At 46.8% G+C, this 144,179-nt stretch overlaps 1 protein-coding gene and 2 long non-coding RNA genes across 3 annotated transcripts in view; 2 read left to right on the top strand and 1 right to left on the bottom strand.

Annotated features, from left to right (window-relative positions):
* The first annotated feature begins 6,749 nt into the window (after positions 1–6,749).
* Positions 6,750–98,990, top strand: LOC142243142 (uncharacterized). The gene is made up of 2 exons (XR_012724309.1): positions 6,750–7,146; positions 97,905–98,990. It is a non-coding gene; the product is annotated as an uncharacterized LOC142243142 (long non-coding RNA).
* Positions 15,006–34,952, bottom strand: LOC142243141 (uncharacterized). The gene is made up of 3 exons (XR_012724308.1): positions 34,899–34,952; positions 15,187–15,324; positions 15,006–15,117 (listed from the first exon to the last, which is right to left on the bottom strand). It is a non-coding gene; the product is annotated as an uncharacterized LOC142243141 (long non-coding RNA).
* A 40,041-nt stretch (positions 98,991–139,031) lies between the features above and the next one.
* Positions 139,032–144,179, top strand: part of GCM2 (glial cells missing transcription factor 2) — a 10,110-nt gene continuing 4,962 nt past the window's right edge. The window contains exons 1-2 of the mRNA XM_075316455.1: positions 139,032–139,130; positions 144,022–144,179. The exon at positions 144,022–144,179 is cut by the window's right edge and continues 95 nt beyond it. Of these exons, the coding sequence (XP_075172570.1) occupies positions 139,032–139,130; positions 144,022–144,179 (257 nt within the window). The remainder of the gene's footprint in view (positions 139,131–144,021) is intronic.

Raw genomic sequence — 144,179 nt, forward strand, 5'->3', positions numbered from 1 at the left:
TTCCTCCGGCTGCTTTCTTTGAGCGTGAGTGAGTCCGCCAGGAATCTGAGCTCCTCTGCTCCTTCTGAGTCCTTTTGGACGAGGAGAATTGGGTTCTGCCCGAACCTCGAAAGGACCGAAAACTCGACTGTCCCTTCCACTGCTGAGGTTTGCTTGATCTGGGCTGGGGTAAGGAAGAGTCCTTACCCTTGGACTGTTTAATGATTTCCGCCAATTGCTCACCAAACAGCCTGTCTTGAGATAATGGTAAACTGGTTAAGCATTTTTTGGAAGCAGAATCTGCTTTCCATTCTTTTAACCATAAGGCTCTGCGTAAAACCACCGAGTTGGCGGACGCCATTGACGTACGGCTGGTAGAGTCCAAGACCGCATTGATAGCGTAAGTTGCAAACGCAGACATTTGCGAGGTCAAGGACGCCACTTGCGGCACCGATGGACGTATAATCGAGTCCACCTGCGCCAGACCAGCTGCAATAGCTTGGAGTGCCCACACGGCTGCGAATGCTGGAGCAAACGACGCACCGATAGCTTCATAGACAGATTTCAACCAGAGGTCCATCTGTCTGTCATTGGCATCCTTAAGTGAAGCCCCATCTTCCACTGCAACTATGGATCTAGCCGCAAGCCTGGAGATTGGGGGGTCCACCTTTGGACACTGGGTCCAGCGTTTGACCACGTCAGGAGGAAAGGGATAACGGGTATCCTTAGGACGTTTGGAGAAACGCTTATCTGGAGAAGCATGGTGTTTCTGGACTGCTTCTCTGAAGTCCGCGTGGTCCAGAAAAGAGCTCAATTTACGTTTGGGATACCTAAAATGGAATTTCTCCTGCTGTGCTGCTGCTTCCTCCGCTGGAGGAGAAATATCCAGCAGTCTATTGATGGCAGCTATAAGATCATTCACCATGGCGTCACCATCAGGGGTATCCAGGTTGAGAGCAGTCTCAGGATTAGACTCCTGATCACCTAGCTCTGTCTCATCATACAGAGAATCCTCCCGCTGAGACCCTGACCAGCGTGATGACGCCGAGTGTCTCTCCCAGCGAGCTCGCTTAGGCTGCCTGGGACTGTCGTCCGAGTCCGAGCCTTCAGCCTGTGATGTCTGGGACCCCCTTGGAGCACGGATTAGTTCCAACTGAGGGGGGCCTGAATCAGCAGTGCCCATGGTCTGGGTGACCGGCCTGGACTGCAAGGTTTCTAGAATTTTTGTCATAGTCACAGACATCTTATCAGCAAAAACTGCAAACTCTGCCCCCGTCACCGGGGCCGGGTTCACAGGCGTCTCTGCCTGGGCCACTACTAGCATAGACTCCGGCTGTCGAAGTGGCACAGGGACCGAACATTGCACACAATGGGGGTCAGTGGAACCTGCTGGTAGATCAGCCCCACATGCGGTACAGGCAGCATATGAAGCCCGTGCCTTGGCACCCTTGCTTTTTGCGGATGACATGCTGTTGTCTCCTCAGAGCAATATAGGGGTATAAGCCAAGAAGCGACCGTACAGTGCAATATATATATATGTACAAACAAAAGTACACAAAACAACACTGTGGCACTAGTGGGGTCAGCACTTAGGTGCTGCTTACCGCCCGCCTAATAGCGGGTGTGTGGTCGCCAGAATCCCCTGTCTGGGTCTCCCAGGGCTATGTCCGTTCTCCAGCTCAGACTGCGTGCAGGAATGGCTGCCGGCGTCCTGTGAAGAGGGGCGGGCCGTGGGCGTGTGCAGACAACGAGCGGGAAACTGGCGTCCCACTGTGCCCAGTGAGAGGGCTGGAGTATGTAAATAAGACTCCAGCCCTCGGCGCTGCTATTGTACAGCGTCTCTCCCCTGCCCTGACTGACAGGGCTGGGGGCGGGAACGAACGTAACTAGGCCGCAGAAGCCGGGGACTAGATTTATCAGCGCTGCCGTCGTAAAAGCACGGTCGGCGCGAAGTCCCCGGCGCACTACAAGTCTCAGCCGCGCCGCTGCCTCCATGGCGGCCGGCGCGGTCGTTCCCCACATAAACTCACTCAGCTAAGCTGCAGTGAGTAAAACCCAGGCGCACAGCGCTACTGTCCCCGGCGCACTAGAACGCCCAGCAACGCTGGAGTGTGTCTGTGCCTGTCTGCACGGGGACACAGAGTACCTGAATGTTGCAGGGCCTTGTCCCTGATGGTACCCAGCTCCGTATCCAGCAGGATCTCCGGGTCTGTGGATGGAGCCCGGCCTCAGAGTCTGGAGGCCGGTAAGATCCCACTTCACCAGAGCCCTTCAGGGGGATGGGGAAGGAAAACAGCATGTGGGCTCCAGCCTCCGTACCCGCAATGGGTACCTCAACCTTAACAAACACCGCCAACGAAAGTGGGGTGAGAAGGGAGCATGCTGGGGGCCCTAGTATGGGCCCTCTTTTCTTCCATCCGATATAGTCAGCAGCTACTGCTGACTAAACAGTGGAGCTATGCGTGGATGTCTGACCTCCTTCGCACAAAGCTTGAAAACTGAGCAGCCGTGATCCCACGGGGGGTGTATAGCCAGAAGGGGAGGGGCCTTACACTTTTTAGTGTAATACTTTGTGTGGCCTCCGGAGGCAGTAGCTATACACCCAATCGTCAATCGTCTGGGTCTCCCAATGGAGCGCCGAAGAAAAACGTGTTTTTAAAATAATAAACATTTTAACTCACCCGGCTCCAGCGATGTCCTCTGCAGCCCGTTCTCCCTGCTCCTTCTGTGCCGGCTGATTATTGTCGCGCATATTCATTATGCGCGACACAGCCGACCCGGAAGCAGCTCCTGCAGGGGTCACCGCCGGCCGGATGCTGCGTCGCGGGAGGATTCAGCACCATGGACAGCGGGAGCGAGCGCAGGTGAGTGAATCTCTAAGTGCAATCACGGGCCACGGAGAACGGAGCCCGGATTGCACTTAGACAACCCACGTGTGCCGTGATTTTCGGCACACGCAGGGACATGTGCATGTTTTACACGCCAGTGAAAAATGTCTGTTTTTCACTGACGTGTGAAACGGGCCTTAATGAAGTGAAATAACGCAGCAACCTGCAGAAAAGTCACATGCTCATTCTTTTTCTCATGGCACTCCTTCCCTTCCATTTGACTGCAAAATTAGCTGGAATCAATTGCGAACGTCATGTTGCATTAGGAGAGCCCCTGAGGTGCCTAAGCAGTGGAGGTCCCCCACAAGTGACCCCATTCTGGAAAATAGACCCCTCAAGGAATTTATCTAGATGTTTGGTGAGTACCCTGAACCCCCAGGTGCTTCACAGAAGTTTATAACGTTGAGCTGTGAAAATAAAAGAAAAAATACATTTTTACCACAAAATTGTTACTTCAACCACATAGCTTTTTTTTTTTTTTTTTATTTTAACAAGAGTAAAAGAAAAAAAAGCAGCATAAAATTTATTGTGCAATTTCTCCTGAGTATGCTGATACCTTATGTGTGGTGGAAATCAACTGTTTGGGTGCACAGCAGGTCTCGGAAGGGAAAAAGTGCCATTTGACTGAACATTTGGCTGGAATAATTAGTGGACGCTATGTCGCATTTGGAAAGCCCCTAAAGTGCCTAAACAGTGGAGGTCCCCCACAAGTGACCCCATTTTGGAAACAAGACACCTCAAGGCTTTTATCTAGGTGTATATTGAGCATTTTCAATCCACGAATACTTCACAGAATTTGATAAGCTTAGGTTGCCATATTGAAAATTTTCATTTTTTTCACAAAAAGGTTTCTTTAGCATCACATTTCTCACTTTTTCAAGAGGCAACAACAAAACGTGGACCCCACAGGTTGTTATCCAATTTCTTGTGAGCGCAGGGATACCCCATATGTGGCCAAAAACCTCTGTTTGGATTAATGGGAAGGCTTGGAATGGAAGGAGCACCATTTGAATTTTGGAAAAGTTGAAATAAATTGCACGCACCATGTCACATTAGCAGGGCCTCTTGGGTACCTATACAGCAGAAACCCCCACAAGTGACTCCATTTTGGAAACTGGACCCCTCAAGGATTTTATTCAGAAGTATAGTAAGCATTTTTAATCCACAGGTACTTCACAAAAATGTTGCTGTAACAAATTTCTCACTGTTAGGCTATGTGGCCATGATCCAGCGACACGGCGTCTAGTACACTCAGCTGCCCATGCCCACGATTTGGGTTCAGGCTGCTGTGGACTTTAGCTCTATTCTACCTGCACAGAACACTCATCTCCGCAGCATAAATTGACATGCTGAGGCTCGGGAAGCTGCGCCACAGGTCAGTTTATGCTGTGGAGAAAAGAAGCACAGTGGGCATGAGATTTCTAAAAATCCTTCCACTGTGCTTCTACTGCACAACGCAGCATTATGGACGCAGGGAAAACACTGCGCCCAAAACGCTGCAAACCCCGATTGTGGGCGCATAGCCTAAAATGCTACAATGGATGAATGGATAGATGTCAAACATATATAACGTCCCACCCCCTGCATATTCTAAGCTGGCGCCCTTTAGTGCCTTTCATGTGGCACTAAAGGGTGCCTAGCCTTGTATTTAGCCCAAAAAAAAAAATAATTAAAATAAATGACGTGGGAGTCCCCCCTATTTTTGATAGCCAGCTAGGGTAAAGCAGACAGCTGTAGCCTGCAAACCACAGCTGACAGCTTCACCTTGGCTGGTGATCAATTTGGAGGGCTCCCCAAGCTGTTGTGTTTTTTTTTTTTAATTATTTATGAATAAATAATTAAAAAAACAAAAAAAAACAAAAAAAAAAAACAAAAAAACGTAGGGTCCCCCCAAATTAGATCACTAGCCAAGGTGAAGCTGACAGCTGGGGTCTGGTATTCTCAGGGTGGGAAGAGCCATGGTTATTGGACTCTTCCCAGCCTAAAAATAGCAGGCCGCAGCCGCCCCAGAAGTGGCGCATCCATTAGATGCGCCAATCCTAGCGCTTCGCCCCAACTCATCCGGCGCCCTGGTGCGGTGGCAAACGGGGTAATAAATGGGGTTGATACCAGATGTGTAATGTCACCTGGCATCAAGCCCAGCAATTAGTTATGTCACGGCATCTATTTGATACAAGACATAACTAATTGACAGTAATAAAAAAAAAAAAAAAAATTCCCTGTAATCCATTGTGAAAGTCCCGCGGCGATTCTGGACCTTCTAGAATATGGGGGGCACGTTCAGGGACCGTGTCCCCCATTTTCTAGGAGTGCAGACCCTCCATTTGAGGAGAGTGGGTGCAAAGAATTTGCACCCACCCTCCCTGGGTCACAGCTGCAGAGTGTGAACAGCAGCAGCAGCCATCGTCTCTGAGTCAGACACAGGAAGCTGAGCTGACAGCCGCACTCTGCACATGTGACCGGCGTCTGCTGTGAAGGAGGAGGGGGCTGCGGGGGGATCAGAGCTCCGACAGGTACGGGGGACACCGGGGTGGGAATAGGGGGTGACCTGGCAGGGCCTGGGGAGCAGGTTTCTGTCGTATGTGTCATAGCACATGCGACAGAAACCATAGGAAAGGGGGAAATGCTGCTGTGCGCGCGCCGGTATGTGCGGTGCCATGTTAGATTATCGGGAGGAAGGGGGAGTGGGGGGACACTTTGGTGACACCGGGGGACCGGAGAGGACCGGGGGATGAGATTTATCTCCCATCTGACATGTTTGTTTATGCCAGATGGGAGATAAATGATTTTTTACCGGCGTGGTCATTTACTGTAACCTGATCATCGGTACACGGTGTATACCGGTCATCAGGTGAGTGGGGACCGGAAAAACCGGCCAGAATCATGATCTCCAGGGTCTCAGCTACCCCCGGCAGCTGAGATCCCGGAATTTTTCTGACTCTGGGGGGCGCTAGACCCTTTATTCCGACCGCCGTTAAAAAGCGGCGGATCGGAATAAGTACCCTAATTTGTCGCCGTTAAAAGGCGTATCGGCGGTCGTTAAGGGGTTAAAAGTCCTGCACATGAAGTAAGCGTCATAGCTAAATCAGAAGAACTATACTAAATTTTTTAAGTGGAGATATTCTCTAATAATATTATTTCTAATCCATATTGGGATAGGATCTAGGAGCTGGCAATACCGCTCTAACTTTACTAAACTTCATCGATAACCTTGCCTGGTTGATAAAGCTACTCGCGAAAACGTGCGTTCTTAGGCTTGGTGTGCATCCCCTTCACCTCTGGGTACTGGTATACACATGACTGTTACTTGATTTGTTATATATGTGCTGCTAAAACTCTTGTCTGATCCACTAGGATATGCATAGCACTTTACATGGGACTGTGTGCAATGTTTATGTAATCCCCCTGTTTCTGTGGTAATAGTAATTGTATTGCACATGACACTTTATTCCCTGTATCCTCTGTGGACATGTACTTCCTTGTAGCAATATTGTGATTTAATTAACTATATACTGAATACCTGGATACCCTTTTTGACCCCTGCTCTCCATATGCAAATTATGAGTGTTATATGGTATTTGCCAGTTAATAAAATATTTATTGTTATCCCTTAAAACCACAATTCTCTTTTTTTTCTTGTTTACTCTGTGCAGCTTTATGATAGTCACAGTTTTCTCTGCTGTAGATCTAGCAGAACTCAGTTGTTGAGCTGTGTACAGTGGCGTACCGTCAATAGAGGCAGGCATAGACGCAACTGCTATGGGGCCCGTGACCTGAAAGGGGCCCCGTGACGGCTGCCCGCTGTGTCTGCGATTTCACTTTTTACTCATTCACAGCACGGACTGCCCAGTCACCAAGCAGCTGACTGAAGCGGCAGGGGGAGCCGCACTAATTGTACAGCTGCAGTCCATTGCAACACAAAAGGAGCAGACACGCTCACACTGCACACCGCACGCCCTCTGCTGAGGGGGAGGGAGTGGACAGGCAGCATCTTCTTCCAATCAGAGAGGTGTAAGATGCCAGGAGAACAGCCAAGAGAGGGGGCGAAGCTTGTTCAGTACAACGCGGGAGATTGAAAATATGGAAGGGCAGAAGGAAGGAGCAGAGACCTGAGCATTGCACGTAGAGAAGAGATGCAGAACGAGCAGAGAAAACAAGGAGAAGTGAGAACAGAAAGAATAAACAAAGGACAGGATCTGAGCACAGCCAGGAGGACTGACAAGAAGTGCAGCATGAGGCCGGAGGCTGCCACTAACATGATCTCTCAGCACAGGAGCAGGTGAGTATAATAATGTGCAAAATGTCTGCCTGTAACGCTACAGAAAGAAACTGTACCGTCACATCCCTGTGTGTTAACCCTGTACTGTCACATCCCTGTATGTAGTATCCCTGTACTGTGACATAACAGTGTGTGTTATCCCTGTACCATCACATCACTGTGTATTAACCCTGTACTGTGATAGATATCACTGTAAATATTATCTCTGTACTGTGACATCACTGTGTGTTATCCCTGTACTGTGCAGTGATTTATTATGGTACCTAAAGCTATAAAGAGGGTCATAATCATTACTATTATATGGGAGAGACAAATGAAAATTTATAGTGTGTGCGCGGTGAGGGGCACGAAGGAGGACATCGCTACTATACGCCACACACACACACACACTGCAGATTTTTTTTGTGGATTTGTGGTGTGAACCCACTGGTCTTGGTGCAGAGGCCTTTTCTCTAGAACCACAAATAGATATAAGACCACAGAAGACGCAATACCTCTAAAAATATATTTAATTTTATTTAGAAAAATATAAAAATATGACAGTGTCTCTCTAAAAATACATAAAGGACAAAACAGTGACAGTGAGATGTTGGGAAGAGAGAGTTTCAGCGTGAAAAGGATAGCGATAGATAGATATTCACAGTTTCGTCAAATTACTGATCTCATAGCCTTTGTTGACCCTTCCTGACGACGGAGGGTGTCCTAAGTTACAAGACACTCCCCGTTCCGGGTGGCTGACCCTCCCTGTCCCTATCTCTAGCCAAGGGGTGTCCACCACCAACCCAGGTGACTAGTGCAAAACCATAAATATACACAAAACACAAATGCGTTAAATTTGGTTCCTGACTCAATAAGATACTTCAGTCAGATCAAAATTGTAATTGTTAGGTGGAGCTGTAGGGGACCCGCTGCAGTAGATGTCACCCCACGCTCTCCCGACGCGTTTCTCCCCCACCTAACGCAATACTGGGGGATCATCAGGGGTAAAAAAGTCACATCACGGTAATAGTTAGTTATCGAAAGGGATACGAGATAGGTCCTTTTGATAATACACCAGAGAGTCTTTGTTTTAATCACATAATGTGCGGGCAGATATTCTCATTCAGAAACTTACCTTCTTTTCGGAGTTACAAGAGACAAATGTATATGAAGGCAGTTTCTTCCAAATATGGATGAATAGCCTATAGGATGCTAGGAGTTTAGTATATCAAATAGAGCTCCTAAGATATCACAGGAGTCTTCCTATCCTTGTGTTTAATAGGCTTATGGATCACATCCTATCCATGTCTAGGTCACATAGGGCAGCAGGGACATCTATATATGAAGAGAGTCCAATTTCTTTAGTTGATAGTGTTACACCGATATATACACTATTAGTGTGTCCAGTCCTGCAATTTCTTGGTCACTTAGGTTGAAGGTGCTGTATCAACACACAGCATCGAAATGTATACAGTCCTGCAAAGAAAAGCTCCTTTACACAGTGTTCCAAAATGGTGACCAAGTGTTATAATGAACACTCCTTTCACCGATAATTGGTCCAAAGAAAAGCTCAACCTGCAAGGACAAAGTGTCCCGAGCGCTTGCACCTTCAACCTAAGTGACCAAGAAATTGCAGGACTGGACACACTAATAGTGTATATATCGGTGTAACACTATTGTCGCGGGCGGAGGAGGGGACGCTGCGCTCTCCCACTGCTCGGGTCCGGCTGCCGCTGCTGCTGCGGCTGCTGCTGCGTGGTGGCTCGAGCGGTGGGCCGGATCCCGGGGACTCGAGCGGCGCTCCTCGCCCGTGAGTGAAAAGGGGATGGATTTTGATTGTGGGGGTTTTGATTATTATCCATGACGCCACCCACGGTTCTGGTGATATTAGTGACACCACCGCTGCTCTGGACGGGGATCCCGGGAGCGGTGACAAGGAGCAGCTTTGTTGTTAGTTCTCCCCTCCGTGGGTAGGGGGTTGGTTGTCCCGGGGCCCGGTGATGGGGTAGGGATGGATGATGAATGGCAGGCAGGTTGCGGGGCCTGGTGAGGTGCAGGGTCGCGGGGGCAGCTCTGTGCCGCACGGCACGGTGGTACTCACTCAGCCAGAGACGATGACACAGTTCTCGGTAAAACACACGGCTGGAAAGACTGGTCCCACGGACGGCTGCTGCTGCTTTTCCCCGGCAGGTTGACGGTGACTGCCTTTCCCTGCACCTATGTACTTCTGACGGTTCCAATGGGTTCCCACCGGTAACCCGCTCCCCGGCTTGGATATGGGCCGGAGGAGCCCCTTTTGCCCGCAGGCGCTGGCCCTGAGAAACGATTGCCTTGGCGGTGGCTCTCTCACTGGGTTGGACCGTTGCCTTCTGTCGGGACTTGACTGTTTGGAAACCCAGGCGGTCCCCTTCACTAACGGATTCGGCAAATTCACGGCGACTCCTAGCCTTGCCGCGGTCCGAAAAGCCCCTGCCAATGGTGCTGGCTTCTCCTTGTGTACCGGTCCGGTACCGCCGGGCCACCGCCCGTCCACGGTCCTTACGGTAAACTCCGATAGGCCACTCCTGCAGACGGTCACCACCGTCTGCCAACCTTGCTGCTCCGTCCGGGCCACACACCCGGACCAACTTCAGATCGCTCAACTACCACTTTGCTCCTCACACTTGCTCCTCCACAACTAATCCGACTGTTGTTCCTTCCTCCAGGACTGTGAACTCCTTGGTGGGTGGAGACCAACCGCCTGGCTCCACCCCCTGGTGTGGACATCAGCCCCTGAAGGAAGGCAACAAGGGTTTTGTGTTCTGGCTTTGATGTGCCTAACCGGGGTGTAGGGTGTGGTGGTGTAATTACCTGTGGCCCCTGGCTTGTCCAGGGCGCCACATTCCCCCTTAGCAAAATGCAGACCGTCCGCGGGCTGCCCGTCCATCACCGGTTCTATTTTCAACAACTGAAAAAGATATAAATAACGGTAACAGACATAAATTAAAATAACATCTTCCCACATCGGGAGGTACTCTTACTTAAACGTTGCAACGGTAAACGGTTATGGCTTCCGCTCTCTCCCACCCAAGCAACCTGGCCCTGATGCTGCCCCTAAGCTAACAGGCAGCACCCCTTGACCCCCAGTCCTGCACAAGTTGCCCGAGCGGGTTCTGTTCTTTTCAGGGGACCCACGTCCATGGGAAGCCCCTGAAACCCCCAGAGGATTGCCACCGGTTCCGGTGGTGGCTGGGCCCCAGCCTACTCCACTGCGGGCCCTTCCTCCAATCTGCCTCTCCGGAGGCAGCAACGGTGGGAGCTGTAACATAATTATTTACAGAAAGAACAAGAATCCAGCATCACGGAGAATGTGTGGAAGAATAAAAAAAATTTTTTTTTTTTTCTTTTATTGGAATTATTCTTAAAAACAAGTATTCAATCCAGTAAGCACAGAGGCACAAGTATGATAGCGGATTAACCAACGCGTTTCGACCAGAAGGTCTTACTCATGGCATGCAAGTAAGACCTTCTGGTCGAAACGCGTTGGATAATCCGCTATCATACTTGTGCCTCTGTGCTTACTGGATTGAATACTTGTTTTTAAGAATAATTCCAATAAAAGAAAAAAAAAATTTTTTTTTATTCTTCCACACATTCTCCGTGATGCTGGATTCTTGTTCTTTCTGATGTTGCCTTCCGCCCGGGCCAGGGCGTTCCTTGCATGAGTGTGGAGTCCGGGAGTGAAGAGGGGTGAGCTGACACACATCTTCTTGTATAATTATTTACAGGCCACAAGTTTGTGGTTGCCTTGCAAGTTCTCAGGCATGTTCATAGTAGTTTCTATGTAACACTGTAGACGGTCCCCACGGGGACAACGGTGCCGGCAACAACCGGTTTTAATCAGCAGTTGACAATCAGATGAATTTTCGGTATATTATGCACTTATTCAAAACTTCTCAAACTTTAAAACACACACATGTTGTGGTCCCAACGGGGACGGTGACAACGGCATTCCGCTGCCCTTATGGTGCACCTTCGTCCTCCCCACCCGGCTCTGGGTGGAAGAACACGGGCATCAGCCCCTCCAGCGCATAGCAGGCACGGCGAGGAAGGGCCGCCCGATACCCGTTATTTCCACTCCGGGGGATGTAAGTGGCCTCCATGTCATGCAGAGCGACGACTCCATCTTCTTCCGAAACTGGCTCAGTGTCAGGCCCGGAATCACTATCGTCCATCCCTGCGCCAGGCAGGTTGCCGCCAGCTGCCGTAGCTTCCGGGCTCGCCACTCTCTCGGCCACTGTTACGAAGGGGAGTACGCCCGACGGGCCAGACGTAACGCGGTGCACGGGTAAAAAGGACGGAGGCGGCATGAGGGCCAGGGGCAGACCGGGTCCCTCAGCCGCAACGGCCGGTCCCTCTGGGACACAGGGGCGTGGGTCACTCACCAGCTCCTCCATCCCATAAACCCGTGCGACTGCAGCTACCTCCTCCACCTCCGCGGTCCACTGCTCCATAAGCCTACAGATCTGGCTCCGGTAGTGTCGGCAGATCCCTGCCGTTCGGGCCCTCAGCCATGCCGCTGTCCCGGGCACCAGCTCAGTAGCCTCTGCATAGCCAGGTGGGGCGGACATTCTTTGCAAGGGTCAGCAGATCGTGGGGTTCCGGCGTCCCTATCTGTACAGCCACGCTCACATGCGGCCAGCCGCCATTTCGTCCACCGTAGCCTCTTTCCGGCTCCTCCTCTACAGGGGCGGGGTTTTGGCCTTCACGCCTCCACTACTCGAGGAGACGCTCGAGCGGGAACTTTTCGCGCCAAAGATGGCGGCTTCTGAAATTTTTCGGCCGGACACCTCTGGCGGTAACAAGGCGCACCTCTACCAGACGGCAGAGCGGTAAGATCCTGTTCGTGACGCCAAGTTGTCGCGGGCGGAGGAGGGGATGCTGCGCTCTCCCACTGCTCGGGTCCGGCTGCCGCTGCTGCTGCGGCCGCTGCTCGGTGGTGGCTCGAGCGGTGGGCCGGATCCCGGGCACTCGAGCGGCGCTCCTCGCCAGTGAGTGAAAAGGGGGATGATTGGTTGTGGGGGTTTTGATTATGGATATTGTCAGTGACGCCACCCACGGTTGTGGTGATCTTGGTGACACCACCGCTGCTCTGGACGGGGATCCCGGGAGCGGTGACAGGGAGCAGCTGAGTTGTTAGTTCTCCCCTCCGTGGGTAGGGGGTTTTGTTGTCCCGGGGCCCGGTGATGGGGTAGGGATGGAAGGCAGGTTGCGGGGCCTGGTGAGGTGCAGGGTCGCGGGGGCAGCGCTGTGCCGCACGGCACGGTGGTACTCACTCAGCCAGAGACGATGACACAGTTCTCGGTAAAACACACGGCTGGAAAGACGGGTCCCACGGACGGCTGCTGTTGCTTTTACCCAGCAGGTTGACGGTGACTGCCTTTCCCTGCACCTATGTACTTCTGACGGTTCCAATGGGTTCACACCGGTAACCCGCTCCCCGGCTTAGATATGGGCCGGAGGAGCCCCTTTTGCCCGCAGGCGCTGGCCCTAAGAAACTGTTGCCTTGGCGGTGTCTCTCTCCCTGGGTTGGACTGTTGCCTTTTGTCGTGACTTGACTGTTTGGAAACCCAGGAGGTCCCCTTCACTAACGGATTCGGCAAATTCACGGCGACTCCTAGCCTTGCCGGGGTCCGAAAAGCCCCTGCCAATGGTGCTGGCTTCTCCTTGTGTACCGATCCGGTACCGCCGGGCCACCGCCCGTCCACGGTCCTTACGTTAAACTCCGATAGGCCACTCCTGCAGACGGTCACCACCGTCTGCCAACCTTGCTGCTCCGTCCGGGCCACACACCCGGACTAACTTCAGATCGCTCAACTACCACTTTGCTCCTCACACTTGCTCCTCCACAACTAATCTGACTGTTGTTCCCTCCTAAAGGACTGTGAACTCCTTGGTGGGTGGAGACCAACCACCTGGCTCCACCCCCTGGTGTGGACATCAACCCCTGAAGGAAGGCAACAAGGGTTTTGTGTTCTGGCTTTGATGTGCCTAACCGGGATGTGGGGTGTGGTGGTGTAATTACCTGTGGCCCCTGGCTTGTCCAGGGCGCCACACTATCAACTAAAGAAATTGGACTCTCTTCATATATAGATGTCCCTGCTGCCCTATGTGACCTAGACATGGATAGGATGTGATCCATAAGCCTATTAAACACAAGGATAGGAAGACTCCTGTGATATCTTAGGAGCTCTATTTGATATACTAAACTCCTAGCATCCTAAAGGCTATTCATCCATATTTGGAAGCATCTGCCTTCATATACATTTACCTTCTTTTCGGAGTTACAAGAGACAAGTTTCTGAATGAGAATATCTGCCAGCACATTATGTGATTAAAACAAAGACTCTGGTGTATTATCAAAAGGCTTTCGGTTTGGACCTATCTCGTATCCCTTTCGATAACTATTACCGTGATGTGTGACTTTTTTACCCCTGATCATCCCCCAGTATTGCGTTAGGTGGGGGAGAAACGCGTCGGGAGAGCGTGGGGTGACAGCTACTGCAGCGGGTCCCCTACAGCTCCACCTAACAATTACAATTTTGATCTGACTGAAGTATCTTTTTGAGTCAGGAACCAAATTTAACGCATTTGTGTTTGTGTATATTTATGGTTTTGCACTAGTCACCTGGGTTGGTGGTGGACACCCCTTGGCTAGAGATAGGGACAGGGAGGGTCAGCCACCCGGAACGGGGAGTGTCTTGTAACTCAGGACACCCTCCGTCGTCAGGAAGGGTCAACAAAGGCTATGAGATCAGTAATTTGACGACTCTGTGAATATCTATCTATCGCTATCCTTTTCACGCTGAAACTCTCTCTTCCCAACATCTCACTGGCACTGTTTTGTCCTTTATGTATTTTTAGAGAGACACCGTCATATTTTTATATTTTTCTAAATAAAATTAAATATATTTTTAGAGGTATTGCTTGTTCTGTGGTCTTATGCAGTGGCCTTTTCTCAGTAACAGGGTGGTGGTTATATTCAGACTCCATGTGGTGATAATATTTGGTCATCGTGTGGAGGCATTATTTTGCAATGTATAGTAGTATTATTGGTCTTGGTATGGTGGGTGCTGTTCAGGAACAATATATAATGTGTTTGGTAATTGTATGGCTATTTTGGCGCTGCGCAGCGACCCGTCAGGCCCTGCGCTGCGCAGCGACCCGTCAGGCCCTGCGCTGCGCAGCGACCCGTCAGGCCCTGCGCTGCGCAGCGACCCGTCAGGCCCTGCGCTGCGCAGCGACCCGTCAGGCCCTGCGCTGCGCAGCGACCCGTCAGGCCCTGCGCTGCGCAGCGACCCGTCAGTCTACAAGACTGCTTCCCCTCCCACCACTGGCTCCCCAGTAACTTGTATGGCCCCTCCAGTAACATATATGCTGTTTATTATGTTAATATTTTATTGTATTATTTTTTTTTGGGTGGGGGGCCCATTCAGACTTTTGCTATCGGGCCCCATGATTTCCATGTACGCCCCTGGCTGTGTATAATCCCACCCACAGTTTTCTGGGTACATTATGTAGCGAGAGGGTTGCAAATCAGTGCTGGGGTATGGTTGAACTAAGGTACAACAGGTCACTTGTCCTCTAGTGATAATCTCCTGCTGATAAAACACAGATTGTATTGAAACAGCAGAACACAGCCCAGTAAGCGACACATCCATGTAAATAGGGTCTCTGCTCCTACATTATGTTGCTCTATGAGCACATACCAAAAACCTGCTGACGGATTCCCTTTATATTAAACACGGTCAGATTTACATTACAATACTTTTGGGAACACAAATGGAATATAAATGTTAAAGGCAAAATGATAGAAAAAGTTAAAGCAGCACTTATCTTTGACACCAATCCTTGTTTAATCAAGGTCCAACCTTCCTGGCATTCACTCTTGCAGAAATGCTGAATGCATTTCAATACTAGAGATACATTTTGAAATTCGTTTCGATCTAACTCCTAGAAGATAAAGAGTTCTGTAATGTCGGAAGGATAACTGAACAAATAACCACACTGCGATATACCCACCTTATTTATCAATCTGTCCAGTTGGTTTAAGAGAACCTTGCTGTATCTTTGTTCTGACCATACTATCTTATTCTCAAATAATTCGCTAATTTTCTGAAACCCTTTGCCCTTAAAAGCATCGACAATAAGAGTTTCCAGCTAGAAAAAAAATAAAATAAAAATTATTATATATATATATATATATATATATATATATATATATATATATATATATATATATATATATATATATATATATATATATATATATATATATATATATATATATATATATATATATTACTTGTTACTACTTTCAGTGTCACTAATGATACCTTCTTTTGTTCATTGGAATAATAAAATGACAACTGTTCTATTCCAAAATGAAAATTTGACAATACATGTTAGCCATTTAGTACCATTCTCAAACTATGATGACTGCTCCCACAACTGTTCCTCCCAAAATGGCTACCATGTTCTCCTGAAGAGCTTTCAGACAAGTCTGAGACGTGTCCTTTACTACTCTGATTGGAGTAGGGATGAAGATGTCGAGAGAATGGTGCTGCTGCCTCCGTGAATGGCTTGGACAGCGCTGGGCACGGCTACCTTTCAGTTGCATGGGTGTGTCATATAGAGATGAGCAAGTGTGATTTATTCCGTGAAGGTCTAAATTGAGAATACCCTTTTAAAACCTTGCTTCTTCTATCCTGGAGGGGCTAGAAGCAGTGATCATTTGATAAAATTATATAATGTGGAATGGCCAAGTGCTACTGGCTATAGTCAAGCTACCATCTGACAAAGGGGTTGTCCGGTCTAAATCCACAAGTCTGCAGTCACTGACTGTAGACTTGTGAATCCTCATAATGCGCCGTGGGGATTCTGTTGTGTCAGAGCGGTCAGAATATGCAAACTCCCACCAGAATCTGACTAGGAGGGTGTTGCCTCGCTCATTGCAAGTGTATAGATTGCAAACAAGCAGCTCTTTCTTAGGCCAGAATCACACTAGCGTAAAAATCAGACAAGAGAAATCGCATTAAAAATAATATTTTTATATAATTATATATATATATATATATATATATATATATATATATATATATATATATATATATATATATATATATATATATATATATATATATATATATATATATATATATATATATATATATATATATATATATATATATATATATATATATATATACATACATACATACACATATACACATACACAGTATATGATTGCACTAGGACCAATGTTATTCAGTGAGGCAGTCAGATTTGCTTATTTTTCCTCAGCTCAAATTTGACTGCAGATAAAATTGCAGCACGTCAACAATGCACGTGTATATACAGTGGGGAAAGATGTATTTCATACACTAACGATTTTGCAAGTTTTCCCACTTACAAAGCATGGAGAAATCTGTAATTTTTATCTTAGGCACGCTTCAATTGTGACAGACAGAATCCCCCCCCCAAATCCAGAAAATCACGTTGTATGATTTTTTAAATAATTAAAAAGGAAACCTGTCACCAGTTTTATGGCCTATAAGCTGTGGCCACCACCAGTGGGCTCCTTTATACAGATTTCTAACATGCTGTATATAAGAGCGCAGGCCGCTGTAAGAACATTAAAATCAGATTATAGTATTCACCTAAAGCGGTCGCTGCGGTGCTGGTTGGCCCGGTGGGCAGCGCTGTTGTCTGGGACCGGCGCCTCCTCTCACGGCCATCTTGCTCCTCCGTCTTCTGAAGCCTGTGTGCATGATGCGTCCACGTCATACACACTCGACGACACTGAGGTCCTGCACAGGCACACTATAATACTTTGATTTGCCCTGTAAAGGGCAGATCAAAAATGCGTCTGCGCAGAACCTCAGTGCCGGCGAGTTTGTATGACGTGGACGCATCATGCACACAGGCTTCAGAAGACGGAGGAGCAAGATGGCCGTGAGAGGAGGCGCCGGTCCCAGAGAACAGCGCTGCCCACCGGGCCAACCAGCACCGCAGCGACCGCTTTAGGTGAGTATTATAAAGTGTTTTTTTTATGTTCTTACAGCGGCCTGTGCTCTTATATATGTGCCGCCCCCGCGTCAGCAGCAGGGCTGCTCGGATCCGGATCCGCGGTGGCTCGCGGCCTCTCTGGACCCGGGGGTCGGGGTCAGGGGGCCAGTCGGATAAAAAAAAAAAAAAAAAGGGGGAGTATTTACAAGGGATGATGTGGAAAGTTCGTGACACTACCCGTGGTGTGTGGTAATGTGGAGTACCACCACTGCAGTTGGGAGTACCCGGTGGCGATGGTGTGGGCAGCCAGGTGTTTAACCCCTCCACGGGTAGGGGGAATGCCCTGGGACTCGATAAGGGCGACGGGGAGGTGCCGTTGGGACGGTAAGGGTCACTTGTGTACTCAGTACAATAACGCTGACACCGACAACTGTGCTAAACCAAAAGCTCTTGACACCGCTGCTGCTGGGAGGGAGCACGTCTGGATCGCGTGCCGTTGGTGTTGCCTGTTAGTCTGTGACCTTTGCCTTCGCGCACCTTGTCTTCTAGTTGATCCCTTTAGTGTGAAACTAATATCTGTTCCCGCTCCCCAGTATGGCTAACTGGGTGAGCTTGCTCTCAGGGTTCACTATTGGGATTTTCTGGACCGTATGTGTGGAAAGTCCTATCCCCCTCGTTGCGCTAGTACCCCGATTTTGGAGAGGGTGGAGAACGGATCTTTAAGGCTCCGTCCTCGTCGGGTAAGTTTCCAGGGCGCCTGAAGCTACTTCCTGACCTAGGGTCCACGTACCCAGTCGTGCCCTGGCCCCTGCCCGGCGATGGCACAAAGCCACCGGCTGTTCTCCTCGACAGTCTGTGCCCCTTGTCACGATCCCCTGCGACCGGGGTCCAGCTCCTACCAGGCCCAGACCAACGTCTGCCACCTAGTAGTTCCAAGGAGCCCAGCTCCTGACCACTCCTCTCGAGAGTCACCCCTCAACTGACTCCTAACACTCCTGACCTTCCCCTTAACCAACCCCCCAAGTGGGCGACCCTATTCCACTCAGGCCGTCCACTGGTGTGTCTGGTGGCTGTGGTGCAGAGTGTTCCTAGGATTTTGATTAGCTTGTTCTTGGCAATACCAAAGGTCAGGGACCCATAACCAACGAAGAGGTGGATACTGTACAGAAGGGCAGATTGCACAATACCCTGTGACAACCTGATAGGCCAGGGCGTCACATATACAGCATGTTAGAATGCTGTATATAAGAGCCCACTGGTAGTGGCCACAGCTTTTAGGCCATTAAACTGGTGACCGGTTCCCTTTAATTTGCAGTTTAGTGGATGAAGTATTGGATCCTCAAGCAAACAAGAATTCTAGCTGTGACAGACCTGTTATTTTTTTCTTTAAGAAGTCCTACTCTACACGCATTACCTGTATTAATTGCATCTGTTTGAACTTGTTACCTGTCCACACACAATCACTCTCCAATCTCTCCACCATGACCAAGACGAAAGATCTGACTAAGGACACAGGGGACAAAAGTGTAGACCTGCACAGAGAGATATATATATAAAATATATGATATATATATATATATATATATATATATATATATATATATATATATATATATATATATATATATATATATATATATATATATATATATATATATATATATATATATATATATATGATATATATATTATATATGATATATATATATATATATATGAGATATATATATATATGAGATATATATATATATGAGATATATATATATATGAGATATATATATATATGATATATATATATATGATATATATATATATATAGATATATATATATATATGATATATATATATGATATATATAGATATATGATATATATATATATATATATGATATATATATATGATATATATATATGATATATATAGATATATGATATATATATATATATATATATATATATATATATATATATATATATATATAAATATAAATATATATATATATATATATATATATATATATATATATATATATATATATATATATATATATATATATATATATATATATATATATATATATATATATATATATATATATATATATATATATATATATATATATATATATATATATATATATAAATAATACACACATACATACACAAGGTGACTGATCATTACTTGATCTGGGATTCCATGCTGGAACCAGTCTCAAGGATCACCATTATTAGCACACTAAGGCTACTTACACACATCAGTTTTTTGGCATCAGGCACAATCCGGCGTGTGCCTGATGCAATGGATCCATCACAGAATATGCAAAAAAAAGCAAATCAGTTTTTGCATCCGTTTCGTCCGTGTTTTTTTTTTTTTGTTGGATCCGTTTTAGTTTTTTTTCAATAAATTGGAGCATGCTCAGTTTACAAAAACGGATCTGGTGGCCGCATCCGTTCTTTGCCGCATTACGCCGGAATCGGCGTCCATAGGCTTCCACTGTAAATCATGCTGTATCACGGCAGACAAAAAACGTTACAAGAGACGTTCCATCCAGCCACCGCTTTAGCCAATTACGACGGATCCGGCACAAGCCGGATGCAACGCAAGGCCATCAGGCACAATCCAGCGCTAATACAAATCAATGGGGATAAAACTGATCCGGCGCCGGATCAGTTTTATCCGTTTTTTTCTGGTTTGTGCCTGATGGAAAAAAAACTGATGTGTGAAAGTAGCCCAAGTCATCAGAGAATAAAATCCCCCAGGGCACACTAGGTCTCCCTGCTCACGCCTCCACACGTCCAGGCCCGTTTGTGTGGTGCCCCTGCGGCTTCAGGCACCACAGGGTACTGCACCTCACCCGGGGTGCAGTATTCATTTTGGAACGGAGGAGATCATCACCGGTAAACCACCACAACACAGTTAGTTGCCCTCTCACTGGGACTGGGCTAGGGTAGAGACATGGATAGAGACTTGGAAGGTGGCCATCACTAATGTGGTGGACCTTCTGCTCACTAATTCAGAAACCTGGAAGGGGGGGGGGGGGTCGAACAGCAGAGAGGGAAGTGGCGAGTCAGCAGTTGTTCACAGCAGAAAGTCTGAGGAGGCAGAAGGAAGCAGAGCTGGAGGTGACAGGTCTCGGGAACGGGAGGCTGGAGGAATTTGTCCCAGGACCAGGAGAACAGACAGAGGAGCCATCTCACACAGCATTCAGTTAGCTGCGGGCTCAGCAAGCGCCAGGTGGCACTCAGGAAGAGACAACAGTCAGAAGTGACAAGGACTGACAGGGGCCCGTGGTCCGGAGATGGAGACTCGACCCAGGTTCTTAGGAAGAAGGGGGATCCCAGGGTTCGCAGGGATTGCTGCAGGCACCTGTGACCCACTCCACAGCCCAGGAGCTGGGGTGGAGGGAAGACTATTGGAAAGGACACACAGAAGTAAACGCCGGCCTTGACCTCCAAGCTATCCGGGATCGGCTGGAGCCCATCACACCGGAGTCCGGAAGGCCAAAGGGAGTGACTTCAGTGAGTAAAGAACTTGAACTGCACCCTCTGTCTCATCCCATCATTGCCGGCGCTCCCATCATCGCGCCCCTGCACCATCGGCAACTACTACCACCAACATCCTCCCTGAGGACTAGCTCTACCTGTGGAGAGCTGCAACAACCAAGCTGCGTCACTATCTGCCCCAGCAGAGAGAGACTTCCCGGAGCGGCTGTTAACAACTGGCTGCACACCACAGGTGGCATCACGAATAACTACTCCATCACCCCCATCTTTATTGACACCGCTGGGGTCACTGAGCCGGGCCAGGCCGCTGTGACATCCCTAAACCGACACTGACTAGTAAATCCTAGAGACCCCGTGGGCGCATCATCTGCAGTTCACCAATGACCATCTGGATGATTCAGAAGGCCATGTAGTCAAATGAAATCAAGATAGAACTTTTTGGTATCAAATCCACTCACCGTGTTTGGAGGAAGAAGGATAAGTACAACATCCCAACCATAAAAGCATAGGGATGGAAACATCATACTTTGGGGGTACTTTTCTGCAAAGGAAACGTGACGACTGCACTGTATTGAAGGGAGGATGGATAGGGTCATGCATCGAGAGATTTTGGCAAATGACCTCCTTCCCTCAGTAAGGTCATTGAAGATGACGATGACCGAAACACACAGCTACGACAACTAAGGAGTGACTCCGTTAGAAGCATTTTGCGGACCTCCGATTCCGGCGCCGCCATGTAAGATGGGTTTTCTCTTAGCTCCATCACCCCTCGCCTAAAACCATCATGTGATGGCACTAAGTTGCCCAGCAAACCTCCAGACCTGTACACCCAGCGACCCAGTACATGCGGCAGTGGTCCTTTGATCAGGGGAGCCTGGCAGAACAGAGGTAAAGAAGCCTGTGGTGCTCAGCGCTCAAGCACAGAGGTAAAGATGGTACTGGCGGCTGTTATCTCTACAGAGGTGATCAAGGAGCAGTGCCCCAGATAAGGGTGCCGCAAGGCATAGCTCTACACAACTCCGCGGGCCAGGTCGCAGGTTAGTTAAGCGCGGGGGAGGGAGGGGAGAAGAAGCGGAGACTCTGGAAAATGGCTCCAATCAAGGATAACATAGCATGCAGTTCAGGACACCTGCTAGACAAGCCAAAGGGTGATCATACATGAAGCAGGGACTCTGGGGAGGTGCCCCAAATGAATACAGCATAAACTACAGTTTTCTACAATGACGTGGCGCTGCGGATGAGGTCGCCAGCTGAACAAGCTAAGGGGCCAAGACGTAAGCAGTCCCCCATTGATGGACCGATTTGAGGAGTGGCGCCAAGACATCAGACCCCTACAGTCAGCATACTTTACAAGGAGAGGATACACCCTTGTCTCTTAAGCCCCCCAAGAATATGCAGACAGTAGAAGACAAAGAAATGTCGGTTTTCAGTGAAACTCTGGGTACCCCGGATATATTTAAATTGGTGGAGGGCATCAACTATAAGCTCTTAGCCTCTGAAGTGGCAAATCACATTCTACCAGACATTTCCATCACTCTTAAAGAAACAGTCACCACTGCTCTCCAAGCGCTGCAAAACCAGCTTGATGAGACAGTGGAGCAAGTGGCGGCTATAGAAACCAGAATATCTACCATGGAAGATGACCTAACCTCAGATCACACAACAGTAATGCGCTTATCCAGAGAAAACCCAATCTTGAGAGACCTCATGGATGACTTAGAGAAGCAATCTAAAAGAAGCACTATATGTATACTTGGTCTTCTGGAATAATATCCATATGAGGAGCTGCATGGGCTATGCAAAGCAATCATACCTAGAGCCCTAAGCATCACAGGTGCAAGAGAATTGGAAGGGTTCATCAACCTGGTCCACCAAGGAGAAATTCGGAGGGGGACACAGCCAAATGCCCAATACAAGTTATAAACACAATATATAGATTTTACCAACAAGCAAGAGATAATCCAGGCATACAGGAAAGAGCACCACCATAGACATGAATGGATCCCGAATCCTGCTATTTGAGGACTTCTCAGCAGAGGTCACTAGGCAACGCAGAGCATTCACTTCCATACGCTTGGCCCTGTTCAAAAAGAATATAAGGTTCCAGCTAAAGTACCCTACCGTGCTAATCATCAGTCACCAAGATGGCTCCCCCAACCTGAAGGAAGCAGAAGAGTTCATCAAACGAATTGCCAGCCCTCAAAGATCCAGAAAATCCCCTGCATCGGAGAACAACCAGCGGCAAGACCATAGATCGGCAAAAAGAGGCTCTGGAAGACCCCCACCGTCTGACCCGAAAGATCAAAGGCAGACAATAAATAACCGCCTGACAGGTACATCTAATGCAAAACTGTTTTTCAAAGTTTGGGAGCTAGCTGCTCAAATAGTTCCAGTAAATACCACAAGGGCTCAGTGGACTTTAAGGTAAGGTGTATTTTTATTTTTGTATTAATAATATAGTGATTATGGAATCAAGAATTTTTAATACAAAATTAAATTCACTGTTTCAGTAAAACTAGAATTAAAAAAAACTAAAAACACTGGGGGCTGCCATCTTAGATTTGGGGCAGTCCCTGTGCATAAGAGGCCATTATTGGGCTGTGACTCTATACTCAAGGCTGGTTTCAGACATCCATGTTTCAGGTACGTGTGACATCAGTTTTTAAAACGGATGCCACACGTACCCATGTTATTATTTGTTGTTAATCACAAGTTCTCGTTTTCACACGGACTGTGTGACCTCTCATGACCCCACACACAGACATGTCAGTTTTTTCTCTGGCAGCACGGGTGTCACAGGGATCGCACACTGATGTGATCCATGAGACATCAGTGTGACACACGCCGGAGAAAACAGGGGTCTTTTTAATAAAAAAAATTTCTATATTTACCTCTCTCTAGCGATGCTGTCTCCGGCTCTGCTACCTCCCGCTCCTGACCCCCGCTCATTATACTCACTGAATACTCAGTGCCTTGTGGAGCTGGAAGCAGGGACAGCATCTCTGGGTGAGTATACAGCAGTGTGTGTGTGTGTGTGTGTGTGTGTGTGTGTGTGTGTGTGTGTGTGTGTGTGTGTGTGTGTGTGTGTGTGTGTTGAGAACCTGGAAGCCGGAACACTGGGGGGACAGCATCTCGGACTCACAGTTCCCAATGAAGCGCGATTGTCACGGGGGGGGGGGTCATCAAGATGTCATCAGAGTTCATTGGGAACTCAGATGACCTCCTAGATGTCGCTGTGCTTGCAGAATACTCACCTGTCCCCGCGATGCTCCGGCTTCAAGATCTCGAGTGCGGTTTATAATCGATTAATATAATGAGCAGCGGTCAGGAGCAGGAGGCAGCAGAGCTGGAGATAGCAGGCAAATATGGAAAATATTTTTATTTCACAGACAAGTGTTTCTCCAGTACCTGTCACACGTAAGCAAACACGGATGCCACACGTATGACCATAAACGTGCGTGTGACTGGTACCTGATTAAACACGGATGTCTGACACTGGCCTAACACAGAGACCGCTTCTGCTGTGAGGTGGACACAGCCCCTGGGCTGTCCAGATCAAAGCAGAGGGATGAGATTGCCGCCATCTTTATGGAGCTCACAGAGTATGCTGTGTGCTGCACTTTCCCCCTGTCACTCGCTCAGTATGTGTGAGTACCAGCGCCACGCCTCTCTATTCCCCACCCCCCTGCCGCTCTCATGTGCTCACGTCGGGCCTCCGCTTATAGCAGCTTAGCGGAGCACAGTATAAAGAGGAACGTGGTATACAGTTGGGGGACAGGGTCTGTGTACATTGGGGGGCGTAGTTTACAGTGGCGCACAATGCCAGCGGGCCTCTCTGATACCTTCGACATTAGGATCACTTTACGGTCACCAACAAAATGGCTCCGCACTGTCATCTTCCCTTTTCCTTTTGGAAACACCCAGTAGGGGAGGGGAAGGGGTGACATCACACACGTGAGCAGATTTCACCCACTTTTACTGCAGTTATAATGTGAGCTAGTTGTACAGTAGGTTTTCAGCAGCTGCTTAGCCTAGTGTTTGAGTGGAAAATATCAAACTTCTAAAAAAAGGTTTTTTTATATATTTTGCTCAATTAAAAAAACAAATTATATTTAAAACATAACATTAAGTACTTTACAGTTTTTGAGTTGATTTTTATTTTTTTTTGACAACCCCTTCCTTTTAAAAGGTAGAGATGACACTGTGAACTGTGTAAAAGTTCCCCCCCCCACCTGCTTATTTTTTTCTTCCTCCTTGCATTCCCCTTCCCTCTTCCACGGTGTTGAAATATCACCCTTTCTATTGTGAGGTTTCTAAGGCAACACAAGAAGGCTGACTGTCTTCGGTGACAAGTGAAATCTAAATATAAGGAAAGTTTGAGGAGGAGGCTAGGAGGAGAAGGACACTTAACTACTGTGGAATGCTATGAGGAAGGGAAAAGGGAAGGTTAACCCAGATAGTCACCTGGAATGTCAAAGGACTTTACTCCTCCCAAAAGCATCTTAAAGTGCTACATCATCTTAAAGGGGTGGTTCACCCATTTTTTTTATTTTCTGCATGAGTTCTACTTAGCATTCTAGGCGTTTTCTCCATTGGCTTGTTTCCATTTCTGGCACTGAGCGGCGCTATCCTGCACGCTCAGTGCCTGTCACATGACCTCCTGGAGCTGTGGCCGCCAGTATCCTCTTACGTCCCGGCAAGTTCCGGGCTCTCAAACTTGACTGGTATGTCAGATTGAGCGAAAGGGCTGTGGGCAGTGACTACCGCACGTCACAGCCCAGCATCGAGGGGAGGAGATGGAGGACGTCAGTGTGGAGCCGGCTGAGCGTCCTGCAGATGGTGAGGCACGGGGCGCCAGGGTGGAATACAGGGGAGGTTGTTCAGCTGAAATCCCCCCCTGCACGTAAGTATCTGATCACACTATCCACCCGCCCGCTCTGCTGCGATGTCAGGAGAGCGGCCGGTGTCGGGCAGTGTGATCATCTGCTCCTCCCACCAGCACTACAGGACGCAGCAACCAGCAAGACACTGACAGGCATGTCACCGCTGTGCTCTGCCACCTGTCCTGCTGCATGGGACCAACTGTCTGCACTCTGTCACCTGCACCACAAGTCACAGAGTGGAGACAGTTGGTGACAGAACACCTCTGCCCCCCCCACTCTCCTCTGCCCCCCCACTCTCCTCCCCCCTCGCCCTCTTCCCCCCCCCCCCCCCCCTCGCTCTCTCCTGGCAAGGTCAGTACAGAAATCTCTCCATTGTGGAGTGGTGAGAGGGAGTAATAAACATGGAGTCCCTACTGTGTCTGTGTATTTATTTCTAATATTTTTTTCTCTGTGTAGTGTCTTTATTTTTTTATTTTTATTTAAACCCTTTATTGGAGATTCTTAATGGCCAGGTCAAACTTGGCCTGACATTAAGAATCTCGGGCTTTATACCAGCTGGTAAAACATAGCTGGTATTAACCCCTTATTACCCAGCGTGCCACCTGCCACCAGGGCCACTGGAAGAGTTGGATACAGCGCCAGAAGATGGCGCTTCTATGAAAGCGCCATTTTCTGGGGCGGCTGTGGACTGCAATTCGCAGCGGGGGCCCCAGAAATTTTGGGCACCCTGCACTGCGGATTCCAATCCCCAGCTGCCTAGTTGTACCTGGCTGGACTCAAAAATTTGGCGAAGCCCACGTCATTTTTTTTTTTAATTTCATGAAATAAAAAAAAAAAAAAAAAGGGGGCTCTATATTTTTGGTTCCCAGCCGGGAACAAATAGGCAGCTGGGGGTTGGGGGCAGCCCGTAGCTGCCTGCTGTACCTGGCTAGCATACAAAAATATGGCGAAGCCCACGTCATTTTTTTAAAAACGTTTTCAGGCAAAAACCTTTATAAAAAAAAAAAAAAAAATGCTTCCCTGGATTTCTATTGCCAGTGAAAGTAACACCAAGCAGCGGGGGTTAGCAGCCAGTAGCTGCTTGGGTTACCCTTAGCAATAGAAAATGCAGCGGGAGCCCACAAACAATGATTTTTTGTTTTTTTTATTTTTAATGAATTTAAAAAAAAAAAAAAATAGACACGGGCTTCGCCCATCGAGCACCAGAGCATTTTACTGCTCATTCATCCCAAGTAATCAGATGACTCCAGTGTCGGCCGATTGCTTGATCTGTGTCCCCCCTGCATCCATCGCAGCGTGTACAGGCTGTGAGGTCACCTGAGTTCAGTCCAGCACTGGAGTCAGCTCATCTGAACTCAGCTGAACTCCAGCCCGCTCACGCTGTGATGGATGCAGGGGGACACAAAACAAGTAAGGTCTAAGCCACACGGCAAGAAAAACAGTGCAAGTGCAGTGCGATAAAACATCGCATTCCACTCGGGCCAATATTAGCCTGTGTGTCAGCGCACATGAGCAATTATTTTCTCAGCCTTAATTGGACCGAGAAAACAATCGCAGCATGCTGCAATTGTAATGCAAGACTCTCTTTTACCCATTCAAGTATATGGGGTGAGAGAAAAATCGCACTGCACTTGCGGTACATCGGTGGACTACGGAGGAGAGAGGGAGAGAAATCCCTCCCACCCCTCGAGTGCCGGACCGCCCCCCACAGCTGAGGTCTGCTCGCACAGTCGGACCTCAGTCGCAGGGACACACGCATGACACTCAGCTCTGCTGTACTGAGCGTGAGCCGAGTGTAATGCGAGGGGATCGCAGTAATCCCCGTGTGGTCCAGCCTAATCGGCCGACACTTGAGTCAGCTGATCTGAACTCAGCTGAACTCCTGTACACAGCCCGCACACACAGCCCACACACGGTCACATGTGATCGGCAGCAGGCAGTGACTGCTGTTAAGGCTACATTCACATGACCGTTCCGTTTTTGCGGGCCGCAAAAATTGGTCCTTTTTTTCCACGGATGCATCCGTGTGGCATCCGTGTGAAATCTGCGTGCCTTCCGTTTTTTTTGCGGACCGCAAAAAAATGGAAGCAGCAAGAAAGATAAATAGATGAGTAGATATAGAGATGGATAGATAGATAGATAGATATAGAGAGATAGAGGGATAGAGGGATGAATGAATGAATGAATGAATGAATGAATGGAGGGATAGATAGATAGATAGATAGATAGATAGATGAGAAAGACATATATAATGTCCCACCTCCCTGCATATTCTAAACTGGCACCCTTTTGTGACTTTCATGTGGCACTAAGGTGCTTAGTCTTGTATTTAGCCAAAAAATAAATAATAAAAAAAAGACATGCGATCCCCCTAACTTTTGTAGCCAGCTAGGGTAAAGCAAACGGCTGCAGCCTGCAAACCACAGCTGGCAGCTTCACCTTGGCAGGTAATCCAAAACAGAGGGCACCCCACGCTGTTATTTTAAATAAATAATTTAAAACAAAAAACACGGGGTCCCCCGAAATTGGATCATCAGACAAGGTAAAGCGGACAGCTGTGGTCTGGTATTCTCAGACTAGGGAGGTTCACCGTTATTGGACTCTCCCCAGCCTAAAAATAGCAGGCTGCAGCCGCCCCAGAAGTAGCGCATCCATTAGATGTGCCAGTCCTGGTGCTTTTCCCAGCTCATCCCGTTGCCCTGGTTCGGTGGCAAACTGGGTAATATATGGGGTTAATACCAGATGTGTAATGTCACCTGGCATCAAGCCCTGGGGTTAGTGATGTCAGGCGTGCATCAGATACCCGACATCACAAACCCAGGCAGTAATAAAAAAAAAAAGAAAAAAAGAAAAAAAAAAAACACAACACATTTTTATTTGGAAAAACACTCCCCAACACATTCCCTCTTTCACCAATTTATTAGAAAGAAAAACAAATCCAGGTCTGGTGTAATCCAAGGGGGTCCCACGATGATCCATACCATAGTCAATGTCCCAGTCAATGAAGAACAGAATGTTCCCTATTTGCTGGGAGAGCCATGCAGTGACCTGAGCTAACATCAATAGGTCAGCCCAGGTCACTGCAGGGCATGACGAGTGCTGCTATCAGGAGGTTAGCGAGGTATATTACCTGCGACGATCGCTGAACTCCTGAGAGCAGCTCTGTCACCGAGTTCAATGACCGCCGCCTTCACAAACCAAGTATCGCGAGCGGCCTGTGACGTCACCACTAATCACAGTCTCGGGTCGACAGCGAGAGGTGATGTGACAAGCGGCGGGCATAGAAGGCAGTGACGACCGCTGACGTCAGGAGGGCAGGACTTAATCACCGTAGGTAATGAACTTACTAACCTCCTGACGGTAGCGCTTGTCATCCCCGCTGACACTGCTGAGCGGGCAGCCGCGGGGCTGGGGCTGGAGCGCGACACTGACACACGGGCACCCGACGGAAGTCACACGGAAGTGCTTCCATGTTGCTTCCGGGAATTTTGCGGACCCATTGACTTGTATTGAGTCACGGTTCGTTATTACGGAACAGAATAGGACATGTTCCATAATAACGGAGCGGACATACGGCATCCGATGTGTTTTTTTTTGTAGGATCGGATGCACATGGAAGTGCTACCGTGTACCATCCGATCCTACACAAAAGACATTGAAAAGATGGTCCTGTCTGTGGGTCCGCAAAAAACCCCCAAAAAAACAGGAACTGACCAAGACAAACGGAACAGTCATGTGAATGAGCCCACCTGCAGCTATTGCAGCGTGTGCGGGCTGTGAGATCAGGAGTCAGCTGACTCCAGTGCCGGACGATAAATGTCCCGCTGCAGAAGGATCCGGTAAAATAACGGTTGCATGCGCTGCACATTTAATCTACAGGATCCAGTCATATGCGGTTTGCGGATGATACAGACGACACACAGACTAGGCAAGAGGGGAAAAAAGCAATCTCATCACCCAGTCACTTTTTTTCCCCAATTATTTTTTTCACATGTTGCGCCGGCTAATAATCATAATTTCTGTACACACACACACTCACACTTTCTTCCCCTGGTTGTGCAGAGCTGGCAGCTGCTGCTGTCTCTGTGTGATTGCTCTCAGTGCATCCACAGAGGGAAGAGGCAGGGAGGAGGCTTTGGGTGGAGAGGAGAGTGGGGGTGTTAGACACAGTGGGTGTGTTAGATAAGCTAGACACCGCCCTACAGCCACAAAGAATTCTGGGACTTGTAGGAACTGAACCCAGGAAGTCAGAAGAGAGATTAACCCCATCAGAGCCGGAGCCAGCAATGAGCATGTGCTGCTAGAGCACAATCAAAGGTAATTTTGCTGAAAAAACATAATAGATGTGTTGAGGGGCACATATTAGCAAGATTTATCAGAAAAAAAAAAAAAATCAGTTTTGGTAACTGGACAACTTGCCTCAAACCTGACATAGCCCATATACAGGAGATGCATCTAGAGGAACAGTTTATACAAAAGATGTGTAGGTTGTGGATGGGAAGTTGCATACGGTTCCCCTTCTGTCAAAAAGAAAGCTGGGGTTATCACACCAGTGAATAGAAAACTGCAACATCGAGTTATAGACAAATATGCAGATACAGAGGGCAAGGCTGCTTTTTATGACAGAGTATACAGAAATTGATCAAAGAAAGCACGACCGTGCACAACACCATACAATTTAGGATATGAAATTACAAGTGCATATATACAAATAGTGTGTGGGTCACACGGATGTAGCTGACCTACAGGGACAATGCAAGGCACCAAATTTTTAGAACAAAAGAAATTCTAAGAGAAACAGATTTGGTCAACAATATCAATGTTATTAATGGTTAAAAATTAATGAATGCCGACTCGCAGAATAACTAGAACAGGGGCATCACATGTATAAATATTAAAGAGTCAAGAACAGGTGTCACTGCATAGGTATTAAATTGGATACAAAAATACTATGGCTGTTAAATTATTTAACTGTAAAAAGTAAACAAAATACCATACAGTCAGGGGTGATGAAGGGGACGCCGAAACGTGCGCGTCGGGGCTGGCGTCACGTGTACACAGGTCTTCACCTGCACAGGTAAATACTTCCTCAATGTCTATAAAGCCATAAGTGATACCCTTTTTGCTGTAATTATACATTTTGACACAGCATTCTTACAGCTATAATCAAAGTGTTATTAGTATATATAGTTCTGACCCTCAAAATATATCATTAGTCAGCTATGAGATATATAATAAAATATATATTTATTATACTTCTCATAGCTGACTAATGATATATTTGAGGGTCAGAACTATATATACTAATAACACTTTTGTATGTACAGTGGTGATTATAGCTGTAAGAATGCTGTCAAAATGTATAATTACAGCAAAAAGGGTATCACTTATGGCTTTTTAGACATTGAGGCAGTATTTACCTGTGCAGGTGAAGACCTGTGTACACGTGACGCCAGCCCCGACGCGCACGTTTCGGCGTCACCTTTATCACCCCTGACTGTATGGTATTTTGTATACTTTTTACAGTTAAATAATTTAACAGCCATAGTATTTAGTATTTTAAACACTACATAACCTGGCTTCTACTATCACATGATTGCATATATACTATACCTGTGAACACTTGATACAAATTTTTATGCTTTTTTTTTTTTTTTTTACACAGTTAAATAATTTAATAGCCATAGTTTTTGTGTATCCAATTTAATACATATGCAGTGACACCTGTTCTTGACTCTTTAAATATTTATACATGTGATGCCCCTGTTCTAGTTATTCTGCCAGTTGGCATTTATTAATTTGTAACCATTAATAAAAATGATATTTTTGACCAAAATCGGTTTCTCTTAGATTTTGTTTTCTTCTAAAAATTTGGTGCCTTGTTATGACAGAGGTGGGGGCCAAAAAACATATTTATATATATTATATATCCCTAATGAAAAGAAAAAGCCACTTTTCCGTCAATTAGAGACTTAAATCTTAGAACATTCACACCCAAACAGAGGAGACTAACTCCGTAGTTCTTGCATCAGAAGATAGGAAAACGTCAGGCAATATGCTAAAGCCGCCACGAGGTTAGGCTGCTTTCACACTACGTTTTTTTAACATGCGTCCTGAACGTTTTTTTTAATGCAAAAACGGATCCAGTGCAAATGCTTTTTTATTTCAATGCATTTGCAATGGACTCACGTCAACATGCGTTCACCTGCGTTTGCGTGCGTTATAGTGAGGATCCAGCGACTTGCAGTTTAAAATTTTTCAAAAACGCTACTTGTAGCGTTTTTGAGCTGCGTCCAAATACTGCAAATTGCTGGATCCTGACTATACTGCATGCAAGCGCATGGGAACGCTGGCATGCTGATAGAGAGGATCCTGCTTGCTCTACTGAGCATGCCCAGAAACCAGCCCCAGGTGAGGTGGGAAACAAAGGGGATAGAGTAGCCTGAACCTGTGTTTGAGGGAAAAGGGGCTTATTATTATTATTATTATTATTATTATTATTATTATTATTATTATTATTATTATTATTATTATTATTATTAATATATATATATATATATATATATATATATATATATATATATATATATATATATAATATTTATTTTTTATATTGAGTATTTATTGTACGAAAAACAAAACAAAACACACCACAAACACACAGACACACACACACACACACACACACACACTTGTGTCCTGGAATGGTATCGCCAGTCTCAAGACCTGATACTCAATGTTGCCCAGCGACAGCCCAGAAACCTGACAGATCTAGAGAAGATCTGTATGGAGGAGTGGGCCAAAATCCCTGCCGCAGTGTGTACAAACTTTGTCAAGAACTACAGGAAACATATGACCTCTGTAAATGCAAACAAAGGTTTCTGTACCAAATATTAAAGTCTAGTTTTTAATACTGTATCAAATACTTATTGAATGCAATAAAATTGCAAATTAATTAAAAACAAAAAAAAAAAATCTGGATTTTTTTTTTTAATTCTGTCTGTCACAGTTGAAGTGTACCTATGATAAAAGTTAAACCTCTTCATCCTTTGTAGGTGAGAAAGCTCACAAGATTGTCAGTGAGTCAGATGCTAATTTTCCCCCACTGTAGGACGGGACTCACCAATGCAAGTTTATGGGTGCAAGGAAACAAAAAAAATAAATAAAAAAAAGGGGGGGGGGATTCACGACGGACAATCACTATGTCATGTGTTCTGTAACGTAAAACCCTATAAATGGTCCTGTAAACATTAATTTACATGTAATGGCCATTTAAGCAGAATTAGTCAGACATTGCTATATATTGCAGTCACTATTCTGATATTGCACTAATTGTTGACTTTGTCAGCTAAATTCTTCAAATAAGTGCAAGCTGTTCATGAATTTGTTTTGGGCAAGTTTTTAAAGAATGCGCCATATTCCACAAAAAGAAGGGAAAAAATAATAAATAAAATCATCAAGGCCTTAAAGTCTTTGTGCAGGTGGACACATGCTAGTGACTGAGTTGCCACACAACTTCAAAAACTTCAGGCATAGTTTTCTCACACAATGAAAACATGCTGAATCTGAGTGACCACTAGTGAGTAGCAAACCTGCGGAAATTTGGTTCGGGACCAGACCCTGAAGCCATTTATTTCAATGGAGAGACGAACTTCTGTGCTGTAAAATAACTGTAGGTAAGGTTAGGGGGCTGTAAAAAGTTGCAAAATGGGGGCAATTGCCATACAAACAAATGTGGAAAGTGAAATTTAAAAAAAAAAAAAACAAAAAAAAAAAAAAAAAACAAACACACACACACACACAAACCAAATACATACATATATATCAGGCAATGTAAAAGCCGATAACTGGGGACTGCAAAATAGATTGAATCGCACACAGTTTTAAAATTTAAATAAATCATTTTAAGAATCATGGATTAGGCCCTATTTTTGTTAACCAAAGTAAATAAGACCACTGGGTATGGATATCAGGTTTGGAAGACCCATTGTTATTTGGCCCCTTCCAACCGCCCTAGAAGTGGCGCATCCATTAGATGTGCCAACTCTGGCGCTGTGACGGGCTCTCCTACATTGCCCTGGTGCCGTGGCAATACTTTTTGGGGTTGATATCAGCTGTGAAGTTTATTTGAATAAATACTGCCCCACACTCCCTTGTTCACTAATTAATTAAAAAGAAATCCTTGAAGTTCTGACGTAATCCAGTGCAGTAATAACTCAACGGCAGTAACCTATGGAGCCTCGCTGTGTCTGAGAAGGCTCTCAGAACAAAGCTCCATAGGAACAGATGGGCATCACGGGACATTACACCATTGGACTATGTCAGAAGATAAAAAAACCCTCTATGCAATAAATTGGTGAATGAGGGCATGTCGGGAGGGGGGGGTGAAGGGAGGGGGTTATTCAAATACGCAAGAGTGTGTGTGTGTGTGTGTGTGTGTGTGTGTGTGTGTGTGTGTGTGTGTGTGTGTGTGTGTGTGTGTGTGTGTGTGTGTGTGTGTGTGTGTGTGTGTGTTGAGAACCTGGAAGCCGGAACATCGGGGGGATAGCATCTGGGACTAATCACAGTTCCCAATGAACTCTGATGAACCCGTGAAGCTGTAGCATGATTGTCACGGGGGGTCATCAGGATGTCATCAGAGTTCATTGGGTGGGTGGGTGTGTTCTGCACATCCCATTACTAACACCATGGCTTCATGCCAGCTATTAAATTCACAGCTGACATCAACACCAAAAGTATTACCCTGAATGCCACCACACCAGGGTAATCAGTAAGATCCAGGCGAGGTGCCAGAATTGACGCATCTAATATACCGAGCACTTGTGGTGTGGCTGCAGGCTGCTATTTTTAGGCTAGGAAGGGCCCAATAACCATGGCCCTCCAGGCCGGATAATACCAGCCCCCAGCTTTACCTTGGCTGCAAATCAAAATTAGGGGGGGGGGGGGGGGGTTGGGGGACTCATTTTTAAAATTTCAATACTGCATGGGGTTCCCACCTATTTTTGAAAACCAGACAAGGTAAAGCTGACAGCTTTCCCCCCCCCCCCCCCTCCACATTTATTGCTCACAGCAGCATACAGGCATCTTCCACATACAATCAACAACCTTTATTGTATGTTAATAATGTTTGTTGAAATGCAGCCTAAACAGTACTTGAACTCCTAACTCGGACACTGAGTTTTTAAGAGGTCAGTGTTTGAGGCCAAGACTTGGACACCCGGTGTCCAGTACAAAACCCAAACTTTACAGTTCGGGTTTGCTCATTCCTAGTGACAACACATGACAAAGAAATTGTTGAAAATGAGACTATGGACAGAGCAGAATATAAACCTATACATACATAATAATCAGTCTGACTCTGACTGTTCATTTTTTCACCAGCATTCAGATTTTCTCCCTGTAACAAATGAATTTTTCAGTGAAGTCAGATATTTTCAAATGTACAATATTTCAAAGACAAAAGATAACAACAACAACATATATACATACACATTATAAAATATATATATATATTATATATATATATATATATATATATATATATATATATATATATATATATATATATATATATATATATATATATATATATATATACACACACACACATATACATTATATATATATATTATATATATATATTATAGTGTGTGTGTGTATATATATATATATATATATATATATATATATATATATATATATATATATTATATATATATACATATACACACATGTATGTATGTGTGTATGTATACACACACACACACATACAGTATGTTCAGAATTTAAAGAAATCCTGTGCTCTCTCCTAGTACAGTATTGCAATTGTGGATTATCAGCTTTATTTTTTAGAACTCTGCATTCTGATAATATTCATACATTTCCAGAGGTGATAAGAAATTGTAGGTATGTGGAGTTGTATGCAATCGAGAAAGCTCACTTCTGATGTGGAATTGATAGGAGTCAAAATATCCGCTCACGTCTCGTTCAGATAATCGTATAAACAGTGCCTGTGCTATACACCCATTTTTTTGTGCACACAACATCCAATCACCCTGTTACCCCAGTGTGCGCCGCTCAAACACTGCAAGCGGCTCACACAGGGCTGAGCACCAAGCATACCTGAGCACAGCGATACGAGAGGAGTTTGCGCATAAAGCATTCAAAACCCGAACTTTGGTGCGAATGTGATGCCCTGGACTAGCCAGGTCGTCAAACGCCCCCCCCCTCCCCCTTAGTAAGGTGACAGCAGCCAAACTACAAAACCTGTCACCACCCTCTGGGTTTGATGTTCACACCAGGGAATGGAGCCAGGCGCTTGGCTCCGCCCACCAAGGAGTTCACAGGCCCAGAGGCAGGAAAACAGTAGTCTAGTTGAAGTCTAGTCTTGACAGTGGAGTGAAGTGGAGTCAAGTTCAAGGGCAGACCTGTGCTTAGGCCGGCCAAAGTCTACACCAGGTGTCAGGGTTGGAGCCCAGTCACCTCTGGCAAAGAGGCAGACGGTGGTGGCCGCCTGCAGGAGCTGGGATTACAGCCGGTGGAACCGTAGGGACCGGGGACGGGCGGTGGCCTGCCGGTACCAAACCGGGGAACAGATTGGAAACCGGAGCACCAGGAGGGGTACTGAGACCCAGTACGAGGCCAAGAAACAACTGGGCTGAGTCAAATCAACTGATTGAGGACTGGACTTTAGGACCTTTCCCACCTAAGACCCGACTGAAGAACACAGCCCAGCCATAGGGGTAAAGCCACCGCCAAGGCATAGAGACCAGAGGAGCCAGCGTCTGCGGGCAAAGAGGGTTCTCCCGACACATATCAAGCCGGGGAGCGGACTACCGTTGCTCAAGCATAGGAGTCGTGATTTCTACACAAGCGAGGTGCAGGAGAAAGGCGGAAACCACCAACCTGTTAAGGGGAAAAACTGCAGCCGGCTGCGGGCACAGTTCACCATCTTGTTTGGTTTACCAGAGACTCCGGCGTGTTTATCATAGCGAGTACACCAGTGCCATCGAGCCGCGCCGCACCGACACCCCAGCACGCATCCATCCCCTCACCTCAGCACTTCTCTCGAGCCCCCGGGACCATCATACCCCTTACCCACGGAGGGGGGTCAACACCAAGCTGCGCAACACCGTCCCCGGGAGCCTAGTCAACGGCAGCGGTGGTGTCCATCCATTCACCACAACCCGCGGGTGGCGTCACGAACTTAAATCCGCCTGGAAACCACCGCGGCTCCGGCCGTGGATCTCCCCATCGAAGTCCTTACGTGTAGCGCCAACCCCCTTTCAGATCGACATGACCCCCCGGGACTACGGATACTTTACTCTCGATGGGGTTATCACAGGTGGTCGGTCTCGGCTTCGTGCCCTGGGTGCTCACTCTGCGGCTGTGAAATGGGGTACAGGGATGATTTTGGGGATATACGTGACGCCACCTGTGGGGTCTGGTAAGCGGGATACACCAGCGCTGCCCGCGGCCGACCTCTGAGGCGATGGTGGCGGCAGTTTAAGATCTCTCAGCTCCCCACAGGTGGAGCTATTTTACCTCAGGGCGGCGGGTCGCTGACCAGGAGGGAAGCGACAGAGCGGTGATGGCTGCCTTCTCCGACGTCACAGGGTCCTGACGAACGGCGGAGAGACGACACACCGAGTCCACATCAGCTTAAACAAGTCCTTTTTACTAGCATCTGGTTTGTTTTGCACAGTTCACAGCAGAAACAGTTCGGTTACCAGAAGGCCAATGGTCACAAATTTCGGAGGAAATTTAATGACAGAGTTTTTCTCCAAGGTAACCTTTCTTTGTCTCTTTCTCGGTCTCTGCTCTGAGGGCTCTGTGACTCCCTCTTTAACCCACTCGTTTGTCTCGTCACTGGTTTTCCCAGGGGTCTGACGCTGCACGGTTTCTTTATCTATACCGCAACAGCGTCGTGAACTCTGATTGGGGTTAGTAGTCAGACTCTTGATGGGTACCCGGACTCCTCTTATTTAAGATCCCAGGTTAATGGTCAATGGTTTGGGAATAAACCTGACAAACCACCTCAGTTCCGTTATACCGGTGTCGACCTGAAGTCTTCAGCCGGCTCTCGCCAGACCTAAAGCGTCCCCTTTCGGGGTACCCTCGCTCAGGACGTCGGGCCTATGTTTTTTCTAGCCCTTCTTTCAGTCATCAATTTACTCTCGTCTCTGCTTGTCACTCCTTACTGACTGTTAACTGACTGTCACCCAGTCGTCCTGGCAACCACGTAGCGTCTCACGCTCAGCTAGGCTCCACCCCCCTATGGACCTACTATATAAACAGTCCCAGGAATATGAAGGTAGGGGATGCTGAGTCAATGTTACTCAATCTAATATAAGACTCAGCATTTCCTCTCTCTTTCACCTGTGACCAAAGAGCACTGCACCTTGCTCTTAAGGTGCTGTATTCCCCTGTAGTGCCTAACCACAGGGGCGCCACATATATATAACATTATACCAGAATATGCCCAGGAGGGGGGTATGTATACACCAGGAGGGACCCTATAAGGGGAACATATATACAAGGAGGTCATGTATGCCAGGAAGGGGATGAAAACAATGATGGGGATACACTTACCAGGATTGGCCCAGGATGGTGTGACACTTATTATACAGAGGGGGAAATGTGGGGGGTGGGTGTGTGTGTGTGTGCATGTATATAGATGCGCGCACACACACACACACACACACACACACACTTCTGCTGCTGCAGAAAAAAAAAAAAAAAAATTTTACACACGCTCCCACGACGCGTGACATCATCTCTGATCTGCGATGCTTTTCAGCTGGATGGATTCCCACAGCACCCCTGGGGATCTTCAGCTCAAGGAGCGCTTACCCTTCCCTGCCGAATGTCGTGTCCTCGCCACCTCTGTGTTGCCAGCAGCAATGTGATTAGGTGCAGAGTGATGACCTCATCATGGTGGAGCCGCAGAATAATGCGCTGCCTGTCTGCTCTACTCGCCTTGCTTCCGGCCACATGGCTAATTTGAAGGTGATGCCTTAGAAGGGCTTAACATGCAATTTAGCCGTGTGTGCAGTGGCTGAAGCAACACCGCTGGGCCTCTCTGCTGCAGCTGTGACTGGGGCCCGGTGAAGAGCAGGGGGCTAAGGCTTTATAAAGCTAAGTAATTTCACCAGGCTCGGTCGCTCGCTCGCTCGCCCCCCCCCCCACCACCACCACTTCACCGGGCCCATTACACTAGTCATGGTTGTAATGCCCTGATAGCGACCCTGGTCTTAGTCGATAGAAGCCAGATGACTAGTTGCCGGGGCCATTTGCCATCAGGGTATCGGATTTTCTCAACTGGCGTGTGTGACTGAAGTTGGCAGCACTAGTCGCCCTTAGGCTGTGTGCGCACGTTGCGTCGTGTCCCAGCAGAAATTTCTGCAGGGATCTGACCGCATATGTGCGCGTGAAATCGCTGCAGAAACACTGCATAATAAATGCAGTGTTTCTGCAGGAAAGAAAGAAAAAAAAAAATTCATGCGCGCTGGATGCTGCCTCTCCGCTTGTTGAAGCAGCTTGTTTCCCAGGGAAAATTGTTCTAGTGTCACTAAGGTGAACTATCCTTACCTATGTCTCCCATAGACAGAGCGGGACCTGCATCCAACGCGCATGGAATAATTGACATGTTGCTTTTTAGAACGCGGTGATTTGGAACAAAATTTTGGCATCCAAATCGCTGCGCTCTCAAACGCAATGTGCGCATGGATTATGCACAATCTTGATAGATAATGCATGCGACCTGCGTCCCCTGCACAAACGCTGCGGTGCAATACGCAGCGTAAATGCATGAAATTCGGCAACGTGCGGATGAGCTCTTAGTGTCAGAGCACAAAGCTCTACTCTGACTATGGTGATGGGACCCCTGATCCTCACACCTGTTAGGAGACTAGATGTGAATTCACTGCAAGGGAAGGTGAAAGTCACGGGTGGTACTGTAACTCATTGAATCAGTAAGACCTAAAGCAACCCATTGGGAAATAGGGCTGTGTCTGATTATGCCTTGTAGATCTATCTTGCTGGAAGATATGTGCCCACCATCTGAAGTTGTTGCAAAGAATTAACCATTGAGTAAAGAGGAGTTATTTTGGAAAACAGTTTGTCTTCCTGAGTGTAATGCGGGCGTCACACGGAACGATAAATCGTGCGATCGCACCCGCCCACGTCGTTTGTGCGTCACGGGCAATTAGTTGTCCGTGGCGCACAAAGTTGTTAACCCCCCGTCACACGCACTTACCTTCCGGGCGACGTCCGTTAACAGGTGATCTACACAGGTTCATTGTTAATATATCTCCATTTTTAAACGTGAGTATTAAGAGTTATATTTTAACAATAGAATCTCTTAATGCCATTTACGAACTTTAAACCTAGCAATTTACATCTGGCACTATGGTTTAGGTGTTTTTTGCTGAAACATAGGAAACTGAAAATGATAAATAACTGCTACTATAAAAAGGATTGCACATGGATGAAAAGTGGGGTGGGGTCCCACTTTTCTGGATCCAGTATCTACACTTTTGTCTGACCCTAGCCGAAAGGCGACATAGCAGGTGACTTATGTAGTTTATGGTTTGAGCACCAGGAATCAGAGATGGACCTACATCATTACAATTATTAATGTTATACTCTGATGTGTACAGAGATCCCAGGGAGAGCCAGTTGTAGTCTGTGAATGGCTCTCTGGGGGATGGGGGTGAAATAGAACAACGTTCTCTGATGTAGTGTGACAAAAAAAAAAAAAAAAAAAAAAACACACCACACCCTCCTTCCAGCTGGAAGTGGGTTTTTTTTAGGTTTGGCTGTATGTGAGCGTATCTGACCAGCTCAAATCGAGTAGCGAGCATTCGAGCATTTCAGTGCTCGACCATCATTTTCTTGACTGACCACAGTGTTTCAGGGTAAAGCCGGATTCACAAATCTGTGTGTTGAGGTTAGAGTACAATGCATGCACTGGCCTTGGGTCTCCCAACCACAACAGCATAACATAGGCCTACATAGCTGTGGAGTTTGGGATAGGAGTCCTGCGGCCAGTCCATGTGTGGCACCCCTGAGGCTTCAGTTACCACAGGGTACTGCATCTCACTTAAGGTGCAGTACTCATCCCGGGTAAGGAAGAGGTTAATCGCTGGCATTTCTCACATTTACAAACCACACACAGTTAGGTGCTTTCCCACTGGGATTGGCCTGGGGTGGCCATCATGAGGCATGGGACTTTCCCGCTCACTGGGACAACCATCTGGGGGGCGGGCACCACTTGCAGAAAAGGAAGTGTACCGCCCCGATGTTGGTCGGGCTGCTCGGATCCGGGATAGATTGTGGCTCAAAGGGCCTGGACCCATCTCGGCGGACACTTTGATCCGTAAAAGGGGGGGGATTTACAGGGGATTAGTTTGCCACGCCACCTGCGGGCTGCGTTAATGGGAGTACCGCCGCTGATGGAAGGAGTACCAAGGCAGATGGTGTTAAGAAGCAAGGTGTCAGTCCCTCCGCAGGTAGGGGAGACCCCGGACTCAGGGTGTTGGTGCTTTGGGAGGACAGGGTGCAGGGGACCAGAGTACTCACTGTGGGTAGTCATGGTGCTGGATGAGGTTTAGAAAGGAGACACACACACTGTAGGTAAACCAAAGTCCCTGTGTACAGATGCCGCTGCTGGGAGCCCATCCAAGTACCCGGTCCCACCGATGTCACTTAGTGATCCGGAGCCTCTCCCAGCTCCTCTCGCTTTGGAGCCTACTTCTCAACTCGTTGTCTCCCTCTCACAGTCTGCTCAGTTCCCCAGTGGCCTGCCCATTTCCAGTTTGTCCACCTCCCTGGTGTGTTTGGCAGTGTCTACTGTGAGGTGATTGGGTTTTGTAGTGCAGATGAGAGTGACATAGGTTTCTTGGGTACCTGGAACCATGGGGAGGGGGGGGGGGGGTGGCATCTGCACACTTAGGGAGTTGACCCCGAGCACAGCTTAGGGTGAGGATCACAGTCAGGACCTTGGTCCAGGCACCACCTTTGCATTTGCACTTCTGGGAGCACTACAAGACCCGTGGCTTGGAGCAGGAGGCTCAGCCCAGGCTCTTTATCTCTACCGGGATTTCCATGGTCTGTGGAGAGTGCAGGAAACACCTGCAGCCCGTTCCACATTACATCCATGGGATTGGAGGGACCCAGACAAGAAAAAAAAAAAAAAAAAAAAAAAAAGAGTGGGAACACCGGTGGGGACCTCCGAATTATCTGGGATCGTCATCACGGCAGAGAACGCCACTCCAAGGGTGACAACTGGACTGTGAGTAAAAGACCTTAAACTGCAACTACCTGAGTTAGCCCTTCATTACCGTTGCCCCGTGCTCTGGCGCCAACGGTCATTACAGCCCTCATCCTCCCTGGGGCCCGCTCCACCTGTGGGGTGCAGAACCATCCTTGCTGCGATACCATCCACCCTGGAGGAAGGCGACTGAATGCAGCCAAGATGGTTCTGCTCCCCACGGGTGGCGTGGGCCCCGGGGTGGATGTTGAGGCCGTTGGCGCCGGCAATCAAAAGGCTAAGTCAGCTGCTGCGGTTCCAGGTGTTTTACTCACTGTCTTTAGATTGCCCAGGAGGTACCGGTGACCGCCATGATGGGCCCCAGTCGATTCCGGATCCATTGAAGGTCAGACCCGGTACCGTGGTCGGTGGGCCCTTCCCTCTTGCGCCTTTAGAGATGGATCCCCATGGCCTGAAGCTACTTTGAGACCCCGGTTCTTGAAAAGTTAACTCTTGTCCCGTATGCAGGTGCCGCGGGTCCATGGTGGGGCCTGACTTAGATCACGACTCCGGACCCTATTTAGCACTGTGCTTTGGGAACTGTGGTGGCCAGAGGGACATATAATCCCCCTGTCCTGCAGATACTGGTGATACAACGTGAAGTCTGTTCCACTCTAGGATTCAGCACCTCGCACTGCGCCGGTCCCGAGGGAGCAATTAAGCTCTCCCCTCGGCGACAGTATTGACTCCTGAATCCCACCAGAGCCACAGGTAAACCCGTCTGCTCGTTTCCTCTCCTGCTGGAGAACTCCCTAACTGTTGTGTAGCTCCTAACTCCCCCTGGTGCCTGCTTCTCCCCCGGTTCCCTGTCACTAGTGGGTGGCAGCCCCCCCCCCCTCCTCATGTTTGGTGGCTGCCTTAAGACCCAACCCTAGCCCAGTCCTCATTGGGGAGGGCAACCTATTGGTGTGTGAGTTTGTGTGTTGTGGAACTGGTACCGACCTCCTCTGGATCCAAAATGAGTACCGCACCTTAAGTGAGGTGCAGTACCCTGTGGCAACTGAAGCCTCAGGGGTGCCACATCAGCATTTTATAGTGAATGTAGCCAATGCCTTCATATCAGAATAATGGACTGTAGACATCACTTAAAATCCTAATTATTTATTATAGTTTTACAATGTATCTGTAAAACATATTGTCTGTCCGTGATGAATTAATAAGTTAACCAGGGAAAAAAAAAAAAAAAAAAAAAAAAAAAAAAAAAAAAAAAAATCATCATCAATACTAAATCAGACACACTTCCACTAAAATAGCCGGTAGCGTTGGCGGGCCCCCTTCCAGCATGGACCCAGTTGCAGATCGTTATGCTCCTGTCTATGACATGGTCACGCTCTGGTCAGGAGATATGCAGTCAGTCCATGCATTGCAATCTGAGATCGGACCGTCTGAAAGAGCCCTTAGGCTATGTGCCCACGCTGCGGATTTACCGCGGATTTTGCCGCGGATTTGCCGCGGATTTGCCGAAAATCTGCAGCAGCAGCACTTCCAAGCCATTTCAATGGCATTTTGGAAATGCTGTGCCCATGCTGCGGATTTTTCCGCGGCGGATTTGCCGCGGATTTTGATGCGGAAAAATCTGCAGCATGTCAATTATTGTTGCGGATTTTGGTGCGGATTTTTCCCATGCAAGTCAATGCAAGGTGTAAAATCCGCAAGAAATCCGCAGGTCTGTTCCCACAGGCTCTTTTTCCTGCGGATTTGGTGCGGATCTCGCAAACAAATCCGCAGGAAGTGATGTAGGATAGTTCAGGAAGAGGAAGTTTCACCATTTTGTAGTGTAGAGTAGTGGCAGTGTAGTCGTGTTGTGTCTGGACTCTGGATTGCCAGCTAAAAACAGCTAGTTACAGGCTGCTTGCTTTTAGCTGGCAAAACAGGATCCCAGCTCTTTTTTCACAATTCTTTTTAAAAAAAAAAAAAAAAAAAAATGTGCTCCGCTGTATTTTCACTGTCCAGCCCGATGCAAGCAAGCAACTGAGGGCTGTGCTTCTCAGAGGGATAAGGCTGAAGCATTCTCTGCCCCTCCCGCTGAGAAAAACAGTCCTCAGCTGCCCCTGAAAATGGCGGCTTCATTGTGAAGCGCCATTCTCAGGTGCTGTACCGAGGCTCATCCAGCCGCCCTGATGCATTTGGCTGGCTGGGTAATCTGAAGGGGTTAATGCCAGTTTTCTGCAAACTGGCACTAAGCCCGAGGTTCATAATGTCATGCCTGTGTAGACACAGCCATTATGAACCTCCGTTTGGTAATAAAGAAAAGAAAACACTTTTTGAAAAATTTTATTTGAAATAAAAACACACAAACATCCCTGATTCCCATCTTTATTACTCCCTGAATCCCCCGACGATAATCCATGACAGCTCCGATGTGCACCCGGCTGACCCGGGCACTGACATCAGCCGGTGACAGCAGCCGTCCGTGTACGAGATGCTGCACAGCTCTCTTCTGTCTGCTGGGACCGGCTGACGTCCGTGCCCGGGTCACATGAGTGCACATCGGAGCCCGGCACATCAGCTGGTCGGTGTGCAGTCAGCTGACCCGCCCGCGCTCGCGAATTAAGTCAGCTGACGATGTGCAGTCATGTGACCCGGGCACGGACGTCAGCCGGTCCCAGCAGCCGTCAGTGTACGAGATGCTGCAAAGCTCTCTTCCGTCTGCTGGGACCGGCTGACGTCCGTGCCTGGGTCAGATGAGTGCACATCGGCCGACTATTCAGCTGTCGATGTGCACTCAGCTGACCCGCCCGCGCTCGCGAATTAAGTCAGCTGACCGGCTGACTTCTGTGCCCGGGTCAGCTGATGCTGTGAAGTCAGCTGACCCGAGCTCAGCTATGAACTGAGCTGACCCGGCCAGTGAGTTCTGCCGCTCCCAGCAGCCGGCAGAGAGCTTTCCTGTGATATTGTCCTGGATTAACCTCTGAGGCTTGGGAGTAATAAAGATGGCAATCAGGGATGTTTGTGTGTTTTTATTTCAAATAAAATTTTTCAAAAAGTGTTTTCTTTTCTTTATTACCAAACGGAGGTTCATAATGGCCGTGTCTACACAGGCATGACATTATGAACCTCGGGCTTAGTGCCAGTTTGCAGAAAACTGGCATTAACCCCTTCAGATTACCCAGCCAGCCAAATGCATCAGGGCGGCTGGATGAGCCTCGGTACAGCACCTGAGAATGGCGCTTCACAATGAAGCCGCCATTTTCAGGGGCAGCTGAGGACTGTTTTTCTCAGCGGGAGGGGCAGAGAATGCTTCAGCCTTATCCCGCTGAGAAGCACAGCCCTCAGTTGCTTGCTTGCATCGGGCTGGACAGTGAAAATACAGCGGAGCACATTTTTTTTTTTTTTTTTTTTTTAAATAACAGTGAAAGGGAACATGGGACCACATTTTTTGGCTATAAGCTGCGGCCACCACCACTGGGTTATTATATACAGCCTGTTAGAATGTAAGAGCCCAGTGGTGTTGGCCGCAGCTTTTCTGTATAAGCACACTGTGAGACTGCTAACAAAATGGATAATGGAGAAGAAAGGAGGGTTGGGACAGGAAATGACACAAAGAGACTTTTTTTTGCCTTCAAAACAGTCAAAGCTTTATTCAGAAACAGAGTACAATGGACAAAATCCGCATCAAAATCCGCAACGAAATCCGCGTCAAATCCGCAGCTATGCTAAGGTGCGGATTCTGGGGGAAAGCTGCGGATTTTGAGGCACAAAAATCCGCAGCAACATTCTCTCGTGGACACATAGCCTTAGGTTGTGTGACCATGAGGTGCTTTTGATGCATCAAACTCAGCATCCTATGGTTCCAGCAAAGTGGATGGGATTTACAAAATCTCATGCCCACTGTGCTTCTTTTTTTTTGATACTAGACGTAAACTGACCTGCGATACGTGTTTCATATCCACAAGATATCAATGTCACTTATGGGAGCATCGAGCTTAATGTCCTCCATAAAATTGCATTGGATGCTGGAAAATCCACAAAAAAAAAAAAAAAAAAAAAAAAAAAAAGGACCAAAAAACACACACACACACACACACACACACACACACACACACACACTAAGTTTTGTCAATGCCAAATTCGAGGAAATATCAAAAAGCAGCGTTATTTAAAGCATGACAAACCAGGGGTTTATGTGCAGAATTTCCCCAGACTTAAATTAGATGTAGAAATCGATCCATGAACATGTGTTTTTAGTGCAATTCTACAGCAGAAACACAAGAAAACCAAAAACAAAAATAAACCCCACTTACACCAATCACACAAACATATCAAAGCCAAATACCGAGAAGAACAAAAAAATTCAGCAACATCAAGAACCTCATGAAAATTACGTTGTGGTGATGTAGCCTAATGTTATGTACACATGGAGCATTATTCCTATAGCATATACCTGCTCTCTTGGCAGAAAAAGCTGTGTTCAAAATGCCTTGTTTGCCCTTGAAATGCCAAATCACTCATGTCTTCACTGTGCGTTGTGTAGTGCACCATAGTGTAAAATATAACAAGACCTCAGGTGGTTAAGAGCCAAATGATTCTGTCTGGATTCTGTTGGCCGTGTAGATGCCGAGTCCTGGGCTCCATTATAAGGAGGGACAGATATTGTGGTGAGCTGGACTTTACATTTAATGGTTTATTTTGAAAGCAAAGTATATGTGCACTTTGTCTACCATGCATGGTTAATAAATTTAGCTTTAGTTATCAAACATGATTCCAAAATATTTGTTGCATTTTCTCACTCCCCTCCCCCCCCCCCCCAAAAAAAAACAATAGTGAGCATGAGATTTCACCATTTTGGAAACCAACCACTAGGATTTTGCTATATAAAAGGTAAAGGCAGTGCCATACTAGCACTAGGATGCTGAACCCAGGTATACCTGTTGTAGAAAGATGCGATGTTTGGTTGCTGAAATATCTGTAATCAAAGTTGCAGAAATGCACTGCACTTTTGATTGACGTGTGTGTGGTTCAGGCGCCACAGGGTACTGTGCCTCACCCAAGGTACAGAATTCTTCTTGGATACGGAAGAGGTAGTCACCGGTAATCACCACCAAAACATTCATCCAACGCATAACATGGGAGCTCTTCCACTGGGACTGGGCTAGGGTACCGTCGAAAGGTGATGCACAGAAGGAAACACCGGCCTCGAAGTATCCGGGATCGGCTGAAGCCTATCACAGCGTAGCCCGCTACTCCAACGGCAGCGTGTTTTCAGTGAGTAAAAGAACTTGAACTGCACCTGTGGCGCCCTGGACTAGCCAGGTCGTCACAAATAACACACAAACACCCCCATTAGACAGGGACACCAGCCAAACACAAAACCCTTGTTGCCTCCCTCCAGTGTCTGATGTCCACACCAGGTGGGGCGGAGCCAAGCGGTTGGCCCCACCCACCGAGGAGTTCACAGGCCTGGAGGCGAGAAAAGTGACAGAGTTTGGAGTTGGAAGTGAGAGGAGCAAACACTTGAGCGTCTGGGTTTATGGCCCAGGCACTGACAGCAAGGTTGGCAGACGGTGGTGGCCGTCTGCAGGAGTGGTGAAGCAATGCGGAACCGTAGGACCGGGGTCGGGCGTTGGCCCGCCGGTACCGACCGGGGAGCGAAGTGAAGCCAGCACACACAGGCAGGGCCATCGGACCCCGACCAGGCTTGGAGCCGCCGACAATAGTCAAATCCGAATGTGACCGGAACCCCAGGGATTTCCTAACAGCAAGAATCCCGATTGAAGGCAACCGCCCACACCGTGAGGGTATACAGCTACCGCCTAAGGCTAGAGACCCAAGGGCCAGCGCCTGCGGGCAAACGGGTTTGCGCTGACTTCCGGTCCGGATCTCCCAGAATTCTACCTGTTTGTGGGAGGGCTCCCATGCAGGGTTCCTATTGGATCTTCTGCGTTCTAGTGTGGAACGCGGAAATACACAACACGCACGGTGGTTTGCAGCCTTTAACTGCGCACAATCTGGGTGCGATGCACTCCAACCTGGAACGCAGGGGGGCGGTACCTGTCGCCTTGGTAGTGACCTCAGACGCCGGCATGGTAGGGATTAATCGTTTCCATCAAGCTCGCTGTAAGTATGGCTTTTTGCACATATGTGGGGTATTACACTGATTAAGGGTGTATAAAGGCATCAGTTCTATCAAAGACTGAGCGCCACCATTTGCCCAGCACACATAGGTCCATCACCTTTTTGGCCTGTGCTGATCCCTGCCACAGAAGGCAGATCTTTCCCAATTTTTTCCTCCGTCTCTCCTGAGGAACTCTCACTACTGAGAGGGAAACGCGTCGGGAGGAACTATTTGTTTGTTTTTTGGTTGTGGGGCAGACATTCTATTTGGGTTCTGCCCTTGTCAGGGCGGAAGTTTATTCACGGGGCACGACAGGGTTTGTAGTATACCCTTCCACCTTATCCTTCCAGCCTGTGACCTCTCATTTTGGGACCGATGTGCAGTCCAGCTCATGGATGAAGCTTGGGTGAGATCAAGCCTATGCGTTGCCATGTGGCATTTTATTGTTTGCACACTTTATGCACTAGCACTTTACTATTATTGTTATTATTATTGATTTTATCTAGCCATCAGTAAAAGTTACGTTTTAGTCCCTGCTGTATTTCTATTAATCTTTGGACTATTGGGCATTACATCTTCTGCTTAGCAGACCTGCTATTATATTTGGAGCCGCCGACAATAGTCAAATCCGAATGTGACCGGAACCCCAGGGGTTTCCTAACGGCAAGAGTTCCGATTGAAGGCAACCGCCCACACCGTGAGGGTATACAGCTACCGCCTAAGGCTAGAGACCCATGGGCCAGCGCCTGCGGGCAAACGGGTTCCTCCGGTACCCATACACCGGGGAGCGGACTACCATTGGGGATCCATAGTAGTCAAACGAGAACATCAAGGTGCAGGGAAAGACAGCCGCCATCACCTGTCCGGGGAGAGACACGGCAGCCGTATGCGGTACCCGTCCATCCAGCCGTTTGGTTTACCGAGGACTTTGTACATTTCTTACTGAGTGGGTACACCCGTGCCATCCGGCACCGCGCCACGCTGTCCCTGCAACCCTGCACCTCACCAAACCTGCCTCCCCGTCACATCATCGGGCCCCGGGACCACCGACCCCTACCCACGGAGGTGGAAAACAACATCCCAGCTGCTCCCTACCATCACTCCCGGGATCCCTGTCACCAGCAGCGGTGGTGCCCATCTTCACCACGACCCGTGGGTGGCGTCACGGACTAAATCCCCCAAACCAACCACCCCTTTCACTCACGGGCGAGGAGCGCCGCTCGAGTCCCCGGATCCGGCCCACCGCTCGAGACACCGAGCAGCAGCCGCAGCAGCGCCGGACCCGAGCGTTAGCGAGAGCGCAGCAGCAACGGCGTCTTCCCCGCCCGCGATACACCCTTTGTGTTGTCCTATCACTGCCAGCGCTCGCAACCTTACGTCCCTCCGCCATAGACAACTACTACCATCGTCTAACTCCCTGGAGCCTAGCTCTAAATGTGGAGAGCTGCAACACCCGAGCTGCGTCACCATCCGCCCCAGAGGAGAAGTCCCGCAGTGGCGGCTAATACTGGCCGCACACCACAGGTGTTGTCACAAGCAACTACTACCTTCATCCCCATCCCCAGCTTTATTGACACTGCTGAGGTCACGGAGCCGGACAAGGCCGCCACGGTGACCCAAGAGAAGAATTGCGGCCCGGTAGCAATTAAGCCACCGACCCTGTGGGCGCGTCATGTGCATCTGGATTGGGCCTTTGTGTGTCAGGTCCTCGCTGTATATTCGTCCTCCAGAGTCATGTATTGCATGCTAACTTTTCTTTAAATATCTCGCCACCATTGCTGCTGCTGTTGGTGCGTGTGCATTGCCACAGTGATAATATCTTCATTAAAATGGGTCCGTAGTCAGCACGGAACTTGACCTCTGGCGCCATTTTATTGAAGACACTGGAGAAGACTGAGCGGCATTCTCATGCTTCTGCTATTCAGTGTCTTCTCCATAGTGTCTTGAATAAAATGGTGCCAGAGATCGCGGTACACACATGCGGACTGGCGCCATTTGAATGAAGACATCATTACTGTGGCAATGTGCACGTGCCGTCAACAGCAGCAATGGCGGTGCGGCACAATAGTTAAACAAAATGGGGCAAGAGAGAGGACACTGGAGGACGACTGTACAGTGAGGACCCGACCCACAAAGGCCTGCCCACATTGCTCCTGTCAATCAAAAGCGCAGTGCCAGTGCATTTATGTAACTTTGATTACAGATATTTCAGCAACCAAGCATCACATTTTTCTATAACCGGTATACCTGGATCCAGCATTTTACTGCTAGTATGGCACTGCCTTTGCTTCATATAGCAAAATCCTGGTGGTTGGTTCCTATACAAATACAGCATCACAATCTATGCTAAAGATGTGTCAAAATAAAAGGCTCAAGAAAAAAAAATATATATATATAATAAAGTCATATTATAACCATCCTCTCTTAAGGCTACGTTCTTAAAGGGAACCTGTCACCACTTTTTTGGCCTATAAACTGCGGCCACCACCACTGGGCTCTTATATACAGCATTCTAACATACTGTATATAAGAGCCCAAGCCGCTGTATATAAAACATAAAAAAAACACTTTATAATACTTACCCAAGGGTTGCGCGGTGGGCCTTATGGGCACCTCCTCTTTCGGAAGTCTGGGTGTATGACACGATTATGTGATACACACTCGCCGGTCCTGCGCAGGTGCACTACAATACTTTGATCTGCCCTGCTCAGGACAGATCAAAGTGCGCCTGCTCAGGACCTGAATGCCGGCGAGTGTGGATGACGTCGGACCTGCCATGCACCGAGGCTAGAGAAGGAGCACAAAGATGGCCAAAAGAGGCGGCACTGGAGAACAGAGACGCCCATAAGGCCCACCGCGTGACCGTTAGGTAAGTATTTTGAAGTGGTTTTTTTATGTTATACCCCCGGCCCGGGCTCTTATATACAGCATGTTAGAATGCTGTATATAAGAGCCCAGTGGTGGTGGCTGCAGCTTATAGCCAAAAAAAGTGGTGACAGGTTCCCTTTAAGGTCAGGAGAGTTTTTGATGTTGCAGAATTTCTGCCCTAAGCTTTGTGCACACGCTGCTGCTTTTTTTTTTTTTTAAAAAAAAAAAAAAAAAGATTTTAATCAATAATTAGGTAAAGTGCATCATAACGAAATTTGAGAACCCTGAAGTGCTGTGCACACATTGCAGATTTTGGTCCAGAAAAAGTCTGCACCATATAATTGACATGTCTGTTTCAACGTTTTTCCCCCTAACAAAAAAAAAAAAATATGTTTTTTCTGCAGCATTTTTCTTGCCCAGTGATGCAGTTTTTGGTGCAGAAAATCTACAATGTGGGACTCTGCACCGTAGTTTACGTGCTTTTTTTTGTCTCGGTTTGGTGTGTCATTCTTGAAATAAAGCAGTTTTATAATTCCCGGTACTGATATCAGTAGGGGCGTATTACAAGCCTTTTGTGTGCATTTCCGCTGCATAAACGCACCAAAAATACAGGTGTCTATTACCTGCAGATTCTCCGCATGTAATGCAAGTCTGATGAAAATCCGCACAGAAAGCTGATTCCTCAAGAGAAATTAACATGCTGGGGATTGTGTAATCTCCTCTCCAGATTGGGGAAGGATTTCTAGAAATTATCCACTTTGCTTAAACATTGTTTTTGAAGCAATAAGGCTGTGTGTCCACGGTAGAATGTACCTGCGGATTTTTCTGCATGAAAATCCGCGGCAAATCCGCAGCGGAAAGATCCGCAGCATGGACACAGCATTTCCAAAATGCCATTGAAATGGCTTGGAAGTGCCGCTGCTGCAGATTTTCGGTAAATCCGCGGCAAAATCCGCGGTAAATCCGCAGCGTGGGCACATAGCCTAATAATACGCAGGGTCTAAAACACAACTGATTGTGGGAACCTCCCCTAAAGCTCAGTTGTTATGATCCACTTTACAATACCAGATACTTGATCCCTTGTCTATCAGCCATGAAATCATTACCCATGGACAATCCTAGAAGAGCAATGATAAGTGACAAACACTTACATGCATATATAATAAATTAATATAATACATAAGAGCTCAGAGAGCAGCAAGGTATACATACACTCATGGTGCCAGCCTCAGTGACCACAGCAGTGCCACCTGCACTCATTCACCCAGTGATGAGGGCCTCCTGTGAGCAGGTTCTTCCTGAGATGTCAGTGATGAGGGCCTCTTGTGAGTAGGTTCCTCCTGAGATGTCAGTGATGAGGACCTCCTGTGAGCCGGCTCCTCCTGAGATGTTAGTATTGTGGAGCAGGTGAGCACAGCCCCTCAGTGATTACTCTCACCCTGTCCCAGCAAGGCTCTGCTCAGGCAGCCATGTCCTCCACAGGACACTCCTCAGGCTATATTCCCACCTCAGCTTCTGATGTTGCAGAATTTCTGCTTCTTTATGTAAATATTGTTGTGGGGTTTTTTTTTTTTAATGAGTTTTTAATCACGGTTTTGATGCTGTTGTTTGCTTTCCTGTTGTGTTGTTGATACTTTCTGATATTTGGCTTTGATAAAACCTTGATATACTTATGTGTAGATTACATACATTCTTCATGCATTTCACAGCGGGAAACGCCCTAAAAATGCAAAAAGCGTACCCGTACGTGTGTTACCTGCGTTCCCCCCCCCCCCCCACATCTGATGCAAGTCTATGGGGAAGATCTGCACAGTAAAATCAACATGCTGTGAATTTGAAACATGCACCACAGGTCAGTTTGTGCTGAGTAAGGCTGCGTTCACCCATCCGGTTTTAGAAGAACCAGCCAATCCGGCTCTAAAACCTATGCAACGGATGCGGCGACAAAACCGTATCCTTTGCATAAGTTTTTTACATGCGGCCCGTCCGGTTCTTGCCGCAGGCTACTGAGCATGCGCAGTGGAAAAAAAACGCATGCGGCGTCCATAGACATGCATTGCAAATGCGATGCGTTTTATTTGTCGGACAAAAAAACGTGCCAGACAACGTTCCATCCGGCCGCCGCATCGGCTAAATCTGCCGCATGCGGCAAAAACCGAACGGAACGCAAGCTTATGCGGCACCATACGGCACTAATGTAAGTCTATGCAAAAAAAAAAACCACAACCAGCGGCAAAAAAAAACGGTTGCGTTTTTTTCTGCAAAGCGCCGGATTGTGCCGCACAGGAAAAACCGGATGTGTGAAAGCAGCCTAATAAGTAAGCACAGTGGGCAGGAGATCTCTATAAGGCCCTGTGCACATGTTGAGTATTTGGGGAGTTTTGTACCTCAGTATTTAGGGTATGTGCTCTGTCAGTAATAACAGTATTTTTGATGCAGCATGCTTCCGCTGCTTCCAAAACGCTGCGTTGTATAGTAGAATTACAGTGGATGGGATTTAACCCCTTCAACCCTGGCCGTTTTTTGTTTGTTTTTTTTTAATTTCTGGAATTATAGCCATATGAGGACTTGTTTTTTGAAGGACGAGTTGTACTTTTGAATGACACGATTCATTCTGCCCCATATTGTGCTGGAAAATGGTAAAAAAAAAATCCACATTCAGTAAAATTGCAAAGAAATTGTTTTATATTTACTATGTTCACTATTTTGAAATCGGTACGAGTTCGTAGATACCAAACATGTATAGTTTTACTTTTATCTGAGTGGTGAAAAAAAAATTCAGAAGTTGTGTTAAAAAAAAAAAAAAAAAATTGCAACCCATACCATTTTCACTTTTCGGGATTTGTGGCTCAGGAACAGCTTACTTTTTGCATCTTGCGCTGACATTTTTAATTACGGTATACCATTTTTGGGTAGTTGCAGTGACCTAAAAACCATAATCTTAGCGTTTGGGATTTTTTTTCTTGCTACACCGTGTACCGATCAGATTAATTTAATATTTTGATAGATTTGGCATTTCTGAACTCGGTGATGCCAAATATGTGTATTATTTATTTTTTATTTTTTTTTGGTCAATGGGGCAAAAGGAGAGTGTTTTGAACTATATATTATATATATATATATATATATATATATATATATATATATATATATATATATATATATAATTTATTTTAAAAATGTTTGGTTTTTTTTTTTGTTTCTTTTGTTTTTTTTCATTATTTTAAAGATTTTATTAGTCCCCCTTACTGGACTTTATGCCTACAGTGTCCGATTGCTTCTGCTGATCACCACTTTGACTTTTTTAAACTGTTAATATGGGCATACAGGTTATAGAATGTTGGAAAAGCCATACCTTTTATGTCTCATATCAGATGCTTTGTTGTTGAAATATCTTATCACTTTATGTAAATGAGCTCTTCCAGGCTATGGGGCGGATGCTGCCTTTAAGATAACTCTGCCTCCAGAGCTTATTTCAAATAACAGGGGAATATCCAAAAAAAAAAAGGCACTCACCGGAGGTGCTGTGCAAGAGGTAGTTTATTCCCACTCTGGGTTACATGTAAAGGCTTGTGAGGGAGGGGGAGCACATAGCACGATGAACGACGCCGTTTTGCACCTGTACCCGACGCTTCGACTAGTCCACTACGAGTCAAATAACAGGGGTGTTACCAATGTGATGTGTAATTGCCGCTCTCTGCAGATTACAAGGCCAGAGTAAGGCTATGTGCGCACGTTGCGTATTTGCATGCAGTTACGCTGCGATCTGCACCGCAGCGTAACTGCATGCCTCCTGCGTCCCCAGCATAATCTATGAACATTATGCAGGAGACGTGCGCACGTGGCGTAATAGAGCGCAGCGCTTCAGCTGCTGCCCGAAGCGCGCGTTATAAGAAGTGACATGTGACTTCTTTCCGTGCGCTCTGCATGCAGCCCCCGCTCTGTCTGTGGGAGAGGCTGCAATCAGAGCGCATGGAATCGGCTTTTTTTTTCATTACGGACTCTTTCTGCAGCGATTTGAAGCGCACGTGTGCTGTTCAAATCGCTGCAGAAATTTCTGCAGAGACAGAACGCTACATGCGCACATAGCCTAACACTTGCAAGTCTCACATCGGCATCACCTGGCACGGCCGCACAATCTACTGACAGGAGCAGGTCGGCTGCATGTATTTCTATTCAACTGAGACGCTCCTGTCCGGAGAGCAGCAGGCCGTGCCGGGTGATGCCGATGCGAGACTCGCAAGTGTGACTCTGGCCTAACTGACACTTCTGCGGGTTCCTCTCAGCTTCAGCCTCCAGCTTGCAGACAGTGTTACAATAAGGGCTCTTCTCCACTTGCGTTTAAAAAATCACAGCAATACTCGGCTACAAATGTGAGTCGAGTATCCTGTGTATGGTCTGCGTACCATGTTTGTTTGTTTTTTTTTCCTCACATAGCACTCGCATGACGTTCGCATGTCATACGGATGCTATGTGAGTGTTATGCAAGCAGCGTAAGACTGGCTACCGGAGGAATCTCCAGTAATACCAGTCCTGGCCGCGGGTACCTGCACTGAGCTCCAGAGCTGTAACCTGAGCTCCGGAGTTCAGCCCGGTCTGTTTGCAGCTGTCAAGAACTGAACAGCAATCGCCGAGGAATCAATCACTCAGCGCTCGCTGTTTAGTCTAGGCTGCACTCCGGAGCTCAGGTGAGAGCTCCGGAGTTCAGTGCATGTAACCGCGGCCAGCCCTGGTTTTACTGGAGATTCCTCCGGTAGCCAGTCTGACGCGGTATGCAAGTGTCAAGGATCAGTGTGACATGCGTATGCCACCCGTATTCTGATATATTTTTTTTTTTTTTTCTTGCTCCCATAGGCTTGCATGGGGGTGCGAGAGCTGAGACTGTGCAAATCGTAGCATGCTGCAATTTCACAGAGCGCACGAGTCGTATCGTATAAAATTAAGCTAGTGGACAATGCCTCATAGCTTAACACTGGTGCGAGTGCATTCCGATTTTTTTTTTTTTTTTTTATCGGAACACACTCGCACATGGAAATCGCAAGTGGAGAAGAGCCTGGAAGAGCTTTATTTACATAAGTGATAAAAGATGATTTTTCCACTACAAGGCTTCTGATAGGAGACATAAAGGTAAGACTGTTGTAAGCATCTGATAACTTGTATGTGTAGTGCCCCTGAAGCCATCAGGGTGCTACAATGTTCTGCATCCCCACAAGGATGCAGGGCCTACCCCCTAGGGCAGAGGTTCCCAACTCCAGTCCTCAAGGCACACCAACAGTGCATGTTTTCAGGATTTCTTTAGCATTGCATGGGTGTTGGATTCAGCACCTTTGCAGGTGACTAAATTATCACCTGTGCAATACTAAGGAAATCCTGAAAACATGCACTGTTGGTGTGCCTTGAGGACTGGAGTTGGGAACCTCTGCCCTAGGGTCCCGGGAGACCAGTGCCGGTAACACACAAATCCAGGTAATCCCAGTTTTTCCCCAACAATCCCCCATACAATGGTATATAGCTAGGGTCAGACCAATAGATGGCCGCCTAGAGGTGGAGCCATTCCAGTCCACTAGTTGAGCAGGTGGGAAGGGCAGACAGTGAGAAGAGTCAGAGAAAGTCTAATGCGGCCTTTACACGAGATGAGCTATCGTGCGAAGCATCGTCGGGGTCACGGTTTTCATGACGCACATCCGACATCGTTCACGACGTCGTCTCATGTGACGCCTCCAAGCAACGAAGAATCGCTCACAAATCTTGAGTCGTGAACTCGTCGCTAAGTTTTAAAAAAAATTGTTTAACATGCCGCCGGTTGTTCATCATACCTGGGGTAGCACACATTGCTCCGTGTGACACCCCGGGAACGATGAACACAGCTTACCTGCGTCCCGCGGCACCCGCCGGCTGTGCTGAAGGAAGGAGGTGGGCGGGATGTTTACGTTCCGCGCCTCTGCTTCTATTGGCCGGCGGCTGTGTGATGTCGCTGTGACGCCGAACGTCCCTCCCCCGTCAGGAAGAGGATGTTCGCCGCCCACAGCGAGGTCGCTCAGCAGGTATGTGTGACGGCGGTTTAAGGACTTTGTGCGACACGGGCAGCGATTTGCCCGTGACGCACAAACGACAGGGGCGGGTATGATCGCTCGTGCAATCGCACGATAGATCGTAACGTGTAAAGCCCGCATTAGAGTGAAGGTGGACGTGAGGAGATGTTCTGACCTGGGTTAACAGTAACCTGGTACCCAGGAGTGTAGTTGCCGATGGAGTACTCCCGGAACTACGCACCGACGGGGTACAGGACCCTAAGACAGGAAAGAGTTCTAAGCCAATCTGTTAACACCTACACAGCAAGGGGACTATCAAGGACCTTGTTGACCCTAAAAATCCGAGGACTCACTAGCAAAGGGAGAACCGGGGACAGGACCAGAGACTCCAACCCCACAGGGTTGACGCTACCGTCAGGCGGGCAGAAGTGGACAAACCACTGGACGGGGACCCCCAGTTGCTCTATGCCACGGGGACCCATTTACCAAAGACAGGTGCAGGGGAAGAAGGTACCAGACTACTGATCTGGTACTGGGACAAAGGGGACCTGAAGGTGAAACCAGCCGGGCTCGAGTAACCTGTTACCACCTACTAGCAGTGAGTAAAAACAAGTTGCACTATACCTCTGTGTGGACTACCTTCTTCCGACACCCGTCACAACACCCATCCTCTGGGGCCCGGCCCTGTTTGCGGAGGGCCTACCATCCAGGCTGCAATTATCACCAGCCCCAGTAGTGTGTGTGTGTGTGTGTGTGTGTGTGTGTGTGTGTGTGTGTGTATATTAATAGCCGCAACACCGCAAATGGCGTCACGTATGAACACTAACCTGAATCCCCTGTAAATACACCCCATTACAAAAAGGGTCCAGGGCACGGAACCGAGCACTGCCCAGGACTGAGTACCTCATATCCCTGGACGCGACATATGCCCATATTAATGTGACGCCCTAGCAAAACCAGGTAGTCACAGAAGTAGTCCACCCTCCTTGATACCACCAAAAACCTACACCCAGGTACAACACACAGCCATTAAAGCCTAGCCACCCCCTCATGACAATAGGGACACACCAGTAGGCGGGATTAGGCAGATGAGCGCCCACCTAGGGGTCCTGAGGTGTCAGGGGCGGGAACACAAGAGTTGAGAGTTGAAAGCTGGCAGTTGACAGTGGAAGTGGAGTTGAGTAGTAGTCAAGTCTGACAGAGAAGTGGAGTCAGGGGTAGGGGCCCCTGGACTACCTGCCTAGGTGGCAGACGGCAAACAGGGCCACAGGCGACGGAGATCCGGTCGTGGGAGACCTCAAGTGGACCGGGGAAAGGTGCCGACAGCGGGAATCCGGTCTGGAGGCCGTATACAGATGGGGTGCCTGGACCCTAGGACAAGGAAGGTTGCATGCCCCTTGTTAATTAACCAGCAGAGGACGAGGTTTCAGGCCTGGTTCTCCAGAAGCCCAGAGAGCGAAACGGAAGCCCAATGCGGGGGATAGGGTGTCCATCAGAACCCATAGAAATCCCAAGGGTCAGATTTCGCGGCCCACAGCTCCCAAACATACACATTACCGGAAGTGGACTTCCCCATTCCATGCAGAGTCGTCCCACAGAAGACACAGACACAGAGTGCAGGAGGAAGGGACCCCTATTTGCTACACCCGGGTGTGGGACTCAAATACACCTGCCAAAGGCGACCGGTCACTGGCAACTTTTTTTACCACTGGACTTGTGTGTGATTCTTGAACTGTGAGTACACCATTGATCCCCGGTCCAACCCGGCACGCCACCTCCAGCAGCCATTACTCCCATGTACCAAGGGCCCCGGGACTACACCTCCCTTATCCTACCCGGGGCAACAAGATCCCATCTTGCTGCCCCATCACCAGGCAGCGGTGGTGTCGCCATCCCTCACCACAACCCACGGGTGGCGTCACCGACACATCAATCCCCTGTAAATATCCCCTTCTGACGGTTGTGAGGACGGCCGGCCGTGCGAGCCTGGATCTGACATTACATTAACAGTGTAAAAAGGTTAAACTGGTGACAAATTCCTTTTTTAAGAGGTTAAAAGGTGACCTGCTCTTGTTAAGCTGGGTTCACACTAAGCGACAGCGACAACGACGTCGCTGTTACGTCACCATTTTCTGTGACGTAACAGCGACCTTGTAAGTCGCTGTTATGATCGCTGCTTAGCTGTCAAACACAGCAGAAGCAGCAGCGATCATAACGTCGCTGTGCTACATGTGCAGAGAGCAGGGAGCCGCGCTTAGCGCTGGCTCCTTGCTCTCCTAGGTACAGTACACATCGGGTTAATTACCCGATGTGTGCTGCAGCTACATGTGCAGAGAGCAGGGAGCCGCGCACACTGCTTAGCGCTGGCTCCTTGCTCTCCTTGCTACAGTATACATCGGGTTAATTACCCGATGTGTACTGCAGCCACATGTGCACAGAGCAGGAGTCTGCACTGGCAGCAAGGGCGGAGGCTGGTAATGAAGGTAAATATCGGGTAACCAGGGAAAGGTCTTCCCTTGGTTACCCGATGTTTACGCTGGTTACAGCTTACCGCAGCTGCCAGACGCCGGCTCCTGCTCCCTGCTCGCTTCATTTCGTCGCTCTCTCGCTGTCACACACAGCGATGTGTGTGTCACAGCGGGAGAGTGACGACCAAAAAATGAAGCTGGACATTCAGCAACGACCGGCGACCTCACAGCAGGGGCCAGGTCGTTGCTGGATGTCACACACAGCGACAGCGACGTCGCTGCAACGTCACAGAAAATGGTGACGTAGCAGCGACGTCGTTGTCGCTGTGTGTGACACCAGCTTTAGACTCACATGTCTGCTGATCAGATCCACAAACATGTGCGAGGACGACCTTGGGCTCGCCGCTTGGGACAGACACGGCCAAGGACATATCAGTACGTCCTTGGTCATGAAAGGGTTATATAAATTCTTTGCCCACTGTGCTTCTATTCTCTGCAGCGTAAATTGACATACTGCGTGGCTTTCCGAGCAACAGCATGTCAATTTATTGCTGCAGAGATGCAAGTTTTCTCCGCAGGCAGAATAGAGAGAAAGTCCGCAGTTGTCCGAACCTTGATCGTGGGCACGGGCCGCTGCAATCTCCTGCGGACAGCACTCGTGGCCCCGCAGGAGAGGATATACTACGTCCGGGACGCAGCATTTCCAGATCGTGTGCACCCACCCTTATAAGCCAAATCCATGAGTGGAACAATCAGAGGAAAAGTATAATAGAAACACGAGAACCACTTTTGTATTATTACCCACTCCTGGTTTTGGCTTACAAATACTGATGTAAAAATAATCGCCAAATATTCAACTTGTGTACGTGGTCTTAATCCCATCAGCTTTTCTGGAACTGTAAAGCACTGCGTTTTTGATGCAGCAAATATATACATGTGGCGCCCCCGAGGGTCCAGTCGCCACAGACGTACTGCAGCGGGCGAAACGATGGCCCAGTGGTTAGCACTGCAGTCTTGCAGCGCTGGGGTCTTGGGTTCAAATCCCACCAAGGACACCATCTGCAAGGAGTTTGTATGTTCTCCCTGTGTTTGCGTGGGTTTCCTCCAAAAAACATAGAGAGGGAACCTAGATTGTGTGATTTTATATATATATATATATATATATATATATTATACTAGAAGGTGGCCCGATTCTAGAATTTAAGTATTGTGTAGTTAATGTATGATTTTTGTTTTATATATATATATATATATATATATATATATATATATATATATATATATATATATATATATATTATATTAGATGTTGTTGTGTGTAGTTGCCAGTGTTTGTGAAGGGCGCTGTACATGTTCTGGGTGGTGTCTGGGTGTGGCGGGGGGTGAGAGCGGTGTTGTTTGTGTGTTGCGTTGTTTGTGGAGCGCTGTGTGTCTGTAGCGTTGTGTGTGTTGCACGGTTTGTGTGGGTGTGGAATGCGTGTGTGTGTTTTGGGGGAGGTATGTTTTGTGCAGTGTGTGTGTTGTGTGGTATGTGCGTATATTTGTGTGTGCCGCGGTGTTTGTGTGTTGGGTGTTGTGTGTGTGTGTGTGTGTGTGTGTGTGTGTGTGTGTGTGTGTGTGTGCGGCGTTTGTGTGTGTGGGTGTCTGTGTAGGGCAGTGTTTGTGGTTCCCTGTGTGTGGTGTGTTGTGCAGTGCGTGCACCCGCCATCGTGCTCCATCCCCCATGCTGCACACCCCCCATTGTGTTTCATCCCCCCATTCTGGGCACCCCCCATCGTGGTCCACCCCCTATGCTGCACCCCCCCATCGTGCTCCATCCCCCCCATGCTGCGCACCCCCCATCGTGTTTCATCCCCCCCATTCTGGGCACCCCCCCTCGTGGTCCACCCCCCATGCTGCACCCCCCATCGTGTTCCATCCCCCATGCTGTGAACCCCTCAGAGAGGAGTATAATGGGAGGAGTATAATGGGAGGAGTATAATGGGAGGAGTAGTCCTGGGGGGTGGTGTACAGGTGCCCAACGTGTGCGGGGGGCGTGGCCTCGTGGGCATCGCGTGTGGGGGCGTGGCCTCATGGGCATCACGTGTGGGGGCGTGGCCTCGTGGGCATCGCAGAAGATTCCTCTCGAAACGGACGTTACGTTGGGCGAGGGAGGGGACCCGGTACGTGAGCCTCACAACATACTGACATGGGTAAGCCTGGAGTACTTTGCTGCAATAAAATATTCAGCGCCGGGACACATTAACGTGTTATTTATGCTTGAGCGCCATCTAGTGTCCACTCGCTGAATAGCTCTGATTTTCTCTTGATATGCACATAGTCACCTTAGCTTGCACTCCAGCAACGATATTATACGTGGATATTTTCCTGCCCATTATTTGACTGGGTCAGTGATTGCTCTATCGTCCTGTGTCCTCTCCCATTCCTGGGCTTTTTATTCGTATCCACACTTCTTGCCCTGGTTTCTCTTTTGGATTTTTACCTTAATATGTTTTGCTGAATTTTTGTTCAGGATTAATTATAATGCTATAAACTGTTTTTTGTACTATTGTGACAATAAAATAAATTTATTTATAAAACGGTTGGAGCACTTTTGATAATTGTTCTATGTATATGTATGGGTCAGAAAAACTCCCAGAGGTTTCTGTTTCAGGTTTTCGGTGGTGTACAGGTGCCCAACGTGTGCGGGGGGCGTGGCCTCGTGGGCATCGCGTGTGGGGGCGTGGCCTCGTGGGCATCGCATGTGGGGGCGTGGCCTAGCGGGCAGCGCGTGCGGGGGGCGGGCCTGGCCAAACGGTTAATCCATGCGGGGGGCGGGGCCAGGCCGAGCCGAGTGACTACCTGTAAGGACACAATTTTGGAGTAAGACAGACAGACAGAATAAGGCAAATAGATATATATATATATATATATATATATCTCTATCATATTGACCCAGAACTGCATTTATGGATGATCTACCAGGGTGGAGAAGTGCCTATTACTTCACAGTGGACGTTCCGCCACTGCCTCTTCAAAATGTACTACCTTCTTAACCTGTGCGCCACACCGATCGTGCCAACCTGAGGGCAGGCAATAGCCTCGGTACTCCCGGTCTGTCCGACTCCAAGAAGCCCAACAGACAGTACGAACTGACAGCGTTTGTCAAATGATCCTCCGAATTAGACAGGCTCCCAATGTCTTAAGCTGCCCCGCCAAATACAGAAAAAATTCTGGTGAAGTCATTCCCCCCAACCCTTTCGATCTCTTCAGGGTGGATAGCCGGAGTTTAGGCCTTGACTTCCCCCAAATAAAGGAGGATGTGAGTGAGTTCAGCATGGAAAAGAAAGATGTGGGCACTGGTACTGCGCTATGTTGTAGAACGTAGCTAAGTTTAGGAAGTAGTATCATCTTAATCAAGTTTATCCTACTGACTACAGAGTGTGGCAGTTTGCCCCAAAGATTATATTTATGTTTAACATATTCCAGGAGTGGGAGTACATTTACTTGAAGGTCTAGTGCGTGGTCCTTCTGGATATGTATGTCTAGGTATTTAAAACTGGATACTACAGGTAAGGGCGACAAGTCATCTAGTGGGGTCCCCAGACTGCGTGTCAACGGCATCAGGGCCGATTTGTTGCAGTTAATGTTCAAACCAGAGAACTCTCCGAATCTGTCTATAGCATTAATAACGACTGGTAAAGTTGAAGTTGAAGATACCATAGGGTTATATGCAGACAATATGGGTATCGGTATGGTTAGCTATAGTAATTCCGACAATTGATGAATGAGATCTGATCCGGATTGCCAGGGTCTCAATAACAAGTGCAAATAGGGCCGGGGACAGAGGACATCCCTGTCGTATGCCTCGCCCTAAGGCCCCCTTCACACGTCCGTGAAAATCACACACGTGTTTCACGGACGTGTCAAAGGTGCGTTTTCCCCTCCGTGTGGCGTGTTTATGGCACTACATGTGTTTTCCGTGTGTTATCCGTGATAACACGGAGAACGAGAACTTTCAACTCACCTGTCCCTGGCGTCGCTGTCCATGGTGGTGATCTTCGGTCTCCAGCCCTGCAGACTCCCCGCTGCTGCTGCTTCCGGCCGCAGTGAAGTGAATATTAAATGAGCATAATGAGCGGCGGTCGGAAGCAAGTGACAGCAGCAGCAGAGACTGCAGGGCTGGAGAAGGTGAGTAAAGATTTGTTATTTTTTTTTCTCTGACACGTGAGTTTTCTCCAGCACGTGTCACACGGGACTGCATCCACACTACATCCGTGTGGTACGTGTGCGGGTCGCGTGACACCCGTGCTGCCGGAGAAAAACGGACATGCATCCGTGTGGAGCACACGTGCTCACGTCTGCTCTACATGGAGGCACGGGCCAATGGCCGCACACGTGCGTGCACATAAATCCATTGATTTTAATGGATTTACGTGTGCCCGTGTCTCTGGTACATGCAGCCACGGACCTAGCACGTACCGGAGACACGTGCGTGTGAAGGGGGCCTAAGGTGAAGGGTGCAGATAAAACATTATTAACTAGTATCCTGACCGTAGGGGATTTATATCGCATATGGATCCAGTTACTAAAAAGCGAATTGTTGAAGGCAGGCAGACCAAAATGGCTATTCCACCGAGTCTAAGGCCCATTCGTTCTTTGGGATCAGCGTGCTGTATTGCACTATAGACTGAACCTGTCTAATGTTAGTGGAGGTATTTTTTCCAGGCATAAACCCAGTTTGATCGAGGTGTATGATATCTAATATAACAGAATTGAGTCGGGACACCAGAATATTTGTAAAAATCTTGTAGTCAACATTGACTAACGATATAGGCCTGTAGGAGCTGCAATCAAGTGGATCTTTTCCTTCCTTCCGCAATACCACTATGTGTGCCTCATATAAAGACGTTGGCAAGGACCTACCCATTGAAAAATGCGAGAAAACCTCTAGCAAAACCGGGGCCAGACCGTTGCAGTATTTACTGTAAAATTCTATGGGGAGGCCATCTGGTCCGGGCGCCTTACCTCTGGCCAGATCCGAGATGGCTGCTGTTATCTCCTCTATTGTCATGTCGGCTTCCAAAAACCCCCGCTGTGACTAACAACGTATGGAACTCTAAATCTACTAAGCAGTCCTGAATTCCGTAAACGCTTCTGGTGCCATACAAAGTTTTATACTCGCCAAAAACTTTGTGGTAACTCAAGTTTACACAATCGTATATTCAGTGTGGGTGCTATCTGTACAAAAAACTGACTCCACGCGGTCAATGTTATTCAACTGAAATGATCAGATGTCCGTTTTATTTATGTTAAGCAAATGTTGATGTAAAAAGGTTACGAGAATTCAACAGCGCAGTAAAGTTGACACAATGGTGACCGACAGCAAGTTATTTATTTTACACAAAGGGGAATTGTACATAATGTACGATCAGGGAATTATACAAATGACAATTATATAACAGAATAATACACAGTAAGGGTGGTTTCAGACGTCCGTGTTTCAGGTACGTGTGACATCCATTTTTAAAACTGATGCCACACATACCCATGTTATTATTTGCTGTTAATCACATGTCCGTGTTTTCACACGGACCGTGTGACCTCTCATGACCCAGCACGCAGGCATGTTCGTTTTTTTTTTTTAAGGGCAGCATGGGTGTCACACGGATCGCACACTGATGTGATTCGTGTGACATTAGTGTGACACGTACCAGAGAAAACACAGGGTTTTTTAATAAAAAGATTTTCTATATTTACCTCTCTCCGGTGATGCTGTCTCCGGCTCTGCTGCCTCCCGCTCCTTATCGCCGCTCATTATACTCACTGAATATTCAGTGCCCTTTGGAGCTGGAAGCAGGAGCAGCGCTGGAGACTTCAGTGCGGGGACCGCATCGCTGGGTGAGTATACTGCAGTGCGTGTGTGTGTGTGTGTGTGTGTGTGTGTGTGTGTGTGTGTGTGTGTGTGTGTGTGTTTTTTTGTTCAGTGTATACATGCATGTGCGCTATATGTGTGAATGTGCTCAGTGTATCCATGTGTGTCTGCGATGTGTGTATACATATGTGTGTGTGTGTGGTGAGTAGAGATGAGCCACCCCCCTAGTGTTCGATCTCGGTTCGGTTCGTTGAACGGCGGGTGTCTTCGTCGAACGTTCGACAAACACCTTCGAACCCCATTGAAAACAATGGCAGGCAAACAGAAACATACAAACACATAGAAAACACCTTCTAAGGTGTCCAAAAGGTGACAAACAACTCACAAGACACCACAAACACATGGAAAAGTGACAAGTACATATACTCATACGAAAAGAGCTGGACGAGTAAAAGGAGGAGGAGACACAGATATAGGCATATCATGCCCTTCTAAAATCATGTAAAACACAGAAAGTAGACTCCAACCAGAGTCTCCATTTTTTCCAAAAATTGGGCCACAGACACCACTTAAGCGGCATCAATTGTCCCCCAGTTGCAAACTTGACATGTTGATTTGCATGAATCACAATCAAATTCTACAAGCCTTTACTCTCCCCAGGATGACACAGGGGTAGAAAAGTCCTTGTGGATCCATGACTTGTTCATCTTGATGAACGTTAGTCTGTCCACATTGTCACTGGACAGACGCGTGCGCTTATCTGTCAGCACACACCCAGCAGCACTGAAGACACATTCCGAGAGAACGCTGGCTGTGGGACACAAGATCTCCAAGGCGTAATTGGCGAGCTCAGGTTCCAGATTGGAAGCCCAAAATGAGCAAGGCTTCAGTTGCACAGTCATGGCATCGATATTCACTTGGAGGTACTCCTGTATCATCCTCTCCGGGCATTGACTATGTGTGAGACTTCTTGTGTCTTGTGGCCTTGTAAAGGATGGTCTATAAAATTTCATAAAATTGCTGTTACCACCAGATACGGTGTTGCTGGTACGGTTTGACTGATGATGACTCGACAGTCCCATGGTTGGCAAGTTAGAACTGTGAAATTCACTCTGGGCACCACTGGTGTTTAGCGGAAAAGCTGAGCTAAGATTGCATAACAGCTTCTGCTGATACTCCTGCATACGTGCGTCCTTTCTTTGGCTGGAATTATTTTGCCAAATTTAATTTTGACTTGTACCGGGGATCTAAGAGTGTGGCAACCCAGTAGTCAGCATTATTCTAATTCGGACAATCCGAGGGTCATGTTGTAGGTAGTGCAGCAAGAAGGTGCTCATGTGTCTTGCGCATCCAGGAGGATCAAGTCCTTGCTGTGTTGGTGGCGGCTAGGTGAGAATCATGCTTCCTTTCTCTGCCCTCTCCCCCCATCCTTGCACAACAGAAATGTGATTTAGGTCTCCCTCATCTGCTGAGTCTTCCATGCCCATCGCCAGTTCGTTCTCCATTTCTTCCTGGGCTCCTGCACCTTCCTCAACAGTTTGGCTGCTACCATGCACCCTTGTTAATCCCTCTCCGCCACCGTCCCATGCCTGCCGCGTTGGTGATGCTGACCGTCTGGACCTTGTAGATCTTGGAATCCCTTCCGCATATGAATCCTCCTGAACTTCCTCCCCTTCCTCTTGTCCCACCACCTGACTCCGAATATTGTTTATAGTGTGCTCCAGTATGTACATGACTGGAATTGTCATGCTGATAATGGCATTGTCAGCGCAAAACATCTTCGTCGCCATGTCGAAACTGTGCAGAAGGGTGCATAGGTCCTTGATCTGAGACCACTCCAGCAGCGTGATCTTCCCCACCTCTGGATCTCGTTGGCCCAGGGTATACGTCATAACGTATTGCACCTGGGCTCGGCGGTGCTGCCACAGTCGCTGCAACATGTAGAGAGTCAAATTCCAGCGTGTCGACACATCGCATTTCAGGCGGTGAACCGGCAGGCCGAAAGACTTCTGGAGCGATGCAAGTCATTCAGCTGCGGCGTGTGAATGCCGGAAATGAGCACATAGTGACCGTGCCCTGTGCAGAAGCCCATCTAGGCCAGGATAGTGGGTTAAAAATTGCTGGACAACAAGTTTCAACACGTGAGCCCATACAAGGCACATGTGTCGCCTTGCCCCAGCGAAATAAATAGATAACAAACAAGCGCACTATGAGAAGCATCCGTGGAAACCTTTTAGCATTTAAATATGGACTGCTCACCTTTGTTGGTTGTGCGCCCCCGCACAACCTCAGTGAAGGCTTATCAGTCTGGAGTTCCTTCGATCTGGGTCCTGTGTTCAGGCTTGAAGAATCCAGACTTGGGGTATCGTTGTCGGCTACTGAGGTACCTGATGAAAGCATTCTGCTGAAACGCGTTGTATCAATAGGAGTACCTAATTATTTAATAAAGTACAATAAATAACATCCAGCAGACGTCCTTATTGCGCTATACTTAGACCGAAAGCAGTATATCCATCCTTGCCCCAGCGAAGGCCCACACCCAGGTTTGCAGCATTGTCCCACACGGCCTTCCCTGGCTGCAGGTTGAGTGGAGACAACCATTGACGAAACTCAGTCTCCCGAGCTGACCACAACTGGTCAGCTGTGTGACTCACATTTCCCAGACATTTCAACTTAAAGACCACCTGACGCCGTTGAGCTCTGCTGCCAGCATAGTAAGGAGGTCTGCGGGATTCCTTGTGCGCAGTTACAACGCAGGTGGCCTGACTGGACAGGCTTTGGGCGGAGGTGGAGGACCCAGACGAGGTGGAAGAGGCAGAAGCAGTTGAGGAACTTCTACTTACAGAGGATTGACGCACAACTCGTGGGGACGGCAAGACTTGTACAGCAGACCCTTCTCCATCTCTCACCATAGTTACCCAGTGCCCAGTCAGCGACATGTAACGCCCCTGTCCATGCTTATTGGTCCAAGTATCTGTGGTGAAATGCACCCTGTCACACACAGAGTTTCTCAAGGAAGCGGTGATGTTGTGTGCGACATGCTGGTGTAGCGCAGGCACACCTTTCTTGGAGAAGTAGTGGCGCCTGGGCATCTGGGGCACTGCGACGTGCATAAGGTCTCGAAAATCCTGTGTGTCCACCAGGCGGAAAGGCAGCATTTCTGTAGCCAACAGCTTGCAGAGGGTGAAAGTCAACCTCTTAGCTTTGTCATGGCTAGGAGGAAATGGTCTTTTACTTGTCCACATCTGAGGGAACAAGGGCTGGCTGCTATGCTGAGACGGCGTTGAGTAGGGTGTCCCTGGAAAACTGCTGGTCTGTGAGGAAAGTGCAGGCAGAGACATAATGTTGCATTCATCCAAAGGTGGTGCTCTCAATGTCTGAGAGAGCTCAACACTAGCAGCGGTTTCCACTTCCAAAACAACTGACGACCTGCCAATCACACTGCCTGTTGCGGGTAAAGAGGCGGAAGGTCTGCGTCCAAAAGCATGTGTGACTGCTGTCCCCACAGTCACAGAGGATGAAGAGCACACGGATGCACTTGAAGGGGCAGACGGTGGTTGGCCTGCTACGTTAGGCCGCATTGTGAGCTTCCCACTGCGACTTATGCTTCATATCCATGTGACGGTTCATGGACGAAGTAGTCAAACTATTGAGGTTTTGGCCTCTACTTAGAGAGTGGCGACAAATCTTACAGATGACATGAGTTGGGAGATCCTTTGCGATGTCAAAAAAGGACCAGGCCAAGCAAGGCTTAAGGCTGCTTTACACCAGACAATCTATCGTGCGATAGATCGTCGGGGTCACGGTTTTTGTGACGCACATCCGGCATCGCTGGCGATGCCGGCCTGTGTGACACCTCCTAGCGACGCAGTATCGCTCACAAATCGTGAGTCGGGTACTGCTCGCTAGGTTCCATAATATCGTTGAATTTAGTTGACCATCGTTTCCGTGGTAGCACACGCCGCTCCGTGTGACACCACGGGAATGATGAGCAGCTCACCTGCCTCTCGCGGCCGCCGCCGGCTCTATGTGGAAGGAAGGAGGTGGGCGGGATGTTTACGTCCCGCTCATCTCCGCCCCTCCGCTTCTATTGGCTGGCGGCCGTGTGACGTCGCTGTGACGCCGAACGTCCCTCCCACTCCAGGAAGTGGACGTTCGCCGCCCACAGCGAGGTCGCACGAGAGGTAAGTATGTGTGACGGGGGTTACTAACTTTGTGCGACACGGGCAGCGATTTGCCTGTGACGCAAAAAGGACGGGGGCGGGTACGATCGATTGTGAAATCGCACAATCGGTCGTACCGTGTAAAGCAGGCTTAAGAGCCCATGCGACCTGCATAGCCACCACGATTTGTGCTCAGATGCAGAGTTGTGGCTGTGCATGCAGTTGTTGACGTGCTTCCAGTACTCCGTCTGTATCCAGGAAAGTGCAAGCTAACTCCGTCGTCAGTCGCATCCTCCTCCACCGCCTCTGCTGACCTCATTGAGTGCCTGACTGTGGGTTGACAGTAAGTGGGATCTACAATCTCGTCATCACCCTGTGTGTTTGCACTCCCCTCGTCCTCAGAGCCAACATCTTCCTGCTCTGACCGAATAGTTAAGTTGTCATTCCAATCAGGTATCTGAGCCTCATCGTCATCAGCATGTTCCTCATTGTCGCCACCAAGAGGAGTTACAGTTTGGGAATGAAGGTCTACATTATGCTCAGAACCTTCATCTGGGCCTGAATCTGACTCACAAAGCTTCTGGGCATCACTGCAGATGATTTTCTTGTCTGGACTCACTGATTCCCAGTCTATAGTGTGACTGAACAGCTCTGCAGCCTCAAACATCTGTTACCCCATACTCTGAAGGGCAGGTGGAGACTTGAGAGCTGGTAGAAAGCAAGTGCGATTGGGGTGACAACTCAGAGGACTGGAGTCTTTGGAATGTTGAAGTAGAGGTGGAGGAGAGGCCACTTGATAGAGCACTTAAGATCCATTCAAGCATCTGCTATTTTTGTTCCTACTCTACCTTTGGTAGCAATGGTCGTTTCCGTAACAAAGGGATCATATCAGATTGTCCACGGAAAGTAGTAGACATCTTACTTTTGCTAGAAGATGGTCTTATACCGCCGCGTGTTCGGCAGCCGAGCCGCTCGGATCCAGACCTTCAGTGGGTGGCTCGAGGGTCTCCGGACCCGGGGGGTCCTGCGGTCACTCCAATCAGAAGGGGGTTCATGGTTTGGGGACGTAGTTGTACGGCCGGAGCCGCGTTAAGTTCGTGACGCCACCCACAGGATGTGGTGACGATGGACACCACCGTTGCAGTTACGGGGCACCCGGAGGAGATGTTGCACAGCAAGTTGTTAACCCCTCCGTGGGCAGGGATGGTTGCCCCGGGACCCGTTGGGGGGATGTTTGGCGGTGCAGGGAGATGGGCGGCCTGAGGGCACTGATGTACTCACTATTAGTAAACACACGAGTCTCTGGTAAACCAAGGTGATGGTGGTAAGTGCCCGCAGCCGGCTGCAGTCTGGTCCCCCACTCGGCTGGTGGTCTCTGTCTTTCTCCTGCACCTGTTTCTGATGGTGGACTACCTGCGCTTGCAACTTCAGGAGTCCGCTCCCGGCTTGTGGTTGCCTGAGGATCCCTTTGCCCGCAGACGCTGGCTCGTGGGATCTCTGAGCCGTGGTGGTGGCTTTCTATCCCCCTCGTTGGGCTGTTTCCTTCAGTCGGGACTTTGCGGCCAGGACTAGAGGTCCTGTCCCACCTAATCAGTTAATTAGCTAGCCCCCAGTAGCTTCTGGACCTAGGTTCAGGGTCTGAGTACCCCCCCTTTGTGCTCCGGTTTCCAAGTCGGTTCCCCGGGTCGGTACCGGCGGGCTACAACCCTAGCCCCGGTCCACCTCGGTTCCACCGAGCCATCTTCCCGGCTCCTGAAGACAGAAGCCTCCGTCTGCCTCCTAGCCTGAGGTACCAGGGCTCTTACCCTGGCACCTGCTCTAATTGGGTTTTCTCTCCTCTGCTGGAGCTGCACACAGCTCCAGCCCACACACCTCTCCAAATTGAACTCTAGACTTGTTGTGTTTCACTTTCCCGCCTCAGGCTGTCTGAACTCCTCGGTGGGCGTCTTCCAACCGCCTGGTTCCGCCCCCTGGTGTGTCCATCAAGCCCTGAGGGGGGTGACTAGGTTTTCTATGTGTGGCTGTATGTTAACTATGAGGGACAGGTGTAATGCGGGGCCCTATGTGTGATTACCTGGCCCGGGCAGGGCGTCAGTCTTTCTTCAGCAGATGTTACTGTTGCTTTACCACCTACCCCATGGACACAAACTTTTTTCCCTTTCCAACACGCCTGTTCCCCTTTCCACCAGCATCTGTCCTTTTGCCACTAATTTTGTTTGAACAAATTGCACACTGTTGCACTTAAAATTGCATAGCAGAAATGGAGAGGTGGTGTAGAATGCAGAGGTGGTATAGCTTTCTTGTCAGCAGAGGAACCCTCACTTACTATCCCAGACAATGAAACTATGCCCCAAGGAACTGCCTGAGCTGATTTAGGCAGACACTGTGATAAACCCTTGCACAGCGCTGGCACAGACCTGCCTAGCAAAAATGGCTATGAACTGCTGTAATGTAGCCCTGAAAAGGGCTGAGATTACAAGTAGTCCCTAATCCCTAAACTGATGTGTAGATTGCACTGTATAAGTGTATAGCGCACGCAGCGGCAGCAGTGGGAGCAGTAACTGTCACCCACCCACAGCAGAGAGATAATGGCGGCGATGGGGAAAATGGCCAGGTCTTATAGGGCAAAGACATGTGACATGCACAGCCAATGACACATGCCCTTGCTTGTTTGGCAAAAATCCACTTTGCTGTCTGTGTGTCTGTGATTGGCTGACAGCCTGGCCCGCCCCACTGTACGCGCGGTTAGAAAAAAAAAAAATGGCTATCGCCATTCTTTCAGCACTCAGCAGCACTGATCTAAACCCCGTCCCCCCCGCACATTATGCGCTGAATTTTGATAATATCATTAGTTACAGTGACTGACAGTATTAGGCTATGTGCGCACGTTGCGTAAATACATGCAGTTACGCTGCGCTTTGTAGCACAGCGTAACTGCATGCGTCCTGCGTCCCCTGCACAGTCTATGGAGATTGTGCAGGGGCCGTGCGCACGTGGCGTTTTAGAGCGCAGCGCTTCGGCTACTGCCGAAGCGCTGCGTTCTAAGATGTGACATGTCACTTCTTCCGTGCGCTTTGCCGGCAGCTCCTGCTCTGTCTATGGCAGGAGCTGCAGGCAGAACGCATGGAATCGGCTTTTTTTTTTTTTCACTACGGACATTTCTGCAGCGATTTAAAGCGCACATGTGCTCTTCAGATCGCTGCAGAAATTTCTGCAGTGACTGTACGCAACGTGCGCACATAGCCTTACAGTGAAAAGCCAGCTAGTAACTAGCTACGCTTTTGGTGATCAAACCGTTATCGAACGGTAACTCGAACGGACGAACTTGAAGCAAATCGTTCGAGTTCTTCGAAGGACTCGAACACCGCCCAAAATCACTCTAATTTGAAATTGGCGAATGGTTCGAATCGAACATCGCTCATCTCTAGTAGGAAAGACCTGGAAGCCGGAACATCGCTGCGACAGCATCGGGGACTCATCACAGTTCCCAATTAACTCTGATGAACCCGTGAAGCTGTAACGTGAGTGTCACAGGGGTCATCAGGATGTCATCAGAGTTCATTGTGAACTCCAATGACCTCCTGGATGTCACTGTGCTTGCAGAATACTCACCTGTCCCCGCGGTGCTGTCCTCAGCGGTGCTGTATCCAGCGCTGTCTCCGCGATGCTCCGGCTTCAAAGTCCTGAGTGCGGTGAATAATCGATGAATATAATGAGCGGCGGTCAGGAGCGGGAGGCAGCAGAGTCGGAGACAGCAGGTAAATATGGGAAATCTTTTTATTTCACAGACACGTGTTTTCTCCGGTACCTGTCACACGTATGCAAACACTGATGTCACACGTGTGACACACGTATGACACACGTGTGACCATAACCATGCGTGTGTCTGGTACCTGATTAAACATGGACGTCTGAAACCGGCCTAAGAGATGTATAAAATACAAATGCAATTTTATCACACTTGGTTACTTATAACATTAAATAATGGGTATCATAAAGTTATCTTAGTCCTAGTCTCTCTGTCAGGGAGGCGATGGTGTCACCCCGACTTCTGTCAAAATCCCCCTTGTCTAGATAACATAGTCTGACAATACACAAGCCCTAACGGCTATGGCACAGGATGATAGGCCGCAAGCACAATTTTAGTGGGTAACTTTCCTCACTTAGTATTGTGCGTCTGGACAAAAGCAATGGCTCCAGTCACTCAGATCTTCTGGATACAGTGTTCGGTATTCAGTCTTCTGGTTCCTTCTGCAGTCTGTGCTCGGTATTAGGTCTTCGGGCTCCTTCTGTAGTCGGAGTGGTCAGTATTCAGTCTGCTTCTTTAGTCAGTGCTTGGTATTCGGTCTTTGGGTTTCTTCTGTAGTCGGTATTCAGTCTTCTGGTTCCTTCTGCAGTCAGTGTTCTGTATTTTTCTGGAACTAATTGCTGTCGGCCTCTTCTTTAGCAATGGTGGCTGGAAGCCTGCTCCACTGCTCAATTAACTGCGCTCTTCGAGGTCTAAGTGCCAACATTCCCCCCCCCCCTCACCCTCACCCCCTGCTCTGTCTTATTGGCCTGGCCAGGCCTCCTATATTTAGTAGCTGCGACACAACTATCACCAGACCAGGTGTCTCCTCTGCCAGCAACTTAGCACATTCTTGGGTTTGTATCATGTGCTGCCAGATGAAATCATCCTGTGCTGCCAGATGAAATCATCCTGTGCATACATTGTGAGTAGGACACCTGTTGAAGTTGCTATATGGAGACACTCAAAACGGCGGGTGCATCATGTGGAGGTTCTTGCTCTGACCCATTTTCCAATTCCCCGGGACTGCTGTTTCTAGACCTTCTGGCACTTTACTGGCCTGTTTAAACTTATTTTCCGGTCTAGCTTGAGGTGAAGATGTTGCTTCTCTGGTCTCTGCCAGCATGGCAAACCACTCATCTTCACTGTTGACAACTTCACTTGGCGCAGAATCTATTTGTTCTTTTGGGAGTTCGGCCACTCGCTCTCCTTCAAACACACAGGGATGGAGCATATTACAATGTAGCACCCTACTGTGCACTTCTTCCTACCCTTCAGGTCAGATGTCATACGCTGGGTTCTTGGGCGGTACCCTTTTTATCACTCGGTGAGGACCCTCCTCCCACCTATAGCCCAACTTGCCTTTGAGATGTATAGCTCATAGAAGCACTCGATGTCCTGGTTCTAAATGCAACTCCTGCACTGGGACCATGATTGGATGGTCCAGGATAGATAACACAGCAGCATGCAGCGACTTTTACCTCATGTTGAAATGGCATGAGTAAAAAAAGCACTAGTTGGCACTGCTCTATAGTGTAACATTGGACTGAGTGCTATCCAATAAAACTTTGGACAGCACGCGTCCGTGTTAAATGCCAGTCTTATGGGTACAGTGCATGCATTACAATTCCCTATCAGTGCCTTTTCCCCATTCCAGTGCCAATTTGGTTCACCTGTGCACAATGTGACTGCAGCCCTGGCTAGCCGACTCACTCCGTGTCTTTTTTTTTTTTTTTTTTTGACTCGAAGTAATTTTCTCAATGTTATCCTTATACGTTGCAAAATATATTTTGCGTCTTATAAACTTAGATTGAGAAAGCGACTCGCAGTGTGCCGTGTGATGCTTCCTTAATAGATCTATATATATAATTGACTTATTCTGTCTGTCTGTCTGTCTGTCTGTCTGTCTTGCTCCAAAATTGTGTCCTTATGGTGTCCTCGCCATGGCCCCGCCCCCCCGCACGGATTGGTCGCTCGCCTTGGCTCCCCCCCACACGGATTGGCCGGCCGCTCGCACAGGCTCCGCCCCCCACACGGATTGGCCTCTCGCCCCGGCAACTCGGCCACGCCCCGCCCCCCTCACGCAATGCACGCTCGCTCTGGCCCCGCCCCCCGCACGCATCCCCCGAACTGACACGGAGACACGACTCCCAGGTGAGTACTGTACCCCCGGGAGCCCACACCAGCATACGCCGCCAACCCAGCCGACACAAACCCTCGCATTGCTGGGGTTTGCCGCCGTATGCTGGTGTGGGCTCCCGTGCGAGTGGGGGACGGGATGCGCTGGTAACCATGGTAGCATAGTTACCAGCGCATCAAGGTCCTGCAGCGGCGGAACATCCACACGCACACACATAACAGACACACACACACACACACACACACACACACACACACACATCAGATCACACTCACTCACACACACCTCACACACACATCAGATCGCATCCACACACTCACAGCATCCAGAGATATCGCTTGCTTCTCGGCCGCGATACTGTGCTGTGAGCTTCCAGGACCTGCTGGAGGATCACATGGCCAGAAGCATGTGGTATCTCCGGATGTTGTGAGTGAGCGCGTATGTGCAATATCGTCAATGTGTGTGAGTGTATGCGATCGGGTGTGTGTGAGTGTATGCGATCGGGTGTGTGTGAGTGTATGCGATCGGGTGTGTGTGAGTGTATGCGATCGGGTGGGTGTGTGTGTGTGTATGCGATCGGATCTGTGAGTGTCGGCAGAGGAGCACGGCGTGCTGGAGGAGGCTGGGAGGAGAGAGCGTGATCCTGGGGAAGGCTGGGAGGGGGAGGCTGATGTTGGGGGAGGCTGGGAGGGTGTAGGCTGATGCTGGGGGAGGCTGATGCTGGGGGAGGCTGGGAGGAGAGAGGCTGATGCTGGGGGAGGCTGATGCTGGGGGTGGCTGGGATGAGAGAGGCTGATGCTGGGGGAGGCTGATGCTGGGGGAGGCTGGAAGGAGAGAGGCTGATGCTGGGGGAGGCTGATGTTGGGGGAGGCTGGGAGGGTGTAGGCTGATGCTGGGGGAGGCTGATGCTGGGGGAGGCTGGGAGGAGAGAGGCTGATGCTGGGGGAGGCTGATGCTGGGGGTGGCTGGGATGAGAGAGGCTGATGCTGGGGGAGGCTGGAAGGAAAGAGGCTGATGCTGGGGGAGGCTGATGCTGGGGGAGGCTGATGCTGGGGGAGGCTGGGAGGGGGAGGCTGATGCTGGGGGAGGCTGGAAGGAGAGAGGCTGATGCTGGGGGAGGCTGATGATGGGGGAGGCTGGGAGGGGGAGGCTGATGCTAGGGGAGGCTGGGAGGAGAGAGGCTGATGCTGGAGGAGACTGGGAGGAGAGAGGCTGATGCTGGGGGAGGCTGGGAGGAGAGAGGCTGATGCTGGGGGAGGCTGGGAGGAGAGAGGCTGATGCTGGGGGAGGCTGGGAGGAGAGAGGCTGATGCTGGGGGAGGCTGGGAGGAGAGAGGCTGATGCTGGGGGAGGCTGGGAGGCGGAGGCTGATGCTGGGGGAGGCTGATGCTGGGGGAGGCTGATGCTGGGGGAGGCTGATGCTGGGGGAGGCTGGGAGGCGCAGGCTGATGCTAGGGGAGGCTGATGCTGGGGGAGGCTGGAAGGAGAGAGGCTGATGCTGGGGGAGGCTGATGCTGGGGAGGCTGGAAGGAGAGAGGCTGATGCTGGGGGAGGCTGGGAGGGGGGAGGCTGAGAGAAGAGAGGCTGATGCTGGGGGAGGCTGAGGCTGGTAGGAGAGAGGCTGATGCTGGGGGAGGCTGAGGCTGGGAGGAGAGAGGCTGATGCTGGGAGGAGAGAGGCTGATGCTGGGAGGAGAGAGGCTGATGCTGGGAGGAGAGAGGCTGATGCTGGTGCAGCATGGGGGATGGAGCACGATGGGGAGTGCGCAGCATGGGGGATGGAGCACGTATGGGAGTGCGCAGCATGGGGGATGGAGCACGTTTGGGAGTGCGCAGCACGGCAGATGGAGCACGTTTGGGAGTGCGCAGCATGGCGGATGGAGCACGTTTGGGAGTGCGCAGCATGGCGGATGGAGCACGATGGGGGGTGCGCAGCATGGGGGATGGAGCACGATGGTGGGAGGTGCACACCTCCCCCCAACACACACAGAACACACCACACACACACTGGGAACCACAAACACCGCCCTACACAGACACCCACACACACACAGACAACGCTGCACACACACAACACCCAACACACAAACACCGCGGCATACATAAATATACGCACATACCACGCAACACACACACATTGCACAAAACATACCTCCCCCCAAAACACACCACACCCACACAAACCGCGCAACACACACACAACGCTACAGACACACAGCGCTCCACAAACAACGCAACACACATACAACACCGCTCTCACCCCCCGCCACACCCAGACAACACCCAGAACATGTACAGCGCTCTACACAAACACTTGGTAACTACACACAACATATATATATATATATATATATATATATATATATATATATATATATATAGAACAAAAATCATACATTAACTACACAATATGTAAATTCTAGAATACCCGATGCGTAGAATCGGGCCACCTTCTAGTAATAAATGAAGGTCATGGCAGGGCACTCCAAGTGCAGCACAGAACTTTCCTAGACAGGGAAAAGACTTGCATTTTGCTGGCCAGGAGGATAGGTAGAGGACAAACCCAAATTACCAGTTATGATTCCACATCACTCTAATAAAACATTGTGGTATAGTCACATGACTTCTATCAGAGTCAACCGCTATTTTGGCATTGAAATGATGGATGCCCATGGATGTGGTACATGAATTATGGGCTTCATGCTAGTGGTCTTTTTTCAGCAATGTCCCCATCAAAAAGCTACTTCTATTTTTGCCTTAACATCCTACTTGCATATTACCTTATGAAGAGTTCTCCCAAGTTGACATCTCTGCTGATACCCTGCTGCCCCATACACCATACCATACCACTGAACTTTTGAAGAGAAAAAGAAGCAAAATATGTGGATTGTGTATGACTATGCCTTTAAACACAACCCCATCCATTTACCATATCCTTCTCATCTGGCCACATTAAGAAAAGTTTGCAAAGTGATTGACAACCTCTTGAAGGCTATATTCCCACTACTGCTAAACCTTTTTTGTTGTCCTGTCCATTATTGTTATTATTTGTCTTCGGATACACAGCCTGAGTATGCCCTCTGCTATAATAAGTTTTGTCAACCTAAAGGGAGCAAACCAGCAGGATTTTCCCATATAAAGTAATGGCAGTGCAATACTGGCGCTAATATGTACCATAGTGATTAAAATCATACCATCAGTTTCCAGACTGGATCATTGATTGCAGAAAAAAACATTCATAAAGGTCCAGAAATTGGTGCATTCTTTACTTGATGTATGCAACGGGGTGGTCTTTTGTGAGTTGGGCGCTCTGTGTAAAATCCTACTCCAGCATCCTCATGGCTTGCCCCTTTTCTTTATTTAAATTTCGTGCTGTTCCGCCATTACCGCTGTTGGCGGCGTGTGTGCATTGCTAATTATGTTTTCATTAAAATGTTGCCGGAGTCAGTGCATGCGTCTACCGCCAGCGCCATTTTATTGAAGACACCGTGAAGAAAACTATTTGCGACATTGGCGCATGCGCTGATGGGGGAAAAAAAAGCCCATCCCACTACACACATCATTCAAAGAATGCACCAATATCTGGACCTTTTTATGAATGTTTTTTTTTTTTTCTGCAATTAAAGATCCAATCTAAAAAAAGTGAAGGTATGATTTTAATAATTATGCTAGGACATTTACTTTATATGGGAAAATCCTGGTGGTTGGTTCCCTTTTAAGTTCTTGCTATCAGTCCACATTCAGGCTGTCTCCTTACCATTACTCTCTGCTCTCAGACTACCTCCTCAGTGCTTCTCTCCGCCCTCGGCAGTTTCCTCAGTGCTTATCCCTGACCTCCGGCCATCTGCTCAGGCTTCTATTCTGCCCTCACACCAACTGCTTATTGTGTATCTCTCTGCCCTCAGGCCTTGTTTTTATGGCTCTGCTCTGCCCTCAGGCCATCTCCTCAGTGCTACTGTCTGCCCTCAAGGCATCCATTAAGCACTCTTCTTGGTATTACTATGTGTCCTCAGGCTGTCTCTTCAAAGCTCTTCTCTGCTCTTAGACTGTCTCCTCACTGCCCCTCTCTGCCCTCAGGCCATCTCCTTAGTGGTCTTCTCTGCCATTGGGCTGTCTCCTAAGCATTCCTGTCTACTCTTAGGTTGGAGGGGCAGACGGGGGACTTGGGAGTTGTAGCAGAGGCTGTTCAGCTGCGGCGCAGCCCAATCTTATTTCTCTGCACACTGATCGCTGCTCCAGTGCAATTGAGTGATATAATTACTTTCTCTTGGTGCGACACAAACACTGACACTCCCAGGTTCCTTAAACAAAACATCTTTACTTGCAACTTTCAAATACAATTCTTCATCACGCCTTAGACCGGCACACTCTTGACCCCCAAGGGGGTTGCCGTTCGCAACAAGAATATACTTTATTTTTCCGACTGACCACTTCCCTGGTACTTGGCCTCCTCATAAAGCCCTCGAGACCCTCACCTCTCCCTCGGTTTTATTTTACATGGCAGAAACAAAAAGTCCTTCCGGTCACCCCTCATCCCACCCACAGGGATTTAGCTGGAAGCTATTGAAGGGGCCTTTTGTGACAGCACTCTTCTGCACGGTTTCATCAGGACCTACTCTTCGCTTAAGAGCCCAGAGAGGGGCAGTCGTGGTCGAGGGTTGTGGCCAGGGGTGGGATTCAAATTTTTAACAGGTTCTCTGTAAACCCCGCCCATTTGAAAACCACACCCATTCTGTAACCACACCCATTTTCACGCACTTTCCTCAACCAAAAAATCCAAGTACTTTAAAGTAAAATCTCTTTCCCCTTGTTACCCTCCTATACCGTCACTCTTCTGTACAGTATCAGTTGTTCCAGCCACTGTCAGTCATATTGTATTAAACGGTTTTTCTACAATTTTTAAATATTATTACTAAAGGAGCCCTGCTAAAATTGGAACAGACGACTTTCCCCATACAGATCTCATCCCATGTGTCTGCTTTCCCCTACAGATCCCATCCCATGTGGTCTCCCACCCCCTGCGGATCCCATCCCATGTGGTCTCTTTCCACTGCAGATCCCATTCCATTAAGGCCTCTTTCCCCCTGCAGATCCCATCCCATCATGGCCTCTTTCCCCCTGCAGATCCCATCCCATTATGGCCTCTTTCCCCCTGCAGATCCCATCCCATTATGGCCTCTTTCCCCCTGCAGATCCCATCCCATTATGGCCTCTTTCCCCCTGCAGATCCCATACCATTATGGCCTCTTTCCCCCTGCAGATCCCATCCCATTATGGCCTCTTTCCCCCTGCAAATCCTATCCCATCCCATTATGGCTTCTTTCCCCCTGCAGATCCCATCCCATTATGGCCTCTTTGCCCCTGCAGATCCCATCCCATTATGGCCTCTTTGCCCCTGCAGATCCCATCCCATTATGGCCTCTTTGCCCCTGCAGATCCCATCCCATTATGGCCTCTTTCCCCCTGCAGATCCCATCCCATTATGGCCTCTTTGCCCCTGCAGATCCCATCCCATTATGGCCTTTTTGCCCCTGCAGATCCCATCCCATTATGGCCTCTTTCCCCCTGCAGATCCCATCCCATTATGGCCTCTTTCCCCCTGCAGATCCCATCCCATTATGGCCTCTTTCCCCCTGCAGATCCCATCCCATTATGGCCTCTTTCCCCCTGCAGATCCCATCCCATTATGGCCTCTTTCCCCCTGCAGATCCCATCCCATTATGGCCTCTTTTCTCCTGCAAATCCTATCCCATCCCATTATGGCCTCTTTGCCCCTGCAGATCCCATCCCATTATGGCCTCTTTGCCCCTGCAGATCCCATCCCATTATGGCCTCTTTCCCCCTGCAGATCCCATCCCATTATGGCCTCTTTCCCCCTGCAGATCCCATCCCATTATGGCCTCTTTCCCCCTGCAGATCCCATCCCATTATGGCCTCTTTCCCCCTGCAGATCCCATCCCATTATGGCCTCTTTCCCCCTGCAGATCCCATCCCATTATGGCCTCTTTCCCCCTGCAGATCCCATCCCATTATGGCCTCTTTCCCCCTGCAGATCCCATACCATTATGGCCTCTTTCCCCCTGCATATCCCATCCCATTATGGCCTCTTTTCCCCTGCAAATCCTATCCCATCCCATTATGGCCTCTTTGCCCCTGCAGATCCCATCCCATTATGGCCTCTTTGCCCCTGCAGATCCCATCCCATTATGGCCTCTTTGCCCCTGCAGATCCCATCCCATTATTGCCTCTTTCCCCCTGCAGATCCCATCCCATTATGGCCTCTTTCCCCCTGCAGATCCCATCCCATTATGGCCTCTTTCCCCCTGCAGATCCCATACCATTATGGCCTCTTTCCCCCTGCAGATCCCATCCCATTATGGCCTCTTTCCCCCTGCAGATCCCATACCATTATGGCCTCTTTCCCCCTGCAAATCCTATCCCATTATGGCCTCTTTCCCCCTGCAGATCCCATCCCATTATGGCCTCTTTCCCCCTGCAGATCCCATTCCATTATGGCCTCTTTACCCCTGCAGATCCCATCCCATTATGGCCTCTTTACCCCTGCAGATCCCATCCCATTATGGCCTTTTTGCCCCTGCAGATCCCATCCCATTATGGCCTTTTTGCCCCTGCAGATCCCATCCCATTATGGCCTTTTTGCCCCTGCAGATCCCATCCCATTATGGCCTCTTTCCCCCTGCAGATCCCATCCCATTATGGCCTCTTTCCCCCTGCAGATCCCATCCCATTATGGCCTCTTTCCCCCTGCAGATCCCATACCATTATGGCCTCTTTCCCCCTGCAGATCCCATCCCATTATGGCCTCTTTCCCCCTGCAGATCCCATCCCATTATGGCCTCTTTCCCCCTGCAGATCCCATCCCATTATGGCCTCTTTCCCCCTGCAGATCCCATCCCATTATGGCCTCTTTCCCCCTGCAGATCCCATCCCATGTACTCCTTTTCCACTGCAGATCCTGTGCCATATGACTCCTTTCCCAATATAGCTGCCATTTTATGTGGTCTCCTTTCCCCATATAGCTGCCATCTTATGTGGTCTACTTTCCCCATATAGCTGCCATCTTATGTGGTCTCCTTTCCCCATATAGCTGCCATCTTATGTGGTCTCCTTTCCCTATATAGCTGCCATCTTATGTGGTCTCCTTTCCCCATATAGCTGCCATCTTATGTGGTCTCCTTTCCCCATATAGCTGCCATCTTATGTGGTCTCCTTTCCCTATATAGCTGCCATCTTATGTGGTCTCCTTTCCCCATATAGCTGCCATCTTATGTGGTCTACTTTCCCCATATAGCTGCCATCTTATGTGGTCTCCTTTCCCCATATAGCTGCCATCTTATGTGGTCTCCTTTCCCTATATAGCTGCCATCTTATGTGGTCTCCTTTCCCCATATAGCTGCCATCTCATGTGGTCTCCAGTCCTTTCCCCATATAGCTGCCATCTTATGCGGCTCCTCTCCCTGCATCTTCGGCTCACTGAGCACTTACCTGCTCCAAGCAGCAGCATCTCCTCAGTCTTCCGTCCTCCACGGCACTCTGCACACTGACAGACGGCAGTAGGAGGAGCTACCGCCTCACACGGCCGTGACCTCACTGCAGCGTCAGCGCGTCGCTGCACGCCGGGTCAGGAAGCAGACAGGCTCCACTGAACCCGGAAATGCGGCGCGGAGGTACGGGGATTCATTTGTGTTAGTCTTAAAGAGACACTAACACAAATGAATACAGGGAACCGGATCGCCAGAGCTGTTTCTTGCTGGTTCGAGGAACCGGCTGCTATTTTAACAACCGGTTCTCCCGAAGAGTAGTGTGGGTGGTAGGTGTTGTGCAGGTGATACCTGCTGACTGCTGCGCTTACATTTATTCAGCCAGCTTCTACACTTCCATGGGCCTCATGCCCCGTGCTCTCAGTAAGCAGACGACTATCAGGTAACATTTGAACGATTTTACTGAACGGATGCTTCACATTTACTTTCCATTTTCTTAGGACAGACGTAATCATCATCCTTCATACATATTTGCTTCTGTAACCGGCTCGGCTCTACAGGGACGGCCGTAATGGGGCGACTTATCCTGACGTTTCTGACCCACTCCCTCAACATGGCTGTGCATCGTGCGGCCTGGGATTGTAGTCGTGTCCCCAGCTGTCGCGCTACATGCAAAAGGATTGGATATGGAATATAGTTAGTGGGGGACACACTCTTAGGCGTTGCTGTTCCACTAGCTTTCTAATCGATCCTCATCCCCATAAATCAATGACAGACGCTGTACTCTCTTCCATCACTTGAATTTTACTGTATGTCATAACTTCAGATAAACATTCTTCCCCATAAGGGAGGCACAACTTCTTCACAGGACAGAGCATACATTTTCATATCATCATTACTAGCACAGCTGTCCCACCGGCTTCCTGGAGCACCAGCCCGTCTCACTGCGGGTTTGGACATTTTGGTTGCACTGAGTTCCACTTCAGGAATCCCCAGAATCCATGTTCACGGTGGCTGTCCCTAAGGGTACTTTCACACTTGCGTTGTTTTCCTTCCGTCACAATCCGCCCTTTTGGAAAACAGCGGAATCCGTTAACGGATTCCGCTGTTTCCCATAGACTTGTATGGAACACAGCTTGTGCCAAAAGGACCTGCGTTGCTTCCGCTGGGCGACGCTCCGTTGCTTCTGCCCAGCGAGAGGAACGCAGCATGTAACTTTTTTTGAGCAGCGGAATCCTTAGGATTTCACTGCGCATGCTCTCTCTGGCTCCCTGCACCCGTAACCAAGATAAATATCGGGTAACCAAGCAAAGTGCTTTACCCGATATTTACCCTGGTCACGTGTGCAGGGAGCCCGACACTTTCCCGCTCGGCTCCGCCCCCTCCCGCACTCCACTCCGCATGTATGTATATACATACACATACACACACATACACTCACCTGTCCTCAGCGCCATGGCCCCGCTCGGCTCCACCCACTCCACACTCCGCAACCCGCACACATTCTCGGCGGCCGAGCGATCAGCTGATCACCCGGCGCTGGGAGCGATCAGCTGATCACCCGGTGGCCGGCTACTGGGAGCGATCAGCTGATCACCCGGTGGCCGGCTACTGGGAGCGATCAGCTGATCACCCGGTGGCCGGCTACTGGGAGCGATCAGCTGATCACCCGGTGGCCGGCTACTGGGAGCGATGAGCTGATCACCCGGCGGCCGGCTACTGGGAGCGATCAGCTGATCACCCGGCGACCGGCTGCTGTGAGCGATCAGCTGATCGTTCACAATAGTCTGCCACCGGTAAACTGTAAAAAAAAAAAAATCTAAACGGATTCCGCTGTTTAGCAGCATCCGTTGTGCCACTATATGCAACACATCTGTTGCATCCGTCACACAACGCAATGCAACGGATGCCGTTCAACGCAAGTGTGAAACTAGCCTAAGACTTGGCCCCACGCTTTGCATCCATGCACGTTCCGCCTGCTCACTTATCCACAGGATTGCTCTTCAATTGCTCCCAGGAACCACTCTGTCTGCACAGCTTCCTTCCTCTTCTTCTCCCACTACAACTGACTGTCCTCTTTCCTCCCCTCCGCCTTTTTCTGTCACCGTGGATTGGACTATCTGTCTTGCTCTAGCAACTCCACCACTATACCTTTCTGATACTCCTGGCCAAACTTTGGGGAGTGCAGCACCATCTAGTGGTAGCTGGTGGGACTGTGATTTACCCACAATATTCTATGTGCATTGTTCCATAACAGGTAAAAGCAAATAATACATTAATACACAGCCACAGTATAAGATCACCCAATATAATATCACAGGATTTCAGGGAGGCTTGCAGGGGTTAGGTCAACCTCCTACAGGAACATTGCCACAATGTGCCCTGGGCTAAGGGCAAAGAAGAAAGTCTTAATAGGGACACCTTCAGGATATTACGGTTGTGTGGCTACATATTAATATGTATGTTTCTTGTTATTTAATAGGACAGATACCCATCAGCTAACGCTATTTACCTACAAATATATTGTTAATCTGCAAGTTAATAGCGTTATGAAGGTGTCTGGCCACTATAAAATTTTAAAATGCTTCTTATTTTAATTTATTTAATAAATTCCTGTAGGCTTCTTGACCCCTATTCAGAGATCCAAACTTTTTCACTGTTAAAGAACATTAGATGAGTGTCACAACGATAGTAATATACCACAAAAGAAAAAATTATAATTGTCATTGACTGATTTAATATGAATGAGGACAGATCTTAATATTTCATTTCTGTATGCTTCTTGTTCTTATTTTAAAAATACAGTACAGAATATTTGACTAGTAAAGGTTTCTGATGATAATCACCTCCTAAGGGAGCATTTTCAGGTTCCAATACCTGAAATGTTGTGTACAGTGGGTATGGAAAGTCTTCAGACCCCTTAAACTTTTTTCACTCTTTGTTTCATTGCAGCCATTTGGTAAATTAAAAAAAAGTTCATTTTTTCTCATTAATGTACACTCTGCACCCCATCTTGACAGAAAAAAAGAGAAATGTAGGCATTTTTGCAAATTTATTAAACAAGAAAAACTGAAATATCACATGGTCCTAAGTATTCAGAACCTTTGCTCAGTCTCTCATATTTAAGTCACTGTCACATGCTGTCCATTTCCTTGTAATCCTCCTTGAGATGATTCTACTCCTTCATTGGAGTCCAGCTGTGTTTAATTAAACTGATAGGACTAGATTTGGAAAGGCACACACCTGTCTATATAAGACCTCACTGCTCACAGTGCATGTCGGACTAAATGAGAATCATGAGGTCAAAGGAACAAACCAAGGAGCTCAGACAGAATTGTGGCAAGGCACAGATCTGGCCAAGGTTACAAAAGAATTTCTGCGGTACTTAAGGTTCCTAAGAGCACAGTGGCCTCCATAATCCTTAAATGGAAGTAGTTTGGGACCACCAAAACTCTTCCTAGACCTGGCCGTGCAGTCAAACTGAGCAATCGTGGGAGAGGTAAAGAAGAACACCAAGATCACTGTGGCTGAGCTCCAGAGATGCAGTAGGGAGATGGGAAAAAGTTCCACCAAGTCAACTATCACTGCAGCCTTCCACCAGTCAGGCCTTTATGGCAAAGTGGCCCAACGGAAGCCTCTCCTCAGTGCAAGACATATGGAAGCTCGCATACAGTTTGCAAAAAAAACACATGAAGGACTACGAGAAATAAGATTCTCTGGTCTGATGAGACGAAAATAGAACTTTTTGGTGATAATTCTAAGCGGTATGTGTGGAGAAAACCAGCCACTGCTCATCACCTGCCCAATACAATCCCAACAGTGAAACATGGTGGTGGCAGCATCATGCTATGGGGGTGTTTTTCAGCTGCAGGGACAGGGTGACTAGTTGCAATTGAAGGAAAGATGAATGCGGCCAAGTACAGAGATATCCTGTAAGTAATCTCTTCCAGAGTGCTCTGGACCTCAGACTTGGCCAAAGCTTCACCTTCCAACAAGACAATGACCCTAAGCACACAGCTAAAATAACAAAGGAGTGGCTTCAGAAGAACTCTGTGACCATTCTTAACTGGCATAGCCAGAGCCCTGACCTAAACCCAATTCAGCATCTCTGGAGAGACCTGAAAATGGCTGTCCACCAACGTTCACCATCCAACCTGATGGAACTGGAGAGGATCTGCAAGGAAGAATGGCAGAAGATCCCCAAATCCAGGTGTGAAAAACTTGTTGCATCATTCCCAAGAAAACTCATGGCTATACTAGCTCAAAAGGGTGCTATTACTCAATACTGAGCAAAGGGTCTGAATACTTATGACCATGTGATATTTCAGTTTTTCTTGTTTAATAAATTTGCAAACATTTCTACATTTCTGAGGTTTTCCTGTCCAAGATGGGGTGCAGAGTGTACATTAATGAGAAAAAAAAATGAACTTTTTTGAATTTACCAAATGGCTGCAATGAAACAAAAAATTAAAAATTTTAAGGAGTCTGAATACTTTCCGTACCCACTCTATAAGGGATACATGTCAAGGATTAATATCTAAGGATGCAAATTTTTAAAGATCCTGTTATGCATCTGTAGGATGTGGCTAGATTGCTCCACTCCTATGGTGGTTAAATATAATCTGTATGATGTATTTTATAGTGTGTATCATAAAAGTTGTGTTTTATAAAATAACTAAGTGTTGCTGACCCAGAGCAGTCCTGTGGTTGGTGCCATCTAGCGGCAAAAAGTTTAGTGTTTTTTATTTAATACTGTGTTTTTCTCTAATGTTGTGTTTTATTGCAATGTAAAGTATAATCTGTAATGTGTGATTAATATATTAACCATGTAATGTAGAGTATAAGAATGTTAGCAAGATAGGGATTACAGTTAGTAAAGGTTTTAGTATGTACAGTGTGGCAGGTACTTCCCGGCTGCATAGGGAACGGAGAGCAAAGATGGGAGGAGTGACAGAGGGTTCGCTGGTGAGACAGGCTAGAGAGAAGTTAGTTCTGCAGAGGGATTGCTGCGATTGGTGCTTGGTAACTTGGGCCCGTCGGAGAACACGGTGGAATCCTCGAAGTGTTTGGAGCCTAAGGCTCACCTCTGGACAGGCTTAGAAGAGTTCAAGGATTAGATGGATGAGCTTGAGAGAGAGTTCCTCGGGAAGTCGAGGGGCTGAAGCCGTCCTACAAAGCTGTGCATAATCTCTCTCCTCCGTATATCTCCGAACTAATCTCCCACTACACTCCAACACGTCACCTCCGGTCCTCCCAAGATCTCCTTATCTCCTCCTCTCTCATTCGCTCATCACGCAACCGACTCCAAGACTTCTCCCGAGCATCCCCAGTCTCCTGGAACTCGCTGCCTCAACACGTCAGACTATCCCCTACCCTTGCAAACTTCAAACGGAACCTGAAAACCCACCTGTTCAGAAATGCCTACAATCTACAATGAACTCACTGCCGCCCGACCACCGTGCGGAGCTGCCGCCCAATCTACACCCCACCTACTGTCTCCTCCCCATAATCCTATAGAATGTAAGCCTGCAAGGATAGGGCCCTCTTCCCTCTGTACTAGTCTGTCTACTGTAACTTGTATATGTATTTTGTATGTAACCCCCTTCTCATGTACAGCACCATGGAATTAATGGTGCTCTATAAATAAATAATAATAATAGTGAGTGGAGGTAGCTGCGGATAGAAAAGCAAAGGGAAGTGGAGGCTTGGGCTCAGCAGCTGGAAGGCTAATTCCTAGGCAGAAGTACCTCATAGAACAATGGCAGCAGATTGAGATTGGAATGGCCATATCTGTCGAAAGGGTTGAAGAACAAATAAACCGTTCCATGCTGTATTTAAAAGAGAATCTCTGTGTGATATGTTCCCTGCCACGTCTACAATGGTAACTGGCTGTGGGGAGGTTGACGCTCCCCTGAAACCGAAGTAAGTGTCACACCCTCCATCTGGGGCGGATCTGTACCACCCCCCGGGCTCAGCTGCGACCGCCGAGCCACTCTGATCCGTGCTCGTACTGCGGGTGGTGGCTCGAGACTCTCACTGACCCGGGGGTCACGTCACTCTGCAAGGGAGTTGGCGCTACACGCGGGGATCTGGGTGAAGAAGTCCACGGCCGGGGCCGAGGTGGTTTGATTTGAGATGTTAGTTCGTGACGCCACCCACGGGTTGTGATTGTAGACACCACCGCTGCGGTGAAGGTATGGGGACTCCCGGGAGCGGTGTAATGGCGCAGCTAGGTGTTGACCCCTCCGTGGGTAGGGGGCGTTGGTCCCGGGGCCCGGTAGGCGAGGGCCGGGGTGCAGGGTGAAGTGTTGCGGTGCAGTGCAGTGCGGTGCCTGATGGCACTGGTGTACTCACTCTGACACAAGACACAGTAGTCTCTGGTAAACCAAACGGAGTGATGAACGGGGCCCGCAGCCAGCTGCAGCTTCTCCCAGAATAGGTTGGTGGTTTCCGCCTTTCTCCTGCACCTCTGTGTGTAAATGTTTGACTCCTATGCCTAGACACCGGTAGTCCGCTCCCCGACTTGTATATGCCGCAGGAGACCGTTTGCCCGCAGACGCTGGCCCTTTGGGTCTCTATGCCTTGGCGGTGACTTTACCCTGTATGGTTGGGCTGTTGTCTTCTAACGGGACTTGTGTGGGATAGGTCCTAAAGTCCAGTCCTCAATCAGTTGATTCGACTCGGCCCTGTCGGTTCAGGGCTTTGTACTGGGTCTGAATACGCTGCCTAGTGCTCCGGTATCCAGTTGGCTCCCCGGTTCGGTTCCGGCGGGCCACTACCCTGTCCCAGTCCCTTACGGTTCCACCGGTCGTCTTCCCGGTCTCCAGCAGGCGGCCACCACCGTCTGCCTCCTTGCCAATGGCGACTGGGCTCCGACCCAGCCACCTGGTAGTCTGTTGGCAGCCTGGACACAGGACTGCCCGTGAACTTGACTGCTCTCTCCTTGCACTTGAACTAGACTCCTCTAGACCCTGCCTTGACTAACTGTTTTCCCGCCTCCAGGCCTGTGAACTCCTCGGTGGGCGGAGCCAACCACCTGGCTCCGCCCCCTGGTGTGGACATCAAACCTGGAGGGTGGTGACAAGGTTTTTTAGTTTGCTGATGTCACCTAACTGGGAGGGGGGTGTGGTGTTGTGTGTGACTACTTGGGACGACCCGACTAGTGCGGGGCATCACAGATCACAAACACAGGTTCAGTCTGGTGAAGTAGTGCGGAGCCCTGTTGGCCCAGAGTTGGCACCCCCCTATAGGTGGCGCTGCGAGTAGGGTCGTTTCTCTCACAATCTGTCAAGACGGACTGCAGTTAAGATGCCTGGGAAGAACAAGTTATGGAACGTGGAAACATAGGTGACAAGATATGGCCAGGTGCCAAGCGTGGGAAATGCTCATTTTGGGCGGAACTGAAGAAAAAGAGCGCAAAACAGTATCTGGTGGGCTCGGAAACTGTAGATTAAGAAATGCCCCGTGTGCAGTGGAGCCTGCCCCTGGAAAGTTCACCAGGGGGTGAGGAAAAAAGTACCAAGCACTGCCCTGCGTATCCAGAAGCTGGGGATTAAGCATCTCCCCATGTTCAGTGGTGCCCGCCTCCGGCAGGTGAACCCAAGGGAGAGAGTCCGTCCATCCCGCGATGCTGATCGGGAATGGGCGGCAGCCCTGAAGAAACGGGAAGAGAAACCAGAAGAGGCCACACTCTCTGGAGTGTGCGGTCCGGAAAATGGAGACCTCCCAACCATTGCAGACCACACCATTGCAATCTTGGAAGGTGAAGGACGATTTTATAGAGCCTTTTCTGGCAAGAGACAGCCAGTGGTATGGTCTGCAGGCCCAAAGTGACCATGGTTGGCAGGAATGGATCTCCCAGCTGGCTACTAAAGCTAAACAAGGTTGACTGGGGGGCCTGGAAGTGTGTAAGCAGACTAGAGATGAGTGAACCTGAGGCTTGAGGTTCCTGATTCGGAAACTGAGCTCCAAAAAAACACAGTTCGGGTTCAAGGTTCGAATGAGTGACGAGTACAAACCACTCGAGCAAGCATCACTATGCTTGGGTATTAGTGATGCACAGCCCTGTGCAAACCGCGTGCAGTGTTTGATCGGCTCACATTTGGGGTAAAATCAGCGTGATCAGATAAAGTGTATACACTCAACCTCCCCCCGTTATGTGCCGTTAGCAAACACTTAGCAAAACACTTCTGGCGAAGGGTGGCAGGGGTTTATAAAAAATAAATCTTTTAGGTTTGTGTGTGTACACAACGTCTGTTCACGCTGATTTTACCCCAAATGTGAGCTGATCAAACACTGCACGCAGCTCTCACAGGAGGGCTGTGCATCAATCATACCCAACATAGCACTGCTCAATTGATTGGTTCGCACTCTTCATGAACCTCGAACCCAAAACTTGGGGTTTTTTTGGAGCTCTGTTTCCGAACCCGACATTCAAACTTCGAGCCTCAGGTTCACTCATCTCTAAAGTGGAACCCGGGGTCGGGAAATGGCCACTGCTGTGGAAGACATCATGCTCCCTAAAGTAGCGGTTGAGGTGTCGACCTAGAAGGCCACCGTTAGTCGAGTAGTTGGGTCTGGCAATTGATAGGGGCTTGGCCAGAATAGCAGCCCGGAGCAAAAGAGACCCTACCTGCTCTTGTGACAAAACCGTTGTCACCTCTGGTTGGTGAAGGTGGCTATCGGATCCCTTGTCCCAACACCCTCCGGCCAAGAAAGCCTCAGCCCGACATGCGGCTGAAGTGAAGTGAAGTGGGTGCCGCAGGTGATGGAAAGGAAAAAGAAGCGGGAGGCCTGGGTGAGAGCCAAGTTGGCATAGACGGGAGGTAGTGCCATCGTCGGCCGCATTACCCATAGGGTGATCCATCAACTTGATCATGGGTGTGGCTACATTTTTATCCAGAAAGACGAGATCAGGGAAAAAGTATATGTCAATGCCGGTTTGGTGTGTGATGGTCTTGCTCTTACCTGGGGAAACCGGGTCCGCTTCGTGAAAGAGGATGGCCTCCATTAGTGGTACGTACATGGTAGCCGTGGTCCACGAGATGGCTGAAGACGTTTTTTGGGAAGCGTTACAGGTGGATGACGCGTGCCCCAGTGAGGATCATCCAGCTGCTCTGATGCTCGATACCTGACACCCTAGTGGCGAGACAGAAGCCAGCTTCCCAGAAGCATGCCGGCATCAAGTGGAGTGGCGAGTCCTCCAGACATTGTCAATGTGGCCCAGGGGGCTCATGTGGCCATGTATGTAAAGACGGCTGAGTGTGAAGTCCGGCCGCAAGTGTGACGGCGTAGGTAAAATGTCGAGTCTCAGAGTTCTCAGAGTTGTGCCTGTTGCACTTCAGCACGGAACTGCTCCGAGTTATGTGGGAATCGATCGAGAGACTCTGCCTCTGAAGATGGCCTCAAGTGGCCAATGGTACTTACTTTTGTTTGTCCCCCTCCCTAGTTATGTTGCGCATGTTGTGCTCCCCTATTTTGGAATGCCAAGTGGCTAGGTGGCTGCCGAACCCATTTGCCCTTGGCCCGAGGAGATTTCCCCTTTGTCCCAAAGACTTTGCCCTCATTTCCCCAAGGTTTTTATTCCTATGGACCTTTATCTATCCTTGGGGCTTCAGGACAGTGTTATTTACCCTGTACTGGCATCTGCAAAAAGTGGAGGAGTTGGAACCTGCGGACCCTCAGGAGTGTGTCCGGGACGGACTGTCATGCATACCTGCTGTTTCGGATGATGGGAGAAAAGCAGGTTAAATACCGCGCCAAACCACAGGAATCAGGATGAAAAAGTAATTCTCTTTTCTTTATTTTCACAGGTCTACGCGTTTCAAGGACATATCCGTCCTCTTCCTCAGGACAAATGCAGAGAACACTAACTAGATAGTGTTCTCTGCATTTGTCCTGAGGAAGAGGACGGATATGTCCTTGAAACGCGTAGACCTGTGAAAATAAAGAAAAGAGAATTACTTTTTCATCCTGATTCCTGTGGTTTGGCGCGGTATTTAACCTGCTTTTCTCCCATCATCCGAAACTACTCTGCTGTTGCGGGACTGCTGCCTTCCACGTTTGTTTCATGCTACTAAAGGAGTTGTGACTGGCACAACCCCATCAGGTGAGTGCTTCTATTGCACATTCACTTTTCCATCTGTTATACCGGATAAGACCCTATTTTGCGCCTTTTTCCCACAGTTTATTTTATCTTGTGCATACCTGCTGGAAATAGACAGGCGCGAGGTACAGGCCGTTGCTGACAAATAAGAAACTGTTGCCTGCGGGAAGCCTGCTTGTAAATATGTTTTTCCCCGTTCAGTATCCAGATGGAGGAAAATGGACTCTGGCCTACGGCCATTCAGACTTTAAAGTAAATAAGTACATATTGCCTAATGAAAGTCCTGGCTGAGGACAGCCTGATTTAAGAAGGGAGGCATGTAGTAGGTGGCTTGATTAGCACACATCTACTGTGGTTAAATATATGTCCAATGTATTTTATAATGTGTCCATCATAATAGTTGTGTTTTATAAAATGGCTAAGTGTAGCTGAGCTGAAGCAGTGCTGCGGTCGGCGCCATCTAGCAGCCAAAAGATTAAATTTTTACTGTACTGTGTTTTACTCCAGGTGTCCTAACAGCTGGGAACTCCAGGAAACTTTAAAGCTTCATTACAGGCTATTTTAAGGTAAACGGACCTCACAGCTGCTGGGGAGACCAGGTGGCTGTGAGTTCCGGTAATTTTTTTAAATTACCAGAGCTCACAGCCACCGGGTTTCACGGCAGCTGTCAACCCTGAACTTTAAGGATGCCTTTAACGTTCTTGGTGTTTCCAGCTACTGCTGGAGGCAGTGAGCTCTGGTAATACTTCACAGCCTCCAGGTATCCCTACAGCAGGGAACTCCAGGAACCGTAAAGGCTTATTTAAGGTTCCCAGGCCTCACAGCTGCCGAGAGACCGAGTGGCTGGGTGCTCCAGTAACCTTTTAAATTACCAGAGCTCACAGCCACCTGGTCTCACAGCAGCTGTAAACCTGGTAACTTTAAGGGAGCCTTTAATGTTCCTGAAGTTCACAGCTGCTGAGACATCTGGAGCAAGTGAACTCTAGTAGGAGTTCACAGCCTTCAAGTGTCCCAACATCGGGAAACTGTAGGAACCTTAAAGGCTCCTTTTAAAGTTTTCGGGCCTCACAGCTACAGGACTGTCGGACTGCTGTGTCACCGTTTCCCACAATTCAACAGTCTGGCAATCCGGCAATCAGGTTTACACTCTGAGGCTCCCCCACTGCTCTCAGTGAACTCAGTGGAACCTGCTGCTGGATTACCAGACTGTCTGATTGTGGGACACTGCCACACAGCAGACCAGCAGTCAGGTTACGGGAGTTCACACTAGGGGGATCCCCCTGCTCTCAGTGAACTCTGTTGAACCCGCTGCCAGATTGCCAGACTGTCGGTTTGCGGGACACAGCCCCACAGCAATCCGGCAGCGGGTTCAACTGAGTTTACTCAGGGCAGCGAGGGAGCACTCGAGTGTGAACTCCTGTGACCTGACTGCCGAATTGCCGAACCTCTTGTGCCACCATGTCCTGCAATCTGGAAGTCCGGCAATCTGTCAGCGATTCATCGGTGGTCACACTTGGTACCGTGGGCACCTGGCTGTGAACTCCAGTGAGCTGACTGATGTTACCGCTTCTAACTGCCAGGTCTCCCGCTGTCCTTAGTATGTTCTAAGAGCTGCAGTGACCAGTCTCGTTTTCCATCACTGCAGCTTTTATGTAGCAAAGCCAGGATCATCGTGGGCCGTCGTGTGGATTATATCGGATCTGCAGGGGAGTTTTGAGGGTCAATATATTGGTGAAAGAATGTGTGTTTTTTTATTATTTAAAATAAAGTATTTTGTGTGTTTGTGTCTTCTTTTTTTTTTTTTTTTTCTTTTTTTTTTTTCTTACCAGATTGGTAATGGGATGCGGGGTCATATAGACACCTCTCCATTACCAACCTAGGGCTTGATGGCAAAATAGAAAAGATCTCCAGCTTCCAAATGCATAAAATCAATTTCTTTTATTCCAAAAATTAAAATCCAAAGTACAGGACTTGATCCAAAATAGTAAGAGCAATTAGAAATGCAAGATGTCCTTTGTCTGAGCATATAGCTTATGTTTCATAAAGGCTCACTTTTAACCGTAAGGGGATGAATGACACAGGTGGTATAATCAAATGATCCCAAATGAAGGGGAAATTAGTACTGCACCAAGCTGTGGCAGTATAATACCCGTAAAGGTTTTACAAAATGTGTACAAATACAAAGTATAATGCATTGATCATTAAATAGTAATAATAAATTGTAAATCAATTTTGTATATTATATACCGACAAAATAAACATTCCAATGGGACACCATTATAGTCACATGATATATACATATATTCGATATAGTAAAGACCCCCTTATTTCTGTCTCCATGAGTTAACTGGAGTCCCATAACATGAGACATCCTGTTATATCTAATCTATGATTCAAATATGAAAGCAACCAATTTTGCAGCAAAAATTAAAAAAAAAAAAAGGGGAAAGGTCTGAATATGAGGATGGTTAATAATGATACATGATCTCTCGTCGTGAATTAAATCCATAAAGAGAACATGTGCCTAAGTTAAATATCCAAAACGCTTCGCGATTTAACAGTTTTCTCCTATGGTTACCACCACGGCTACAAAAAAACACTCTTTCAATACCTGAAATTTTAAGGGTAGAAGTAGATCTATCATGAGCATTAATAAAATGTTGTGCTATAGATATAGAAGATTGGTGCACGTAGTTAATGAGACAATGTCAGTGACATGCTCTGAAAATCGCTTCTTAAGCGGGCGTATACTATAGCCTACATATTTGAGATTACATTCAGTACATTCCAATAAATAAACTATTTTTCGTATTGCAATTGATGTACTGTTTAATATCATGTGTCACACTGGAATCATGGATGGAAGGGGGTTTTTTTATACCTTTTGCGTGAGTGCAAGTTCTACAGTTTGAGCTGCCACATCTATAGAAAACCACAGTATCAAGCCATAATTTAGTGTGGGAATTTACAGATAGGTAGCTTGGGGAGATATTACCAATGGTTCTTGCTTTTTTTGCCATTGTTATTATTACTCATTTTGTTATTATTGTAAATTTTCTGAGAATGGCCGGACTCTATATTATCCCCACTATGAGAAGTAGTTGTTTGATTACGGGGGATTTTAAAATCTGAATTAGAGTCAGTATTCAACATCTCTTCTCTTGTTTTAGTAGAAACAATCCGATTATCTCTCTCCAATGTGCATGGAGGATAACCCCTAGTTGAAAGTCTATTTTTAGAATTATTCAGCTCCTGATCAAGACTCAAAGGAGAGCTGCAGTTCCTTTTAAGACGTGTGTATTCACGCACAGGGATTGATTCAATAGTATGTCTTGGATGACTTCTGTTTGCGTGTAATATAGTATTACCTGCGCATGGTTTAATATGTGTTGATGTGCTAATTATTTCTCCCAGCACACCTTTGAGTTGCAAATCCAAAAAAGAAATCGCTGCAGGATCATCATGAGTATGTGTAAATCTGAAATTATATGGATTATTGTTCTTGTAGGAAAGAAAATCTGGTACGGCAGATAGATCACCTCCCCAAATGAAGAGTAAATCATCGATGTATCTGCCATACCAAAAAACGCATGATGTGAATGGGTTCCTATCAGAAAATATGAATTCATGTTCATAGAATGCCATTACCAGATTGGCCAACGAAGGGGAATATTTCACACACATCGATATGCCGAACTTCTTGTGCCACCATGTCCTGCAATCTGGAAGTCCGGCAATCTGTCAGCGATTCACCGGTTGTCACACTTTGTACCGTGGGAACCTGGCTGTGAACTCCAGTGACCTGACTGATGTCACCGCTTCTAACTGCCAGGTCCCCCGCTGCCCTTAGTATGTCCTAAGAGCTGCAGTGATCAGTCTCGTTTTCCATCACTGCAGCTTTTATGTAGCAAAGCCAGGATCATTGTGGGCCGTCGTGTGATCACGTTGGATCTGCAGTGAAGTTTTGAGGGACAATAAATTGGTGAAAGAAGGTGTGTTTTTTAATATTTGAAATAAAGGATTTTGTGTCTTTTTTTTTTTTTTTCTTTTCTTACAAGATTGGTAATGGGGTGGGGGGTCTCATAGACTCCTCTTCATTACCAACCTGGGGCTTGATGGCAACTGTTTTTTTTTTTTTTTGTTTTTTTTTAATATATAAATTATAGCTGATATGAACCCCATATGTTACCTTGATTGCTACTGCACCAGGGCAATCGGGATGAGCCGGGTAAAGCGCCACAATTAACTTATCTAGTGGATGCATCAATTGGTAGATAATCCCTGCATATAAGTGGCTGAAAATCAGGTGCCAAACATTCGGGAAGGCAACTCAAAACTCATGAGTCGAGTACTAAAATATTTTGTAAATAACGAGTATCCCAAATACCTTAATATTTGTGCGAGTAACGAATAGTACCGAATATATTCACCCATCACTAATTATTACACTAGATAAACATTTTATTAATAAAATCAACTTTAGTTTCAGACTACTTCTTTTATGATTTTTTTTTTTTGTATAAAATTAAAAGAAAAATAGAACAGTTGTCATAAATCCTAAAAATGTCTAAATTTCTTATATTACAACCACTAAGTAATAAACTTATTCATATGTTACAACTGCTTGTGTACATTGAAGATAAAAATACAATTTTGGATATTTAAGTACAATACTTTTAAGTCCACACTTCTTTTGTTGATGCTCATTGTGTTTGTTCTTTTCATTATGTCAGTCATTACATGTTTTAGGGTACAAACCCACAAAGACATTGATGCTTATAATTGTTTAAGTTTGGGTTCACGGGAATGACTTTGTAAGAGAGGTGTAAAAGTTTTGCATTCGCTAGTACTTCTTATGAGACTGAACAAACACTGTTTTCTAGTGCTCTAGACTAGGCACATTTCTCCCAAATCACTGCTTGTCATGGGCAATTTCCAGCACTGATCTAATCTAGAGATTTGCACTTTCAGGAAAATATCAATCCTAATGAGTTTTTGCTGTCTTCTCAGGCTTAATTATTTAAAGACTGTGCTAAAATATATATATTTTTTTTTTCTATAGGTGTGGATGAAGCTATCTTAAGATTCGTATGACCCCCCCCCCCCTTGGTAATACATGCAAGAAGGAAGCCCATACATTTCCAACTTTTTCAAGACCAGCCAACCATCTAATGTGTATGGCAGTATTCCAACTCTTCTGGTGACAGATGCTTGGGAAAAAGAGAAGGGAATACTGGATTTCAAGAATTCTGATTTTTGTCCTCACAGTGGATTAGCCACTTCCAGTGATGTCTAGCAGATTCTTATTTTCCTCTCTTATTGTCACAAGGGTCTTCTGTCCTTAGGAGACTTGTGACAGGTTTAATATCTGAGCCTCACATTGCCTTGTGAGACTCTGGTTTTTAAATGTAGTTTCTTTCTTTTGCTGCAGCAAAGGTTAGTGACATTTTCCTTGTTGGTAGTTCCTGGTTAGTCCTCTCTCAGGTGCAGTCGGTTTGTGACTACTCTATTCGTCATTAAATAGTCACATGTTCCATCACATGATGCCAGTTATAGAAATCATTCTGAACGGACCACTGTGGAGAAAGGGAGCCTCTGGAACTTGTTGAGGTCATGCCGCTTGAAGCTCTGGTGCTTGGCTTCAGCTTTGGAGTTCGAGTTTATACTTCTTTTTTGTGTATGTTTCCCTGTCTGTCTTCCGTCACTTGTGTCTTTTTACTGTAATGGTGAATCTGGTGCGCTCACTGGCCTTTTCACTAGCCACAGTGAGTGAAGGGAAAGCTAGGGACTAGGCACGTGATGGCGACAAGGGGAAGGACCTGCCTAGGGAAGTTAGGGAGCAGACACAGGGTATTGTCAGGTGGTGACTTTTCTCCCCTCTCTCTATCATAAGTGCCTTCCTAACCCCTTTCCATCCCCGTTGTACCTCTGTGTTGCGCCAGACATCCCCTTGATGCTTATTTAGACACATATGAACTATGAAGAAATAGCTATTGGCAAAATAAACGATCAGCAGATGGCTGTCTAAAGTGTAAAGATAATTTTAAAAAACTATGGCTAATTTTGTCATTTCTTTCTAGGACAATATTCTAGCATGTAAAGTAAATACTCAATAAAAGCTCCTCTATGGTGGTATTCTATAAACAAATATATGATTAGTCATTTTATTTTCAAAATTAAGTTTGAAACACTTTGGAGCCAAATCGTCAAGACTGGCGCAGTACACACTCATGCTATGCCAGCGTGTTGGCACCGAATTTATTAAGAGTGGTGTACATCTCCGTGTGCTATTCCAGAGATGCTACTCTGCCACTTTTCATGACCACATTTTGTCCTGTCCCGAGTTCACTCCAGCTCCCTCAAAGCTGATCTAACTCTGCACTGCACAAAAAATACAACTTTTTAAAGCTTTTACATCACTTTTGTGGTATAAAAGTATTGATGAATCAGCCCATTTGTTCTTTCCTCTGTCAATAAAGAGTTGTTTTCCACAAAAATGTTATGTATTTTATTGTACTTAAAGGGGTTCTCCAGGTTAGAAACCCATTTTGAGTGAGCTTGGGACTTCTTAATGTGACTTTGACTTTAAAAAAATAAAAGTCACATAAGTATGGCAAAACAATTTGCATAGCAATATGGCAAAACATAATTTGCATACCAAACCACACCTACTTTTGAAAAATTGATGGAATAGCATAAAATTGCAAGCTGTTGCAAATTTTTGCTCAAGACTCCATGCTCTAAAATGTGTGTTTTTTTTTTTTTTTAATAGAAAACTGGTAGTAAGACTGACCCAGGTGGCAGAATTGGCTGAATTTTGGTATGTATGCTATTCAAGGCATGGGGAAATGTTGAAAAAAGTTATACCAAAACTCCCATCCAGGTGAAAAAGTGGCGCTGTACAATGAGCGCACCTTGCAACCCAGTCTGTGGTTGTTTTATGACAATGCCAGGAATGCTACAGCTGCACTGAGAACCTTTTGTCATTTGAAAGACAATCACACACGTAGCGGTCCAATGGATGTCAATTCACTGAGACAGATGATGACACATTTTGGGGCAATAGGGTTACTGAGTGTCAGCCAGGGCGCGGGCGATGACTGGTAAGCAGAGAAGTTGTGGAGGACATTGCCACTGCCGTCGTAGAACAGGGCACGAACAACCCTGCTGGGAACAGCAGTGCACGCAGTCTTTCCAGACAATTGGGGCTCCCGTACAGCACAGTGTGGAAAGTTCTCCAAAAGGTCTTGCGGGCATACCTGTACAAAATTAGCCATCATCAACAACTTCTTCCTTGTGACAATGACACTCGCATGACATTTGCATTCATGTTTCTGGCAAGAGTGGAAGTGGATGGCAATTGGCCATGGAATGTTCTGTAGTGCGCTGAAGTGCATTTTTACCTGAATTGAACGGTGAACACACAAAACTGTTGCATGTGGGCTACCGAAAATCCGCATGCAGTCGAGGGGGTTTCGCTGCATTCACCAAAGGTAACCATTTGGTGTGGCTTCACCTAATCATCCATCCTTGGACCATTCTTTTACGAAGAAAATGGGGTCAACTGGGGTTGTTATCTCTTCCGGGACAGCAGCGAGAAACAAGACAATGCTGGAAACAGTGGTCGTTCCGCAACTCCAAGAGCGGCAGTGTCTTCAGATAACCACCTTTATGCATAATGGAGCACCTCCTCACATTGCTAATCGTGTGAAGAATGTTCTGCGTGCACATTTTCCCGATGACAGGATTTTAAGCTGCTCCTTCCCTAACACATGGCCACCGCGTTCACCCGATCTCAATCCTTGTGATTTCTGGTTATGGGGACACTTGAAAGAGCGTGTTTACCAAGCGAAATGTCAACACCCTGGCTGACCTCAAAGACCGCATCATTTTTGAAGCGCGCAGCATCCCACCAGACATGTAACACGCAAGCATCGAGCATAGGATTGGACTGCTAAGGACAGGCAACAAGCAGAAGAGACTTGTTTGGGCTAAAGAACACAAGGAATGGACATTAGACCAGTGGAAATCTGTGCTTTGGTCTGATGAGTCCAAATTTGAGATCTTTGGATCCAACCACCATGTCTTTGTGAAACGCAGAAAAGGTGAACAGATGGACTCTACATGCCTGGTTCCCACCGTGAAGCATGGAGGAGGAGGTGTAATGGTGTGGGGGTGCTTTGCTGGTGACACTGTTGGGGATTTATTCAAAATTGTAGGCATTCTGAACCAGCATGGCTACCACAGCATCTTGCAGTGGCATGCTATTCCATCCGGTTTGTGTTTAGTTGGACCATCATTTATTTTTCAACAGGACAATGACCCCAAACACACCTCCAGGTTGTGTAAGGGCTATTTGACTAAGAAGGAGAGTGATGGGGTGCTACGCCAGATGATCTGGCCTCCACCGTCACCAGACTTGAACGCAATTGAGATGGTTTGGGGTGAGTTGGACTGCAGAGTGAAGGCAAAAGGTCCAACAAGTGCTAAGCATCTCTGGGAACTCCTTCAAGACTGTTGGAAAACCATTTCCGGTGACTACCTCTTGAAGCTCATCAAGATAAAGCCAAGAGTGTGCAAAGCAGTAATCAAAGCAAAAGGTGGCAACTTTGAAGAACCTAGAATATAAGACATATTTTCAGTTGTTTCACACTTTTTTGTGAAGTATTTCATTCCACATGTTTTAATTCATAGTTTTGATGCCTTCAATGTGAATCTACAATTTTCAGAGCCCTGAAAATAAAGAAAACTCTTTGAATGAGAAGGTGTGTCCAAACTTTTGGTCTGCACTGTGTGTGTATATGTATTTATATATTATTAGTATACACTGTGTGTGTGTGTGTGTGTGTGTGTGTAAAACTTAGAGACATGGTGTAAAAAAGCTTTTTGCTGTTCTCGTGGCAGCTGGACAGGCAGAGCCCTGTAAGCTATGCAGTGGCCACTTATGGGTACTGCTGCTCGGCTCCATTTACTTCAATAAAACCATAGCTAAAGCACCCAATAACTGCACAAAAGTTCATAATAGTAATATTCTTCTATTAGGGGAAACTAGGCTCCAGGACCAGGGTGCAATTGCAACCCCTGCACCTGTTATAGATAAGCCCCTATCATCTACCCATCTCCTTTGACTCATGAAATATATATATATATATATATATATATATATATATATATATATATATATATATATATATATATATATATAATATATATATATATATATATATATATATATAAAATAATAATTAAAAAAAGAAAAAAATATGTATGTATACATTTTCTGTTGTAGAAATAAGAATGTTTCTTTCATTTTATGGGCAGTAGACATTTTTAAACATTGATTTATTGAGTTGTTAACACATGTATTCATTAAGCTTGATAATGTGTTACATATGTTCACACCAGCAGTTTATTCTACAGCCCCCGGAAATAAGAACAGACAAGATAAAGTTACATTGTTTCTTCTACTATGTAGAAACTGTGTCCAGGTGGTGAGGAGGAATGAGCGGCACTGCTTACATTGACGACAAAAGTGCTTGGATCTCCTAGCATACACAAGGAAACACATCAATCAAGTGGGCAACAATGGTTGTAGAACCTGTCTGAAGAACTACATTCCCATGTACAAATGTACCTTGGCTCACTGATCAACCAACTCCACCTGCTGGACCATGAACTAATCATCATCATTTTTGAACAGAGATTACATTGGCACGTTAATGATAAAAGCCTTGGAATGGGATTGGGGTTCCTCAAAGCAACAGAATGTTTTTCTAAGTTTTAAGACCGTGATCCAAAATAGTCTACCCAATGTACCCATGACAAAACTGAGCAAAGTCAATTTTAAGTGCTGTCATAAGGATGTAAAACCAATATTTTGTAGGTGTTTGCTTAATAGCGTAAACCACTGATAACTAAAACTATGCAAAACATCAACATTAAAAACATTGATATAAATATGTTACTTTAAGTGCCCATCAGTGTAGCTACTGGTTGATGACGCCACCATGTTACGTACGATACAGGCACTCTGACATGTATTATCAGAAGCAAAGAAAAACAATGCATTAAAATTAGGGATGACTAAACCCGAACGGAAACGTTTGGAAGTTCGTGCTGGCCACAAAGTGTCTGGAGCTCTAACTCGAACATGGTCTTTTCATGGAAGTTTGTTTTTGAGTTCGGGTGCTCTTTGTATGCTTTCAAACTTTTTAAAAGGCTGCAGCACAACAAGCTCAAAAATCAACAAGCTTTTTAGCACAAGGAAGATGCCTGTATGCTGCTGTGAACAAACTAAATAAAGGTCTTGGGTCTCCCCTATTTTTGATCACCAGCGCAGGTAAGACAGACAGCTGGATGCTGAAAACACCAGCTGTTTTCTTTACCTTGACTGATTATCTAAAATAGAAGGAATCCCATGCTGTCTTTTAAATATTATTTAAAGAATTTTAAAAAACGGTTTGGGTTCCGCTCTATTTTTTCATAACCAGCCTAGGTAAAGCAGACAACTGGGGGCTGGCATTATCAAGCTAGGAAAGCCCATGTTTATTTGGCCTTCCTAGCCTAATAAAAACCGCAAACAGCCACCCCAGAAGTGGCACATTCATTAGATGCAGCAATTCTGGTGTTTTGCCCAGTTCTTCCCATTTGCATTGGTGTAGTGGCAATCTGGATAATACTTGCAGGGTTGATGTCAGCTGTGAATTGACAGCTGTCATAAAGCCTAGGGGTTAGTGATGGAGAGGAGTCTATCAGACACCACTGCTATCACATTTCATTGGGGTTTTTTTATGTCTTTTTAACTTATTTAATAAATGCAAAATTTTATTCATCCACACTGGATCACAAATTCTCCGTTTTAGACACACACTTTTGACACTTTGGACACAATTTGACCATTGTCACTTAGGGGTGTATTCATTTTTTTCCCCCCAGCGGTTTAGACATTAATGTGGTGTGTTGAGTTATTTAGAGGACACACCAAATTTACACCGTCATACAAGCTGTACACTGACTACTTTACATTGTATCAAAGTGTCATATCTTTCGTTTTGTCCCATGAAAAGGTATAATAAAATATTTACAAAAATATGAGGGATGTATTCACTTATGTCATATACTTTATGTCTAATAAATCAGTTGTCTATAGGGTAATAAGAAAATTGGTGCCTGAGATATTTAACCTGTTTTTATGTCCGTTTTTGTAACTGATTCTAAATCTGCCCTTATTTTTCTTCCGTCATCTCTAGTTAATGAGATGATATACCGGGCCTAGGTGTATCTATACAACCGATCGTACATTAGGACTGATGTCTGCTAAACATTATTATTTTTGCCTTTTTTTCGTTATTAAAATTCATACTTTATCATTTTATTTTCTTTATGAATAATTTAAATTACATAATAAGAATAAAACATCATAAAAAGTTGTAATTAATCCACTGTTCATTAACTGAGATGCCTCGCAAAAGCAGAGCTTTAAAGATTTCTTGAGGTGAGATGTGCCAGGGCAATCACTTTGAATGGACCAACAGTTCTTGTGGGTATCCCAGTGTCCTTGGTATTTTTCTTCTAAAGTTCTTAAATCTAAGTGGAATCACCTTGCTGGGAAATGATCCAAGTAGCTGTGGTAGTAACGCACCTTGATATTCACTGTACAGCCAAGGTGATGGAAAGAAGATAGAAAAAAATCTATATTTTTTTTCTTATTTATATATAAAAATATTATTTATAAGAACTGAAAGTCCTAAGTGGTTGATAACTTTCAATGGCTAACTGAAAAGATGGTAATAAATAGCAAGCTTCCTAGACTACTCCGGTCTCTTCATCAGGCATAGTAACCATGCCTGATGAAGAGACCTGAGTAGTCTCTTCTTCAGACATAGTAACCATTCCTGATGAAGAGACCTGAGTAGTCTCTTCTGCAAGATTGATGTGGAAAGACAGGTCTCATGCTGCACGTATGACCAATAAAGAACAGACAATTATCCTGTCATTTCAAAATTGTCCTGAGGAAGGGGCCTGAGACCCTTGAAACGCATAGACCTGTATATGCTATTTGAATAAAGGACATGGATTTATAACGTCTGTTCTTGAATGGTGATAAGCGTGGTATGAGACCCGTCTTTCCACATCAACCTTGAAACTTTTCCTGCGGGGTTGCGGCTATTCACCCTACCATCACATCTTTATAGGAGTTGTGACTTTCACAACCCCTATAGGTGAGTGCATCCATTTATTTGATCTACTGTTATCCCAGATAAGACCCTATTGCTCTTTATAGTCTCCTCTTCCCATAGTCTCTTCTTCAGGCAGAGTAACCATGCCTGATGAAGAGACCTGAGTAGTCTATTGGCTAACATGGTACAAGAATATATTTTACCTGAAGAGAAGATAAAATTCTTTATACTATAGTGTAACTATCTACTTGAGATTTCCCAAGAAAATTCTACACAACCATAGTGAAAGGATACCATGCATCTGCCTCAGCATCATTCAATTAATCTTTGAAGTGGGGATCTTTCATGAGTCCAATGATTTGAGGACTGTCAAAAATACCCGCCTTTATCTTCTCCATGATCAGCGCTGGAACTTTTCTGCAGATATACAGTTAGGTCCAGAAATATTTGGACAGTGACACAAGTTTTGTTATTTTAGCTGTTTACAAAAACATGTTCAGAAATACAATTATATATGTAATATGGGCTGAAGTGCACACTCCCAGCTGCAATATGAGAGTTTTCACATCCAAATCGGAGAAAGGGTTTAGGAATCATAGCTCTGTAATGCATAGCCTCCTCTTTTTCAAGGGACCAAAAGTAATTGGACAAGGGACTCTAAGGGCTGCAATTAACTCTGAAGGCGTCTCCCTCGTTAACCTGTAATCAATGAAGTAGTTAAAAGGTCTGGGGTTGATTACAGGTGTGTGGTTTTGCATTTGGAAGCTGTTGCTGTGACCAGACAACATGCGGTCTAAGGAACTCTCAATTGAGGTGAAGCAGAACATCCTGAGGCTGAAAAAAAAAAATCCATCAAAGAGATAGCAGACATGCTTGGAGTAGCAAAATTAACAGTCGGGTACATTCTGAGAAAAAAGGAATTGACTGGTGAGCTTGGGAACTCAAAAAGGCCTGGGCGTCCACGGATGACAACAGTGGTGGATGATCGCCGCATACTTTCTTTGGTGAAGAAGAACCCGTTCACAACATCAACTGAAGTCCAGAACACTCTCAGTGAAGTAGGTGTATCTGTCTCTAAGTCAACAGTAAAGAGAAGACTCCATGAAAGTAAATACAAAGGGTTCACATCTAGATGCAAACCATTCATTAATTCCAAAAATAGACAGGCCAGAGTTAAATTTGCTGAAAAACACCTCATGAAGCCAGCTCAGTTCTGGAAAAGTATTCTATGGACAGATGAGACCAAGATCAACCTGTACCAGAATGATGGGAAGAAAAAAGTTTGTAGAAGAAAGGGAACGGCACATGATCCAAGGCACACCACATCCTCTGTAAAACATGGTGGAGGCAACGTGATGGCATGGGCATGCATGGCTTTCAATGGCACTGGGTCACTTGTGTTTATTGATGACATAACAGCAGACAAGAGTAGCCGGATGAATTCTGAAGTGTACCGGGATATACTTTCAGCCCAGATTCAGCCAAATGCCGCAAAGTTGATCGGACGGCGCTTCATAGTACAGATGGACAATGACCCCAAGCATACAGCCAAAGCTACCCAGGAGTTCATGAGTGCAAAAAAGTGGAACATTCTGCAATGGCCAAGTCAATCACCAGATCCTAACCCAATTGAGCATGCATTTCACTTGCTCAAATCCAGACTTAAGACGGAAAGACCCACAAACAAGCAAGACCTGAAGGCTGCGGCTGTAAAGGCCTGGCAAAGCATTAAGGAGGAAACCCAGCGTTTGGTGATGTCCATGGGTTCCAGACTAAAGGCAGTGATTGCCTCCAAAGGATTCGCAACAAAATATTGAAACTAAAACTTTTTTTTTTTGGTTTGGTTTATTTGTCCAATTACTTTTGACCTCCTAAAATGTGGAGTGTTTGTAAAGAAATGTGTACAATTCCTACAATTTCTTTCAGATATTTTTGTTCAAACCTTCAAATTAAACGTTACAATCTGCACTTGAATTCTGTTGTAGAGGTTTCATTTCAAATCCAATGTGGTGGCATGCAGAGCCCAACTCGCGAAAATTGTGTCACTGTCCAAATATTTCTGGACCTAACTGTAGTTAAAGCATCTTTTCTTTTTGTTTAGAGCCTTTACAATCTACTTTATTAAAATTACAGTGGTGGTAAAATTATTTAATTCCTGTCTGTCAATGTTTCTACAAATACAGTATATTATTTTCTCCTACTATCACGTGTTCTCTCAGAGGCACTGTTTTATCACGCAGTGCTCATTTTTTTTTATCTACTATCCCAGAAACAGATATCACAGGGATAGTTGGTGTATCCACTCTGGTGTCCCAGGAGAATATTCACCATCTTTAGATCCACACAGATTGGGCACTGGTGATTGTAGTATGATATATTCTGTAGCACCAGGATCCAGGAGTACACTGCATATTGTATTTAATTAGTATTTAACTATATGTCCCATACCTTACAGACCATCTTTGATTCTATAATTAATACCACTGTCGAGGAAAAAATCCCAAATTCATGTGCGGGCAACTGTACTTTTTCTCAAAAAGCAGAGCTGCTACAAAAAAATGAGTGACCTATTCAGAGAACTGATTGTACATAAAATAAAGCCTCAGTGTTATCGGTTCCATACATGTTTTCACTATAATTGATTATACCACACTAGATGGTGGCCCGATTCTAGCGCATCAGGTATTCTAGAATATGTATGTAGTTTATTTATGATGATTTAAGAATAATGCAATGAATATACAAGGTAAAATATATGCATTATTATTAAATGTTATTGTTCATAGAACTTAATACAAATGAATGAAATTATTAAACAGCTCATCAAAATATATAAACTATTACATGGATATCTAACTGTATTTAAATAAATCATTGGACGGAAAAAGTACATCGACACTATAATATATTAGTTAACAAGATCAACCTAAAATATTTTTGCTCACCACATTTCTTGTGAATACCTTTTGACTATATATAAGCAACTTTTCTTGTAAAGGGGCATCAAAAACGTGAACCTTGACGTTGGATCTCATTTTAAATCTTGAAAATGCAACGTAGAGTTGTCCATGATCAAAAATAGTCTGTGACACGTGGCTAAGTCTGCAGTCGGGTATCTAAGGGGCTTGCCCATACCTCTCCCTCAGCAACACCCACATCCAATCCGGAGGCAGCTGAGCAGAGAGGTCGGCAGGACATACAAAGGAGGAAATAGGAAGCAGCCGCATCTCCCAGGCTGCAGGGCCATCGAGGGGAGGTAGAAAGTACTACAGAGTATGAAAAGAGTCTCCTCTTTTGCAAGGTGAGTCTAATCGTTTTTTGTTTTTCTTTTTACTATGTGCTGGAGGTTACTACTGGGGTGTATATAGAGGCTTTGGCTTGTGGGGTGTATATAAAGGCTGCTGGGGTGTATATGCTGGTGTGTATATAAAGGCTGCTGGGGTGTATATAGAGGCTGCTGGGGTTTATATAGAGGCTTCTGTGTGTGGCGGTGTCTGTGTGCAGCGGTGTCTGTGTGCGGTGGTTTCTGTGTACGACAAATCTTCACGGCCCCCCGAAGAAGTCAGCGAAACGTGCGCGTCGGGGCACGTTTTCCTCGGTCTCCACGGCTACCTATGGGTGAGTGCCCTGATGGGAGTGTTTTCAGCTAATTTTTACCTACTCCCTGGCTGGTTTTCCCATGCATGGATTTTGGCCCCTCGGAGTGATGGGTAACTGAATGTTACTGTGCCCGTCACCCTGGACATGTGCTGTAATGCCCCCCTTTTTTTGCACATGATTCCTGGAAGTGTATAAATGGGTTATTATGGCCTTTGTACGTACTAATAACTCTGAGGAGCCTTTTTTGATGATTTGAGTACATCTGCACTCCCCATATGGTCCGTTGACCCGTGTTTCATCTGTGATACTGCTTTAGCCTGATCAGTGTTTATGATTCCTTAATGTGTATTTAATATTACTTCTTTTGCTATGCACTAAATTTCAATAAATATTTTTGATATTTTTGCAAAAGTTGGTATACTGATTATTGATTCAGTGGTCCTTAGTGACCCATGACTGCGTTGCCCCTGTTTCTCTTCGTCTGTGCTTATCGCTAGCAACATCGCTGCTGAGGCACGACTTTTGTGATGTAGCAGCGATGTTGCTAGTGATGTCGCTGTGTGTGACATCCAGCAACAACCTGGCCCCTGCTGTGAGGTCGCTGGTTGTTGCTGAATGTCCTGGACCATTTTTTAGTTGTTGCTCTCCCGCTGTGAAGCACAGATCGCTGTGTGTGACAGCGAGAGAGCAACAACTGAATGTGCATTGAGCAGGGAGCCGGCTTCTGCAGACGCTGGTAAACACGATAAACATCGGGTAACCAAGAAGCCCTTACCTTGGTTACCCGATATTTACCTTAGCCGGCATTGGCAGTGTGAGAGCGGCGGACACTGGTAACGAAGGTAAATATCAAGTAACCAAGGTTAGGGCTTCTTGGTTACCCGATGTTTACCGTGGTTACCAGCGTCCGCAGAAGCCGGCTCCCTGCTGCCTGCACACGTAGCAGAGTACACATCGGGTAATTAACCCGATGTGTACTGTGGCTAGGTGTGCAGGGAGCCAGCGCTAAGTGGTGTGCGCTGGTAACCAAGGTAAATATTGGGTTGGTTACCCGATATTTATCTTAGCTACCAAGCGCAGCATCGCTTCCACGCGACACTGCTGGCTGGTCATTGGTTGCTGGTGAGATCTGCCTGTGTGACAGCTCACCAGCAACCCGTGTAGCGACGGTCCAGCAATCCATGCCAGGTCAGGTTGCTGGTGGGATCGCTGGAGCGTCGCTTAGTGTGACGTTACCTTTAGACAATTAGATAGATGCTGTTAATACACAGTCATTACTAGAGCTAGTTATACACAATGTATTAGTGTACAGTTGTTTTGGTTATTTATGATATGCCTCATTAAACTATATTATGTATTGTATCTTTATCTGATTTTATGTGTATTGAGTAGTGGCCTCCTGTCTTTGTGATGGCTTTTATTTGTTTTAAACAGCGTGCATTGTTATCAAATGATTCTTTATTCAATACATAAGTATTATACCGATGTTGATTTTAGGGGGTTACACACATCTGCTTATAAAAAAAATAGTGGTTACAATTGGTATTCCATATCTCATGTGAGGGCTATGCGAGTTTGTGATTTTTTTTCTTTCTTGCCTAGAATCCTTATGCCATCCGTATGATACGCATTTCTTTTCTCAGCAACTCATATTCTACAATCATTTACAGGACCATATACAGTGTTCTATGCTACAGAATGGTAATGTATCCATAAAAAATGGATGGTATAACAATGGTCCTTGTACAGTACATTTTATTCTCTGGCGCCTATTGACTTGCATTGGCGAGTCTCGGCCGTTTTACACCACCATACACAGCATGCTGTGAATTTTTTCTTCAGTCCGAAAACAGCTGAGGAAAAAAACGCAGATCAGCACTGACTCATTGTTTAACATTGGAACAAATGCAATACGATTTTTTATCAGATAGCACTGAGCGTATTTATACACAAATGTGGGAGGACCCTTTGATTAGTTATAGAAATGATCTTATATAGTGGCGTGCCCTTGGACATATACAGGTGTCTCTCAATAAATTAGAATATCGTCAAAAAGTTAATTTATTTCAGTAATTCAATACAAAAAGAGAAACACATACATTATATAGAGTCATTACACACAGAGTGATCTATTTCAAGTGTTTATTGCTGTTAATGTTGATGATTATGGCTTACAGCCAATGAAAACTCAGAAAGTAATCTCAGGAAATTAAAATAATTACCACAAAACACCTGCAAAGGCTTCCTAAGCATTTAGAATGGTCCCTTAGGCCTCTTTCACACATTCGTGAAAATCACGCACGTTTTTCACGGACGTGTCAAAGGTGCGTATTGCCCTGCGTGAGCCGTGTTTATGGCACACGTGTGTTCTCCGTGTGTTATCCGTGATAACACACGGAGAACGGGAACTTTCTGCTCACCTGTGCCTGGCGTCGCTGTCCGTGGTGCTGATCTTTGGTCTCCGGTCCTGCCGACTCCCCGCTGCTGCTGCTGCCCCAGTGAAGTGAATATTCAGTGAGCATAATGAGCGGCGGTTGGAGCAGAGACAGGAGGGCTGGAGAAGGAGAGTACAGTTTTTTTTTTTCTTTTCTCAAACATATGTGTTTTCTCCGGCGCGTGTCACACGGAATACCTCCGTGTGGTCCTTTTGCGTTCCGTGTGACACCCGTGATGCCAGAGAAAAGCAGACATGTTGCTGTGAGAAACACACGGACACACGTATGTACAGAACGGACACACGCTCCGTGCGTAAATACATACGTGTGTCCAATTCCATTTGAAAACATAGGTCTACGTGTGTATGTTTGTCTGGTACGTGATGAAATGCACCAGACACGTACCGAGGCACGTACGTGTGAAAGAGGCCTTAGTCTGATTCGGTAGGCTACACAATCATGGGGAAGACTGGTGACTTGACAGATTTCCAGAAGGTAGTCATTGACACACTCCGCAAGGAGAGTATGGCACAAAAGGTCATTGCTAAATAAGTTGGCTGTTCACAGAGTACTGTATCCAAGCATATTAATTGAAAGTTGAGTGGAAGGAAAAAGTGTGGTAGAAAAAGGTGCCCAATCAACTGGGATAAGCCTTGAAAGGATTGTTAAGAAAAGGCCATTCAAAAATTTGGGGGATGTTCACAAGGAGTGGACTGCTGCTGGACTCAGTGCTTCAAGAGCCACCACACACAGACGTATCCAGGACATGGGCTACAAGTGTCCTATTCCTTGTGTCAAGCCACTCATGAGCAATAGACAACACCAGAAGCGTCTTACCTGGGTCAAGGAGAAAAATAACCGGACTGTTGTCCAGCGGAGAGGTGAGATCATCCTCTGATGCTGCACATTCATTAGCATGATAGCACACCCACAGGGGCGTACTAACATGATAATGGGGCTGACTAGCAAGGGAAGAAATGCCCTTGGGACTAGTCCTTGAGCTCATTAGCATACGATAAAAGATCTTTAGAAATACTTTTTCTAAAGATCTCTTTATCTATGCTACTTGATACAGGGACAAATAGGGATTAGTAATATGCACCCAGAACTGCTCGTGGTGCTCGGTGCATAATGGACCTGACAGGTTCCTTTTAAGTCATCAAAAATCAAGTGTGTCCCTTGGGCTTCACTGTGATATATGACACTATAATGACCCAAAGGGATCTCTCCAAGGTGAAAGTGCTAAAAGCACCTGAAGAATTACAAGATTCATAGAATTTCTTCTAGATTGATACTGATTGTCATTGTCAGTCATCTCACTGTGACTATCTAGTCAGAAGACAGATTCTTCTGCACTATAAATGTCCAGTAATCATTTTTCTTCTTGAAATAGTGCCACCACCTGGATATTTGTGATACTGTTTCCAGATTCTTTTTTTCCCCCAGATCATTTCTTCGCTTAGGGCTCATTCACACAATGATATTTTTAGTCTTATTGAAAAACAGACCAATATTATTCAATAGGAAGGGCAGATGAGCAGTTTTCTTCACTGACCGAATTTGCATCTCAAAAAAAAATCACAGTGTGCACTAGTTTTTTCCATAGGATGAAAGTCACCCACTCAACTCTGTAGGGGCACAAAAAAATTGGATACCGTATGTATAAGGTGCTAAAGAAAAACTTACTGAATATACTGGTATGCAAACAATACCAGAATATAGCTTGCTAGAAGAAATACATATATATATATATATATATATATATATATATATATATAAATAAATAAAATAAAAGGCAATACTTTATTAAATATTATTAAAAACCATGGATGACAAGTGAGAAAAAAAATCATCCGTTTTCTGGATGAAATTATGAGGATTTTTTCATATGGTCGTGTGAACCTGGCTATAAAGACAAACTTTTCTGATTTCTATTGCCATCAACTAGCACAAATGCTAAGTTTAAATAGGATCACCTGTAGAGACACACATATTGTCTTGCATACAGTATTACCTTATATACAATGGTCAGACCCATTTCTGTTCGCTAATATTAGTTCTTCAGTCCTTTCGGTGATCTGTGATTTTCTGTCGTGCAGGATGGCAGTAATTAACTTGATGTACCAGCCTAATCTTGTTGGGTTGATATTCATCATTAAATTGATTCCAATGAATAGTGTACATTTTACAAAAGCCAACAGTGTCCTTGGTATCTTTCTTCTACAGTCCCTGACAGAAGTGCTGTTGCTTATCCATGTTATGTAAATAAAAGCTTACTGTATAACGTGACTTTAAATTTATCTATTGGTTTTATAAATTACTCTTTTGAAAGCTGAAACCCTCCCAAATTTGGTTTGGGTTATAAAAATAAAGTTGCTGCAAAGCTGAAATATTGATCATTTAATGAACACAGAAAGGTCAGATTTTGGCAAGACAAACGTTTTGTTGCCTTGTCATATAATGCACCTGATCCTAGTTTACATCCTCATCTGTGCTCTCTAAATGATCAGATAATTAGTGGGTATGTATAAAAAGAAACCCAGCACCCCAGACTTTCAGTAGAAGTGCAACTTGACCTCTGACAACATGCCAAAAATCCACCCTGCGACCAAAGCCTTGATTATCAAGAGGCTGAAGAACAGATCCACTGCAGAGGTGGCTGGCACCTTTTTATTGTGTCTCAGCGTCAAGTACAAATAATTAACAAAAGATTTGAAGAAACTGGAGATATTTTTGGAAAGCCCAGGTTCGGCAGAGCCCGCAAGACAACTGCTCATTAGGAACGTTTGTTGGTTAGAAAATCCAAAACCAGCCCCTATTCCACTGCAGCAGAGCTCCAACAGACCTGGTCACCTCAAGTCCCTGTGTCAACTGGAACAGTTTGTAGGATTATGTCTCGAAATGACCTCCATGGTCAAATCAATGCCCAGAAGCCAGCTCTAAACAAAAGGCAATTATAAAACTGTGTGGCATTTGCCAAATCCCCCAGTCTGCTATACAGATGGATGCTGGAAAAGTGGCAAAAGGTGGATTTCTCTGATGAATCTTTAGTTGAATTACACCACAGTTGCCGCAAATACTTCAGGAGACCTACTGGAACCCGTATGGAACCAGAAAACAGTTACGTTTGGTGGTGGAAAGATCGTGGTCTGGAGTTACATTCAGTATGGGGGTGTATGAAACATTTGCAAGGTGGAAGGCAATATCAATAGCCTAAGATATCAAAAAGTATTAGCTACCTCTTACATTCCCAATCATAAAAGGGGTCAAATTCTGCAGCAGGATGGTGCTCCATCTCATACATCCATCTCTACAACAAAGTTCCTCCTGGCAAAGAAGATCAAAGTGTTCAAGGACTTTCCAGCCCAGTCACCAGCCATGAACATTATTGAGCATGTTTGGAGTAGGATGAAAGAGGAAGCTTGGAAGACAAAACCAAAGAATCTAGATGAACCCTTGTAAGGAATGTAAGACTGCGTTCTTTGCTATTCCTGATGACTGCATCAATAAATTGTATGAATCATTGTTGAACCACATGGATGCAGTCCTTCAAGCTCATGGAAGGTACACAAAATATTAAATATGACTCTAGTAGCAACACAACTTCATTCACCAATGTTATGCAACATATCTTTGTATTATAAGTGTGAGGTAGCGTGGTCGGCTGCACGGCAGAAGACACGGGATCCAGGCACCAATGGTCACAGCACACTTTTTATTGCACAAACCAAAAGTCCAAAAACAATACACATGTGTTCCCCTTGCAGAAACTCAGGGAGTTGTGTTCACTCCCTCACACTAGGGCCCCACGCCCATGTTCCTGTTTCCTTTTAACCCTCCTTTCAGCCTGCAGGGAAAACATTAACCCTGGAGTGCAGTTGCTTTCTATACATGGAGTGAGCGCAACCGGGGCGAGACGTACCGGCCGTCATAGATAACCCCGGTCACAGTCTCACATACCCCCCCCTCAGTTCAAGCGAGCGGGGTTGAACTCCTGCCATCAATCACGGGCCGCGGGACAAGGCATCGGCGTTGCCCTGCAACCTACCGGCCCGGTGTTCAACCGTAAACCAGAAGTTCTGCAGAGAAAGGAACCACCGGGTAACCCGGGCATTCCGTTCCTTGGTGGACCTCATCCACACCAGCGAGAGTGATCAGTCACCAAGCGAAACTGTCGTCCCAGCAGGTAATAGCGTAGGGACTCCAAGGCCCACTTGATCGCCAGGCACTCCTTCTCCACTACGCTATAATTCCGCTCGGGAGGGGTGAGCTTCCTACTTAAGAAGGTGACGGGGTGTTCCTCCCCCTGAACCACCTGAGACAGCACTGCCCCCAGGCCGACCTCCGAGGCGTCAGTCTGTACTATGAACTCCTTCCGGAAATCAGGGTTGACAAGAACGGGCTGTCCACACAGGACCCCCTTTAGGGCCCGGAAGGAGTCCTCGGCCTGCGGTGTCCAGCGCACCATGACGGCCTTCTTGCCTTTGAGAAGGTCCATCAAGGGGGCTGATAGTCCCGCAAAATTTTTTACAAACCTCCTGTAGTACCCCACGATACCCAGGAAGGCCCTAACCTGCTTCGTGGTCAGGGGTCTAGGCCACTTCTGGATCGCCTCAACTTTGTTAATTTGGGGCTTAATCACTCCTTGGCCTATTACGTAGCCCAAGTAGCGGGCTTCCGTGAGCCCCAACGCACATTTCTTGGGATTGGCTGTCAATCCGGCTGTTCGGAGCGCGTTCACCACCGCTTGTACCTGTTCCAAGTGGGTCTGCCACTCAGAGCTGTAAATAATGATGTCATCAAGGTACGCTGATGCATACGCCTGGTGGGGTTCCAGCACCACGTCCATCAACCTCTGGAACGTGGCCGGAGCGCCATGTAACCCAAAAGGCAAGACAACATAGTGGAAGAGACCCTCCGGCGTAACAAAAGCGGTTTTCTCCTTGGCGGACTCCGTCAGTGGCACCTGCCAGTACCCCTTTGTCAGGTCGAGCGTGGTGAAATATCGCGCCTGTCCCAGCCTATCAATCAGCTCATCCACTCGGGGCATGGGGTAGAGATCGAACTTGGATATTTCGTTCAATCTCCTAAAGTCATTGCAGAACCTTAAGGAGCCATCGGGTTTTGGTATTAGGACAATGGAACTAGCCCATTCACTCCGGGATATTTCGATGACCCCCAGGCGTAGCATTGTCTTCACTTCCTCTGATATGGCTTGTCTTCGAGCCTCCGGCACCCGGTATGGCTTCAGGCGTACCTTCAGGTGAGGCTCGGTGACAATGTCATGTCATATCAGACTGGTCCTACAAGGCAGCTCGGAGAAGACATCGGGGTTCTGCTGAACCAGCCGTCTGGCCTCTCGCCTCTGTTGCTTGGTGAGGGCTTCTCCAATCCTTACTTCCGGTTCGTCCTCTCCGGAGGTCGCTGGAGCCGGGTTTGAATGACCCGAAGAGGAGGGAGATGGGGAAAAAACAACCATCAGGCTTTCACGTTCCTGCCAAGGTTTTAATAGGTTGACATGGTATATTTGTTCAGGTTTCCGCCTACCGGGCTGCAATACCTTATAGTTGACCACCCCGACTCTTTCCTTTATCTCGTAGGGGCCTTGCCACTGAGCCAGGAATTTACTCTCCGCCGTGGGGATCAATACCAACACCCGATCCCCGGGTTTAAAGGTCCGCACAGTGGCTTGTCTATTGTAGCGGCCGCTTTGCGCGGCCTGAGCCTCCTGTAAATGCTCCTTCACAAGTGGCATGACCGCGCTTATGCGGTTCTGCATTCCTAAAATGTGTTCAATCACACTTTTATGGGGGGTGGGCTCTTGCTCCCATGTTTCCTTTGCCAGGTCCAACAATCCCCGGGGATGTCGCCCGTATAACAACTCAAAAGGCGAAAACCCCGTGGATGCCTGTGGCACCTCTCGTATGGCAAACATCAAATAGGGAAGCATCATATCCCAGTCTTTCCCGTCTTTGGAAATCACCCTTTTGAGCATGGTTTTCAGGGTTTTATTGAATCGTTCCACTAAACCGTCCGTCTGAGGATGATACACAGACGTACGCAACTGCTTGATCTGGAGTAGCCGGCATAGCTCTTTGGTCACTTTAGACATGAACGGGGTCCCCGGATCCATAAGGATCTCCTTGGGCAACCCCACCCGGCAGAACACAGCAAACAACTCCCGAGCTATAAGCTTCGCCGCAGTATGTCTGAGAGGTATCGCCTCTGGATACCGGGTGGCATAGTCAACGATCACTAGGATGTGTTGGTGCCCTCGAGCGGACTTTACGAGGGGTCCCACCAGATCCGTCCCTATCCGTTCAAAAGGGACTTCTATAATGGGTAATGGTACCAACGTACTGCGAAAGTGGGCCAGGGGTGCGGTAAGCTGACACTCCGGGCAGGTTTCGCAGAACCGTTTTACCTCCCCAAAGACCCCGGGCCAATAGAACCTTTGCAATATTCGCTCCTGCGTTTTCTTGACCCCTAGGTGGCCACTCATCAGGTGTTTATGAGCCAAGTCGAGGACCCGCCGACGATATCGCTGGGGCATCACCAACTGCTCTACCCCCACGCCCTGTATTTCATCTACCCGGTAGAGTAAATCCTGCTTAAGAGCGAAATGGGGGTACCTTACCTGGGCACCGGGCAGCTGTGCCACCCCGTCAACCACTATGGGGAGATAAGGTATGCACACCAGTGACTATGGAAGGGGAATACATGGAATAGCAGAAACTGCTGTGTGAATACTGACCTTAATGTTAGTAGTTTTTCGTTTGTGAACCCTCCCCATACACACCTATTGCCAATCCACATCATATATATAGCCTGGGTCTCAGCGTCCCATACACGGTAAGTTTTTTAACTGCATGAGAGGACACACACAAGCTAGGGACCCCAACGTAGAGAAATACTTTGGCGTAGTGTTGGGGCTCTTCTGCATTGATCAATTCAGTAGCTAAATTTCTCTTTATTCATATATTCATGGCAGTAATGCAGGTTCCATTTTTCACATTTCATTCTTACAAATAGCTATTGAATTTTTCATGTCAGTATTCACACAGCAGTTTCTGCTATTCCATGTATTCCCCTTCCATAGTCACTGGTGTGCATACCTTATCTCCCCATAGTGATGTTTTTTAGGTTTTTTGCACCCAGTTCAGACATAGAATGGAGTTCCAAACGTTATTCCTTAACCCCGTCAACCACTGTCACCCGACTCCGGGCATGTAGTAATGTAGGGTCCTGGAGTTGGGCTGTCCCAAACGTATCCGGGGACGCCTCCAACTCCGGGATGGGCTCGACCATCTCAGCCTCTCCTGCCAATACCTCTAGGGGCGACCTATCGGGTTCACATTCTGTCCCTATCATGGGGACCCCTACGGCAGGCGTCCCGGATTCGGGATTGTCGGGCTCAGGTCGCGGACTGTCCAATATCTGAGGAGACTTAGGAGGCCCCTTCCATAGAGTCCAAAAATAGGGCAGATCCCTTCCTAGGATCACGTCATAGGGAAGAGTGTTAATAAGTCCCACCTCATGTTGCACCTGACCGCAGGATGCTGTGATGGTGACAATCCCCGTGGGATAGTCTCAGCGGTCCCCATGTATGCAAACCACCCCCACGGTACGTCCTGTGGCCTTTACTTCAGCCCTTAGGGTTGATCGCACAAGGGTCACTAAGCTTCCGGAATCCAACAAGCCTGTAACCGGACATCCATTCACCTGTATTTGGCACAAGTGGGGCGCAGTCTCCGGGGAGACAAGGTCAGCGGTACACACCACCTGAGCATACATTGAACCCCGCCGGGTAACCCCACAATCCATGGGCTCCGTGGTGAGGGGACACTGGGCTTCCATATGTCCCACCCGCTGGCACCGCCAACATCTAATAGGGAAGGAAACCCCCTTGACGAGTTGTCGTTTAGGGTACATAGCCTTCCGGACCTCAGGGACGGCGGGCACGGCCTCAGACGGGACGGTAGCGGACTCCCGCACCAGTGTCAGCGGTGGGTCCTTGGCCCTAGGCTTGGAGGGGCCGGACCGACGGGCGGTACGCAAAGTCTCAGTGTCCCGTATCAAGTCCTGCGTAGCCACATGCCACTCCACCAGGCACACTAATTGGTCCAGGGTACTTGGGTCGCCCTGTCCTACCCACCGTTGAATGGTGACGGGTAAAGTGCGCACAAAGCGATCAACTACTACCCTTTCCACCATTTGCGCAGGGCTCAGAGTGTCAGGCTGCAACCACTTCTTTACCAGATGCAATAAGTCATAGGCCTGGGAGCGTACGGGTTTGGCTTCCTCATAGAACCACTGATTTACCCGCTGAGCCTGTACATAGGTATTCACCCCCAACCGAGCAAGTATTTCGGCTTTCAGGGTCGCATATTCTATGGCGTCCTCGGTACAGAGGTCCAGGTACGCTTTTTGGGGCTCCCCCGTCAGATAGGGCGACAATACCTCAGCCCACTGGGGGTTCGGCAGCTTCTCCCGCTCGGCCACCCGCTCAAACACCGCCAGGAACGCTTCCACATCATCCCCCGGGGTCATCTTTTGTAACGCTTGTCTCACCACTTTCCGGACGCTGCCGTCGTCACCCGGTCCCGGGGTTGTTGCTGCCGGTCCGGCACGGATCGACTTGGCCAGGAGAACCATCTGTTCTTGGTGTCTTTGTTCCTGCAATTTCAAGGATTGCTGCTGACGATCCAACGACCGGAGCAGGTGTGCATTGGTCTGTTGCTGCTGTGCATTAGCCTGTTGTTGCTGTGCATTAGCCTGAGCCAGCTGCTTTAGTATGTCCTCCATGGCGTCGCCGGGTTTGGGCTGTAGTATAGCCGCTCGAATCCAGGACATGTGCTACCGGGTCACCAGGGATGGATGCTACACCTCACCGGGCTGGCATGCCCGCCGTTCTCCACCATCTGTGAGGTAGCGTGGTCGGCTGCACGGCAGAAGACACGGGATCCAGGCACCAATGGTCACAGCACACGGTTTATTGCACAAACCAAAAGTCCAAAAACAATACACATGTGTTCCCCTTGCAGAAACTCAGGGAGTTGTGTTCACTCCCTCACACTAGGGCCCCACGCCCATGTTCCTGTTTCCTTTTAACCCTCCTTTCAGCCTGCAGGGAAAACATTAACCCTGGAGTGGAGTTGCTTTCTATACATGGAGTGAGCGCAACCAGGGCGAGACGTACCGGCCGTCATAGATAACCCCGGTCACAGTCTCACATAAGTTAATTATTTGTTTGAATTTCACATTACTTTCTGTGGCCGACAAAACTTTTGTTTTGCCAAAATTTGACCTTTCTGTGTTCATTAAGTGATCAATATTTCAGCTTTGCAGCAACTTTATTTTCATAACCTAAACCAAATTTGGAAGGGTTTTAGCTTTCAAAAGAGTAATTTTTGAAACCAATGGATGAATCTAAAGTTAGGTTATAAGCTTTTATTTACATAATATGGATAACCGACAGAACTTATGTCAGGGACTGTATAGTTTTTAAATCTTATTGGAATCATTCACCCTGCTCTACAATTAAGTCATTAATGTTTTCTGGGAAATGATCCAACTGGCTGTGGGAGTAGTGCACCTTGATCATCATTGTACAGTCAAGGCGATGGAAAGAAAATAGTATTCTTTCTACTAGTTCAGTTTATATATCTGCTTTATAGTTCGAAGAAAAGTCTGCACAACCATAGTGAAAGAAGACCATGCATCTGCCTCAGCATAGTTTAATGAATCTTTGAAGTGTTGATCTTTCATAAATCTTCTGTTTTAAGGACCATCAGAAATATCCGCCTCTAGCTTCAACAGGGTCAGCGCTGGAAATTTTCTGCAGATGTAGTCAAAACATTTTTCCTCTTTCCAATTGAAAAAAATGTCCAGCTTCAACAGATAGATGCGTTATTTTTATTTTTTTTATTTTTATCTTTTCATATGGTACAAATATAATAGCACATTGCAGTCAAGATGACTTGACCAATGTAAACGACGCGTTTCAAGTGACACAGCACTCTTAATCATAAATCCTCTGTTTTGAGGACCATCAAAAATATCCACCTCTAGCTTCAACATGGTGTCACGCTTCCCGGTTCCCGTGCCCCGCTCTCCGGTCCCCGTGGCCCGCTTCCCGGCGGCGTCCCCTGCTCACCACTCCGGTCCCGGCTTCCTCTTCCTCGCCTGCGCCCTTCATATATCCTGCTCCCCGCTCCCGGCGCCCCTCTGCGACGTGGGACACTCAGCCGGACACTCCTGCTTCCTCTGCACCGCTCCCTGGACTGGCTTATGGCACACGGGCCTCGCGCATGCGCATTAGGGCGCGCGCGCGGTCATTGACCCTCTCTTAAAAGGCCAGCACCTAGAAACAGGAAATTGCATAGACAGGTACAGGGTATATTAGGATTCTCTTTCCTGGTGGGCGGGGCCTGTTCTACGTGTTTAGTAAGCTAGGAGTTCAGGTCCTCGTATTGCTGTGTCCAGTATTAACCCCTGTCTGTCTCGCAGAGCCTGTCCTGCCACGCCAGCCGGTCCTGACCAAGTCCGTTCCAGTACCACTGACAGTGACTCCGGCGGAAGTTCCACCACCTCTGCAGCTCCGCCAGTCTCCAGTCCCTGGCTCCGTTTGGTGGCCTGTCCCCTCGCTCAGCAGGTTCCGGATTCCGCCTGACCCTACAACCCGGCCTCGGACCCTGAGCCTCGTCACCCGGACTACCGTCTAGAACTCCGTGTTCTCAGCGACATCTACTTTCCAGCTCTCCTACGGACTGTCTTGCTACCAATAGTGCTTCGGCTGCCGTGCATCAAGACCCTCTGGCGGGGTGACCGGCCTGGCTGCCTCACCAAGGGAACCGGTGTACGGTCCAGTGTTTCCACCACCCGGACGTAACACATGGTCAGCGCTGGAAATTTTCTGCAGATGTAGTCGAAGCATTTTTCCTCTTTGTTTGTAAAAAGAAAGCCACTGGATAGGGTATACAGTTTAGAATATCAAATTAGCTAGGTATCCCAGCAAAAATAATGCCTAAAATTTAACTTTTAATAATTGTATGGTTAAAATAGACAGACAACATATAAACGCATAAGACGCGCCATTAAAATGTCACTCTCTGTGTTGCTTCTTAGATTTTTGAAGCTTAATCAAAGACACAGGTAAACATAAATATAGCAGCAGCAAAAAATTCCCATGTAAAGGATAAATGATACCCAGGGAAAAATAACAAAAGGAACGGTCTCACCAGTCTTCAAAACAATGTAGGTGGGCGTTCCTTAACATTTGCCAGTCTAGTGTGACCACTTAATAGATCCCCCGTTCCTCCCAGGTATTCAAAAAGGATCCAAACAACAGGTCATAGAAGACAATTCATATTAGGACTTCACTCTTAACGCGTTTCAAAACATCCTCAGGAGAGTATGAAGCATGTCCAATAGCTAATCAGTGTCCAGAAAAGGACCGGCACCAAGCCGCTGTGTATAAAAGGAAATTTCTAATTTACCATCATATCAACAGAACAGCATTAAACCAAACAATCAGTATAGATGCAGGCAGCTTACTTACCAAGATCCCAACACGTGGCGCGCATAGATGCTGCACATCTGTGCCTGTCACAGACGCTGCTTATTTAAACTGCATTGCATTACCGCCATGGCGTGTGATGTCACGTCCTCGTCTCTAGTGCCTGCCCTATTTTTCGGGCCGCCCATTGCTGTAGCGCATATGTGACGCCCTGGCAAAACCAGGTAATCACAGAAAGAGTTAAACCTCCCTGGTACCACCTGATGCCACACTGGTACAGTGAAGCAGCCGCACCTCCCCCCCCCAGTGTAACTAAAGGAGCAGGAGGGGAGGAGTTTTAGCCAGTCAGTGGAAGGAGGGAGTGGAATGCAGACAGAGGTTGTAGCTCCTGTGCTGCAGGGGAAGTGAAGCAAAGAAAAAGCAGAAGTCTTGGAGCTGAAGTGGAGAGTAGGCTCAGGGAACCCGTAGTGGACCGGGGCAGGGTAGTGGCCCGCCGGTAGTGTGCATGGGACCCCGGACTTGTGCAAAGAGAGGACTTCCCCCATCCAAAACAGAGAAGGTGACTCTTAGCTGGAGTGCAGGAGAGAGGGCCCTGCTTCTTGTACCGGGTGTGGGATCCGAACACCCCCGTACCAAAGGCCTATGGACACTGGCAATTTCTGGTTAAGTACTGGGCTCTGTGTTTCCTGACCCTCCACATCAATACAGCCTCATCCAACACCAGGACAACTGAGCTGTGAGTGTACTATTCCCTGCAATCCCTACCACCACCACAACTCCCACTGTGCCCCGGGCCATCCATCCCTACCCACGGAGGGTTAACAACATCCAGCTGCCAGCCCAATGTCCCTGGGAGTCCCCTCAATGGCAGCGGTGGTACCCCATTTACTACATACCGTGGGTGGCGTCACTTACAAACTTTCCAAAATCCCATACTCCATAACCCCCTTTTCAATTGAAGTGACTGCGAGACCCCTGGGTCCGGAGACCCTCAAGCCACCCACAGAAGGACCGGATCCAAGCAGCTCGGCTTCTGAGAGTGGGGCGGTACACATACGTGGTTTAAAGGACGTAGCGGTGGAGCACAAACATTCCGCGCATGCGCAGAAAAGATGTTCCCTAATATATCAAGATAACATTGTCAAAACAACACAAAAAGTTTGATTATTTGTTTTATCTGATATATATAACATAGGAAAGCTAGTCCAACAGTTATTGTGTTAGGGCAGCACCCTGCCACAGATACAGCGGATCCAGATTAGAATAACGCTGTATTACTCATGGACAGGACAAAGTTAGTTGAGGCAGTATTCATAACGCAAAGGGGTCTTTTTTAACCTGATGGATCTCCGGCAAAAACAGCATACACCTAAGATTTTATCTATATATTCTGGGTCTACAAAAAAGAAGAATGAATACCACCACCAAGTAAGCCTGGCATTATAAAACTAACACTAAACAAGACTGACCCTGCCTATCATGTGGGGGTCGGCATCCTAGAGAGACCGGTGAGTGGTGCCCCCACTCGGCCGTCAAATGACCCTCCTAATACTTTCTAACACATGGTTACACAAAGGGTGCAAAAGATAGTGTCTCATTCAGGCCCAGGGGTTTTACTGTTCTAAGCCAGAAAATCCACTTTATCTCCTGCCTAAGTATCCTATTGTCCCAATCTCCTCCTCTTGCGGGTGGTAGCACCACATCAATGCCCTGAAAAAAGACTGCATTGGGGTCACCATTGTGCTTCTCATTAATATGCCGTGCCAAAGGAGTATCTAGTTGTTTCCGGATATCCACCCACTCTTCTTCTGAATTCTCTTTTTGTTTTCCCGACATATTCCTTCTGACAACTGCACGTAGCTTTATATACAACCCCCTTGGTTCTACAATTGATAAACTTCTTTATCACGTATTCTTTACCTTTGACACTGGAGTGAAAATGCTTTCCTGTTTTTATAGAGCCACAGGCCACACATCCACTACACCTGTAACACCCTTTCATGTTATTGGAAAGCCAAGAGCTATTATCGGGGACAAATTGGCTATGCACTAGCCTATCTCTCAAGGAGCGTGCCTATATATGTGATGGCAGGAAGCAGTGGTAGTGAAGGGGCAATATCTTCATCCTTTCTTAGAATGGACCAGTGTTTTTCCAGGATCCTACGTACATCCTCTGCACCATTATTGAAAGTGGTGATAAAACGTACAACCTCTTCTTTATTGATCTCCTGTGGGGAAGCATTAAGAAGGGCTGTCCTGTTCTTACCATTTGTTTCCACAAAAGCCTGGTTGATCATTTTCTCAGGGTAGCCTCTATTCTGCAATCTCCCACTTAGATCTTTTGCTTGTCTCAGGAAAAGAGGATCCTCAGAACAATTCGTTTTCAATCTAAGAAATTGTCCCTTTGGGATCCCCCTTTTCTGGCTGACAGGATGGCCACTTTCCCATCTCAGTAATGAGTTAGTGGCCGTAGATTTTTATTCTCCTACTGAACTAATCATTCAGTTCTCAAAATTCTCAAATCACGGGTAAAATGTCTTCAGAGAATACAGATTTTCCCATTATTGAGATAGAAGATGACAGTTAGTGCTCTTAAAATGCTATGGAGAATTGTAACTGTCATTACTGGGGAACTTGCAGCAAAATGTTTGTGTTTAGTGTCCCCCTGGACTGATCATTTAGTACTCAAAATTCTCAAATCATGGGTATAATGTTTTCAGTAAATACAGATTTTCCCATTACTGAGATAGAAGATGGTAATGAGTGCTCCTAAAATTATATGGAGAATTGTAACAGTCATTTCTGGAGAACTTGCAGCAGAATAACTATATCTAGTGTTCTTCTGGACAGATCATTTAGTTCTCAAATCATAGGTAAAATCTGGCTTCAGTGAATGCAAATTTTCCCGTTACTGAGATAGAAGATGACTGTTACTGCTGCTAAAATTCTATGTAGAATTGTGACTGTCATTAGTGATGAGCGAGCATGCTTGTTACTACTCGGTACTCGCACGAGTATCACTGTACTCGGGCTACTTGGCGGGGACCGAGTAATCTCGCGATACTCGTGCTGTACTCGTGGTCTTCATCCCTGCATGTTGGCGCTCTTTTGAGAGCCAGCCCTCATGCAGGGATTGGCTGGCAGACCACTGCAATGCCACAGCCCTGTTAGTTGTGGAATTGCAGTGATTGGCCGGCCTGCACAGCGTGACCGAGCCTTTATACCGGCCGGCGCGCTGTGCTCTGCTCACAGCCATCCAGACAGTCAGTGCAGGGAGAGTGTCGCTGCTTCAGGGAAAGGTTTGCGGCCCTTTATAGCTATTTCCGTAGCAGGGCTGCAAACAGTGTGACCAAAAGTCCTTCTCAGGACTATTCTAGTTGTATACAGGCAGGCAGGGTATAGCCAGGTCGGAGTACAGTAGCAGAGTCCTTCTCAGGACTATTGTTGCTGTATACAGGCAGGGTATAGCCAGGTCGGAATACAGGCTAGTGACCAGAAGAGTCCTTGTCAGGACTATTGTAGCAGTATACAGGCAGGCAGGCAGGCAGGCAGGGTATATAGCCATTCCTAGTGGTGACCGTATACCAGCCTTCATCATATCTGGGGCTGGTGTACACAGTCTAAAACAGTCCAGATAGTGTCAGAGTTCTCATTAATTTTTGCTCCTAAAACCTGTTAGGTTCTTAGTGCGTCTGTGCTTGCATTTAAAAACCGCACGTGTGTGCCTGTCGGTGGCAGCGTACAGGTGCACTTGTGTGCGTTTTTACCAAACTATTATATAACGCACAAGTGTAGTGTATAATACACGTCAGTCAGCAGTGGCTGATAGTGTCAGAGTTCTCATTAATTTTTGCTCCTAAAACCTGTTAGGTTCTTAGTGCGTCCGTGCTTGCATTTAAAAACCGCACGTGTGTGCCTGTCGGTGGCAGCGTACAGGTGCACTTGTGTGCGTTTTTACCAAACTATTATATAACGCACAAGTGTAGTGTATAATACACGTCAGTCAGCAGTGGCTGATAGTGTCAGAGTTCTCATTAATTTTTGCTCCTAAAACCTGTTAGGTTCTTAGTGCGTCCGTGCTTGCATTTAAAAACCGCACGTGTGTGCCTGTCGGTGGCAGCGTACAGGTGCACGATTTGCACAAACTTGGATATAACGCCCAAGTCTAGTGAATACACGTCAGCACAGCATTGCAAAATGCGCAAGGGCGTTGGCAAGGAACAAGGAAGTGGACGTGATGGTGGTGCAGGCAGAGGCCGAGGTCGTGGGCAAGCTCTAATTTCGCCACAACAAAGGGCCACATCTAGTCGCTCGCACATCCTGTCCCAAATTCTTGGGGACCGCAGCAGTACACCGCTCTTGAACCAAGACCAGTGTCAACAGGTTGTTAGTTGGATAGCGGATAATGCTTCCAGTCAGATTGGCACCACCACAAACACTCTGTCTTCCACACGGTCAAGTGTCAGTAGCCGTGATACTGCACCGCACATTTCAGAACCTGATCCTCCTTCCTACCACAAGGCTGAGTACACGTCCTCGGACATTAATGATCCCACACTTGGACACTCGGAAGAGCTGTTCACGTTTCCATTCGCACATTCTGGCCTCTCGCCAGCTCATGTTGAAGTGGGTCATGAGGAGATCGTATGTACAGATGGCCAAATATTTGAGCAGCCACGTTCTCACGAAGTTGGCAACGTGTCTCAACAAGGGGTGGACGATGATGAGACACAATTGTCAGGAAGTCAGGAGGAGGAGCAGGGTGCGGAAGAGGAAGACGGCGTGGTGGATGATCCAGTAACTGACCCAACCTGGCAGGAGGATATGCACAGCGAGGACAGCAGTGCACAGGCGGAGGGAGGCGTAGCATCCCAACAGGCAGTAAGAAGCAGGGTGGTGGCTCCAGGCAGAAGTCAGGCAACCGTTCCCCGGAACAACAACACGACACAAGGTGCCTGTACAAATGTTAGGTCTTCCCGAGTCTGGCAGTTTTTTAAGTTGGCTCCAGATGATTCTAAAAAGGCCATTTGCAACACCTGCCGTGCCAGCATCAGCAGGGGTACCAAAACTAGCAGCCTGACCACCACCAGCATGATCAGGCACATGTCAGCCAAGCACCCGACTTTGTGGGAAGTACAACAGAGTCGAGGAGTAGTGCTTGCTGATGTCACTGCTACGTCTTCGCTGGTTGTGCATGCGAGCCAATCCTCTGTCCATGCTGCCTGCGAACAAGCCTCCTCCGGTCCTGCACCTGCAGTTGCCTACACAGAAATAACACCATCATCAAGCACGTCCTTGTCCCAGCGCAGCGTTCAGTTATCCATTCAGCAAACCTTTGAACGCAGGCGCAAATACACTGCCAACACCCCACATGCCACAGTTCTAAATGCTAACATTTCGCGACTGCTTGCGCTGGAAATGTTGCCTTTTAGGCTGGTGGAGACAGAAGCATTCCGCGACCTGATGGCGGCAGCTGTCCCACGTTACTCGGTCCCCAGCCGCCACTATTTCTCCCGGTGTGCCGTCCCCGCGTTGCATAACCACATGTCACAAAACATCACACGTGCCCTGAACAACGCTGTTTCACCCAAAGTCCACCTAACCACAGACACGTGGACAAGTGCTTGTGGGCAAGGCCGCTACATCTCGTTGACGGCACACTGGGTTAATATTGTGGAAGCTGGGACCCAGTCTGAGCGAGGGACGGAACATGTCCTTCCCACAGCAAGGTTTGCAGGCCCTACCTCAGTCAGTGTTTCACCCACACTCTACAGCTCCGGAATGTCATGCTCTTCAGCCTCCTCCTCCTCCTGCGCATCCTCATCCACTGTACCCTCCACACCAGTCCCAAGCTGGAAGCACTGCAGCACTGCCTCGGCGAAGCGGCAACAGGCTGTGCTGAAGCTAATCTGCATAGGTGACAAACCCCACAATGCAGAAGAGGTGTGGACAGCTCTGAAACAGCAGGCAGATCACTGGCTCACACCTCTGAACCTAAAGCCAGGAAAGGTCGTGTGTGGCAATGGCCGGAACCTGGTGGCGGCTTTGAGGCGAGGCCAGCTGACACATGTTCCATGCGTGGCCCATGTGCTCAACCTCGTGGTTCAGCGGTTTCTAAAGTCATACCCAGAGCTGTCTGATCTGCTGGTAAAAGTTCGCCGCCTGTCTGCAAATTTTCGAAAGTCACCTACTGCTTCAGCCGGCCTTGCCGGCTTTCAGCGCCGTTTGCATCTTCCGGCTCACAGACTGGTGTGTGATGTCCCCACGCGTTGGAATTCAACTCTGCACATGTTGGTCAGGATATGTGAGCAGAAGAGGGCAGTTGTTGAGTACCTGCATCACCTAAGCCGTCGGGAAATGGGTCAAACTCCACACATAACACCTGAGGAGTGGAGATGGATGTCCGACCTATGTACCATCCTCCAAAACTTTGAGGACTCCACCAAGATGGTGAGTGGTGATGACGCCATTATTAGCGTCACCATACCACTACTCTGCCTTCTAAAACGGTCTCTGCTCAAAAACAAACATGATGCATTGCAGGCGGAGCGCGATGAGTTGCAGCAAGAAACAGTAGTGGGTGTGGGTGATAACACACAGCCCAGCCTCGTCTCATCACAACGTGCAGTGGAGGACTATGACGAGGAGGAGGATGAAGACATGGAGCAAATCTCCGGCCAAATTGAGGATATGACATGCACACCAGTCATATCCTCGGTTCAGCGTGGCTGGCCAGAGGACAGGGTAGATGAGGAGGAGGAGGAGGAGGAGGACAGCATGTTCAGTCATCGTGTTGGTCAGGCTACTAAAGTACTGGCTGTTAAGAGTCTGGCGCACATGGCTGACTTTATGGTAAGCTGCCTGTCTCGTGACCCTCGCGTTAAGAACATCTTGGCCGACAATCATTACTGGTTGGTAACACTGTTAGACCCACGCTACAAGGAGAACTTTATGTCTCTTATTCCCGAGGCGGAGAGGTCAACCAAAATGCAGCAGTTCCGGAAGGCCATAGTCACGGAAGTAGGCAAAGCATTCCCCTCACAAAACGCTAGCGGCATAGGTCAGGAATCAGTGGACAACCAAGGCGTACAGCCGAGAGAGGCACAAGTCCAATCCGCCAGAGGTAGGGGAACAGTCTTTAAGATATGGGACAGTTTTCTCAGCCCCTCACGTACCACAGCCCCTGAGGTGCGGGGTAGTGCCACAAGAAATCCTAAGTTTGCCCAGATGCTCAAGGAGTACCTTGCAGATCGAACAACTTTACTCCGACATTCCTCTGTGCCTTACAATTATTGGGTATCCAAGGTGGACACATGGCATGAATTGGCTCTCTACGCCTTGGAAGTCCTGGCCTGCCCTGCCGCTAGCGTTTTGTCAGAGCGTGTTTTTAGTGCCGCAGGTGGAATCATTACAGATAAACGCTCCCGCCTGTCAACGGAAAATGCTGACAGGCTGACTCTGATCAAGATGAACAAGGGTTGGATTGGGCCAGACTTCACCACACCACCAGCAAATGAGAGCGGAATTTAAAGTTTGTAACGGGAATTTGCCATGTACCTCCAGTCACCCATGGGTACACACTTCTGGACTTTGGATAATCGCTGGACTGCTCCTCCTTCTCCTCATGCGCCACCATGATGACCGTTACAATAGTTAGGCCTTTGTTTCAGGTATACCCCAAGTGGTAAATTTTTTCGCCCATTCTTTGCAGAATGGACATTACAACGACAGGAGACCCGCTCCTTTGCAATGGGAACAATGTTTTGAGGCCCTCATGCACGTCTCTATCCAGGGACAACGTGGAGCCTCCCAATTTTTGGCTGCCCTGCCTAAGGGCTATACTATAATACACCCACTTCCTGACAATGGACACTTAATGTTTTGAGGCCCTCATGCACGTCTCTATCCAGGGACAACGTGGAGCCTCCCAATTTTTGGCTGCCCTGCCAAATGGCTATACTATAATACACCCACTTCCTGACAATGGACACTTAATGTTTTGAGGCCCTCATGCACGTCTCTATCCAGGGACAACGTGGAGCCTCCCAATTTTTGGCTGCCCTGCCAAAGGGCTATACTATAATACACCCACTTCCTGACAATGGACACTTAATGTTTTGAGGCCCTCATGCACGTCTCTATCCAGGGACAACGTGGAGCCTCCCAATTTTTGGCTGCCCTGCCTAAGGGCTATACTACAATAGACCCACTTCCTGACAATGGGCACTTCAGGTTTACAGGCCATCATGCACGTCTCTATCCAGGGACAACGTGGAGCCTCCCAATTTTTGGCTGCCCTGCCTAAGGGCTATACTACAATAGACCCACTTCCTGACAATGGGCACTTCAGGTTTACAGGCCATCATGCACGTCTGTATGCAGGGGCATTGGTGAACCTCAAAATTTTGGACTGCCCTGGCAAAGGAAAATACTACAAAGACTCACTTCCTCAAAATGGCCACATTAGACTCAGAGGCCTTTATGTACGTCTCTTCTCAGGGACATCGGAGTGCCACACAATGTTTTACGTAAAATCTTTCATGTATTGATCTCAAAAAGTAACATACATTAGCTCTATCTCACTATTGGGTATGTGCCCTTAACATTTCCGCCATGAAAATTCATTTTGGTGTCATTTTGGAAGGTTTTCTGGTGAGTCCGTAAAAATGGCGTAAAACGCGGACAAAATTGTTCACAGCTGTGACTTTTGAGTGATAAATGCTTCAAGGGGTCTTCCCCATGCTGTTGCCATGTCATTTGAGCACTCTTCTGAGACTTTTGTGACATTTTTAGGGTTTCTACATGCTGCCGGGGGTCATTTCACAAAAATACTCGGGTCTCCCATAGGATAACATTGGGCTCAGTGCTCGGGCCGAGTACACGAGTATCTTGGGATGCTCGGCCTGAGCCTCGAGCACCCGAGCTTTTTAGTACTCGCTCATCACTAACTGTCATTTCTGGAAAACTTTCAGCAGAATGTCTGTGTTTAATGTTCTTCCTTCTATCCCCTCTTCTTTCCAAAAAAAATGTAAAAGCACCAACTTTCATGTCTTATGTCAGTAAGAATACATATTTTATCCATCAATTGAGAATGAAAAATCAATCTGGAAGAAAAAAGAAGCAAATCTCTCTGATAATATATAATACAAAGTTACTTATTTTCATGTTTTGTTTAATGAAATACAATTAAAAGAATGATTACTATTTAATATTGTAAAACATGCCGTAATTACCTTTGAAATAATAAAAACTTTGCAGAATGTTAAATACTTAGGTATTTCTTAAACACAAAGTACATAGCAATTACTAAGGGCTCGTGCGCACGTTGCGGTTTTTTTTGCGTTTCTGCAGCGTTTTAAGCTGCAGCGTCACATTGTCAAAATGCATGCGTTCTGCTTCCCCAGCAAAGTCTATGAGAATCATGCAAAATCAATGCGCACAATGCTTTTTTAAACGCAGCGTTTTAATTGTCAAAAAATTGACAAAATCTCTGTATTTAAAAAGGCAGCATGTCACTTCTTTTGTCCATTTTGGCAGCGTTCTACTCCCATTGAAATCAATGAGTTGCAGAAAAATGCTAAGCAGTGCATTTGCACTGCATTTTTGTTGCGATTTTTTTAACATAACAAACGCAGTTCTTTAGGTCTCTCTCTCTCTCTGTCGATGTCGGTCTCTCCCTCCCACCCCCTCTCTCATACTCATCGATCCACGATCACTGGCGCTGCACTGCACGGCGTTCACACTGTGGCGGCTTTTCCTCTTTTGAAAATAAACACACATCCAAAAAATCCTTTATTTGTAATGAAAGACAAAAAAACACCCTCTTTCACCACTTTTAACCCCTCAAAAACACCTCCAGGTCCGACCTAATCCACGCAAGGTCCCACGACGCTTTCAGCTCTGCTACAACGGAAGCTGACAGGAGCGGCAGTAGAACACCGCCGCTACTGTGAGCTCCATGCAGCAACTGCAGTGAGTCGTGCGATCAGCTACGCTGTCACTGAGGTTACTTGCGGCCACCGATCTCAGGTGGAGGACTGCAGCTGTGGCCGCGAGTAACCTGAGTGAAAGCACAGCTGATCGCGCAGCTCACTGCAGTCACTCAGGGGATTTGCGATCACAGGTAAGTCCTTCACGTGTGACCGCAAATCAGGCTGCGACACAGAGAGAGAGAGCCGTGAGATGTCAGTAAAATCGGGTGAAGCTCTGACGTCACTGCTGCGGACTCTTGTGTCCTGGCACTGACCTCGGAGGTTCATCTGAGTTCATGACAGCAGACACAGACAGAGCCGCGGGATGATAAAGAAGTCGGGTGAAGTTCATCCGACTTCATTCTCATCGCCCGGCTCTGTCTGTGTCTGCTGTCATCGGGCATATAGCAGAGCTGAATTGCCGGAGGACCGCACTGACAAAAATGCATCCAAAACGCATGTAAAATGCATGCAAAATGCATCCAAAATACATGCGTTTTGGATGCATTCTTTTTGTCAACACGCAGCGTCAAGTCTGCCAGAGGTTGCATTTATTTCTGCACTGGCCAGGGCGCAATGTGCGCATGAGCCCTAATGGAGATAAATGTGCCTAATACAATGAGATCAGCACACTCTGGCTTAAGAATAGAATCTGCAATGGAAATCCACTGCTTACAGCACCGTACATGATGACAGTTACTGTACGTAATGCTGCTAGAGGGTGAGAAATACAGTGGCAATCAGAAGTTTCCATCCACTATCTAAAAAGACACATCTGCATGTTTTTCTCAGTATCTGACATGAAATCAGAATAAACCTTTCCCGTTTTAGGTCAATTAGGAACCAAAATTACTTTTATTTTCCAAATGCCAGAATAATGAGAGAGAGAGAGAAAATGTTTTAAGACATTTTTATTACTTTCTGCAAAATCAAAGGTTTACATACATTTTATTAGTATTTGGTACCATTGCCCTTAAACTGTATGACTTGGGTGAAATAGTTTGGATATCTTTCCACAAGCTTCTCGCAATAGTTGGTAGGAAATTGGGCCAATTCTTCCTGACAGAACTGGTGTAACTGAGCCATGTTTGTAGGTCGCCTTGCTCACACCTGACTTTTCTGCTTTACCCATAAATTTTCAATAGGATTAAGATCAGGGCTTTGTGATGGCCACTCCAAAACATTGACTTTGTTATCCTTAAGCCGCTTTGTAACCAGTTTGGCAGTATGCTTCTGGTCATTTTCATTTAAAAGACCCATTTCCACCCAAGCTTTAAATTCTTGGCTGATGGCTTGAGATGTTGCTTCAGTATTGCCATATAATCCTCTTTCCTCATGACACCATCTATGTTGTGAAATGCACCAGTCCCTCATGCAGCAAAACAACCCCACAGCATGATGCTGACACCCCCATGTTTTACAGTTGGGATGGTGTTCCTAGGCTTCAAAGCTTCTTTTTTCCACCAAATGTAGCGATGGTCATTATGGCCAAACAGTTCAATTTTAGTTTTGTTGTTTCTTTTGGAGTATTGACTTCTTCCTTGCAGAGTGACCTTTCAGCCTATGTTGATGCAGTACTTGTTTCACTGTGGATAATGACACAATCTTACCAGCTTCTGCCAGCATCTTCTCAAGGTCTTTTGGTATTGTTATTGGGTTGATATGCACATGTCTGACAAAAGCACGTTCATCTCTTGTACATAGAACCTGTCTACTTCCTGAGTGGTATGATGGCTGGACATTCGCATCTTGTTTGTACTTACATATAATTGTTTGTTTGTACTTGTGTATAATTGTTTGTACAGATGAACAAGGCACCATCAAGTGTCTTGAAATTGCACTCAAGGATGAACCAGAGTTAGCTGATTTCTTTTGACTTTCCCTTGATGCTACACAAAGAAGCAGTGTGTTTCAGGTGTTCATTACAATACATCCACAGGTGTGTGTCTAATTAACTCAGACATTGCCAATAAACCTATCAGAAGCTTCCAAAGGCATGACATCATCATATGGGCTGTCCCATATTGTTTAAAGGCATAGTACTCTTAAGGCCCCGTCACACACAGAGATAAATCTTTGGCAGATCTGTGGTTGCAGTGAAATCATGGACATATTGTTCCATTTGAACACAGCCACAAACCTGGCACTGATTGTCCACAATTTCACTGCAACCACAGATCTGCCACAGATTTATCTCTGTGTGTGACAGGGCCTTTACTGTATGTAAACTTTTGACTTTGCAGAAAGTATTAACCCCTTAACGACTGCAGGCGGTAAAATTACATCCTAGCAGTCATAGGGTTAATCTCCCGCTGCTGCCGCCTGCAGCAGCAAAAGATCAGCGCACATTCTCAGCTGATTTATACAGCTGAGATGTGTGCATGCCAGGCACGAGCGGAATCGTTATCCGCCCGTGCCATTTAACCTCCTAAATGGCGTTGTCAATAAGTGACAGCGCCATTATAATTATGCTCGCAGTAAATGTTTAAATACCGCCGATACCGGAAGTCATGTGATGTGATCACGTGACTTCCGGTGGTTGTCATGGTAGTACAGGGTCATGTGATGACTCCTGTAGCTCATATGACTCACTTACTGTTTCACACGGACCAGAGCTGGGTGAGACAGGAAATGAGCATATCTGCTGTTCACAGCTGTGTAGCTTTGATCAGTAGATATGGCAGAGCGATCAGAAATTTGATCCATATAGCCCCCTAGGGATCTAGTTAAATAAAAAAAAAAAAAAGTTAAAAAAGTTTTAAAAAAATAAAAAAAAAAACTAAAAGTTGAAATCCCCCCCTTTTCGCCCCATTGAAAATGAAAGGGTGAAAAAAATTACACATATTTGGTATCACCGCATTCAGAAATGCCCGATCTATCAAAATATAAAATCAATTAATCTGATTAGTAAACGGCGTAGCAGCAAAAAAAATCCAAACGCCAAAATTACATTTTTTGGTAGCCACAAATTGTGTGCTAAATGCAATAACAGTCAATGAAAATGTAGCATCTGTGTAAAAGTGGTACCATTAAAAACGTCAGCTTGAGACGCAAAAAAGTAAGCCATCACTGAGCCATAGATCCCGAAAAATGAGAACGCTATGGGTCACGGAATATGGCGTAAAACGTACGCCATTTTTTTCGGAAAAACTTCTGATTTTTTTTATTAACCCCTTAGATAAAAGTAAACCTATACATGTTTGGTATCTACGAACTCGCACCGACCTCAGGTTTCACACTAACACATCAGTTTTACCATATAGTGAACACAGGGAATAAAATATCTCAAAAACAATAGTACTATTGCACGTGTTTTGCAATTTTTCCGCATTTGGAATGTTTTTTGCCATTTTCCAGTACACTATATGGTAAAACTCATGATTTCATTTAAAAGTACAGCTCGTTCTGCAAAAGACGAGCCCTCACATGACCATATTGACTGAAAAATAAAAAAGTTACATCTCTCGGAAGAATGGCGAAAAAAAAAATGGAAACCGCAAAGTCGGTCGGTCGTGAAGGGGTTAAAATGCCTTAAAACATTCTCTCTCTCTGTCTCTCTCTTTCTCATTATTCTTGAAATTTGACAAATAGAAATAATTTTGGCCCCTAATTGACCCAAAAAAGGGAAAGGTTTATTCTGATTTCATGTCAGTGAGAAAAACATGCAGATGTGTCTTATTAGATAGTGTATGTAAACTTCTTGTTTCAACTGTACATAATGCTGCCAGAGAGTGAGAAAAACAAAATTGTGAAGAAATCCAAACAAGTAAATATTGATGTGGAACTACAAGTTTCAGCAATGGTACTGAAAAGCGAGAACCCTTGGACAACGCTCATTATACTTATGCGGGCGTCACACGGAACGATCTATCGTGCGATCGCACGAGCGATCATACCCGCCCCCGTCGTTTGTGCGTCACGGGCAAATCGCTGCCCGTGTCACACAAAGTCGTTAAACCGCCGTCGCACGTACTTACCTGCTGAGCGACCTCGCTGTGGGCAGCGAACATACTCTTCCTGAAGGGGGAGGGACGTTCGGTGTCACAGCTACGTCACACAGCCGACGGCCAATAGCAGAGGAGGGGCGGAGATGAGCGGGACGTAAACATCCCACCCACCTCCATCCTTCTGCATAGCCGGCGGGTGGTGCGGGACGCAGGTAAGCTGTGTTCATCGTTCCCGGGGTGTCACACGAAGCGATGTGTGCTGTCCCGGGTACGATAAATAACCGGCGCCATGAAAAATAAACGATTTTTTAAAAATAAGCGACGTGTACACGACTCACGATTTGTGACCGATTCTGCGTCGCTCGGAGGTGTCACACGAAACAACGTCCCAAACGATGCCGGATGTGCGTCACGAAAACCGTGACCCCGACGATGCATCGCACAATAGCTCGTCTCGTGTGACGCCCGAATTAGTTTACAATCTATCATCCTCCCTATCTACTGAGCGATCATCCCTATCTGCTGAGCGATCATCTCTATCTGCTGAGTGATCATCTCTATCTGCTGAGTGATCACCCCTATTTGCTGAGCGATCATCCCTATCTGCTGAGCGATGATCTCTATCTGCTGAGCGATCATCCCTTTCTGCTGAGTGATCATCCCTATCTGCCGAGTGATCTTCCCTATCTGCTGAGTGATCATCTCTATCTGTTGAGTGATCATCTCTATTTGCTGAGTGATCATCCCTATCTGCTCTGCGATCATCCCTATCTGCTGAGCGATCATCCTTATCTGCTGAGCGATCATCTCTATCTGCTGAGTGATCATCTCTATTTCCTGAGTGATCATCCCTATCTGCTGTGCGATCATCCCTATCTGCTGAGCGATCATCCCTATCTGCTGAGTGATCATCCCTATCTGCTGAGTGATCTTCCCTATCTGCTGAGTGATCATCTCTATCTGTTGAGTGATCATCTCTATTTGCTGAGTGATCATCCCTATCTGCTCTGCGATCATCCCTATCTCCTGAGCGATCATCCCTATCTGCTGAGCGATCAACCCTATCTGCTGAGTGGTCATCCCTATCTGTTGAGTGATCATCCCTATCTGCTGAGTGATCATCTCTATCTGCTGAGCGATTATCCCTCTCTGATGAGCGGTCATCCCTATCTGATAAGCGATCTTCCCCATGTGCTGAGCGATCGTCCCTATCTGCTGAGCGATCATCCCTATCTGCTGAGCGATCATTCCTATCTGCTGAGCGATCGTCCCTATCTGCTGAGCGATCATCTCTATCTGCTGAGCGATCATCCTTATCTGATGAGCGATTTTCCCTATCTGCTGAGCGATCGTCCCTATCTGCTGAATGATCATCTCTATCTGCTGAGCGATGATCCCTATCTGATGAGAGGCCATTCTTGGACCTTAAACCTTTTCTTTCCTTAAGTTGCATTGTATTAATTATTTGATAACGTTTTATAGGTAATCTCAGTATTACTTTTACTGTTAAATATGTTTTAATTAGAATCATAGCAATATTTATATTTTTCTTTTCTGATATTATTATTACTATATAATGAACACTAGTATAGATAGTAATAATTATAGTAATTTGCTGATGAAAAAATATTCATAGTAGTTTTTAAAATGACAGCAACAGTATTCTTATGTTGTGAAAAGTGAAGGTGCATTTGATGTCTAAGATAAGATAATGTTATTTCCAGTTTTTTCATGAAGAAGTCCCTCATCACTCCCCAGGGTTGTCACTGCTTCCTGGTGAAAACCCAAAACTCAAAAAAAAACAACCCTCCCATGTCATTATGTCATCCCTGTTTTCCAGGGAAGTTCCTCACAAATATCACATTTTATTTCAGAAACGAGTAACCCAACTGTGTTTTTTTGTTTTGTAGCATTTGTGTTATGAATATAAAATTCAGTGCACGATGAATACAGGAGCTAGGTAAGAGTAACATCTCAGGTGGCTTCATGGACCGGTCCATCCTATATGGTGGCATGGCTGGTAGACTACTGAAGACGCTGCCCCTCTGCAGATCTTCTCCTGTCTTGCCAGCATTACACTTATCACCTGTATGTTCCTGCCCTGAATGAATGGGCTCCATAAGATTTACGTTTCCTCCTGCATTGTCTATGGAAGGAGGGGTCTGCAGCCTCGATCACTACTAGTGAGGAGTCAGTACTGCCTCTCTCATCTACATAAGGCAGGAGGAGGGGGAGCACCAGGACAGTGAAGTCTACCTGTACCTGACTCTGCTGGCCACAGGACTCCCAGCTCATCACTCATCCAGACCACACATAGTAAGTCACACTTTACAGCGCTGACCATTTACACCTGCCACTGTCTGCATTTCTTCATCCTTGATGGACCTTTATCCTATGTGACTCCAAGGAGAAGATCTAACGGTAGCTCACTGATAGAAGAAATGTAACTTATGAGCAGGTGTTTGGAATTGATACCTTGTGACTAATTATTTTATTCTCTTTCCTCCGCATAGGAGAATTAACTATCACTGTAATGACCATGTCCAAAGTGTCTGGGGACATGTACGATGAATCCGACTGTATCTGCTCTTATGGGATGAAACTCACCTGGGACATCAATGACCCCAAACTCCCACAGGTGAGTGCAGCACTGACAACCTCCTGTAGGAAATCTGGATAGCAGTGTCCTACCCTGGGCTGGGAACCTGGGACCTGGAGAAGTTCAAAGCCTCGGCGTCTACAAACAGTCCTTTTACATGAAGTAGAGCCTGACAGATACTTTCACACTGCATGCATGGAGAGCTGGGGCATATGCGGCTTCACAGCCTGCAAACACAACAACCACCACAACTGAAGCCTCTTAGAACCTGTTCACAGCTTTACAGAAGAGCATTTAATTATCAATGACAATGGCTTCTGTGTAGCTGCAGAAATGTATTAGTGATAGCTGTAGAGCAAGCCATACATTGTAGAAAAGATCTGTCTCTCTGTAGGATCTACCAACTCTATCCTAACAGGGCTCGAGAAAGGGTCACACTATGGACCGAAACGTTGCCATCATGGGCTTTTACAACTTAATTATTTTGCACTTTATTTTTTCAGTGTTCTGCCTATAAATTTATATATAATCTACATCTATCTGTCTATTATCTATTCTATCTATCATCTATCTATCCATCTATCTATTTATCTATCTATCCATCTATCTATCCCTCTATCTATCTATCATATATCTATCTATCCATCTATCTAGCTAATTTATCTATAATCTATCTGTCTTTGTTCATCATGTATCTTATCTATCTATCTATCTATCTATCATTTATCTTATCTATCTATTTATCTATCTATCCATTATCTATCTAATTTATCTATAATCTATCTATCTTTCTTTATGTCTATCTATTATGTATCTTATCTATCTATTCTATCTATCTATCTATCATCTACCCCTCTATCTATCTATCTATCTATCTATCCATCCATCCATCGATCTAATTTATCTATAATCTATCTATCATCTATCTTATCTATCCATTATCTATTTAATTTATCTATTATCTATCTATCTATCTATCCCTCTATCTATCCATCTATCCCTCTATCTATCTATGTATCTATCTATCTATCTATCTATCTATCTATCTATCTATCTATCTATCTATCCTTGAAGTAATCTGCACCGTTGCAGTAAATAAGGATGACATATTAATTGCTGGAGAATAGAACAATTAGTAAACACTACATGTAGTACACAATGATTATAGTGCTAATACTCCCCAGAGCCTTGGGAAATCAGAGTACATGCAGTAGATTTGGACTGTTTTCTATAGAATGTATTTGGGGGGTTTTTCAGGACATGTGCTCCTTTCCAAATTTACACACATTATTATAATTGATTGTTGTTGGGTTCGAAAAATTAGATGTTATCTTTTGTAGGTATGTTTACACAAGTTATTCTCTGCGAAGTGTATGTAATGGATTTTCTGGCAGACCTGCACCTTCTACTAACCATATGATGTATCCATATAATGCATTATTAGTGATTGGGTGCAAACAATGCTGAGGTCGCCTGATATAATCATGTGTGGTGGATATATAATGGATTCTCATCAATGGATTTATAATGATTAGTTCTAGAACCTCCCATAGAAATGTATCTTAGTTAATTATCTGTCCAATAGCCACAAATTGCATTTTCGTAGTGTTCTATTAATGAGATCGCATACTGAAATACATTAGGGATTTCCAGCAAAGTGTACAGAACTAATAGAGAAGAGCATGAGTGGGGCTGTATTGGGCTGTATGGGGCTGTATTGGGCTGTATTGGGCTGTATGGGGCTGTATGGGGCTGTATTGGGCTGTATTGGGCTGTATTGTCGGAAACGGGTTTTCATGTCCTGGATCTCTTGTTTTACTTTAAGCTGAATGTTAATGACGTTTGAATAAAGTTTGGATTTTTAGTCCTTGGTGCCGGATTGCAACATTTTGCCTTTTTCTAAGTAACTAATAGTTATAGATCTCATAGTCAAGGGCAAGACATTCTCTTCACAAGTGGCTGCATGGCTGTTATTCTGGTTTTTGCTGCCTGGAGATTTCCTAAACAACCTTCGTTTTGGTTGAATTAGAGGGAAGAATTTCGATGAAAAATAGGTTAAAAATCAATGAGATTGTGTAAGGACAGCAAATAAAGAAAGACATCTGCATGTGAAATCCTCTGCACTTAGTGTATTAATTACTATAGTAATATATGCAATAGTATAAAAGCACCTACAGATCTCTGTATTTATCTGCACACACAGATGCCTTTACTTCATGTCTATAAATGACAGTAGATGTCCGGTGTATCCAGCAGTGCAGGGAATCTTCACTAAAAGTGCAACAAATATCTGGAAACCTTGAAACATGAGCAGGATTATATGTGTCCAGAATAGAACTATTCTCTCCAAACCGGATCCTGTCCAAAAGAAATTAGTCCAAAAACTGTAGGTGCTTTATACTAGATTTATGCTAGTTGATATACTGATGTAGTAGTTGACATATATATATATATATATATATATATATATATATATATATATATATATGTCAACTACTACATCAGAATATCAACTAACATGAATCTACACACACACACACACACACACACACACACATGAGTATATATATATATATATATATATATATATACATATATATATATACTCGGTCTATCTATCTATATGTATATATATATATATATATATATATATATATATATATATATATATATATATATATATATATATATAGATGGATGGATGGATAGATAAATAGATAGATAGATAGATATCTGTGTGTAAAGTTCTGAAACTCTGAGCGATTTGTTGGTGCTGAAGAAAGGTCTTGTGAAGGTACCGAAACGTCTCTACATGGGCTAATAGAGTACACGCTTTTTTGCAATGTCTATGAGTGCTGCCTCTTTTTAATTTATTATATCTGGTGGCTATATGTCCGGGAGGCTTTGGTTATTTATTTTTTTTGTGCTGCTTCATTATTAGATAGATAGATAAATAGATAGATACATAGATCATAAATAGATATAGATAGATAGATCTATCTATCTCTATATAGATAGAGAGATAGATAGATAGAGAGAGAGGGATAGATAGATAGATAGATAGATAGATAGAAAGATAGATAGATGGCTAGATAGATAGGAAATAGATAGAAAGATAGCGAGAGAGAGGGATAGATAGATGGATAGATAGATAGATAGGAAATAGATAGATAATAGAGATATGTAGATACATAGATAGATAGATGGATTGATAGATTGATTATATATAGATATAAAAGGTAATGGATGGATGGATGGAGAGTGTACCTATAGATGTTATTTCCAGCCCTCTTGATGAGGTTGCAGTGGATCTTGCTCCTTTCCTCAGCTCGGTCCAGGCAGTGACACTTGCGCTTTACCTGCTGCTATAATCCAGTGTATACTCAGTAAAGCTTCAGCAAACATCCAGTCTGAGCGATCAATGGGGAATATGTCATCGCTGGAACTGGACTGTTCATTCTCAATTGTCAGCTAATCTATTGCCAAACAGATCTTCATCCCAAACAAACACCTCCACACAGCACATAGTGGAGGACTCTCAGTTATGGAGGATTATTACTATTATTATATTGCACCTCCACACAGCACATAGTGGATGACTCTCAGTTATGGAGGATTATTACTAATATTATATTGCACCTCCACACAGCACATAGTGGATGACTCTCAGTTATGGAGGATTATTACTAATATTATCTTGCACCTCCACACAGCACATAGTGGAGGACTCTCAGTTATGGAGGATTATTACTAATATTATATTGCACCTCCACACAGCACATAGTGGAGGACTCTCAGTTATGGAGGATTATTACTAATATTATATTGCACCTCCACACAGCACATAGTGGAGGACTGTCAGCTATGGAGGATTTTTGCTAATTTTATATTGCACCTCCACACAGCACATAGTGGAGGACTCTCAGTTATGGAGGATTATTACTAATATTTTATTGCACCTCCACACAGCACATAGTGGAGGACTCTCAGTTATGGAGGATTATTACTAATATTATATTGCACCTCCACACAGCACATAGTGGAGGACTGTCAGCTATGGAGGATTTTTGCTAATTTTATATTGCACCTCCACACAGCACATAGTGGAGGACTCTCAGTTATGGAGGATTATTACTAATATTTTATTGCACCTCCACACAGCACATAGTGGAGGACTCTCAGTTATGGAGGATTATTAGTAATAGTATATTGCACCTCCACACAGCACATAGTGGAAGACTCTCAGTTATGGAGGATTATTACTAATATTATATTGTAGAATATTCTTTCTGCTTAAACTCTGTGAAGTCATCAGAAATGTTGCCAAGAACATAAATCGTACAGAATAGGTGAGGATAATCTGCAGACCTTTATCGTGATTGGTATATAATATTTGCTTTATGTTTTCTTCACCATTTAGTTCTTTCCTATCAATAGACATGCCCATGACACAAGTCCTCCAGTCATATGGAATTGTCGGCTGGGGCAAGAGGAAAATTAGTCTGCAGCTTGTGATGTCAGAGCAATAACTTAATATATCAGCCTGGAACACAAACCTGCAGATCTCAACTAGTTTGGGAAGCAATATATACAGAATAGTAGCTGAGATTCAGCATTATAATAGTCTGGTTCTTACCTAAGTTTCTCATGTTATTTAATATTAATAATATATCTCCTTACATCAGATACAGCAAGAGCCATACAGTAAAGCACAATCTGAAGGTCGTCTTTTCTTATTAGTATTCTCTATATTTAATAAATAAAGTAGAACTGACATGAAGGAGAGGATATTGCATTTATACAATGTTCCGATGCTGTTCCTTCTGATTAATGGCTTTGGGCAAGGAAGAAGACATTGGTGATACTTTATATCGACTCTATTATTACATGTTGTATTGTTACTATGAATGATCCCATTTTGCTATTTCAGGACATAAAACAGTTTGACAACTTCCAGGAATGGACAGATGGCTATGTGAGATTCATATACAATGGAGAGGACAAGAATGCCCAGCGCCACCTGAGCGGCTGGGCCATGAGGAACACCAACAACCACAACTGTCAGATCCTGAAGAAGTCCTGTCTGGG

Source organism: Anomaloglossus baeobatrachus, chromosome 6 (assembly GCF_048569485.1).
Source record: "Anomaloglossus baeobatrachus isolate aAnoBae1 chromosome 6, aAnoBae1.hap1, whole genome shotgun sequence".
Taxonomy (NCBI): domain Eukaryota; kingdom Metazoa; phylum Chordata; class Amphibia; order Anura; family Aromobatidae; genus Anomaloglossus; species Anomaloglossus baeobatrachus.